Source organism: Drosophila erecta, unplaced genomic scaffold (genome assembly GCF_003286155.1).
Source record: "Drosophila erecta strain 14021-0224.00,06,07 unplaced genomic scaffold, DereRS2 tig00000000-arrow-pilon, whole genome shotgun sequence".
NCBI classification, from domain to species: Eukaryota; Metazoa; Arthropoda; class Insecta; order Diptera; family Drosophilidae; genus Drosophila; species Drosophila erecta.
The window spans coordinates 3,765,338-3,907,887 of record NW_020825194.1 but is presented as its reverse complement, the minus strand read 5'-3'; the positions used below and the strand labels follow the sequence as shown (position 1 = coordinate 3,907,887).

Genomic DNA, 142,550 nt, shown 5'->3' with positions numbered 1-142,550 from the left:
AATAGATTCAAATCCCAGATACGCTTTGTTTTGGTGTGAGAATGTAAATTTAATGCGTTACGGTTGGGTTTTATTTTGTAGTTAATTGCAGGTGGGAACGCACTTAAGTAATCCCTTCTACTCCACCCCTGAATTGAGTTTTTACCTTGGGGGAAGGCGGTCCTCACCCGAAGTACTTTCCCAGTCATAACCTGATGAAAAACCTTTGGATGTTAGTGCTTTCGGTGAGCACATAAGTTTCAAAGCTAATTAAAAGTCAAACAGGAATGACTTTTGCAACCCCACACACATGCGTATGCAACAGCATGGCTCGAATTTGAGGCATTGCTCATACGCCATGTGGAACAGCAGCAATGTCGAACAATAGCGTTCCGTAAACTTCAAACGATTGACAGGATGTAGCGGAACAAGGATGCAGAGCAGGGAATGAAGGAAGGCGAAACAGCACTGGAAGGGAATTCGCAATTGAAGCTTGCTGCTGGCTGCTGGACATCCTGCTGAGGCTTATTAAAATTTTATTGTTCAACCCAGTTGTCTGGCCGAAGAAGGAGTAGTTGACATGGGAAGGCGACATGAGAAAGTCCATGGAGGCGGGTGCCAAAGACACAATTGTGACGGCTGTAGATCGTGGGACAAAAGGAGGCGTCCACCGGAGGGCGGAGACTGTCCATTGATGGGACAAACAAAAGGCAGGTGCAAAATGCGGACAAAAAAGCACTTTAACCGAGAGCATTACAGCGATGACAACGAAAGCAGCGTACCCAATGGCGGGTATTCAGCCTTTGTGGAAACTCGATAGATTACAAGATAGCGAAGCGAATCAAACAAAACCCAAAATTAGCCGCTACTCGCTTTCTGCATTTTTTTCACGCTCAAAGCCCTGAGATTCTGGTAATATTTTAATAAAAATGTCAACTTTTGAGCGCCCGACAGGTCGCGTGACATGCTGCCACAGACAGGTGGTGACGCAGCAGCAGCAGCAGTGGCATCAGCATCAGCATCAGCAGCTCCAGTCTCAAGTGCCCCATCCCGAAAACTCCCTCTGATGTATTTATGATGAGCCCGAACTGATCCGCCTGCTCCACCGCCAACCAGTGTGTATGTGAAGCACGTTTTGCGATTTTGTGATTTTTTGCTGAAAATCCATTTGACGCTTGGCGCCGCCGACCGGGCTTACAGTTTAGTTTATCTGCGTAAAAATATTTAAAGGACCCTCGTGGCCCGGCATCGGCAATCTGGAAATCTGAAAATCTGGAATCAACGCATGTAGGCCTCATAATTCTGTCAGCGTCATAAACGCGTCGCTTGCCTCAACATGCCAGCTGCATGCGAATGGAATAATAAAAGAGGACACCCAATCTGCCAGCCCAGAAACCCAAGCCCCACCATTCTCCCACGCAGCCTACCTATTCCACGATTCAACATGAATCTGAATCTGGCCGACTTTATGTTTTAATTTGATTTGATTTGTGTTGTGTTGCGTTGCGTTGCGCACACTGTCGTATGTGCAAATATTGTTAAGGCAACCAAATTTGATTTATCACGCGCTCGCACCATTGGATTTTCCCCCGCCCCCTGTCCCTGGCGTCTTAATTGGTTTTTGGCGTGCGAATTTTGGGCGCGGAAATGGGCCGAGCAATTAGCTGCACTCCGTATGCCACTTTAGAGGGTGTTGGGGGCGGCGGCAGCAGCTTGGGTGCCTGTTAAGTGGCCACAAGTAGCAAAAAGCTGCAGATTTCGCCACGGGCGAGGGAGACAATTGTCGGCACGGCTGCCAAGTGAAGTTTGCAGTGGAAATTAAGGAATCTTCACAAAAACCAAGCCGCGTTTATGCGGAGCATTTTGCAATGTTGTCCATAGGCAAGGTCCCACTGTTCATTGTCACAAGTAAGTAAGGTCACACTCGCTATGCATAGTAGGGTCACACCTGAGTAGTATGTGAATATGGTCACATATTAAAATTTGTTTAGAAACAGTAAGCAATCAATTGAAATTTCCTTAGGTAAATATAAAGATTGCTAAAGCTGATGTTTGTTAATGCCGTAAAATTATCACGATTCACGAAGTACAAGCCGTTTTGTGGCTGCCTTCTATTAATATTGTATTCCCCATTCATAATTGATTTGGTAAATCGTGAAATTGAAAGCGTATTTTGTTTATTGAAATAAATGCATAACATATTCATGAAACAAAACCCGCCAAGAAGGTTGGATTAAGCGGGATAAAAGGCATACCTAATTCCCCTCCCAGTTAATCGGATAAAATCAGCTTTTGTAAACTCGGACAGCTACTGGTGTGAACGCGTCTAGAAGGCGGACAGCTGCTTTTTGCCACACTTTCTGCTTTAGCCCGGTTTCAGAGTCTGCTGACTGTGCTTAGGATTGAACTGCCATTTTAATTATGCAGCAGCAGCCGACAACCGACGGTCCACGGTCGACATCAGCGGGCGGTTGTAACTCAAGGGCGCGCCGAGGTCGTGGCGCCGTGCAGAGCCTGCGAAATTAATATAAAATGGCAAAAACTTTGCGAGCACATGGCGGGTTGGTCGGTGCAAGGGGCGCGTTAGCGAATAGCTACTGTGCCTCAATGGCAGTTTGTGGCGCGAATGCTGCCGCCAACTGCATAAAATTTAACGAGAGACCCCGGACTGGCTGGCAGCATTCAGAAACAATTTGCTGCAGATTATGAAAATTGCTTAAGAAATTAAATTGCTGCAATGGGCGTAGCTATGTAGCTATATAGTTGCTGCAGGAATAGCACAAGCCGCGTTGGGCCAAAGGTCCTGCGGTCGCAGTAGCAGTCGCGGTAACCGCGGGAAATTTGCATTTCCATTTGCGGTTACGGTCGACTCGAACCCTCCGCTTGCCAGCGCCTTTGATTTGGCCCGGCACGTAGCAGGCGGTGGGTGGAATGGCACACAAAAAGGATTTCTGCTGCCTGTCCACTTTCTGCCTTGGTTACTAATTCAATTTGCAATAACAACAAGACCGACAGCGGTATGCACTAATTATATTGCGGCTCCTTTGGTCAGCCAATGCGGCTCGGACCGTGAACTTTATTAAAAATATTTGGGCACAGCCCCCACGAGCCTGGACTGTATTTACATACTTCTCCTTGTGCGGGAAATTTTTACGATTCCTAGACCAATTTGGAGGGCAAAGCACGCGCCCGGCCTATAAAGTGGGACCCTTCTTTATACATTCTTTTTTTTACTGTTCAATTAGCATAATGGGCACACCAAAGAAATGGCGATTCTTGTGGGTAGTGAAGAGTGGGAAGCAGACATGAAGACGCGACTGATCCTTTTGGCAAATAAATAAATGCATAAATATAAATACAGTTGCGGTTGGAGTCCGAATTCCGAGGGTACGCTGGCTTGGGGTTGCCCTTTTTCTCTTCTCGTCCTTTGAGCCCTTCCGTTCATTTTGAAAATGGTCAGTCGGCAGGCGGCACATCATTTCCGGTTTGTTTACGCAAATCGAGCACATTTCGCATAATTTCCTATTGCCAAATGGTAGAGCGCTGTGCACGGCATGCCAAAGTTACTCCACATATTTATATATGTATGTATATGCGCAATGTTTTTCTTGTGGCAAATTTTATGAAAATGCTTTCCAAATTGAATGAAAACATATTGACTATGCCATGACGACGACGTCAACGATGGCAAACGGCAAGAAAAACAACGTTGTTGATGGTTGACGGCGAGGATTCGGATTGGCAATGAGAATGGGTATGGGAATGGGAATGTGAATTGGGATGGGGTATTGGGCAAAGCGTTTGATGTTGGCACTGCAAATACATGTCCCTGTATATTTGCCTACAAGTGTATACGTATGTGTGGGTTTTGCAATCTATGTGAGGTCCTTGGTATCTGTGAGTTTGCGTTATCGCCTGCTATTTGTATTTGCTACCCGCTGAGTGTGCGTTTGTGGGTTGCGGGTCTTTTTCTGTGGTTTTTTGAATATGTCTCATTTTGTGATTGTTCCCCTGCCATTTGCCTGGCATTCTGCCTCCTGCTCACCAAATCCACCCCCCCTGAATTCCAATCCAGGGACAAACATGCCCCTTGGAATTTGATTTGATGCCGGCCGACAATGGGGCTGGAACCAAGAAACCAAGGCACACTGACCGCACTGGCTAATAAACAACAAAGCGCATAAATTGTTGGCCTAGCCAACATCCAGTATACGCCCGAGTGCCTACGCCATGGCCAATTGGCTGCAATTTAGCAAAATGCATCGAAGCGAACGACCCCGGGTGAAAAATCCGAATAACAAAAACTAAAATAAAGTACGGAAAAAATGACGAGAGAATGTTCAGGAAGCAGGAAAATGAAGCCAGGCGACGAAGGACGACGACGACGCCGATGGGAGATCAAGCTCAGGAATGTTGTGTACTTTCCCTGCTTGTACATACATACACATACATATGCAGTTTCTGGAAAACAGATTGCTTTAATAGTTTAGTGCGGGAATTTTCTGGCTGCGTTATGGAATCCATTCAGTATTTGCTATCCGCTTTGGTTGAATTTAACATTTTCCTTATTTATTTTTAGACGGATTGAATGGAATTACATGATTTGATAAGATGTTTTCACTTTTATAGATATTGGAATTGCGTTGAGTATTTGGTATCAGCTTTGGTTACACTTAAACATTTATAGATTTATTTAATGTTTAAGAAGATATTTTACTTTTATTGATTGAATGGAATGCAAGAACTGCTATAGAAGAACGTAAAGACGTGAGGATTATACAATTATTTAACTGCAAATTAGAGCAATGGAAATTCGACTTCCTGCGGCTTACTTCTTATCCCATGATAAGCGTTGTATAACAAATGGCCCGTTGGCTCCGCCATTTCCGAATCCTAAAGGTTGTCGTTTATATCGCTTTTTGCCATGTACATATAAATAACATCCTGCCCCGGCTGGCTGTCTGTCTTTGACTTGCCGTGCATAATTAAATCAGATCACATTTTAAAATTCCATTTATATTTACCTCTTGTCGGACCTGGGTGTCTGTCTTTCTGTCGGACGGGACCGACTCGTAAATCATGATTAAAAGCTTCGGGCGACAGGGCAGACCGCCCAACTACTATGCCTAACACGTAGCCAACCAACAAAAAAACAAAAAAAGGAAGAAATATACTACAAAAAAGGACAAGAACGAGGCGGCAGAAACTTCAAATAAAAAGCGCTGCGGCCAGCAAGACGACATAGCTGGCAGAGGAGCTAGTTGCCGCAAAGATGGCAGAACTGGGCGAGATTCAATTCTGGAGATACAAGTGGCACAGGCACAAGAAGAGCAGCTTCTGGTTCCAGCCAGCCAGCAACTGCGGTGGTGACTCACTTCTCGGCCGCCAAAAGAAAGGATGGGCAAAAAGCGAGACAACACTGCGGAAGCAACAAACAACATAGAGCACACAGTTCTAAAAAGAAAAAAACGACGGTCTGAAAACGTGATATGGTAGGGTAGATGGTACATATATGTTGCTCGACTTGTATATAAGGCGAGATAAATCAAATGTGGCGAGAAATTGCAACAACAATGGCTGGCAAAGCCAAGAGTGGAGTCGCCGTCGTCGGCGTCACAGGACGAACACAGAGCACAGAAAAAACGAGAGGGGGGGAATGAAAAAAACTAGCCAAAGCGAAAATGCGAAAAATTTATCCAATTTGGTAAAAATTTAGGTCACAGCCGGGGTTCCTCTCCTGGAAGCGCCAAAAGCGCAGCAGTGGCATCCACAGGCCACAGGAAGAGCTCAAGTGCAGCAAGTGCTGAAGCCATTGTCTCGCTCTCGTTTGCTGTTGGTCGAGGCGAGCCGAGCCGAGGAGCTATTAGATAGCGTAAATTTGCAGGACGATGCAGGACGACGGCTGAATGGATGCAACTACGGGTATTCTATACTCAACTAACGAAGCCCAACGAAACCGCACGGAACGAGGCGCAGCCGGCACAAAAGTGAGCCATGATAAATATGGCACAAGGGGGCCTGCAAAATATAAACATAAAGCATACAACTGAAGGACCAAGGACGAAACAGGAGGCCACGGAAGGAGTCCCGGTCAGAGTTCGGTGAAAGTTGGCAACTGCTAACTGGTTACTAGCAACTGTCATTCCCAGCGACACATACACAACGTACACAACTTACACAACAGCCCCACAACCACCGCACAGCCCCATTCCACTGACAGCTAATAGCACATGAAATGAGTAAATTATCGCACACTTGGTGGCAGGGACAGCTCCTTGATGCCACTACACTCTCCCCCTTTGCCAGCTAATTTGCAGTGAAAAGAAAACCAACAAGCCACAACATTGCGTATACGTGATATTTGCTCTTGGCGAATTCTCAGCATCCCCCATGCGATGTGAGTGCCAGTTGGCAGATAAGCGAAAAAGTGCAGCTTAAAAAATCGAATGCATATTTCACAACCATACAATGACGCAAAAAGAATAACAGGAGTAGAAATTCGATGCCAGGAGGTGGCAAAGGTAAAAATGACAGAGGATAGAAAGTGGCAAGTGTCCTGTTCCTGCAGCCAGCCAGCCGTGCCAATAGTATTTTCTGAATTACTTCGCACGATATGAACTCTGGCAACAAGTCCCAATAATTCTTAAGCTGCCAATAAAGGAAAAGGAAGCCCGGAGCTCCAGGAGCTCTAGGAACTCCGGAACCGTTGGGCTGTTGCTCTGCATTAAATCAATGAATCGAACGGGCAACGGATGTCAGTAAGTTGCCATTTTGAGAAATTAAAAGTGCCCGTTCCCGCTTTCATTTCCGCTCTGCCATCTACTCGCTTCCGTTGCCGCCTGCGGTCACACTGCTCTCGATGCCCCTTCAGGTAATTCCCCAAACGCAATCCTATTAAAAAAATGCGTAAGGATACTGAAATTACTTTCGCCGGCAAAGGCAGCGCACAGGAGGGCAAAGGATCCTGGACCCAGGAAAGCCGCAAAGCACTCGATAATGATGCCCTGACCATGCTGATGCGTCCGATAATAAGCTGCCTAATAACCCAAGGCGACCTGCGGAGACGTTTATGGGCGTGGCCCGCAATGGGCGTGAAGCTCCTGCTGCTTATTCTGCTTCTGCTGCTCCTTTACAGTTCGTCAATTTTAATGGTTCTTTGGAGGACACACTCGGAAATCGCTGCTAAAAGTAATTCACTTTTATATTAAAAAGATTTTCGTTATGCCCGGGTAGGTCGCTCATTTGCATGGCGTCCTCTTCTTGGGTGTTTTGGGTGCGGTGTCCTGTTCTGTCCTGTCCCTTGGCTCGGCGAAAAAGTAATAAAATAAACAAGTGTCCTGGAAAAAAAGGACGGCCTGCTGTAAAAACCGGGTCTACGCCAATGTCCGCCGACAAAATGGTGTGAAAGTGATTTATATTTTAATTCAAAAATGAATTATTTAGCACACTTTTTAATTCCTTTTAGTCTTCTTCGCTTTATTACGGCTCGAATCTGAAATTCTGATTACTTTTTATTTGCTTTTACATCGAGAGTTTATTGCATTCGGTTTGGCCCCAAAGAAATGCAAATATTTCTGCTCATTATTGCGCTACATTTAACAGGGCCAAGAGAGGCCTAAAAGCTGTTGACAGTCGGACAACAGAGTGAATCCTTGTGAAATCAGGAAAAAAAAACAAAAAACATCCAAATGCCATCAGACAATTTGCTGCTTTAGCGTGCAATGACATGGCACGGAAATGGAAAAAGGACTTGTGCATAACATGCATAATAAGGTACATCAGCAAGGACCCTCCACGCGACTCCACTCTGCACTTTGGGATAACTAGTTCCTGCGACGTAATGCCTGCTCCAGAAGTTCCCCATCATATGCTAAGCAAAATCTGGCGGTCCTTAAATAAACCATACTGCGACTTCGCAGCCCGGCTGGTGTGGCGTTATGCCTCGCATTATGGAGCGCATAAAAGCTGGTTATAACCATTATTTGGGCGGATTGTAAGTCTCTGGTTAAATGCCTGTGAAATCGACAGTAAATTCAGCACTCCTTTCTGCATACTCTCTCTCTTGCAACTGATTATTATGAAACCATATAAGCAGCCCGGGGAACCAAAAGCGCCCACAGACCTTGGGCCAAAAACAAAGCAGCAAGAGAAAAAAATATGTATTGTAGGGGCAGGGCCAACAAACTGCGAATAGAATGGAATTTGCAGTGTCCTGGTCGCCAGACTGCAGCGAAAAAATTTGAATATAAAATGCGTTATGCTGTGGCATTGGCGAAGGGCGGGGGGAGCGAGGCGTGGGGCGGCGAAAAAGGAGCGCCAGATCCTGCGGCAACAATGAAATTGCGTATGTAAATTTCATGTCGTTACCAGAGGCAGCGGCAGCAGAAGCAGCAACATTGCTGAAATAATTAAAGTGGAATGCACCCGCAACAAAAAAAAGATAAAGAAAAAATCGCGACGCGGCCAGTTCGGAGTTGGAGTTTCCATTTGGAGTCGCAATCGCAGTTGTCCTTAGCTTCCGGGGTCCTGGGTCGCGAGTCCTGGGTCCTGGTCCTCCTGTTTGTCTATTGCCAGCTTGGCAGCTTTTTTCGCCGACTCCTCGTTCCTTCGTCCATATGCAAAATAGAAGCAGCAGCATCTGCTCCATGCTTCTTGCATTGCAAATGGGCGGCTGCAACAACGAGACACTGACTGCAACTTGTCAAAAAATGTCGCAACAACTGCGGCAGCAGCAAACGCTTTTGCTTTGCTTTGGCATAAATATGAGTGCCATCAAATTAATATGCGTGGCATATGGCGGACGATTTTGTGGTACAACATGTTAAGTGCATTCAGCGCCAGATGTTCCCACAGCAGTTGGCAAAAAAATGTAGGCCAGGAAAATGGGAATGGGAAATAAGACGAATTTCTCAAGTTACTGCAAGATTAACTGAACGTATCTTTTATGTAACATTGCAACTTATATTGCATCAATTTAAATTGAGAATCCATGTTAAATAGGTTTAAAAGTAATTCTGCGCCCCGATTTTTTCCTGAGTGCCGAACTTTGGTGCCTCGGGACCAGTGCATAATGCAGGCAGGACTCCTTGCTGACTTCTTGGCATCTTGGCAGGTTTTTCACGCTCCTTGAGTGAAGAGCACGGATGCCCGGCGTGAGTTATGATGCTTAGCCGCGTTGCTGCGGCTGGCGTGGCAAAGATAAAACTCCCATCTCCTCGAGCGTTTTTCGAGTGTGCTGGAGGAGGAGGAGAAGGAGCAGGAGGAGGAGGAGCAGGAGCATCCGGAGCTGGAGGAGCGTTTAATTTGACTCGGAGTTGGCACCCGCAACTGTCCACGGGTGTGAAGCTTTTAGCGGAATTGTCTGCGGCATGAGGGGGTGTGTGTGTGTTCGTGCAGCGTGCACATGTTGCACTGTCAGCTCAAGTGTGGTTGTGAAAAAAACCGGCGAATCCTGTCGCCGTCACCTGTGCCCTTTGTTAATATCTCAAATGGATCCCACCGCTTCGCCCCGCCTCGGCGGTTGCTCGTAATTTAAAAGCTTTTCATTAGAACCTCAGCGGGAAAACAAAATGCCAAGCTGTCGAATACCCGATAAAGATGGGTATATCCCACCACTCAAGGATATATGTCCGTCCATCCTAATCAACTATCGCCTGGCTAATGACATGTGAAATGTGTTGATAAAAAGCTTGGGAATGGGCACTAAGACATTATAAATTTGCGTTCCGAACGTTTGGCAGCTGTTGATTCAGTCCACTCAACGCATCAATGGGCAAAAAGTGGCTGGGCTTAGTTTTTGGGGGAGCGAAAAAGCCGGATCAGCCGTATCGAACCGGCATGGAGCAGGGACCTGCCCCTTTGCCACATTAGCCACGCATCACCGGGCACACGGACTCCTCGAGGCAGGCAGCTGCTGTCGCATTTGATTAGACTTTGTTTGCTTCTCTTCCCGGCTTTGGTCAAAAGGATATTGATAAAGGCATTGCGAGTCCTTCGTGTATGGGTGTGTGTGAGCGCAAAGGTGCGTTCCTAAAGTTGAGTCAAAGGTTTTTCGCTTTGACTCGTAATTAATTTGCTTTGTTTCATCCGCTTGACTGGGCAGCAACCACCCAGAACTGCCCCCAAAGAAGTGGGCGTGGCAAGTGGCAACCGCTGCGTCGCAGTTGGTGGCCGGCCAACTGCGATGGCCCTTCGGCCTCGACCATAAATTATTTTATTAAGCCACTTCGGACGGCCTTTCAGCACGCCCCGAAGTTATGTGAATTATTTTGCAAAAGTTAATTTCATGCAATAAATTCTAAATCGCGTTGGTAACATTTCATGCCACTGGAGGCGATTTCAATTCGTTGCTGGTTTTTTTTTTATTTTTATTCGTTATTCTATGGAAACTTTTTGGGGAGCGTGTGAAGCCTGGCCCGTAAAAGTATGCAGCATAATTACATTTTCAGCAGGTGATTAAATGGGCCGTAATTGTTTCTGGCGCTCCTGTTGTTCTTGTGCCCCCACTAATAGCCGTAATTAGTGGCTGATCCCTCAGCTGGGGGATGAGTTCGCGTCCGCAGGGATGAGTAGGTGGGCTTGGGCTCCGGCCTAAGGGCTGGGATCTGAGAACTCCTGGGGTTGGGGGCTCTGACTTTAATTTATGCCCGCGTGTCTTCCAGTCGTTTGTTTGTATGTTGGTCTGCCTGGGGCTACATTTAAATTACACGATTTAACAGTGGAGCCTCGACTTTTCCACCAGTTGTCGGGCAATAAAAGTTTTTCACTCAAAACAATAATTGAGCGACATTGCCGGCCCACTTGACTTGGGTGCGTGTTGGAGTGGGGTGGACTGTGACTGTATTTGTGTTTGTGTTTGTCCTGGCTCCCTGGATGCCTGGCACTTCGGGCATCAATAAGCATCTCTTGATAAATGTCCAATTTAATTTTGCTCTCTTTACTTATCTCCGGGACTGGCGCTGTGCCTTTGATTCGGCTTCACCACCGCCGCCCACATGGTCGCCCACTTTTTTTTTTCCTGCATATAGGAGCAGGAGGAGCTTTTCCAGCTTTTTATACCATTCTTTTCGTTTCCTCCGCCTTTTTTGCCGATTTTATTTCGTTTCATTGGCACCATTTCTTACATTTTGCCGGCTTCTTTTTATGCGCTCTGTAATCACGATACGAGCGAATGAATGGCATATTCGTTTGCCACTTAAGCAGATAAGCATTTCAGCAATTGAGCGGCGGGATTATGGAGAGAACTTCGATTTATAACCTGCAAGCGGACAAATAATTTGATATCAAAATGTTACACGGAGCTTTTAATGCCCTCATGCACTTGTTGCGAATTGAAAGTTAACCGGTTTCTATGCCGAAATCAGTGTATCTTTTATTCGAATATGGGCTCTATCAGTCGCTTTTTTCTTGGCTTCCCCACATCAGTACCATGATTTTCATTTTTCCCTCTTTGCTGGCCAATTTATTTTTCCTTCCATTCTTCTTACGGTTTTTTTGTATTTTCACTTTTTTTTTTGTGTTTTGCAGCTTGCGCTTTAAATGTAATTTAATTCGTCTTCCATTTCTACTTGCAGACACTGCCGCCAGCAGACGGCGTCTGGCGCCGGAACTGTCTAGCGGGTAAGAAATATGCTGAGGCTTTGATTTAATTGAACTTGCGTCATTTTCCCCCCAAATGGGGCCCGGCCGCACTCGATTTCGGATCCGGGAACTGTGCATCTGCTCCATATTTAAAATACGGGGGCTTATTAAACAGCTGGCGGGCACGAGACGAACGGGGTCCGTTGAGTTTGGCTAATGGAAGTTTGACACTGATATCAGGCGTGCTCGCTGGGATCCTGCTTCTATGTTTCTCTGTACACAATATAGAATGCTATAGTCGAGTTCCCCGAACATCAGATACCCGTTACTCTGCTAGTGAAAAAAAATGTATACAGTTAAACATTTAAAACATAAAATTGAATGCAGTTTTATAGAGAATTGCTCCAGAAACATTTATGCCACTTCAAAATCCGATTAAAATAAGTTGAGATATGGACTTTAGAACTTCAGCCTTGGGACATTTTTGAATTTCTTCAACATCATAACATCAGAAAAATTAAAAAAAAATGTTGAAAAAATAAATTTCCAAATTTGAATGCAGTTTTATAGAGAATTGCTCCAGAAACATTTAGAGGTATGCCACTTCAAAATCCGATTAAAATAAGTTGAGATATGGACTTTAGAATTTCAGCCTTGGGACATTTTTGAATTTCTTCAACATCATAACATCAGAAAAATTAAAAAAAAATGTTGAAAAAATAAATTTCCAAATTTGAATGCAGTTTTATAGAGAATTGCTCCAGAAATATTTAGAGGCATGCCACTTCAAAATCCGAGTAAGATAAGTTGAGATATGGACTTTAGAACTTCAGCCTTGGGACATTTTTGAATTTCTTCAACATCATAACATCAGAAAAATTACAAAAAAATGTTGAAAAAATAAATTTCCAAATTTGAATGCAGTTTTATAGAGAATTGCTCCAGAAACATTTAGAGGTCTGCCACTTCAAAATCCGATTAAAATAAGTTGAGATATGGACTTTAGAATTTCAGCCTTGGGACATTTTTGAATTTCTTCAACATCATAACATCAGAAAAATTAAAAAAAAATGTTGAAAAAATAAATTTCCAAATTTGAATGCAGTTTTATAGAGAATAGCTCCAGAAACATTTAGAGGTATGCCACTTCAAAATCCGATTAAGATAAGTTGAGATATGGACTTTAGAACTTCAACCTTGGGACATTTTTGAATTTCTTCAACATCATAACATCAGAAAACTTACAAAAAAATGTTGAAAAAATAAATTTCCAAATTTGAATGCAGTTTTATAGAGAATTGCTCCAGAAACATTTAAAGGTATGCCACTTCAAAATCCGATTAAGATAAGTTGAGATATGGACTTTAGAACTTCAGTCTTGGGACAGTTTTGAATTTCTTCTACATCATAACATCAGAAAAATTACAAAAAAATGTTGAAAAAATAAATTTCCAAATTTGAATGCAGTTTTATAGAGAATTGCTCCAGAAACATTTAGAGGTATGCCACTTCAAAATCCGATTAAGATAAGTTGAGATATGGACTTTAGAACTTCAGCCTTGGGACATTTTTGAATTTCTTCAACATCATAACATCAGAAAAATTAAAAAAAAATGTTGAAAAAATAAATTTCCAAATTTGAATGCAGTTTTATAGAGAATTGCTCCAGAAACATTTAAAGGTATGCCACTTCAAAATCCGATTAAGATAAGTTGAGATATGGACTTTAGAACTTCAGTCTTGGGACAGTTTTGAATTTCTTCTACATCATAACATCAGAAAAATTACAAAAAAATGTTGAAAAAAAAATTTCCAAATTTGAATGCAGTTTTATAGAGAATTGCTCCAGAAACATTTAGAGGTATGCCACTTCAAAATCCGATTAAGATAAGTTGAGATATGGACTTTAGAACTTCAACCTTGGGACATTTTTGAATTTCTTCAACATCATAACATCAGAAAAATTACAAAAAAATGTTGAAAAAATAAATTTCCAAATTTGAATGCAGTTTTATAGAGAATTGCTCCAGAAATATTTAGAGGCATGCCACTTCAAAATCCGAGTAAGATAAGTTGAGATATGGACTTTAGAACTTCAGCCTTGGGACATTTTTGAATTTCTTCAACATCATAACATCAGAAAAATTACAAAAAAATGTTGAAAAAATAAATTTCCAAATTTGAATGCAGTTTTATAGAGAATTGCTCCAGAAACATTTAAAGGTATGCCACTTCAAAATCCGATTAAGATAAGTTGAGATATGGACTTTAGAATTTCAGCCTTGGGCCATTTTTGAATTTCTTCAACATCATAACATCAGAAAAATTAAAAAAAAATGTTGAAAAAATACATTTCCAAATTTGAATGCAGTTTTATAGAGAATTGCTCCAGAAACATTTAGAGGTATGCCACTTCAAAATCCGATTAAGATAAGTTGAGATATGGACTTTAGAACTTCAACCTTGGGACATTTTTGAATTTCTTCAACATCATGACATCAGAAAAATTAAAAAAAAATGTTGAAAAAATAAATTTCCAAATTTGAATGCAGTTTTATAGAGAATTGCTCCAGAAACATTTAGAGGTATGCCACTTCAAAATCCGATTAAGATAAGTTGAGATATGGACTTTAGAACTTCAACCTTGGGACATTTTTGAATTTCTTCAACATCATAACATCAGAAAAATTAAAAAAAAATGTTGAAAAAATACATTTCCAAATTTGAATGCAGTTTTATAGAGAATTGCTCCAGAAACATTTAGAGGTATGCCACTTCAAAATCCGATTAAGATAAGTTGAGATATGGACTTTAGAATTTCAGCCTTGGGACATTTTTGAATTTCTTCAACATCATAACATCAGAAAAATTAAAAAAAAATGTTGAAAAAATAAATTTCCAAATTTGAATGCAGTTTTATAGAGAATTGCTCCAGAAACATTTAGAGGTATGCCACTTCAAAATCCGATTAAGATAAGTTGAGATATGGACTTTAGAACTTCAACCTTGGGACATTTTTGAATATCTTCAACATCATAACATCAGAAAAATTACAAAAAAATGTTGAAAAAATAAATTTCCAAATTTGAATGCAGTTTTATAGAGAATTGCTCCAGAAACATTTAGAGGTATGCCACTTCAAAATCCGATTAAGATAAGTTGAGATATGGACTTTAGAACTTCAGCCTTGGGACATTTTTGAATTTCTTCAACATCATAACATCAGAAAAATTACAAAAAAATGTTGAAAAAATAAATTTCCAAATTTGAATGCAGTTTTATAGAGAATTGCTCCAGAAACATTTAAAGGTATGCCACTTCAAAATCCGATTAAGATAAGTTGAGATATGGACTTTAGAACTTCAGCCTTGGGACATTTTTGAATTTCTTCAACATCATAACATCAGAAAAATTAAAAAAAAATGTTGAAAAAATACATTTCCAAATTTGAATGCAGTTTTATAGAGAATTGCTCCAGAAACATTTAGAGGTATGCCACTTCAAAATCCGATTAAGATAAGTTGAGATATGGACATTAGAATTTCAGCCTTGGGACATTTTTGAATTTCTTCAACATCATAACATCAGAAAAATTAAAAAAAAATGTTGAAAAAATAAATTTCCAAATTTGAATGCAGTTTTATAGAGAATTGCTCCAGAAACATTTAGAGGTATGCCACTTCAAAATCCGATTAAGATAAGTTGAGATAAGGACTTTAGAACTTCAACCTTGGGACATTTTTGAATATCTTCAACATCATAACATCAGAAAAATTACAAAAAAATGTTGAAAAAATAAATTTCCAAATTTGAATGCAGTTTTATAGAGAATTGCTCCAGAAACATTTAGAGGTATGCCACTTCAAAATCCGATTAAGATAAGTTGAGATATGGACTTGAGAACTTCAGCCTTGGGACATTTTTGAATTTCTTCAACATCATAACATCAGAAAAATTAAAAAAAAATGTTGAAAAAATAAATTTCCAAATTTGAATGCAGTTTTATAGAGAATTGCTCCAGAAACATTTAAAGGTATGCCACTTCAAAATCCGATTAAGATAAGTTGAGATATGGACTTTAGAACTTCAGCCTTGGGACATTTTTGAATTTCTTCAACATCATAACATCAGAAAAATTAAAAAAAAATGTTGAAAAAATAAATTTCCAAATTTGAATGCAGTTTTATAGAGAATTGCTCCAGAAACATTTAGAGGTATGCCACTTCAAAATCCGATTAAGATAAGTTGAGATATGGACTTTAGAATTTCAGCCTTGGGACATTTTTGAATTTCTTCAACATCATAACATCAGAAAAATTAAAAAAAAATGTTGAAAAAATAAATTTCCAAATTTGAATGCAGTTTTATAGAGAATTGCTCCAGAAAAATTTAAAGGTTTGCCACTTCAAAATCCGATTAAGATAAATTGAGGTATGGACTTTTGAACTTCAGCCTTGGGACATTTTTGAATTTCTTCAACATCATAACATCAGAAAAATTACAAAAAAATGTTGAAAAAATAAATTTCCAAATTTGAATGCAGTTTTATAGAGAATTGCTCCAGAAACATTTAGAGGTATGCCACTTCAAAATCCGATTAAGATAAGTTGAGATATGGACTTTAGAATTTCAGCCTTGGGACATTTTTGAATTTCTTCAACATCATAACATCAGAAAAATTAAAAAAAAATGTTGAAAAAATAAATTTCCAAATTTGAATGCAGTTTTATAGAGAATTGCTCCAGAAACATTTAAAGGTATGCCACTTCAAAATCCGATTAAGATAAGTTGAACATACATACTTTTCAACGAATCTAGTATACCCTTTTACTCTACGAGTAACGGGTATAAAAGTCAAGAAGCAATCAAGTGTGCCAAGGAAATCTAGAGGTTTTCAGAGGCAACCATAAAACTGCTAGCAGATGTTTATTAGCAGCACATTTTAAAACATTTTCATATTAAATTTAAGATTTAAGAGATTTGAATAATATTTCCAAGTGCACACCATGTTGGTGCCACATGTGGGCCAGCGCCGAGGCTAGTAAATATTGTCTCATTTGGTATGCTGTGTGCCGTGGCTAAAATCAATAAATCAAAGCTGGCCAGGGATGAGCCTGGATGAGGAGTGGCGCAGTAGGTCGACCTGCGAACTGGGTCTTGGATGCGACGTCACGAATGTCGCACTCCGGCGCGTGCCTTGGTCCCAGCTGGAGCTGCCAAACATATTTGCGTGCACCAATGCAAACAATGCCGGGTGTTGCCACACATTGACCCCCACCCGCTACAAGCCTCCCAGCCAACCATCCAGCCACCCACTAACGCCCAGCGAACCGCGCCAACTATCGTTTCAAGGCCGCCTGCTTATTCAGCCCGGTATCGCAGCCCGCATTGATAGCCCGTCTAATGTTTACAGCTGCTTTCCATGCCCAGAGGTCCTGACCTGGCAACAGGTTGACCCGAAACCCCCACGCAGGCATGCAGTGCAAACTTCAACATTGCAGCCCAGAACGCCATATTCCCATATATACAGATGGGATCGAGTTGAATCTTTGCCTGCCTGTCAGCTGGGAATGGTGCGACCACAAAGGCAAATACGCTTGGCTAAAACTTGAAGCGGCTCAAAAGTTTCACGTTTTAAAGGCTTAACCCAACCCTTTTGGGCCACGCCCCCAGAGGGCGGCTGTGCTGGTTTTTTATGCGCCGCTCTGTGGGTTTAAAAAGCAATTCCGCAACTGTTTTTGCAATGCCTCACCGCACACAGCATATGTATTTGTAGCTAGCTCCCATCACACACACATATATATGTTCGTATTCGTTTTTCATATATCCCAGCGGGCTGGCAACAAAGCTACCGAGCCGAGTAGAGCCATCCCAAATACCATTTCCCAGGATCCCATACGAATACCCAGTCTCCCAGTTTCCCAGTTACCAGTTTCCAGCTACCAAACAATGCTGTCGTTATCGTCGTTTTCACTTCAATTAAAAGTTGGCAACTTTTCTTGCCATGTTTACCTAACTTGGCAGGGAGAACGGAGAGGAACGGGCTCCGATTGCCATTATGCAGATTCGTATGGCTGATTACCGAATTACAAACTGTAATGGCAGCAATTGTTTTGCTGAGACTCCCCGAAGTTTCCATATGCCACACGCGAATGGTAAGTAGGCCGCAAGTTGTCACTGCAAAAAAATGGCTAAAAGGGAACACCCAGCTCCAACACTAAATGCCTTCAAACAGGCCGAAATAGAATGGTAGGAATGGTGGCTGACATGGAACAATGTCATGCAACAATTTGCAGCAGACACTCAGCGACACCCACACACAGCCACACAGCCACACAGCCACACCGCCACAGCACCACACACCCACTCATCCACTCACACATAAAGAAGGTCAGACCTTAAAGCACGTATCCGACGTGTGGGCCGAACGACTTCCGTGCTGTTCACGCCCCAATGCGTTTGCCCGCTCCTTCCGACCCGCTGATCCCACTGCCAGGAATTTCCGCGAACGTTAATTGCGACAAGCCAGCACTCGCCTGGGGGCCAAAGGAGCAAAAGAAATGCCATCTGCTTGCACCTGGAAATGGCTAGAGACAGGTGCACGCAACTGTATAACAACTTAGTTGAGGGACTTGCCGCCTCAAAGGAAATACTTAAAAAAAAGAGGAGAACAAGAAAAAGAGACTCAGCACACACACGAATTAAATATGATATGTGATGTCCCCAGACATTGTCAGGTGTCTCGTGGGGTAACTCCTCCTAAAACTATATTTTCAGCAAATAATTACTTATGTTACATTATAGATGCGTTGTCTTTTCATGGAGCTACTCTTTGCAAAATCCTATAAACGAATAGCAGACTTTAAGTTATAGTTTTCTGTTTCTTTTCTCTTCTAACAAAGAAAGGCTTCTTCTAGAAAGGCAATCGATATATTTGTTGCAAGATCTGGATATAGCTTTAATATCCAGCCATCTCTGACTGACGGGGTCACGCGCAAAGTCGACCCACTGCCGACTGCATATGTTGCAATCGAGGCCAGGATGAGTTAGGGGATAACCATTTTATGGAGGTGCCATTTGCCATTTACTTGCCACCACTCGCTTCGCTTCCTTTCCATTGAGGCTGCCTGGCAGTTTGGTATCATTAAAATTGATTTTGCAGAAGGATGCTGCTCGGATGGCGGCGTGAAGCGGGTAAGAAAAGACTGAGAACCGTTGAAAGTTGGCTTTTCTATTTGCCAAACACCAAGGAATTTGCTAAATTGCTTTTCTGCTTGCACCAGCAGCACCAGCTGCCTCGGCACACCTGTCCGCCCATTCAGGGGCGGCGGTGCAAAGGGGGACCAGAAACGGAAGCGGGATCGGTAGCTACTTGGGATGTGCGTTTGGTTTTGCAATTAGTTTTTGCCTCGGGCCAATGGCAAAAAGTTGCAATCGCTGCTTAGTCATACAAAAGCGAAAGCAACAACGGGCGGGAAATGGAAGGTAAAAGCTGAAAGGACCCGCCACACAGACACACACACACACACACACACACACATCTAGACTCGCACGCAAGCCAAATTCTTTTTATTGTGGTCTATTGTCGAGTTATTGTTGCGACTTGGGCAACTGTAACAAAAGCGATTAAAAGTGCCATAAAACCTGAGCCCATTAATAGCGCAATAATATTATCAGCTTATGTCCGATGCCTCATGCAACCAAATCGTTTCCCCTGCGCCGAACTAAACTTTGTCTCTGTATTTTCATTAACATTTATTGGTTTTTTACTTAGACTTCGGGACATAATAACTTGGTCGAAACACAGACACACACACGCACACAATCTGTTGGTCCTTCAGCCTCCATGAGTGTGAGTGTGGGTGTGGCTGCCTGACTGGCACACAATATTTCGCGGTCGTATCAGCGTCATCATAAAATAACGTTAATGACGGCAACAAGGTCGTAAAATCAAAATTTCTGCTATTTCAACGCTGAAACCGCTGCGGTTGGGAGTAGCTGAAGCTGTCAGCTTAGCAACATTGTTGATATGAGACCCGGCCCGTCCAGAGATGAGATGGTGGCAATGACGAAGAGAATGAAGGCGGTTGGAGGCGATGGATAGGGAGACGGAAACAGAGACCCAGACGAGACCGGGCCAGACCAGAATCGAGACTTCTGCCCTTGCAAACCAGCAGGCGCCGACATGATGGCCTGGTTACAAGCCGCACAAAGGCACACAGGCAGGAACACTCAGCAGTCAGCAATGTATCTGTGCTGTAACATGTGGCGTATGCGTAATACCACGAGAATTTAATTACTTTAAAGGCGCGGCTATAGCCAGGGTATTTTCCGATCGAGAACGCAAATAAAGCCATCGAACGTGCACAGATTTCTGAGTTATTATGCCAGAAATAAGTGGTTTTGCAGAAGTTGGCTTGGACTCGGCATGCATGTGCCACTCAATGCAATTGTCTGGAGATTTTTCCTATTGAGTTAACTCTTGCTGGCTGGATCATTTTATTTAAACGAAATTCATTTCAGTACTTATATTGTCTGTATATTCAGCGCAATGCAACTGTCTAAATAAATTTGTGATTGTATTTTTTCCACCAAGACAACTTTTCCCTTCTGCAAAATTGCACCTAATGATGCTGTCCTGGCAACCAGTTGAAAGGGTCCATATATTTGCTATGTGCTACTGGGACGTGCAGCTGTTTAAATATTCATTAGCCAGCCGGCACCGCAACTCTCCTGTTGGGGCAGGTCAGGGTCGATTTGTGCGCCGCAAGTGAGAAATGATATTTGAAATTAATTTAAATCACCGAAAATGTGAGCCACCAATGAATTGGCCATTGCGAGGGTGCAGTGCTTTTTGGGCTGGGGATTTCAGACGGGGGGTATCAATGGGAAATCGCTTTCAAGACCCTTTGCAGCCATTGTCTGAGTCCAGGTTTATGGCTCTTGGCCAGGGTTTATGGACGCGGACGAGGACGAGTGAGAGAGCATCGACGTTCAGATTTTATCGTGGCGGGCGTTAAAAGGTCGTAAATGGCTGCTGTCTGTGGCCTAAGTAAATCAGCATAAAACCTAACTAAATGAAGACAATCAAAGTGTGGCCACGCCCCAAATTGCATATACACGATATATAGTATATATATTATGTGTATATATATGTACCTCTCATTTAGACATCGGGCTACTTGAATTGAGTCACAGCATCTGGCGGAGTTGTTTGTCATGGTTTTTGTTGCTCCTCGGCTCTGTGCACTCGAAATTATGCTGTGGCTAGGACTTTGCCTTTTGGCCTCATTCCTCTCGAAATGTTTGCAGGCCAAGCAGAGAAGAAGCAAAAAAAAATATAGCCAGTAGTAGCCCAACAATATGGTAAACTATATAAAAATTTGCCCAGGCCAAGGGACAAAAGGTCGGGATAGCGACATCGTTATTGTCCTCATTGTCCTGGGCCTGGTCAAGTGGCTAGCAGTCGGGACGATGACGAGGACGATATAGCCATATAGCTATAAAGCTATGACAGTGGCAGTGGCATCAGCAGTAGCAGCATCAGCAGCAGCATCAGAAGCGAGCAAAAACAGCAACAAGGAAGATTTTACTGTCCTAATAAAAGACAAACAAAAGACTTTTTGGGGTGGCCTCCACGGAGCTCTTTCGTATCGCAATTTTCATTATTTTATTTGCCTATAAACGGAGCCATATTTTCTGCAAGTGTATACGCCCCACACACACACACACACTCACACAGATCCATTTGTTTATTTGCCTACACTAGACAATTTTAAGCAAAATAAGTAATTAAAAAAGTCATAAAGTGGTCGGCTGGTCCTTCTATCTCGGCAATGGCCCAAGCTCCATAAAAATCAATGCCGACAGACTGGGGCCAGGCGGCAGAAAGTGGACGAGTGGAGGGATTGGCACTCCGGCCCGGTCATTGGGTCAGTCGCGCCGAGGTCAATTCACTTGACTTTAAACGATAAACATACTCGGCAACAACAAGGCAAACAACTTGTAAGCAATTAAGGCAACGTATTGACTTCTCCTCCCTGCCCATTTTGCGTGTGCGAATGTGCAGGATATGGTGGCTGTTGGCCAAGAGGAGGAAAGGAGCAGAGGCATGTTGGCCGAAAGGGGATATTCGAACAAGCCGGCTGTCGCCAACCGTCTGCCGTCGATATCCTTGTCGTCGACATGACGATATTTACTCCCTTACTACACACACAGTTAAGGACAGAAATAAAATAGTATTCACCGATCAGCATACCATGCAATTCGATATCGATGCGGTAGGCAGAAAATGGCAGTTAACTTGATTAAAATAATTACGGTGTACGAGTATTAATGGCCTTGAACTCCGGTTTTTAAATTTAGAATGAAAATTGATAGGGCATCAGAGAAATAGATTCGCATTAAGAGAAATACATTCCGGCAATGAATATAATAAACAACTTAATCAGGAATTAAATACTGAGAACTAAACTGTCAATGAGAAATAAGAACCCGATTCAACTGCGCACCTAAACTTGACATCCATATATAGCTATCTTTCGATTTGAAGAGCATATCCGTTTCGGATTCTATGATGCTTCAATATTCCAATTTAAATATTAACTGACTGTCTAGCTAGAACTGCTATATTATTGCCCCCTTTTCAGTTGATCCGCACTACGGTTTTATTTTGCATTTGTGGCCAGTTTTCGGGCGCCACTGGCCAATTAGGGACAAATTGTTTTGTCTTTTCTTTGTGCGGCGCATTTGTTTAAATGGATTTTTCTGCGTATTTTGATTTATTTAAAATATATTTTTTCATGTATTTCTATGGCACTGTATTCGGTTGTATAGGTGGGTATGAAAATAAATTTCGGTCAATGCGCTGCACAAAGTATAGGGTTTTTATTTTGCACAAAAAGTGTTTATGCGCTGAAAATTGAGGTCGTCAGCGTTTTGGAGTACATGTGTCTGCGACTGTGAGTGTGATTCTGTATATGTGTGATTCGGCATGTGTGTGTGCACTAGTGTGTGCGTGTGAGTGGCAAGTTTTGGCTCTGGGCTGAAGTGCCACCCACTCTCACTACAAGCGCCTGCTAAATGTTTGGCGACATGCTGAATGCAGGCAAAAAATGAAATTCTCCGCCTGTTTGCCGCTGTTGCTGCTTTTACGGCTGGTATTGTTGCCATGAAGTTGAGCTGTGTTAATGAAATGCGTTTGGGTTTTTTAGCTGGCACAAAGCGCAACTTACAGCTTGCAACAAGCAACGTGCAACTTGTGGAGGCCGAGCGAAAACTTTTGCGACTGCCTCTCGAAAAAAGGCTGCGATTCGCAACTGTAATTAAATGCAGAGCATAACTGCTCCGAGCAGCGGCAGTATTTATATAGAAAGCACTAACACGCAGACAGAGATGCACTTGGAGAAAAGTAGATATCCTTTTTGAAAATCTATTTGACAGGTAAATGACCTCTGAAGATAAAGTTTTCATTTATTACTGAGTACACATATGAACTGTGGTAACTTTGTTGTTCAATGATCTCATTCCCAATATATATTTGCCTGACTTTTTAGCACTTAATTAAAAGCATAACAGCAATTCATTCCCAGATGTTTACTTTTAAAAGTCCAACTGGTTTCTTTTTATATATTTTTTTTTGTAGTGCACCGACTTTTGCGCATTTACAGTATTTTCTCTGCTTTTTGTTTTCCCCAGCATTTTGACCTAAAATTTTCGCAGCCACCGCACTAATGTCAAGTATGCTGCCGGCAGAGTTTTCATTTCGCATATGCGGCAATTATGTGCCCCTTTCCACGCTCCTGTCTGTGAGTATGTGTGCGTGCTGTGTGTAGGTGTGAGGATGTGTGAGTGTGTCTGGTAGCAGTAACAATAATTGCGGGTAATCAAGTAATGCTCATTTGCAAGGCACAACAAAGTGTATCGTCGCGATAAAGACATCGTGCTGGCAGCGGGGTTGCGTCAAATGTGTCATGTTAATTCCAGGCGAACAGGCAGCCAAGTTAACCGCTGATTGAAGTGCGACGCCCCAGCGATAAGACAATTTCCATTCAGCCGCGGTGTCGGCGAATTTTTCGTGGAAAAACTCCAGCTCGAGTGCGTACATATGCGTGAAAGGTGCGACTTTTAAGTACGTTACGTACACGCACAAATTGCTTCTTTATTGCGCTCAAGTGTGAGCAAATAGAAAGCGGAAAAAACAAACGCTCACCGAATCGTGCAAAAATGTAGACAAACAAGAACCCAGTCAAATGTGAAATGAAACAATTTCTGACGCTGAACAAATATTCTTAATTTATGTGTACATAGACTTCCATTCTATACATTTTCATCCTTTTTTTTCTGGCAATGCTAGCCTAATGCAATTTTATAAAAAATAAAAGGCATGAATAAAAAATCGGATTCTTGCGTGCACAAGAGCCACACTGAAGGATTAAATATGTATAATATAGACAAAAATAAGAAAGTGCACTTTGCGTTTGGAACAAATTTATGTCTTTGTTTTGGCAATGACAAAAAATATATTTCCCCAGAAACCATTTTAATTTATTGATGCAAAACACCATTTACCACTGTCACATTGATACAAAAACATCTTTATTACCTGACTGCAAATATTAAAGGTGTTTGTTTCCATTATTTAAAGCTGTAGTGTGTAGAACTGGATAGAGTGCTTAAGTGAACTGTTCATAAATTATGTGGCGTACCTGATTTGTGGATTTCCAAATTTTTGAAGACTGTATTTCAAGATTTCAAAAGCTACTTAGAGCTTGAGAGTAAAAACAAATAGACCAAAAAGTTGTGTAAGACAGCGAGTTTTCCCCGCTTATCTTGCCCCGGCCATCAATATGCGGCAACTTTTGGAACCATCCTCCATATTCTGGCCTTTATTTTAATTTATTTGCCATTTCGGCACACACCCTCGTCGGCCAGATAAACACAGAGCATATAGAGAGCAGCGAGGCATCAACGCTTGCCTTTTTGGAAAAGGCAATGGGAGTTGGCTTTTTATAAAAAATAACAAACTTTTGCTCTGGCTTTGTGCAAAGGGCTAAGAACAGAGGGAGCAACAACAGTTTAGCCGGCGTGTGTGAGCAGAGCAGGCTGTCAAAAAGTTACTTATTTTCTTTTAAAAACTTGTACGAGTCCTTCTGCGCTGCGCTCTCTGCCGCCCGATGTCCTGATTGCTCCGCCCTGTGCGATGTTTACACAGCTTTTGCTTTTGATAAGGTTAATCAAAAGTTTTTTAATCCATTCTGCATACAGGCAAACATAGACCGGCATACACATGCCCACACACACATACATACAAACGGGCGCGAGCGAGGGGATCATCAGTATCAGATTCGTGTGTCCTCATTATACATTAGTGCCCCGCGAAAAAGTGCAGAGGAGCAAAAGGCAAGGCTACTTTGAGCCCGCGGCTCATTCGAACTTTCTGGCGCTGCAAAGTGAATTTCATGAATGCCAAATTATATGTATTTGTTTTCTTCAACTTGGAACAGGAACAGCCCGCACTAACCAAGCGCGGAGCGCTGAAAACTCCGAGATGGCTGGCTGTTTAAAAATCGCATAATTTATGTGCCAAAGTTCAGCGAAATCACTTTGGACAGCAGCAGCGTCGACTCTGATGGCAAAAACTTTGCAATTAAGCTCCGAGAGACATTTGGCAAACGGCAAAGTGAATCGAACCGCTTCTCCACTGCCCTCCTATCAAATGTGCCACCCCGCAAGCCATTCAACCTGCTCAGGTTGCAGTCCCTGCCAGGCAGCTGCAACTTTTGCGATAACTTTAAATCATCTAATTATGAGTAGCAGGCATTGGACAAGCCTCTTTGCTCCGCAAACAGCAGAAGCAAAGCATAAACGGGAGGTGGAGTTGTGTAAGGGGAACTGCCAGTGGCAGCATTTAATTTCCGCTGTCTCAGCTCAGCCTGTTCACCTCCGGAGTCCTACGAAGTCCTGCGAACCCCTCAATGGAAGCCAGGACCCACCAACCGACAGTCCGACCGTCCGACCGTCCGACCGACCGACCGGCATAACTGACACTTTACTTCATTTCAGCTGACTGGAATTAATGGCTTTTGTTGGCATAGTTTTAACGCTTGAAGTTCGACTGCCGTGCTGTGTGTATAAAATTTATGTTCGAATTTATTGCAAAGTTTATTAGACAATTCCTTTATTTTTGCAAAGTAATTTTCGCCAAAGAAACCGAAGGGAAAATTTTTGTGAAATTTATGAGCTTCATAAATGACCAGGGATCGCAGGAGAGCAGGAGAGCTCAGGAGCAGGGGAGCAGGGGAGCACATAAGCACCAGTCCGGTCAAGTTGTGTGCTAGTGCTAGTGTGAGTGGGCCCACGCGGAGTATGAGCAACGTGCCAATTGCCATGATTTCTGTGTAACAAACGGCCGGAGGAGGAATGGAATGGCACGGAGTTAAAGGACCTGACAGAGTAAGGTCGGTAACAGCTCTTCACATTACGAAATGATGTCGGCTGAATGCAAAAATGCCATAAATATGAATGAGCTGCCGTGCAGAAAGAGGAATCCTTACCGCATCCTCATCCTCACCGTGGCGCACACTGTGCGATGCCATTGCCCAACTGATGTACTTTATTTGTTACAACATATTTAACTGTAGTTTTCCGCCCACCATCTCCACCTCCAGCTCCACCGCCGTCCCCGTGGAAACCCCCATCATCTGTGGGCAGGCTTTTAGTTTCAGTTTTCTGCTTCTGATTTATGGCGGCGCAGGCAAAACATTTCAAAAGCCAGTCGTCGAGTCGAGAAAACTGTGTCAGGGAGCAGAGAGCACCGAGTGTGTGTCGGGTGTGCTGGGTGTGCTCGTTGGCCAGGTTAGTTGGGTGGAAGGGCCAGAACTTTTCCTCATAACTTGCTGTCCATCCGCCTGCCACTTGTTGTGTGTGTATCATCAAAAATGTATTAACGAGCTTGCATAGCAGAAGATTCTTATCTGCCGGCGTTGATTTCATTTTGAGCTTAGTCCGAGCATCCATCTCCCTCCATTTGGCTTAGATTTGTATCGCTGGCGTTTTCAACACGTGCATGCAAAGTTATTTGTGGCAGCTGCGACTCGAGGCGCCGCCTTTCCTCATTCGTTTTCGTTTTCAGTTTCCTTTTCATTTTTTTTTTGCCTTCCGGCGAAACTTTTAATGGCACATTATTTCGTGCTATAAATTATGAGTAAGGCCACGCCGCGTATTAACCGCCAGCAGATAAAAACTGTTAACATTTAACAAAGTCAAGTGGCGCCAATGACAAAGCCCTTTGACATTTACGCTGATGAACCAAACGGAGGGATGGTTGGTTCCCCGAAAAAGGTGCACTTTCGAGACTCGTCGCCCCTTTTATTTGGCGACTAAGCAAGCGGAAACTGCTGGGGAAAAAGGGAAAAGTTTCATTTCCAGGCGTGACGCGATCTTCGCAAAAAGTTTCCCAGTAACGCACACACAGTAACACTGCACGGGGAGCAGGAAAAACAAGGCCAAAACACAGAAATAGTGAGCACAAGTTTCAAATGCCACTTTATCTTGCGGTTACGCTATGCCTAGAAGGGAGCTAACCATTATTTTCTTCCAGTGGGTATGTGTGTGTGTGTTTTTCAGGTTTTATTTGGACGCGGTTATGGGCATATACAAGTGTATATTGTGTGTATATATTTTCAAGTGTTACGCGTTCCGGAGGGTTTGACTATTGGTCTGCTTCTTGGCCTTAGACACCTATATTTTGTAGCCCCAGCTTGTTGCTGCTAATTACCCTGGGATTCCATAAATTCGTGCCAAGGATTCTTAGCAGCAGCCCAGAAAAGTATGCTACGAACGGCCGATTTAGCCGATTTGCGTAGCAAGTAGCTTTTGACATCAGCGCTACCAGATCGGAAGATTTGGCCGTCTACAAAACGAAATACCAAAACGGAAGAGAAAATCTTTTACCAGTTACTTATCCCATGGCCTTGGAGATCGGAGGCGGCGGCCGATCCATGGACATCCGGAGATTTGTGTTCCAGGGGTGAGAGCTGCCTCAGCACGGAAATTTTGGAAGTTTTTCCCGGAGCGCCCATCTTCAAACACTTCCACATTCCACCTTCCAGTGGCTACGTGTGTGTGTGTCTGTGTGGCTGTCTGTGTGGGTGAGTTTCGGGACGATATTTATGTGGGTGATGCGAATTTTTGAGCAAAATAAGCAACTACCCAGCGAAAAAGTTATGAGTTTCGTGTCATAAAATGCCACCGAAACGGCGGATGCGATTCCACCTGCATGGCCATTGCTTAAACGAGTGTTTGTGTGGGCGGTAGATGTTTATGCTGAAGCTCATTTCACGCTTCCGCTTCCGTTTGCTATTATGTAGGACAGCAGCGGCGGCAGTCGTGTGGCGGAGAAAAAACAAAATCATAAATTTGTAATAAAATAAATATTCCTTTATCCCACTATATAGTCCTCGCCACAACAGCACAAAACATAACTTCAGCTTAAGCCATAGAAAAAACCCTGGGGACGAGGCTAAAAGCGGGGCAAACAATGTCTTCTTTTTATATTTTTTTTGGCAACTTTGTAACTTTCTCTGTTGCGCAAAAAATTAGCTGGAATTGAATTAAAAGCGAGGGCTAATGAAAGCGTATATTTTCGGCTTGCTAATCAAATTAAATGCAGTCAGTGCCTGATGAGCAAGCTGGGGACCAAAGGCAAATGAAAAAGGATGCGAGGATGTCACGCAGGCCAACATTAACCCCAAAACGACCAAAGGGGGTTGCCTTCAATCTCGGCATAAGGCTGCAGGGCTGGCTTGTCATGATGCCACGCATCGTGTCGCCTACAATGTGGCAACATAAAACTATTACCGCGACGACATGAACACAACTCCTAATTACCCAGGGATTTGCATTTGTCTTGCGACGTGCACACATACACACGCAACCACACACACACGCACACTAGAGCCTGAGAGAGAAATATATGGAGGAGGATATACTGTATGTGAATTTGTGGCATGTTTGGGGGCGTGGGTGTCATAAACGAATCTTATCTGCCGCGCCTTTTTCTGGGTTGCCACGCCCCCCGCCCGGCACTCGCCTGTCTCCGACATGCAATCCCTATCGTTCGCAATCTCTGGCTTTCTCTTTTTTCCCCGCTTTAATTTAACGGCTTGTAGCGGAAACGCAGCCGCCATTTTCTTTTCACTTCATTGCCATCGTTGCTGCTTTCGTCACTTCCTCTGTAGTCCCCTCGCCAATTGAGCGAAGCTCCACCCACGCGGTTGCAACCCCTTGTCAAGGCCCACTCACTACTTAGCCCAAAAGTCATTAGCTTGTCTCGTTTATCTTTTAATGAGTGTAAAATACAAGAAAAAAGCGACATGGAAGCGGCTGCTTAACAACCAAAAATTCCGGGACGAGGCAAATTATCGGGCCGTTAGAACTGCTCAGCCCACTTCCCATTTCCCCCTCGACTTTCCACTTCATCTCTATCTGGAGTCAGGGGCCAAGTGCCTGGGTAATCTAAAGAGGCCTGCTAATAGGCAAATGCTCGTCATTAACCCAATATCCGGAACAATGTTGCTATCCATGAGCATGTGAAAATATATGAAGGGGAACGGTTGTAAGGATATTGCTTATGTTCATGTAACATTATTGAAATCTTTATCACTTAAACACCATACAAATTGTAAATAGAAAAGCCTTAAGCTTCAGATATTACCAGTAACAGAGATTTAAGGCAAGGAGGTCAAACGAAATCCCATTGAAGGATATGCATGTTGTGGAATACAGAATACCGAAAACTATCAGTCTTTGTGTCACCATAATCCGATCGAATAGTTTAAGACAAGAAAATTCGATTTTATTTTCCCACCCGCAGTCTTAGTATTTTTCGCTTCAGCGCACTGGCCATAGCTTACTTAGTTTTGCGCTGGATTATGTGCAAGCGCAATCTTTTTCCTCTACCTCCGGGAATTCTGAACTGCATGTTACTTAAAGATTATGGTCCGTTCTTCTGTTTCCCACCAGCTTCCGTCATTTGTTTGGACGCTCTTTAATGTTTTTCCCCAGATCCCGCTAGTTTACTATCGCCGCCTTGGACTGGAGTTGCTGATGCTGCTCCTAATCTCCAGTTTCTACTTAGCATTAAGCTTGCCTTTAACCAACACTTGCACACAAATCAAGTATACGCACTGGGGTCCGGCGACTGGCCAGCAATGTTTTAGTCACTCCCCGGTGGAAGGAGCCATTTCCCAGACCGCCTCTTCCTGTTTATTCTTAAGCTGCCACTTAATCCAGCCACTTCATCCGCTCCACACCCATGCCCAGGCATCCCCACTCCCGTGGATAAACAGCCACGCCCCTTTTTGGGAATTCGAGCGCCAGGAGCGTGTGTTTGCGTGCTCGCAGGGCAGCGGATTGCCGGGATACTACGGCAAACGGTTACGCATTTTTTTGTTGCTCCGGGTTTCCTTTTTTGTCGCTCTGTTGTTTGGCCCCTAATTAAATATTAAACGCGCCTAATTGCGCATTTCATAACTCAGGCAACGGCAGGTAATTAATTATTTACGTTTAACTAAATTGAGCAGCACCAACCACAACGGCTCACGCACAAACTTTCGGCGCTCCAGGGCCCCCCGAAAAACAAATATGCTCAAAATGGCTGGGTGAAAAAAAAATGGGGGACTTGTATGGATTTAGCCCAAACTTGGTAAATTAACATGTCTACGGCAGGCAAAATGGGCAGGAGAATCGTTAGCGCCTTGAAGAATAAGACCCACAAACAGTTGACTTCACATGCGTGACTTTGATGTTGAAACCGAAAACTCGGCGATCCCGCGGGGCATTTAATTATGCAAAACTCCGTCAGGAGGAAGCTAGAATAGTGCTGTTCGTGCATAAAATGAGCGACTGGCATGATTAGCTCTGTCATCCCCGAAAACCCAAAAAACAATCCGAGCCATCGAAATTAAAACCGAGAAATCACAGAGCTGCCGTCCATTGTTCGGCCACAATTTGCACAACTTTTGGCAGCCAGTGGTTAGAAAACTTTTACATTGAGTATACACACAGAAGATGGGGCTGCTGCGATGCCACGGATGGAACTTGCTCCACAAACTATTTTCATAAATAGTCGGCGACCAGCGCCAAATGCAAACAGAGTCCGTCGTCCCGGCGTCTGGTCTCCGTTCGTCCGCCCATCCGTCTGGTCGCCCATGCCACGCCCTTTTGGGGACAGCCGCCCTCGAAATCACACCGCCGCCTTCTGGCCAAACTCCTGACAGCCACCGGACAGGCGGCGTGAATCCTTTAAGTTTCTTTTGTTCGGAATGTACTAATGCCGGTTTTTCACTGTGTGATTTATCGGTTTCGGGGTTCACAGTTCGAGTTTCAAATGCATTTTCCATGTTGGCTCATACCCGGCTCTGGCTTGGTTGTGGGGTCCTATGTCAGGCTCTGGGACGCCCAGCTACAACAAACTTCAAATGGCTTTCGGTTACCTCTCATTTGGGTGCGGAGCACTCGCTCCGCTCGGTGGGTGGGCAAACTATTTGGCCTTAAAATTGTCAACTCATCTCAACGAGTGGCTTTTGCCTGCAATAATAACTGACTGATAAAGTTTTCGTGTGAGATCGGGTGGAAACAAATTGGACACAACTCGAATTTCAGCAACTCAAATATAGCATCAGCTTAAGTGAATGTCCATTGCATTTAACGGCTAATAGTTTGGCTTCGGGCCTGGAACATTTATATTATATTGAAAATTAAATTAAACTCATAAGATTAAATGATAAACACATATGCTTGCAGCATGCTAGTCTAAATAACAGTTCTATTTGTGTAAATGCAATAATTCGAACTTATTAGTGCGAAATGTTCATAAAGAGATTAATTGAAACCATTTAGGTAAATATAGTGTGAATATCCGAATAATACAAGAAAATTAATTAAATTTTATGTCTGAATACCTGTTTAGTTTATATTTTCTAATTTCAACTATATCATATGCTATTGGAACGATGAAAACCGTGTTTGAAGTTGTAAGAAATATCAATATTCTATACCAAAATACCTGTTTGATATCTACAAACCAGTGCCATATGCTAATTAAGAGGCCATTCGAAATCAGTTAGGCGATTAAATTGCACATTTACCGGGCAGATCTAATCAGATTTCGGTTGCCACCTCGCGCCTGAGTGGATGAGCCTACAATCGCACACGGCGTCAAAGAGACGGGCAGTGGCTAATTAGGGCTCTGGACCTCAGGATGCCCCAGTCACAGTGACAACCGCATTCGGCGTTTTGATTAAATATTGACCCGAAACAACGGACTCTCATGACCACGTCTTCGGCGGCCGGCTATCGCAGTTGCCTGCAAATAATTACGGCTAAATTCATTAGTGAGTCATGCATAATTAAGGGAAACGGAAACAGTAGGTGAAAGGCGGAGGGCACGAGGCGTGTCACCTCAACACTGGGCAGGAGCAGGTCTTTGAGTGGAAGATGCATAAGTGGCGGAGGAAGTAGGAAGACCGTTTGATCAGGCTTCGCATAAAAAAGGGGGAAAGAAATCAATGTCCTTGCAGGAAGTGCCTTGGCAATTTGCAATCCTTTGTGCCATTACACAAAGCTTCCGCCGCCTGTATCCTGGCAAATGGTCGTGCTCCCGGCTCCTTCGATCCTAGTTGGGTTTCAGCCTGCAGCCAAACGCTGCTGCAATCAAAGCGTGGCCCTAGCCATCCTAACCAGCAGGAGCAGGAGCAGCAGCAGCAGCAACAGCAGCATTAATCCTTCATTGGCAATCAGGAACCTGTGATGAACTCGCCTTGCCTCACCGAAAAACGGAAGTTGTAAAAACGCCAACGCCGCACAAAAGCAAACATTGAAGGGTATTTTTGGGGGCCAATGGCTGGCGGCTTCCTTTTTGAAGCGAGCCAAAGAAGATGGGGGCTCTAACCAGTGGCACGGAACCGATTATAGTATTCCGTATTTGGGTTCTGGATTCAGATCCGACCCCGTGGGGCATTCGTCAAACGACGCATCAAGCGAGGCAATTGTTTCGCCAAGTTTCTTTCTCGCTTTGGCTTTGTTCATTATGTACTTTCTGCTGCCTTCAGTTCTTTTATTTTGGTTTCGTTTCGTCTCGATTCGTTTGTCCTTGGTCCTTGGAGCAGAGCGAAGGGCCTTCTTTCCGGCGAGGAAGATGTGGCATAAACACTGATTGATTGATTAGAGGCTAGAGCTGTACGAGGGGCAGGAGGAGGAGCACAAGTGCTCGAGTCGCCTCGCACGGGGCACTAAACCTAATGAGAAGCCCTCGAGCAAGTGTCGCATCAATCAAGGACGCATTTAATGCGTTATAAGTGTGTGCGTATGATAGCAACGATTTCTCTTGATTTGCGATTATTGTTTTCGGTGTACATGCTCCGCCTGACAGCCGGCGATTAGCAAAGTGGATCAGCGAAATGAATGAGTTTCATCACCGGCACAGCTGACTGAATCCTTTAAGTGCTTCTGGCCTTAAAGCTTCCATTCCAGCTTTCCACTTTGGTACCAGTTTTGTCCCTACAACGATGTCAATTTTCAGCAGCTCAAGTGTCGGCGATTGGCATCATAGCTCCGAAATCGATGCTAACTGGACAGCCAACAGGGCTTACCTGCTGCTGGCTCAGCATACTGGGCTGTCATGCCTTCCGCATTAGAAACCGGTCAGCCCCTGCTCTCCAGTAACTACTTATTGTCTACACTTGAAAAAGTCAGAAAAGCAAAGAAAAATACGAGCAAAACACAGGGAACTTCTGAGATACAAGAGGTTGCTCCCTTAAAGTCTACGGAAATAAATGGTCTGCGTTAAGAAATTATATATAATTGGGAAGTCTATCTTTTCATTTAAGTGTATCTGTTGCTTGCCATACACCAATCAATTGCGTTCTGCGAACTATTTCATGTCATTCCGGAAAATCATATCAATTGGCTTGGCCACTGGTTTTGATGGGTTTGCTGACGTGTCCACCCCTCCGATTCGATTCGATTTGACTCGATACGATTTCAACTCCATCTATATCTCCGCGGACAGATACTTTTGTCCCCGTCCATTGGTTTTCGATTTTCGCAGACCCCTGGCAAAGTGCTCATTATCAGCTGAAATGTTGTCAATTACGGATTTTCGTTTGCTTTGTTTTGATTTGACTTTCAATTGAATTTCTTCTCGGAATTTGAATATCCGGCATTGTCCTTTGTCCTTGCCATCGTAGCCATCGTCACGAGCGGTTGGCTCCCCAAGAATCCAAATCCGACGAAACCGTTCCCCAACCGCCGACTTTGCCATTAGGTTAAGCGTCCTTTTCAGAGCTGGCTGCTTATGATGAGCTCGGCTCCTATTGGCAAACTGCAAACTTTGTACATAAAAAATTAATTTGATTATTTTCCCCAGCGCTTAGATTTGCGTTAATGACGCCATAATCAACTGTTTTATGACACTTTAAAAAAGTTAATCCGACACATATACGCTGCACTGGACATTTTATTCAGCTGAAGCCGTAACTTTTTTAATTACACACGTTTTCATGTCTGAGGGGGAATATTTTGTTGCCTCTCGAAGAGCGCCGAAAAATAATTTGTTAATTTACTCTGTTTATTATTATGATCTATGGAGCTCGGTTGGCTTTTCAGGGCACGCACACACACATTAAATCAAATATTTCAATCTTATTTAACTCTCCGAAGCACAAAAGCCTTTGGGTTGGGCCTGAAATTTACTATGCGGAGAAATTTCAATTAAAATCATAATGAAATATTTGGAAATTCGTTTTTATCAAATTTGAGCCGGACTACAAATTTTGTGAATTCCTAATGCCAGAGAACACAAAGACAATGGTTGGTAATACAAAAGGGGCTGAGGAACATCAGAGGATATTAGGCCCACAGACAGGCAACCGCAATATAATTTCCCTTAGTGCCCCGAAAACAGAAAGGCTATTAGTCAGAGAAGGCCTGCTGCTCCGGGCCAGGCGGTCATTCAAACAATAACACCGAAACATTAAAGTTCAAAATGATGACCCGAACATAATCGACTTGCCTACAATAATATTTAAATTTAATTTAAATGCTCACATGAGGGCATTTAACGGAGTCGATCCAGAAAACCAACCCGCAAGCAAACAAATCGATGAGGATGTGTCTCAATCTGCCGGACAATTTGCAAAACGATATGCTTGAAATGGTCGAAAGGAAAGGTCGTTGGGCATGCAAAATGCAAAGGCAACACTTCGTCCTTCGTCCTTGCTCCGAGCTCCTTCATCCAGTGTATGGCTGTGTAGGTTAATGCGATTGTTGTTTTTGAGGCAGAGGGACTACGACGACGATAACTTTGAGTCGCCTGCTTAAGAGCACAAAATGATTGGAGAGCAGAGGTCCCCCGTCCAGACTAATGGCATTTTATTGCTCCAACTCTGGGTTTTGTCTCTGGTTCTGGTTCTGGTTCTTGTTTTCTGTGCTTATTTCGAGGGATTGCCATTCAAAATTGGACGCAAAACGCTCGGCGCACTCGACCTCAAGACGATGCAGTAAATGACATATAAGCCCCAACCCAGGCTTAAGTGCTTAGAGCGCCTTGGGTTAATGCGTTGATATGATGATATCATTATCAAAATAGCCTGGTCCCTACCGTAGTATCTCCGCTTCTGTATATGTATCTGTATGTGCAGTGTTTGCCTGGGGGCCATTTGTAACTTTTGACCATTAGCTTCTGTTTTTGCGGCCAAATGGAAGCCAAACAATTGGTCTTGCTGATTTTGCGGTCTAATTGATACACGACGCAGACGTCTTGTCCTGTCAGCCAAGTTACAAATGCAACCAGCAACTGACAATTGTTTTCAATGTTTTGGTCACTAGTATCCACCCTGTTCTCGAGAACCCTCCTCTCCAGAACTGTCCACCGTTCACATATCCAATCTATTTCACTTGTCAGAGACGCACCGCCTCAGTCTCCTGTATGCCGAATAAAGCCCCCAGCTGTCAATCAGTGGGTGTTCTGATGCATCTGTCTGCGCCGGTCTGGTTTGTTCAGGACTGGTCTGGGCGAACGCTGCGTATGCTTAATGCCATTTGGCTCACACGCACACTCACTCACACAGGGAATCGCCTGTTGTGTGCTGTTTAGTTAAAGGTTTTTGTCTTGTTGCAAACTTTTTAAGCACGTCGAGCTGTTGAAACTTACGGACGCGTGTCATTGAAAGCCTTAGAAAGTTGTCAAACGGCAGACGGGGGACACATCTAGGACATAGTACCTCGGTAGTACAGAGTACCGAGATATAGACAGAAACAAAGCGCACTGAGAGAGCGGATAAATAGACTAAAGATGGGGCTAGATGGAAGAGCAACATTTCAATTTGCTGCTACTGCTGAAACTTTGACAAGTAGCCAGCCAGTTATCAATAAGCCTGAAAGCATCATCTCAAATATGATTATATGGTGCTTCAAACTTTTTCTCATGCACTGCAACTCTCTTTACAGCAGCAACAGGAGCAGCGGCAGATATTGCGATTGTAGCGGCAACAAATAGACATGGCCAGCCAAAGGATACAGAGCCGGCCAGAAGAAGGACGAAAAGGACGAAGAGTGAGCAGCGCCTGCCGACCGGGAGCCTTGCATACGGCATTCAGTATGCTGGCGTTGAGCTGGATTATAATCTCAGAGTTATTGCTCAGTGGTAAGTGTTCAAAAGACCCACATATAAATGGCATATTGCAGGGCTTCCCCTTCCCCATCCCCTTCCGTTTCCGAATCCGAATCCCCTTCCACTTCCAGCCAGTCAGTCTGTCATGTTAAACAAGCTGAATTTATTATGCCAACTGCGTGTTGCGGGGCGTGGTTAAAATTGATTATTTAATCTACCAAATAACTGTTTATACACATATATTATGCACTGGACCACCCACTTACCCAGCCATTGACCAGGCGAAAAACCAACTCTTCCGCCGAACGGCGGTGAAGTAGTCAATTTATTAAATGGCCCGGGAATGGGCGAGCATTGGCCTTTGATTAATATTGGTTTGTTCAATTAAAGTTGCCATAATTTGGCCAACCACATGCCTGTCACTCCACTTGCCTCAGTCGCCAATCCGCCGATCCCACAAATCGATGAACACTTTTCGAATGACATGTGTGTGAACCGTTGCGAGAACAGGTCATTTATTGAGCACACTGCCCTTCGAGATCGAAACTACAAATTTATCATGGGCTTTTATGAGGCAGGATAAGAAGCGAATGAATATTAAAATATTTCAATATATTTCCGTTCGCCCTGTACCGACACTTAATCAAGTGCTCGGTTTGATTAACAAATTGGGTTGCCCGCGGTCACGAAATATTTATTCAAGTCCGAAATTTATTCTCATTTAGCACTACAAAAGATACAGTTATTCATTTGGTTACTTTACAATAAAAAGTATATATATATGAATTAATTATGTAAGTGTGTATACTGCAGTTATGTTTGACCTTTCTCTTTGCAACAACATAAGGGCTTGAATAAAACCCAGAAAATTAATTATTGCACCGCACTCTTGTAATTGAACCACTTGCAAAGTAAAATCAATAAAGATCATTAAAACTGCATATAACTTGCGATGATCACAGTTTCGTACAAGTTAGTAAACACAAAAAAAAAATTCACGTATTTTAACAGTTAGCATGCGAATGAAATTCGTTTAAAGTCATATCTTTAAATGCGTACGATTTCATAATGGGCAATTAAAGAAGCATTTAAACTCATTATACCTTTAAAAAATTATTTAACTTTAATTGCATATCTCAATGGCAAATAAACCACACTTTCTGCTCTTCACGTAAATTAATTTAACGCTTTGTGCTTATGGAATAATCATATTGGCACATCTCTTTACTGGAATTTATTTAAATTTTCAATTGATTCGAATGAGCCACGTTTAACGCTCATAATTGCGCCAGGTCGCGTTGAATTGCGCTATTTAGCCGTTTCAAATGGACGTGGAAAATCGAAGCGAACTGGAATAAAATAAATAAATTGCATTTAACGCAAGTCAAATTTGCGCCGTACACTCGACTTTGTCATAAATTAACATGCAAGTGGAGTTCTCGGTAGTTCAGGGCTGATCCCTTTCCTTTGCCACCTGGCTGGGTAATTGGGTTTTATTTTTCGATATTTATTTCTTTTTTTATGCCGACTGTGGTTCGTCTCCACTTTTTCCGTTGGACCTGCATAATCGAATTCGTATGGTTGCGTATACGACATGTGGGACAAGTCATTGGGGTCATCCAACGGTTAAACGACTTTTGGGACTGCCTTCAGTATTAATGCCACCATACTCTTTCAGCTCACTGCCTGAAGGACCTGAAGATATTCGTACCGGAGGCCGTATTAATGGGAAATGCAGCGACATTGTCTTGTCAATACGATTTGGAGCAGGTAAGCGACACTTCCTCCAGGTATAAGTTGGAAAAGAGCGGAGAAACAGCAGCCAAGTCAACAATACGAAGGATATTGTCGTCGGCGGCATGCTTAATTATTATAATTACTTGCACTTTGTCTTGCCGTCGACGCCGTCGCTCTGGCAGCCTCTTCTGCCTCCTACCGCCCGTCGCCTATTGTCCTGGCTGCTCCTTCCGCTCAGCTCCTTCGGCTCCCTCGGCTGGCTCGGCTGCCCCAGCTCCTGCACTATTCACCACTCAGGCTTTTCATTAACGCATTTTCCTTCCGTTCCTCCGCAGGCGGCGCTATACGCGGTACGCTGGTACTTTGGACAGGAGGAGTTCTACCGCTACGTTCCCCGCGAGGCCAAGCCCACATTTGTCTTCGCCGTCGCAGGCATTAATGTTGATGTAAGTTAAATTACGCTGAAGATGCCACAATGAGCTCAAGCTGCTCGTCTTTTACGCTATTAAGTATAATACTCCCATAATACTCCTTGGAATTTAAGGTATTTCAGTAGTATCGAAAATACTGTTTTTCTTTTTAACTTAATGGAAAATCTTCAAAAACCCAGATTACAATAAGGAAAGTTTCTATAAGAAGTTTTCTTACTCCAACTGCACTCCACTTAACCATTAAAATCCCAAAAATGGTTGTATTCTGAAAAAACCGGATTTAAAATCCTCGGTACTCGGTATCTGCTAGTTCGGCACTCTGCCCCGTCCCGCCTCTTTCTTTGGTTTTTGCTCACCCATTGTCGGCTTAATGGACAAATCACTGGAGCAGCAGGCCATGTGTTTCGTTCGGGCCGAGTTTGCGTTTCAACAAATGCAAAATGGGAAAGCATTCAAATGTTGTGCAAATATTTAAATGCGGACAATGCCGGGGGCAGTTGCAGTTGCCGCTAGCATCTTACCGCCTGTGTGTCCCTCTTTCGGTGTCACCCGTTTTATTTCTATTGCTGTGCAATATTTGTTCACTTTTATTTACAATATTCGGTGGTGTTTTGCATTTACAAGTGGGCATGTGTGTGTTGTCTGTGTATGAAATATTCCGCTCTGCAATTCGAAAAGTGCCACAACACACACACGCACACATGCAGCTCGCTGAAATATTGCGAAAAGTGCAAAATAGTTTATGGCGCGGCTGCTGGCAAACAAAACAAACAAATATACAAACAACTTCTGCACTTGCAGCAACAAGGAGCGGACAGAATGGCCCACCTAGTGGGGAAAACTGCTCGGCATTCGCTTTTCCATGCTGCACTCATTAATAAAAACAACAGCCGCAAAGTAAGCGATAAATTGCTCGACCAGAGTCCAGTGTGAAAAGTGGCGAAATTCCTTTGACGCTATTTATAAAATCACCGTTCATCTTCAGACCTGCGAAATTCATGGGCGAAGCAGGGGAGTTTCTGTTTGAAGTCTCTTAAAATATACAAACTTTATACAGAAGCGTGTATTTTCCAAAGTAACTGCTACTAAGGAATTAGTAATAGTATCTCTCAGACTGGCTCAGTAATCTTAATCATAAAAATTGCATTAACAATTTACGTGCTGTTGTATAATGCACAAGATAATATTCAACTGATTTAAGAACCCGATAACATCTGTTTTTCAAATAAACAGTCCGTATGGGAGCGTCGATTTCCGAGGGTTGTGTAAAACGAATCGATTGTCGTATAATCATAAATAAATAAAATTGAATTTACCATGAAAAATTTGTATGGGCGAAATATAAATTGAAAACTCATTCGTCCGCACATAAAACTGCAAACTCATTTACAAACACTTCGGGCCACATTTTTCAAATGCGCCAAAAGGGGGAACGTTAAATAATCATAAATAATGGCATAAAGCGAGGGTGCAATGATGGAGTAATGTTTGTTTTGTGTAAGCGAAACAAAGCAATCGAGGGATGGCGAAGGCTGTTCCATAGAAATAATTTGCCCCCGACTTCCGTTTCCGGTCTGTCTGTCTGTCTGTCTGTCTGCTGCTCGCTCTGCCCAATAGCCATTGGTCTTTTTGGCCATCTCAACTGTATCGATAATGGCGTGCTGGCCACATCAATCAGAGTGGACTTGATTAATTTGCTTTGATTGTGTCTTTAATTTGCACTCCCAGTCTCCCCAATGCATTGGCCGAGACAAAAAGCGGGGAATAAACGAGAGCCATGTGAAAGAAAACCGAAATAAAATACAATAAAATACAGACAAAAAATAAAGCAGTCCCTGCTCAGATGTTAATTTGCCACTAATTAGCATTCAAAGGCATTTTTGCACTAATTAAATATTTCGATTGCAGCGTTCGGGGTCCTTGGCGTTCTGTGGGCGTGGCTGTGGGCAGTGAGCAGTGGGCGGTGGGGGCGGGGCGTCAAGCTATGCGTGTTAATTATTTCCCGATTCCATCTCCCCCACCGATCTTTATTTGGCCTTACATCGCCAGCGAATTGGAAACTATTCAATAAAAACGAGAACGCTCACAAACAAACCAATGCATTGAGGTTAATGCGAAAATTTTCGTAGCCTACTTATGGGCACGCTCCAGATGGATGCAAACTCATTTTAATTTGAGCAAATTTTCACTTCACTCCCAGGCAAAACTGCTTGAGACGCAATCAGCCGTTAACCGCTAAAGGTGAAAAGCGTAAGAAAAGATGGGAAATCCGAGTGGAGTGGAGTGAAGCTGGGGATCCTGTGGTCGATTGCATAATGCAAATGATTTAGCCATCGTGCTCGCTGTGCAATTAAGTTTGAAGGTTGGCCATAGTTTTTAGACCCCACCCCACTGGCCCCGCTGTTGATGATGATGATGCCATGTTAAAAGGTGGCTTTTGAAAAGTGCAAAAGTGCAAAAACTAAACTTAAAAAAAAAAACAAAAAAAAAAAAGGGGGGGATGGTGAATGTGAAAAAATACCCTACACCCCAAGGCAGCAGCAACAAATCGAAATGAGGCGCCGGCAGCTGTGTTTTCCAACTTAAATTGATAGTTGCCGGCACTAACGAAGGCAAACGTCAAAGGCCACACCACAAATGGAAATGGAATTTTTAAGTTATGCCAAGGCAACTGGGCCAAATGAAGAGGGGAATGGCTAGTGGATGCTGGATGGTGATAGTGAGCCAGCTACGAAATTGTGGCAAGTGCCTTAATTGAGATTAAAACATTATAACTTGACTTGTTTTACTTTTGCTAAATCATTTCAAACAGCTAAACACGCTTAATGAGAAAAGTTACGCTCGTGCCAAGTTGGCGGCCATTATGCATATGCATACATGTGTGTGCGAGCATGTGAATGTGAAGGAGGGGGCGTGTCGTAGGTGTGGTGTGGGCGTGGCGCATAAAGCATCGAGCACTCGAAAGGCAGCTGCAGCTGCAGCTGCTGATGATGCTGCCGCTGACATCCAAAGGCACTTGTGGGCGCACTGGGCGCTGCAGGAGATGGGGGCGTGGCCGACCAAAGTGCACTCGTGTCGTCCACTTGAGCGTTATTGGAATGTAAATGTATGCATATTAAGGCGGTGGGCAGGAAGTCAACGCCAAGTCGCGTCGTCAAAACTTCAAAAGTCATTCAGCAAGGCAAAGCAACTGCCACGCCTACCGCTCCCATGCATCACACTGCGAGAAATTATGGTGGGGCTTTGAAGTTCGATAATTGGTTTCTGATTTAGGACACCACGAACTTGGCTATGTGTTTATATTAATATTTAAAATTGTTTTCAGGGCACTTTCAATAAATATGTTCCTTAATATTTCATTTATATTTTTCTCGGTGCTGTGCTTTACACATGTCAACGGGGACAACAGCAAAAAAAGTAAAATATATAGAAATGAAAAAAGGGGGGAAATAAACAGGAAAGCCATCATGTTAAATGTAATTAAATTTTTAATTTAGAGACACCGCTCGCTTCGCTGGCAATCTTCAATTAAAAACACAATTACCAGGCCGCTCTCTCAGCGGGTTGAGGGTCATCCGAAGAGCGGGAGGAGCAGTCCTGAACGGGGCGGGACAGGAATAGGATATGCCAAGTGCTCTAAAGTTTTGCGGCTTATTCATTGTCCGCCACAACAATAAAATCGCCAGCAAGCCTCTGTCCCTGTTCCCTTCTATCTTGCTGTCCCTCTTCCTCTGCCATTGGCTTGTGGACACACTTTTCCTCGGCATTCACCCGCTTTTCCAGCCGCGGAGATCCCAGAAATTTGCGCCCCAAAAACTTTTTGCACACTGTCAACACGGAAGGAATTATTCCGCATTAAGTTTGCGGTAATGGCAGCGTCAGTCGTACTCCAACACACACACACACACACACACTCGAAAGCAGTGTCCTTTTGGCTTTTGCCTGAGTGTCCTGGCTGCTGGAGCGTTTGCTTTTAACATTGTTAATAACCCGACACGCCTCGCATTTATGCACAGCAATGTGCGCTTAAAATTAATGCACTTGCCTCTGGGAAATTTCAGCGGCGGCCGAAAAGGGATAACTGGCGACAGAAGTGACCAAAAAAGTTGGTCGTGGTCTATGGTCTACGATTTGAATGTACTCCCAAGGGTTTCCCTCTTTTTTTGGGCTTCTCTAGGCAGTTGTTAATTAGATGCACTAGACAGGAGGAGGAGGAGGCGAAGTATTAAGTGTGCAAAGGGCAAGGGCTAATTTTCTTTGGCTGATTCAGGCAAGTTTTTAAGGTCTTAGGGGGTAAATTTGAAAAACACGATAGTGTTTTTGTTGTAAAACTGCTTGCAAAGTCCTAAGTTGTGTTTCTTAAAGTTTCAGTTTTTTCAAAAATATGTTTAAACAAGTTTTCCCATATATTTTCAAAATAATATTAGGAGTGTACGAGCGTGAGCAACTATCACTTAGTTTTTATCCTTTTTTCAACCATATTCTTCTCTAATCCTTGTACCTTATGAGATCTCCCTTTCTGAGGACTCACTTCAATTTCCATTAGCCACTTCAGGCTAGTCACATGCAGGCATTTTCCGCAAGCCATTTTCCCCTAGCCATTTTTCCGCTGTTGTTGTTTACGCCATCGCGGCGGCCTTGGCTAGAAATGGCTCTGTGACAAATGGCAACAAATAAACATAATAAATAAAAATGCGAAATGCATTCGTGAAGTGTGCACACCAAGCTCTCCGGAATCGCAGAGTGTAACTAGCTGCGTCCGTCCTGCAGTCCTTCCATCCAAAGGCCGCCAAATGGCATTGGTTAGAGGGTAGAGGTTTGGGGGGTTTTGGGTGCTTTAGTGGGGGCGGGGCATTCACTTGGGCGTGCTGTTGTCTGCCTGGGCCAACAATGAGCACAATAAAAAGCCATGCATTTTCCAAACACCAAAAATTGTTCATAGCAACTGCTCTGGCAGCAGAAGAAGAATAACAACCGCACCGGAAACATCTCATTCACTAAATTTGTGGTCGGTTTTTGCCCAGCGTTAGGCAGTCGAAGTTGTGAAATGCCAACGGCAACTGGAAAATTCGCAGAAGTGGGTGGCATGGCCGGGGGAAAATTGGTTGGAGAAAGAGGAGCCGTTAGTTACAACAATGCTCCAGGCAACGGAAATTCGGCATGACATAATACGTGCACATGGGAGTGTGTGTTTCTGTGGATGTGTGTGTGTGTGGCGGGGAATAGGAGTAGTGGAGTGTGTGTGTGTGAGTGAGTGTGGTTGTGTGGCCGCGACTTGAGTTGATACAGCAATAATTCATAAAGTGTTGCATGCAAACGAGGATGCTGCAGCTGAGCTCTGGCTCACACAGATACTCCGCATCGTCGCGTGCGCGTGTGTTAGTGTGCCGCATGCGACAGCGTTGGCAAAATTAAAATTGCTGCACAACAAACAGCGGAAACTCAGCGAGGAGCCAGCAGTCGCAGGAGGAAGAAAACGGAAAATGGCTGTGGGAAAGTGCTGGGAAAAATGGAATGGGATAGTAGAGAGTGGAGAGTGGAGAGAAGTGAGTCAGGCAGGGCACTGCAATGAAATTCATTGTATTCTTACAACTCGGCGACTCTGGCAGCTCAGCTCAGCCGGGCCGAGAGCTTTTTTGCCGTAAAGTTATTATTTCATAAAGCCAGAATTATTGAAACAATACTTTACTCTCACACATGGCTTGAAGGGGTGTGCGTGTGTGCTGGCTGCCTGGTCGTTTGGCTGGGAAAACTCCTGTGTGTGTTTGGCATGCAAAATTACGCTTTAGTGGCGTCATTTCATTTCTTTCTTCTCTTTTTCTCATGCCAGAAAGTTGCAGCTGCGGCTGCTAAAGCAATATAAAATATAAATAGAAATTAAAAGCCAACAAATAAATAAAAAGGGGGAAACGGTGTGGGCCGAGTTCGTACAAAAAAAAAAAACTTTTCACGACAAACGCAACTTGAGTTGAATTTTCCCAGCCTCACATTTTTTCTGCTCCTTTTTTCTGTTCTTGTTTTTACTGCCCGGAGGAGCAGTTACGAAATGGCCACAGTTTCATGCGAGCAAACTAAAAGGATGAGCGGTGTGTGTGTGTGTGTGTGTGTCATTCCTCAAAATGGCAGACATTTGCGTTTGTTTGGCGCGCTTCCTGGCGCTGCCACTTCCGCTTCCGCCGCAAAGAGCCACCGAGAGTACCAACAAATAAAGTCACATGCAATTAAATAAATATGACAGACGTAGCAGTCCGCCGCAAAACAACAAGAAAAATCCCCACCGCACAAAGCAGTTGAATAAACAAAGCGGGTCAGGAACAACTTTTCCGTATATGTTTGATTACATAATTAGTGTCATTTAATTAGACGGGGTCGAAATCGCCTCAGGCCTAGTAAAAAGCAGCCACTCAACGTGTGTTTGTGTGCACAGCTAAATTGAAAATATTATTCAAATGAGATACTTCAACATTAAAAACAATTATTTGCACTCACAACATTGTGTACATTTCACGTTGGTACACTGCAATGTGTACTTATAATACATAGATAAAATCCCTACATATAAGATCTTGAAAGAAAGTTTTTACATTTGTTTCCTATTGTTTAGTTAAAAAATGTCCGGTTCTTTTTAATCAACACATATCTAGACGGCAGCAGCAAGCGCTACTTCATAAGTCCCTAGCACCCATAAGTCATGGAGACCGATGCGAAATCATAGTGCATCTCTGGCCCAGTAGACATTATTCATGGATCCATTATTCACACCCCCCTTTGCATATAGAGAACCTTATCAATACGATTCGCATTTGTTTTCATTTTACGATTGCGTAACGAGATCAGCGTCGACAAATCCGAAAGCCACTAAAACCACAGCTCGCCAGGGGCCACGAAGCAGCCATTCCATGGCCAATATGCCAATTGGCAACCGCCACAGAGCACAGGGATTCCGAGAAGGGGTGGCCGTAATGGGGGGAGGGTAACGGGGTAAATACCAGAAGGTTGTAGGTGCCTGGCGGCCCTTATCGACGGCGTTATCTGCGAATGAACTGGCACAACTAGCTGGAAAGAAAACAACAAACTAAATAGGAAAAGCCAGGCCAAGCCGAGCAATGCGCCAAAGTGTTGAAACAATCGTAAAAAGCTGTTGTTTGCCGCGGGGGCACTAGAAAGGATAAAGGATGGGGAATGGTGTGTTGTGGGTGGATGCTCCTCTATGCTGCTACGAGTATATGCCAATAGCAATAGGACACACCGACCGACCAACAACGGCAGCCATGCCGGGATTAGTACAGATGCAAATGAACAAAGCGATGGCAACGTTCGCGCTCTGGCTTTGGTGGCATATGCAAAACTCGAATGCGAATGGGTTGTGCTCGTCGCTGGCTGAACTTAAATACAAAAGGCCAGGACTGCGATAAAAGGACCTCCCTCACACACACGCACACACACACGCTTCCACACCAGTAACACACACCCACACACAGACACGCTCGCACACACATACAGACTGGTAGGTAATCGCGAGTGGTTCGCTGCTGAAGTGGATTTTGAGTAGGATATTGCACAACTGTTTGCCAAGTGGCAAGCGCTTGCTGGCAATTAACAGAATATGCTAAACTGCGACAACGAGTGCGATTCAAAAACCAAGTGGTCTCGAAGCTGGAATACCCTGTCAATGGATCCCTCAAGGGTGGTTTCACTCAGCCAGCTAGCTCACAGGGTTCGGCATGCCCAAACCCATTGGAATTTCGCTTCTGGTACTTACTCATGCTCTGCTGATTACCAACAAATGCGTTGCCTGCGCTTTTCATGCCATCTGATGTGGGTTTTTTGGGGATGGTGATCGGAAAGGGAAATCTGCTCAAAGATGGAGTTTAATTCGTTTTGGATATGGGCGGTGACAGAGACGCATTTTCATTGGGAAAATCACTGGGAAAAGAGACATTACTGCAGGATCCGAAATCAATCAAACCCAGTCTAGCATTTCGAAAAGTGTTTAATACTTTCTGCTTGCATTACTGTGCGGTGAAATGCTAAAATCCCTCCAATGGTGCTTTAAATCCCTATTCCATTTGCCCACTTTCAGCTCGCCAATTCGGATGCCACGTCGGTGACGTTGAAGGGTGTCACCCGGGAGTTGAGCGGCAGCTATCAGTGCGAGGTTTCCGAGGACGCACCGCTCTTCCACACCGAGATTCGATCGGCCCACATGCAGGTGATTGAGCTGCCCAAAGACGATCCGGTGATTCAGGTGGACAAGAAGGTGATTGGCGTGAACGACAACTTGAAGGCTGTGTGCACAGTGGGTCCTTCGTATCCGCCGGCCAACATCTCCTGGATCATCAACGGGTTCGAGGTGAGTTGCAGGACATTGGAGCACATTCGAAAAGCTCAGAAACAAGAAGTTAAACATTCACACGTGCCCCGCAAAACTTAAGGCACTTCCATTTGCTTTAAATTATTGTGATATTAAGAATCAGTAGCCACAGAAGAACTTAAAAAGTGAAACTCCACATATCAGGCGTACTGACTTATTCCCCATTCATCCCTTGCAGGTCCGCAGGACGCCGCTGCAGCGCATCTCGCAGAACACCCACGAGGGCTCCACCACGTACTCCTCGCTGGAAATCTACGCGAACAGCCAGGCGCTGCAGGGCTTCTTCGAGACGAAGTACCAGCACAGCGTGAACCTGCAGTGCGTGGTGACCATCCGGCACATGTACCACAAGGTCGTGGCGCAGAGGATCGGTCTGAATGCGGCGCCGCCGACGACCATATCGCCGAATCTGCTGGGACTGGAGGGTTCCAAGCGGTATGCCAACGGAGATCCTGACAACTCGGCGCTCACAGGCGCCTCGCAGCGCTGCTGCATTTGCTGCGGAGCCTTTGGCGCGATTTCGCTGGCGATTTTCACACTGGCCATGGCGCATCTGTGACCGCAGCGGGCCGCTTAAATCCGCCATGGAAAACGCCATGCAAATGCAGCCGGACAAGTCACCTCCAAGGATGAAACAACAGCGCGAGCTGTGTAATTAAAAAATAACAAAACAGAACGAGTGCTTGATGGCAGAAAAAAACAGCAAAAGGATATGCAAAAATCAAAAGGAAAAACAAAACCAAAAAAAAATATAATGGGATTGGGAGTGGGGGGAAAGTGTTGGCGACAGCGACCCTGGATTGTCAACGCCTAGTAGCATGTCCTTGTATTTTATACTTTTTTTTATTTGCCTCATTCGCCAAACAAACAAAAAAGAAACTGGGTCGCAGTCCATAAGTTCAAAGCGAAGGAATATTTTCAATGCATTCATTAATTTGCGATGGCTACATACAAAATTCTGATAATAACAATACATTAAACATAAGTCAGCCGGGGCTGAATTTCCACACAAGCTCGGGCATAGATCGAAAAGAAGGTTAAAATAATAATAGTAAAAGTAAATACATAGCGTAAATTTAATACGTAACACACGTAATTGCATGTTGTGGATGAAAGCGTGGTGTTTAACTCTTCGAAAAAAAAACTCAGAGCTGCCTGCAGACAACACAGAGCATAGAAAAAAGAAACGAATCCATAAATTTAAATAAATTAACACATGCACTTGCAAACAACACTTTGCAAACAAGTTACATAACGAAAGAAAACAACAATTAATAAGCATAAGTGACACACATTTAACTACTAAGTACACCCTACCCTCCAACTACCGCAGCCTAGGCACATAAGTTATGTAAATAATTACTGTAAAGAACTAAAGAAAAAACAGTAAATAATAAATTAATAAATACGAAACCCTCACATGGGCAAACATTAATTAAAGCTAGAGCAAAATGTGTGAAGAAAAAGTTAAATACAAAACTAATTAAGTCCATATGAAAATCAATGAAATCGGAAGAGTCAAATTGGATATTGGCCAAATTCAGTTTAATTGGATTTGTTTTCATTTCAATTGTGGCTTATTTGCGGTATCATTTTGTCCACTTTCTGTTGCAATTTTGTTTCCGTCGAACGGTTTGTGTTACCAGCATAAGATGGACTTTGTTTTAGACTAAATTTACATAACTAAATGCAACGTATATATTTATCGAGTAATGATTGCCGTGGAGAGGTAATATGAGTAATATGGGTGTATGTTAGTTGAAAGATGTTAAGAGTGCATTCTGCGGAACGCACTGAAAGTAAATCCAAACTCCTTGGCCAAAGGACTATTTTTAGATGTTGATGCGCAGCGCAAACTCACAAAAAATTCAGGTTGCGTTTGATTATGAATCGTGTTCAGCATAATCGTATTTCTCAGCTAAGAAACGAAAATTTTGGAAGCACTTCCAATTACAGAGTAAGCCCAAAAAGCAAAATAATGTAAATCAAATGAGAAGAGAAGGGTAAACGGTATTATTTTAGCGATTTGTGGCAGGTGGAAAAAACTGAAACCCAAACTAAACTTAACTAAACTGAAAGGCAAACTAATAATAAAATGTAAAATCAAACTTAAATACAGGAAAACGAGAAAATAACACAAGCCCATGAAAGTCGAGCAAACGAGTCAACGGGATGAAATTATATATTAAATATGCATAATTATGAATAATTTAATGCGAGTTAAGCAACGGCATAAAGGTCAAACGAAATCAAACCACACAAAAACCAACAAAATGCACGCCTATGTGGGCGTGGAATTTAGCTCAAAATTAAATGCGATAAAGGCAAGAATTATATGACGAAATAAATAAATAATACAAAATGTACAAAGGGCGTTTTATTGCCATTTAAGGGTTTAAGGTTTGAACACTGTTTGTGTCGTCTAGCACTCTAGGTGCGCATAATTAAGGCAGTGATCCCCTTATTAGGACACACACACACACACATTCGCAGAGAGGGACCGTTCAAGGATGCCCATGACGAAGTTGGTCCTTGTTTCTCGCGTTCGCCGACAACAGCTGCACTTACATGCAACACCAGTTACCCACTGAAGCTGATACCGCTGATGACACCGCCGGGGAGTGCTAAACCCACACACACACACACACACAGGAGGGAGGTCCAGGAGCCAGGGATCAGGGTCCTGGGAACAGGAACAGCGTCTCATGTTTTGTAAATTAAGCAAACAAATTAAGTGCACTTGGCACCCGGCTGGCTCACACACTCTCCCCACACGCCGTGTAAGCACATTGTGATTGTAACAAAAGCACATATATCAAAACACGTATGGTGGTGGGCACGCATCCCCTGGCGCTCGTCCTTGAGCAAAGCTGCCGCTCAAGGACACCGGTCGCCCAGCCCCAGCACACCGTTAGTTTGTCTTAATTAGTTGCAACAACAGCAACAGCAGCAACAGCAACAGGAACGACAGCGCCACAAGCCGTGGCACGATGCAAAGGCCACAGAATGGCAAAGCCATCGCGACCCAGCTCGTATTATTTACAAGCCATTGGCTGCAGCCAAGACCCAACCACAATTTCAACTTTGCACCACCAACCTAAGAGCTCCCTCCACTAGCACACCGCCGTCTCAACCCCTTGCGCCATAATTGTGCAGTCATCGTGCTGTTTAAAGTTTTACACGTAACCATATTGCCAAGGAGCTCCGCGCGCACACACGGCGTATGCGTAACGCAAAATGAGTAGGCAAAACGCCCAGCCATTACACATACGTATGGGTACGTGCCGGGGGAAAACTCGGGTCTCAAGACGCTCCAGACCTCTTCAATCGTCTTCAATACTGCTGACACAGCTACTAAGTAAGCATGTGGCTTATTCTGCTGAGTAAATCAACTATAATTACACTCGACTACATGGTGGAAATAGCAATTCGCCGAAGAAAGGCAAAAGTTATGAAAGGTAATGCCACTTATTAAGTGATTGCAACGCTTTGATGCAGAAACGCTTTCATCGCTTTCGTATCGTCATCTAAGTTATCTGTGTTAACTATAACTATAGTTAATATAGTAGTTTTGATCTGGAAAATATTTGCATCTTGTTTGGCAGTATAGCAACTTCATACGATTACATTTAAAATAATTTGTGGCATTGAAAGACCATTCATCACTGCCAGTTCACTGTGTAAGGTTTTTAAACCCTGCCGAAATGTGTTTCCGATTAGAATGGCGGCACTATATGGCTGATTCTAATCCCAGGCGCTATGCGGCTAAGCCAATACTAATGCAAATGCCCCATTTTAATTAAATGCGTATCGGGCCACAAATAATGCAAATAGGATGCTGGAATACTGGGATACAGCAATGCCAACCCGCTTGCCAGAAACATCAGCAAAATGAGTTGCATATTTTGAAGCACGATCTATCGCTCCCTTCGAGTGGAGCTCCAAAATGCCAGGACAATGTTTCACAGCCTCCGCCACTTTTGGGGGCGTGGCAGCGCCGAATGATTTGGTTTATGGTCGCTGCATGCATTTAACAACACAAAACGTCGGCAGCAAACACAGTGGCCATTGGCTGAACAGCCAGCTGACTGGCTGGCATTCCGAACGCAAAAACATTGTTAAAATACAGCAACATTTTTGGATTTATAGCGCGCTAATCGCGGCCAAACAGCAAACGGCAGTGGGTGAGTGGGTGGGTGGGTGGCACTGCCATTGGGCGGAGGTCTGGCATTCCAAATTGTAATGGAAATTGAAATGCAAATGCACGGCATGACATTTACGAGTGCTTCTGCAGCAGCGGCAACATCGGACAAGAGCCAGGACAGGCCCTGCCAAAAGCTCCACAATAAAATGTTGCAACTAAATACACGGGGAGAAGAACAATAGAAGGGTTTCTCAATTAGTTCAAAAAGTCACTGGACTAAGCAAAATAGTGTGCTTTAATGATACATCGCTTTTAAATTTTAATTAGAAGCAACATTTCCTACTGAAAGATGACTGTTTTCTGTGTAAGAGTTGTCTAGGATAGGATTAGAGTTGTCATGGGTATATCTCACACATAAATGGGCCGTTTTTCTCTCGGTGCACGACTTCGGCGCCCGTTGCCGAAATCGACGTGCACTTGGCAGGCCAGGCGGCTTACTTGGCCGGCATTGTGTTTTCATTTCGCAAATGCAAAACAAGATACTGCCGACCACGCCCTCAAATCGAGACAGCCTATAGATTTATGGCCCATGCAATTAGCGAAAGAAACAGATTTTCGCCAAGAATACAATATATATTCATGGCTTAGTCGTGGTTCTAAGGCATGATGCCCGCAAGGATGCGAACGAAGTTCGGGCACAAACGCGTTATGGCATCTTCTTCGGGGAAAGAAGGCCCCCGAAAACTGGTGATGAGCATCTTTTATGACAACCATCCGACGGCTTGGACATGCAGCTGACGGGAACGTGATGAATGCAGCTCTCGGAGGCGACATTGCATCATAAATTCAGCCGGTGACGTTTAGCAGCAGCAGGATGGCTTAGATGCAGTGGCAGAAGGTGATGGCGATGGCAATGGCGATGTCTGTGCCATAATACCGAAGCTACGTGCATACCATTTGGCTTTGATTCGAGGCCATTGATCAAATCAAGGAGCTTCGAGCAATAAATTCTGGATTCAAAACTAGCAAATAAACAGTTATTATGGCCTGTGCCGTTTTGCTGGAACATCAAAAGATGGCATGGATCTTCCGACGAGGGAGGAAATGCTGAACCAATCGTTTAAGCAAATTGACTTTGCTTGCTTTGCCAGCCGTTGTTTGGCTTGAAAATTTGTTAATTTTACGTTGAATTAAGATAAAATCTGCTTACACTGGCTTATGAAACCAAATGTCTACTCAAGCCCACGCCAAAACGAAGCATCTCCGACCCCAAAATGAACCCTTTTATTTCGGGCTAGCTCTTTTGTTGCTGGCGGAGGCGTACTCCACTCCCCCTGATTGTTTTCAGATTCCGAGAACAACAAGAGCAACTCGGCAACAGTTTATTATTTTTGCTCATCAGTGGAGGCTTCTTCAACTTCCCACTCGAAATAATGTTGTAGGCACTTTTTTGGGCTGGCAGAGAAGCCCTTTCTGCAGCAACAATTTGTAGCGCAGAGATTAAAACTTTTAATTTGCTTTTAATTAATTAAGTTGAAAATCACAGCTGAAAGTCACTGGATTCCTCACTCCCAGCTCTCGTTTACACGCTGCACGCTTCACCAGTTGGCAGAGAGTAACGCCCAGAAGCCCAAAATTGTTTTACATGCCGCCTTCGAACCCTTGTCGTTGATGTTCGTAAATGAAAGTTGTATTTTTATAGGTGTTTAACTTGCTGGGCCAACTCGTTTACCTGGCGTTTAGTTTGCTATCATTAAAGTTGGCCAACTTAAAGCGTGTTTTGTGCTATTTTTGAGGCTCTCGAAAGTAAGTTTTTGGCCCAGCTATCGCAGCACATACTTGTTTGCAGTTAGTACCGAGCCGACTTGCCTGGAAACATTCATCAAAGTAAAAGTGGAAAAGTTCCTCCTCTGCCGGAGTGGCCATATGCAATTCAATTTGCATGCTGCGCCCCGAATCAGAAGCAGAAACAGAAACAGAAACCAGTTAGATGCCTTGATAATGGCCAAATAAAGCAAATGTTCAGCCGAGGGAGAGAGAGTTTTGGTTTAGCCGTAAAGCTAATTGAAAACTTTGTTCGATCATGAGGACAGCCCAAGCCGGAAATAGCCTGCTTTCAGCAGAACATCACAATATTCCCTGTCCTGACATGTTCAACATTCCCACTGACTTTTCTTTTGTGCCGCACTTTTCGCCATTCATGTGGAAGTCAAGGTGACTGCCGATGCCACCTGATACACGCAGCTGCAGCTGCAGCTTTTGGCCCAAAAAAGCAGGTTACACGCTTGTTACAGCACTCGATGCAGTCGATGTCCGCTGCCATTCCCAATTTTTTCAGCTGTTCCCTTGCCTTCTGCTACATATCTTTGGCGGAAAGGAGCAAGTCGACTTCTGCACCATGGCTACATGGAGGAAAAACAGCAGTACCACACACAAATGGTCTTCTTTTGATGGCATAAAATCAATACGTGTTAAATTATTTAATTGTATAATTGCATTTAAGAATTGTGCGAAAGGAGCACTTAAAAGACTGTTTTAATGTATATTGCTATGTAGAATTCCATCTACTTGGTTACATTTTCATTGCATACTTTTGGGCTGGCGCTTGCAAGGCACAAATTTATATCCTACAAGCATGCTTTATTGTGCTATTACGTTTTTTACTAAAATATATACAGAAAAACTTTGCAAGATTACGCTGGGGAACCGATAATGCTTTGTCATTTTTTGCCGTGCATATATTTCTCGGTTTCCTCACGTGCCTTGCCGCTCCTTTGTATGCTCAACGTGACGGAAATTAGCGTGGCTTTCATTTGTGTGTGTGTGTGTGTGTGACTGTGACTATGTGACTACGTCCCATATTTATTTTGCCACTCTGCCGTAGTTATGAATGTACAGATACAGAGACAGACACATGCATCTTTAGATTCCCCCGAAAATTCTCACTGGTATTTTCGTTCTTTTTTATTTAATTTTTTCCCGTTGGCTCTGCCAACTGTGATTGATGTGTGCACATTCCAATGGGGGGTTTGGGTACCATGGGGGCTTGGGTTTTCCCCCAACCCCTTCAGCGGCCGCAAACAAACATTTTACGTTTGAGTACGCGCCACTTTTGGTTCGGCGCTCCATTCTGCTTTACTTCGCCAGAACACGAATTTGCGCATATTTGCTTTATATACAAACACTCGAACACACACACACCCATGCACCCATACACCTATACACACACACACACAGAGAGAAAGGAGCCAAGGCAACGCTCACATGCGCACACTTCAATCTTTTATCATAATTTCGATGCTGCACGCCTCATAAATTTGTTTGCTGAAAACATTTTCACTTCATTTATTAGAAAAAACAGACATCCCACCCACCATTGAAGCACCCACTCCTTTAATGCCATTGGGGAAATGCATTTCCACCAACTGCTAACCATTTTGGGTTTTTTTTATTTTCTCGCCCCACACCCCAAAGCCATTTGCATATGAAATTGCAGCTGACTGTTTTCCATCTTGGTCAATTATTTGGGCAAGGCAGCCAGAGTTCGGCCTTTTATGCGTTAATTGCTTGAAAATTGAAACATGAAATTAAATGAAAACAGCCTTCGACGCTCCAGTGTCCTCGGCATATAACTCATACGCCGCGTGTGCCACAAAATGGCAGGCAGACAGATAGATGGACAGACCGCCTACAGACCGCCGCGCGACCGCTGTCCGCCACATGCAGGTAATTAATAAAAGTTCAGCCCTTGCCTTGCCCAGCCCCCAACCACATTAAGTGTCCAAGTGCACTGGAAAAATTGTTTCTTGAACGTAAAGTGTTCGACATGAATAGTAAGAGAAATTACAGAGGTTTCGCATATGTGAGAATCTAAATACAATAAAACTAATAAATATACCTATATAATATTATAAATATAAGCCAAGACTTATGGTCTGTGTATGAGTGCGGCAGAACTTATTGCTTTCGGTGTACGAGAGTGTGAGCGACAATCAAGAGACATTTCTCAACGAGTCCTGGCAAGGAGGAGCCAGGAAAACGTTCGGGAATTATAAAATGCCAGTTGGACCAGGATGCGACGTTGGGCCGCTTGACAAGTGACAAATAAATGCGCTTTCAATGTGTTGGTGGTCCGCCTCTCGCGTCCAGCCCTCCGTATCCTTTTCCCTCCTGTCCACCCCTTAACCACTCCATACGAGCCATGCTGACTGACAACTGCAGCGAAAACAGGAGCAAACGTAGCGGGCCTTCGCTGCTGCGTCTGTTAAATATTGCAATATTTTTGCCTGCCTCCTTTTCGAACGCTGGAAATTATGAAAAATTCACCCTGACATCGTGCCGCGTGTGTGGGCGTTCGTTTGCCCAGCTTTTGTATAATTTCGTGTGTTTTTATGCCGCAATATTGCTTGCATATTTTAATGAAACAGCCACATGACGGCTGCCGCGTACATTGCTGGCCAGGACACGACACACCACCCGCACCCCAAAATCGAGAATTCTTGAGAAGATGCCGCTGGCAGTCGTGACTGACAGCATTTACGCACCTGACTCCTGGTTCACCCACTCACAAACAACAGTCATAACATATTGACGTGTTTAACTGTGCGAATGGTGCCAGTGGTACTGGTCATATATATATAGCAGAGTTCATGGCAAATTAAATTCGTCCGCAATAAACAAGAAAGCTGTGCCCATTTAAAGGTCACCAAGCCTGCATTGACCCAAGCTATCGATCAATTGCAGAGGAACCATTTTGGTAAGACCAAGATTATAGTGTAGGTGTGAAAAACTTGGGATCACCAGACAGAGAAAAGAAACCAGGATCATTGCATTGCATTCGTGGCACATCCGATGACCGATGCTCGGTAGAAATTGTATCAAAGCAATTGGTTTCACGAATCCTCAACAGCAGCAGCGCACTTGTTCATGTGGCTCTAACTTTATTTATGAGTCAATGACGTCGCCTGCAACTTCCTGTGACGTGACAATTTCCCCGAGCACTTGGCACAAAGCGTCCTTGCGAGAACGAGAGGCGCCAAATGAAAACACGTGACGCCCGAGCAATTGGTGGGCAACAAAGCTCAAGCTTTGAGTTATGGCCAAACGCAATGGTGCACACAAACAATGGAGGCAAGCAGGAGGAGCTTGAGATCAACTCCCGAGCACCCGGACACACGGACACCGGAAGGCAGCCACTGGCCACGTTTGCATTTCAATTGACTTTCCGTGAGCTTCGCTCGCCACCACATCCACATCCACATCCACGTCCACGTCCTTGTCGTCTTCGTAGTCCTTCGCTCGCCGCAGCTCTGCATTTTGCACGATAAAATCATAAATCAGCGCTGAATCAGGTAAATAAAAATAATGCTCGAACTCTGTATGCAAATTGAACCGAGAGTCGGAGCAACGGAGACTTATTCGCTGAGATTTGACTGTGCAAAAATATGATAAAACTTGAGGCAGTCAAAAAACTTTGCAACTCTGGTCAAAAACTTGACTTTGCTTATGCGAATGAGGTGGCTGGGTGGTGGCTAAAAGGTTGAATAATATTGTTGAAGACAAGGCTACATTTTTTCTCAAAACTTTCCCATTTTCAGAAGGACTTCAACAGACGTAAATGGAACTGACTCAGCAATCAGACTATGTTAATTAGGCAGCGCACTAAAGGGCATTCTAAATGATTCAGAACGAGGGAAAACAAGCCAAATGGTCACATAAGTCGTAGCAGAACTTGGGTTCAATTAATTCGCGGGCAAGAAAATCAAAGAACCAATCAAAATCTAATTAACAAACCTTTATCAACTGAAGGCAGCCTTAGGATATATTTTAAAAGGTGTAGTTAACGTTGATTGACTGAGCTGGAATTGGCTAATGAAGAGCCTGGTTGGCCAAATAGTTCTAAAATTCCTGTCGACTAGTGCGATTGGCTATAGCTGCAAACACAACTGAGATAGACGCTTTATTACTTCAAAAATGCGGCATTTGGCTAATGCTCAAAGGAATCGATCGAGTCCATGCCGGCAATGATGGCGCATCGCTGGCCAATTATACGGCTTTGAGGGCATCATTTTGGGATTGGGCCGTTCCTCAGGCGTCGACTCGTTAAGTATCCGCAAAGCATGCAATCTCTGCCAGTTACTGGAATTCGGCTTTGTGGCAGACAAAACTGCATTGAAGTTGTTGTGCGGTTACTGCTCGACTGCCTGTGTTGCCTAGTTGCTTGGCTGCATGGATGCCATGGCAATTGGCCAATGCAGGCGTCGTCTTAAAGTAGGCCCAGTTTATTAATTAACGCAACCCGACCGACCACTATTCCGGCTTTGCATCCGGCAGCCCAGCAGAGACGCCTGACCACACTTGGTTTGATTCCAACCGGCTGGTAACTAGGAACTGGATATCCAGTGCACACGGGCATGCATATTGAAGTGCGATTGCCGGGCTCTGGGCATGCACCTACTGCATCAATTATGGGCATTCAAAACTGTTTGTAATGATTCTCCAAATGTTCAGCCGGCTAAAACAAAAGCCTGCCCAAGCCCATCACCAGGTGGCCCCATGGAAACCGTTTCGCAAAGCCCATTGGGAGTCCAATGCTTATCTTCACCGGACAGGTCAAGGGCTAATAGGTATCGATCCAGAGCCACCTGCCTGCATGGCCTAAGCTTTTTTTTTTTTTTAAGACTGATGTGGTTTCGAGCAAGCAGCCAGAAAGCTAATAGAATTTAAATACACAGCATGGATTGGAATATACAATTACAAGAAGCTTTGCTGCACTCTAAACACGAGCATTTATATTAAAAAATGTTTTTAGCTGAACTTGAAGCTTACCTTTCTTGGCAGCATGGGACTCTTTAAATAATTATGCGCACACGTACGATCGTGTGGCTCTAATTAGGCCGTATGACTCCGGGGCCCAAGAACCTCCTTTCAGTTGACTTCGTTTTCAAAGGCATGCCCCGCATCATTTAAAAGTTATTAAGCACAAATGCAAACAGACGTTCGAGTTGTCTCGAAGCCATGGTTGTGTTTATCAAACTCGTGTGACGTAGATAAATATGCAGTGGGCTGCGAGGTGGTTTCGAGTCCTGTAAGGAAACAAGCGGAAGCGAAGCAGCACAGCAATAAAAAGTGTTTAGGATTAGAATTATTATAAAATATGAATAATTTTTAGGTAGTAATGTCTAGTTGAAGCATGCAATTTTGATATTTCTACAGCGCACAGATATTTTACAGCATAAATTTAGGTATCACTACGAAGATTGGCATAATAATTTTGCGTGTACGCAAACAGAGACTCTTATAGGAAAGGCACACACACACACACACACACACGCACATATGCAGAGTGAAGTCAATAAATTCTCATTTCGCTGGATGCGTGGAATATTTCACCTGCAAACAAAGTGTGCTCTTCGCTACTCTGCCCTCCGCAGACGCAATAATAAATACAAATAAAAACATGACGCATAAAGATTACAGCCACCGCAAGCGAATGCTGTAGCGAAAGGAGCCAACTCATCCAGGAGCTTTCCATCCAGAACCAGCCAGAACCCCCATCCCGCTATCCACACACTCTCAATCCAATCTATATTAAGTATACGCACCGTTTGAACCATGCATTTTAATGATGTCTCCGTTGGCCCGGGCTCACCGCCACCTAATCTTCCGCCCAGCCCGCTCGTCCTCGCATCCACATCCACCAGCTGTGACGACGTAAATGTTCATTTATTTTAATTAGTATCGAGCCGGGTTGTCCCTGCACTGGCGTCTTCGATAGATCAAGGTAGCAGGATGTGGCGCAGCACTGAGCGTACATCCCCAAATGTTTTTTAACTGAAAAAAATGGTACAAAAATCATTTAATATATATTTGCTTAAATTAAAGCCAGTAATACTAATTTGCATTTATAAAGCGCAAGACTCTTTATTTGCCATATAAAAACGTAACTAATAAAAAAAACACGTTCCAATTTTAAATTCAGCTTAAAAATTAATTTGAACGTTCCGATATATTGGGGCTCCCTACACGATTCGATTTTTGGGAACCAAACTTTATCGGGCTTTTATCGACATCACCAATATATGAAGCATCCTTAAAAGTGCCATCACTAGTAGAAAAGCAACGCATTATTAAAAGGTAAAATTCGCAATAAGTGTTGACAGATGGACAAGGAAAACGGACCAGGTGACCATTTAAAAAAACAGACGTTAGGCGATGAGGAGGAAAAGAGCCCCCAAACGCCAGCCATTCTGGCAGCGCTGAATTTGATCAAAATAAAAGAGGTAAATAAAAAACATGTGCGAATTGACAAAGAGGTAATAATTTCATGTGCATTTCGCAGCTTCAGAACGAAACTTTAGATTCGTCTCCGCAAAAAGACATTCTGGAACCTAAAACGGTCATCCAAGACCATAGAAGTGGGGCTGTTCTGCAAATGGGTGCAAAACCACGTTTCCCACTTCAGGAAATAGCAGATACCCCGAAGATCAAATTGGAAGGCGTTACGGTTTCTTTATTGCACAGTAATGCCATTTGCTATAGGAATGTTTCCAAAATGGACAAATCGAATTCTTCCCAGCTCCAGGAGACATCAGATACAAAAATACAAAAAGTCCAACATTCCCCCGATCAGGAGGAGATCAGCAAGAAAGATGAGTCGAAGGTGCAAGACGACCCAGTAGAGGGTATACAAGAACATGGATCAATTTCTGAAAATATAAACATAATTCGAAAGTTGCAGTTTGGGCGCTACGAGATCGAAACCACGTTTTCCAGTGCGTATCCTGAAATGGACGACAAGGTGCCCAACATTTACGTTTGTGAGTTCTGCCTGAAATACATGTATTTGCGAACAAGTTACTCCTACCACCTGTCCGATTGCAAGATAAGGCGTCCGCCGGGCAGCTTGGTATACAGAAAGGACGATATTCATATCTACGAGGTCGATGGCAACAAAGAGCTGCTGTATTGCCAGTTCCTCTGCCTTATGTCCAAGCTCTTTCTGGAAAACAAGGAAACGCTTTACACCCCGAATCTGTTCTTGTTTTATATACTGTGTTTAAAGGACAAGGATGGCGAGCACCTTGTAGGTTACTTCTCCAGGGAGAAGAAGTCTACGCCGAATATCAACCTTAATTGCATCGTTGTTTTACCGCCCTACATGCGCAGGGGCTACGGAAAGCTGCTGATTGACCTCAGCTACGAGATCTCTCGCAAGGAGGGAGTCATCGGAGGTCCCAAGAAGCCGCTGTCGGAAGTTGCCAGGCTTTGTTACCTCAGTTATTGGGGCCACAACCTCCTCGAACTGTTGAGGCGCCACTCCTCGCCGGCCTTGATAGCCATCGAACAGCTGAGCGAAACGACTGGCTTCCTCAAGAAGGACATAATGCTCACTCTAAAATTCATGAAGATAGCGACGTACTACAAGGATGGCTGCACCATGTGCACTACTCCATCGATAATCGAAAATCGCCGTAGGCTCGTGAAGTTTAAGAAACCCAGGCTGATCATTTATAGAAACTGCCTCGCCTGGAAGACAACCACAGCCGAAGAGTAGAATCAAAGTTGGAGCCATCATAATTTTCAAGTACTATTCTAAAAGTCTCTTTCAGTTACCAGAGAATTGGTAAAATATGTTAACATTTCGTGGATCTTCATCTTCATTATAATCTAAACAATTTGTATGCCATCAGCTAAGAGAATGTCTTTATCTAGTTTTATTTTTTACTGTGTACCTTAGACAGTATAATAAAAAAATACATTAGCGAGATAATCAAAATTCAAGGCTCGTGGAAAGTAGGTAAATTCCAAGTATTAATGAAAAATCAAAGATATCGCATGGAACTGATTCCTCAAGCCCATTGAAGTGGCTGCCAAGTTTGATTGCGCAACTTTGATGGTAGCAACGGGATATGCACTTTAAGTGAAGTCGTCAAAGAGCCTGGCAGTCGGCTGTTAGGCAATTTCAGATACGGGCAAAGTTGACTTTTGCACTTGCACTTACTTAACCCACAGCCTCACTCACTTTGCCGTGTTGACGTTGCCGAGTAAATATTTCCATTTATGGTCCTATACACTTATTGAGCGTGGCCATCGTTCCACGTTCGCCTTTCGCCGTTCTCAGGACTCCCAGGAGCCAAAGGGGCAACGGGGCTACTTGACCTGGACCCGGGGACCTGGCAACTGGGAAAGTCCCTGGCACGTTGCTAATGTGCATAGCCATTAAGTCAGGGCTGCGTGTTTTGTTTACGCAACGGCGTGAGCTCTATAACTTGGCAGGGGTTGTGTTGGGCTGCGGCATTCAAAGGGCCCCACAATGCGCTGGCATTGCTATTCGACTGTTGCATGTTGCAAGTGCAGCTGACAGGTAACCGGAAGGGGGTACCAGAAATTACATTAAATCGGATGGGTTGGGGATTGTTGGGCTGAGTTGGCTGGGTTGTCCTAACAACAGCCAGTCAAGGCAACCAGCAACATAGCCGGGAAATGGAATCAAAACAAGCAGCATAAACAATTTAAGCAACGTTGTTATTATTCGACAGCTTTAATCAAAGCAGTCCTGTTATATTTTCGTCAGGGAAAAGGAAATAACTTTCAACGCACAACGTTAACAACTTGTGTACCTGTATATCTTAACACTGGGTGTGAATCAAAGACAACATTTGAAGGCATTCCATATTTGGTTTTTAGACGGGTAGCATCGGCCATTTGCCGGAGCTGCAGCCGCAACTGTTGTCCTGGGATACACAAAAGGATTTTCAGACGCCCGGGAGTAAATACGCCAGCACTCTGTGGCGGAAGCAAAACCAAACTGCACAGCAAGGCAACTGAAATTGATTGAAAGAACAACAAGAACGGAAAGGTGGTTGGGCATCCACCAAGCTGGCATCCAAGTGGGGGGACGCGAGATCCTGTTTGTAACGAGAAATCCTGCGAAATCAAGGCAAACGTTTGATGTTCAGCCGCGCGAAGACGCCGACGTGGCAGCCAAACAACCAAAAGAGAGCAAGCAAAGGACCCAAAACCCACTCACATCGGAAAACCCACTCCACCACGACCAACTTCAAGAACCTATTCAAATAAGTGACGACCACCATGTCACAAACGCAATTTGAATCCAGCACAGACAGTGGCGATGTGCCAGAATCCCTTCACAACGATGAACCCCGTGTCGTCTGGCTGAAGACGATTATGTCCAATATGCTGGGAGTGTTTGAGCCCAAGTATGTGAATGCTACGATCAACAAAAATATGCCCGCCGTGGATGCCTTTTTCCAGCGACGCTACGAGACCCAAAACGATCTGGAATTCGTGGTGCTGTTCATCTGGCGCACCTTCTACGACAAGCTCATCGAGGAGGAGATTACCGTGCTGGAGGAGGTGCCACGCCCACCGCCCACAGTTCCCGACAAAAAGGGCAAGGGTAAAAAGAAGGGCGATGCCCGGATGGCGGGCGGAAAGTCCGCCGGCAAAGGGGCAGCAACAGCTGGAGCAGCGGCCGGAAAGGGGCGCAAGAAAGCCGGCCAGGATGCGGCGGCGCCAGCCGCTGGTGGAGATCAGGAGCCGGTCGAAGAGGCCAACACTGGTGGTGAAACCACAGATGCCGAGGTGGAAGGCGAGTTGGAGGGCGAGGAGGAGGCAACCGTGGCTGGGAGTGGCAAGAGCTCAGCTCGATCCAGACGTAAGTTAGGACTACATAATGTTGGGATTAATAAATATACTGGTTTTTAACTAAACATTAAGGAGTAAACTTTTACAATTTTTCTCTCTGAAACCGCATAAAAACATTCATATCGTAATCATATTTTCAGCCAGCTCCGATACGGAAAACGGTAAATAAGATGGATGCATTACTCGAGTTTCCTTTGTTACTGTCCAAAGATTTTAATTTAAAAGTTTTCGGTTTTTCCTCCTTTATTTTCCCCATTTTTGGCGATGCATAAATTTGTAGCCCATCCAACTTGATATCAAACGAAAATCTTGGTCCGCACTTTGATTTGCGCCGCCCACTTCACATCATAAATATTTAAGGGTCTCATTTTCGTTTGCCCGGCTAAAATTCATTTCTTTTGTAACTTTTAATTTGAATCACCCACTATTCCACCCAACCGACTCATTTGATTTCCCATTGCCTGGTGCAAAGATAAGAGCAAAGTTTCGCCGGCTCATTCATTGCATTTAAATGGAAGCGCGCAACTTGCCACAATGCAAATTCCGCCCGCTGCACTTTGTTCCACCCCATCAATCTCAATCACAATCGTAATCGCGGCGCTGCGTTCGCCTACTCGCTTCTGACACGCCCATTTCGGCCCCTTACTAATGTACTCACTCCCCACCTCCCCCCAAAAGGAAGCAAAGGCAAGAAGAAGAAAGCCAGTTATGTACCCGTATACGTGGAAGTGAAGGTGAGCACCCTAATTGAAAGGCACACGGAGTGTTTGGGAGATTCCTAATTGAAAATGGCTCAACTCCTTGAAATTGATGTGATAAAGCATAGTACTAGTCAGTAATGTCGCCCACAATTACAGAAACTGGTCCCGGCGTACGTGAAAACCCCACAAGTGCACTGCCACTTTGGAAGGATGGAGTCCGAGGACCTGGATCCCAAGATTAAGTACATCTACATCGTGCGAAAGAACAGGAGGGAGATACGTGAGTATATGACAAAAATTAAATATTGCCATAGATTTAGATTGAAAAAACTAGTTTAGAATAATCCTACCAGTTGTGATCCCCTTTCAACTGTAAATTTTGATGTCCTTTCAGCCAACTTCAGTGACGTATCGACTTGCTTTGCCCAAATGCCGCTCTACTTTCTGATAGGCACCGTTCGAGGGTCACTCATCCACTCGCTGAGGGATGACTTGAACCTGGTAAGCCTGAGAGATCCGCACTGCTGAACTGCCACCCGTAATCGTACATTAAAAGACGCATCACCAAACCAAAATCACTCAAATTTGCACCCGATTCGCTCATTTCACACACCATAAATTCAATCAATCAAGGACTTTAAGGCCGATCCAGCATTGTTTCAAGGACTCGTGCGCCCTTCCTTCCGCTTGTCCGTTCATCCCGAAGTCCGCTCTCCGACCGCAAAACAAAATGTTGTGACGAATTGTAATTAATTCCCGAAACAAGGCAGTCATCTATCAAAATGCCCGCTGTGCCGCAAGATTTTTCCGCACCACTGCACCACTTTGGAGCTGTGAGAATATCGGGTGGCTTGGGCGACTTGTTTGGGTGGGTGGTTCATCACGCCCACTGAACCGAGCCTTAAGCGTTGACCGCCAACGCAAATTGCTTCATCATAGCTCCAAAACGGGCTGCGGTTTCCATTAGACTGTGCCAGCCAAGACTACGGCCCTGTGAATTCTGCGGTCCACAAAGTCGGCAGCGAGTGGGCTTCCATATTATTAGCTTTGCATGAAAATAAATTGGAAAATTGTTGCCTGAAAATCAGTTTTCGGCGAATGGCGAATGGCGAACGGGGCGAATCAATTAGAAAGTCTACACAGACCGCAGGCCCCGAACAGCGCTGCCTCCAATATCCGGGCACTCCATCTTTGATTCCATTGTACATGTGGGGCTCTATTTTTCTTTTTTTTCAACCCAAAACCAGGTTTACAAGAGCGCCATTCAATTTCAATTTCGCGAACCGGCCACAGCGGATAGCCAGCAAATGGACAGTTATGAGGGGCAGGCCGGCGGAGGAGCTGGCGGCGCTGGAGGAGCAGGCGAAACCGGCGAGGATATATCCAGCGAGGCCAAGGAATCGGGCCCGGGTCTATTGGAGCTATCCAAACCATCGGAATTTCGTTTGAAAGCGCTTAAACAACAAAAGTATTTAACTTTTAACAAAGGCAGGGTGTGGCATTCGCTGCTCTGCTGGCTTCTCGGCAAAAATCGGGCCTGGGTTTATTGGTTTCAAGCTGATGCTACTGGTGCTACTGGTGGTACTGCTACTGCCACTGCTGGAGTGGAGGAGTGACTGGCCAGCGATTGTGAATGCTGCCTTTCTTTCAACCAACCCATTCGACTTTTTTCTCTGATTTTTTGGTGCAAATTTTTTGTTTGCCTTTGTTTTGCGCTTATCGCTGGTTACCATCGGCCACAGTTGCCTTTGCTCCCCCTTTTTTATGCTCCTTTTGGCGATCCTGGTGCACAGAACCCTTTTCGCACATAAATTACAGCGCATCCGATAAGGAATTTTTATTTTTAATCGGATTTCATGCTACCATCAACGACGCCGTTCTCCGTTGTCGTCGGTGTCGTTGGGTTGTTGTCTTCTGGCCATTTTCCATTTGTTTGGCAGGCAGCATTTATGGCACTTCCTGGCGAGCCTCATTCATCCTTGCATTGGCCTTTCATTGCCGCCTCGCGAATGCCACTTGACCGCCACAGTTAAATTTTCCCCCTTTCATTTCGGGCATCTTTTTTGTTTAAATATTTTTTTTGCCCTTTTCTGTCATGCAGATTAAAAAATGCCAACGCAGGAGGTGCCCGAGTTGGGTTCGCGGCCATATCCTCGTCCACTTCCAGCGGAGTAGCCTTTGTTACGCTTTGTATTTGTTGCTCATTTTGCTTATCGGTTGCCTTTCATTACGCTTTGTGTTAATTTTGCATACTGGCCGGCCGTTAATTGTGTTTGTTTGTTTATTTGCCACTCCTCCCAGGAAAAAGAAGGAGATGGAGGCGGCTGCGAAAAAGGCGAAGGCCAAGAAACCCGATGCGGAGCCGACGGAGGAGGATGAAGAAGGTGAAGCCCACAAAGTTGAGGCCCATTTGTCGTCCTCCGAGGAGGAAGGTGAGTATTTTTTTCAGGGAAAGCGTCATAGCCATAAATATCTTATTTAGTTCTAATAAATACTTGGGCTAGTCGCAATAGAAAACTAATACTTCTATATTTTAAATGGTATGTAAATGAGCTACTTGCCTTGTAATTCATTGCAGTGGAGGTAAAAGTCGAGAAGCTGACGATTGCTCAACGATGGGAAAAGATGCTCAGTGAGACGAAGGCCAAAGTGGAGGCGGAACACGCTGCCGAGGAAGCTACGCCGCCACGAATCACACCCATCCAGAGGCGGCTACTCAAGGAGATCGATGAGTTCCAGAACGAAATAACCTGGACCATCAATCACATTGTCTGGGCCTTCAGTCTGCCATCGTCGTACATTTTGCCCGGTCAGGAGGCGACCGAATTCGAGGACGCCATCATCCGGGTGCCCGTCGATCCCAAAAGACTGGATCTGGTGATCACATACACACAGCAGCAGCTGGAAGAAGTGGTCGATGGTTGGATTAAGTACCTTAAGAAGACAATGAAGACACTCACGGATGCCAAACTAGACGATTTTACTCCAATGGCGGAGCACCGCTACTGGCACAAAATGGAGGTGGAGCTCTACGGAACTTTGGAGCAGTTGAAGACCGAGTTCGTGGTAGCTGTCCTACAGCGTCTGGCTGATGATAAGTCATCTGTTCTTGTCGAGTGGCAAAGTGTTCTCGAAAAGACAGAGGCTCGCTTCAAGCTGGCCAAGGAAAACTCTGACTACTTGGGAACCATCATAGATTATCTAGAGGTGAGTCCACCTCACCATAGTTCCACGTTTTTCAGCTGAAAAAAAGAAATTATTTAAGCTACATGGTATATTGGACAAGTAAACTTCTTAAGTACATACCAGATCCAAGACATTGGCAACTACAAAACGTATTTAAAAATGATACATTTGATAAATATGGCAACGCTAAAGCTGAAAGTTATTGTTTTGGAACTAGTGGTTCGCTACAGAGTTTGTTCCTTTCGGACCCGGAACCGCTTAGTGATTAAGTTTCTGAGGCCCGCTTGTTCATTTACTTATAATTACATATTCCAATTGTAGTTGTAATCTGATAACTTACCAGTGTAAATACTAACAGTTCCCCTTTTCTTTATCCACTCACCAGAAAGTACGCAGCTATGAGAGCTTCAAGATGGTGGTGCTCCAGATCCCCAACATCATGGTTGGGCTGCGTCACATCTGGACCATGTCCAGCCACTATTGCCGTGATCCCGAGATGCAGGTGCTGCTCTGCCAGATCTCGAATGTGTTCGTCCAGAAGGTGAAGAGCATCATCAACTTTGAGAACATATTCAAGTAAGTAGATTTGCGTAGTGCAGTGGAGCAACTTTCACTTTGTGAACTAGAGATGAACGCTGCGGCGCGCTCGTTCATCAATAAAGTTAGAGATGGCATATACATCGCATGGATCGTGTTATTTGCGGTATTTAACCGTAAATTCTTTGTTTTCGATGTACACGAGTGCACAGCTATTTTAAATGAAAATTAAATTTTTCTTGTTGACAGGTTCTCGGCGACTTACACCTACGAGACGGCCACCAACTGTGCCAATTTGCTGCGCTGCTGGAAGCAGGCCTACAAGCTCAGTCGCCAGCACATCGAGGATTCCGGAGCTGGATCCCGCTGGGAATTCGACCGAGTGGCGCTCTTCAACGAGGTGAACCACATCCACCGCGTAGCTGTGGACATTGCCTATGTGGGTCGCGTGTTTGTCCAGTATGAGAACCTATTTGGACACCGCTTGAAAGCCTGCATTGCGGATCCCTCGATTGTGGACAACCTGATGCGCAAGGTCTATCGCATGCTGGACGATCTGATCAAGAGCGTGGACTATGACATGTTCAGGCCGGGCAACTGGGAGAACTGGGAGTACTCGCTGGAGTTGTTCAACAAAAGGCTGGACAGCGTGGAGAATGAGGCCAAGAACGTGATCGACCAAAGCATCAACTCCCTGCTGTCCTCTGAGAAGGGTCTGGACTTGGTGGTCAATGCCATGAACATCGACACCAGAGCCACTTTACAGGAGTTTGTGGCCACCAAACATGAGAATCTACTGCGATTCTTTGTGACTGAGATAAACGCAGTTGAGCGGGTCTTCACGGTGCGTTGTCACACATGAATATAGTCCCCAAATAATGTGATTGTCTTTCCAGAAATTGAAAAAATCCCCACCCATGGCCAAGCACCAGCCGGCCAAAATTAGTGCCATCTTCTGGGCGCGATTGCTGGGCAAGAAGCTCAAGACCTCCGTGCTGGCGTTCAAGAGGGTCGAGGATGAGCCGGCTATCAAGAACAGCTTCCTGAAGCGCAGCTCCTTTAAGCAGTACTTTGAGCTGATGACTGTGATGTTCCAGTTTGAGAAGGTGCTCTTCGAGAATTTCATACAGAACGCCACGTACTTGGTGAACACCACAAACCGATCCAACGTGTTGAGTATTCGCATATGCAAGGAATCTACAAGTAGGGCTTTGAAACACTACGTTACAAAATAAGGAATTAATCTCTGTCCTTGTAGTGTCTTATATTTCGGAAGCCGTACAGACCTTGAAGGCCAAACCCCGGGCAGAATTGCAAATGACCAGTGACAGGCGTGTTACTCCCGTGAAGTCTTCAAATCTTATGCCCGTGCAATCAGAAGCGTTTAGTGCCTATAGCAACGTGGATTCAGCAGGAACGGAACTCAGCTCGGAATCGGAAAATGAGGGTTTGCTGGTGGGTGACACATCGCAAAAAAAACTGATGTGCCGCATCAACCGACTGACAGTGCTGGTGGCCATGATCATGTGGATGGTTAGTAACACGCGAAAGGCTAATATACAACTGCAGGAATGCACATCGTTTATTAAAATGGTCAAGGACAAGAAGCCCAAAGATGTTACGGCAATGGATAGGCATTGTGTAAGAACTTGCGAATGTAAGTAATGGGGATATTATTTTATGGAGGTATCATATTTCTTGCTTTTTTTTAGTGCTTCAACGAGCAGAGTCCCAATATCTGCTGCCCATTTGGCGTGAACTGGTTGGGGAGAAAACACTCATCGAATATGACATGGATTTCGTTGTCAATCTAAAGCGTGATGTCTTCGATGTCCTCTTTGAAGCTCAGCAGTTTGAGCATCTTGGCTTTACACTTCCCGCAGTTTTGCGCACTGCGATTATGAAGAAAGATTTGCTTTTCAAGGACTATGAAAAAATGACGGAGGTGATTGACAGGTACAGGGCAATCATCAACAATCTGTCTATGTCCGAAGTGATCTTTCTACGCGGCCACATCTACGACACTGAGCTCTTTATCCAAATGGGCGTAGGTCGATACACTTGGACCTCGTTTAATATAGGGAAATTCTGTGATCAAATTAATTCACAGCTACGCAAACTTACCTCTATAGTGTCGCAAATTAATTTTATTCGCCTGGATCTGCGCTCTCGTATCGATAATATTAGGAGTTTCAATTTGTTCAACCTTGATGATGAACTCAAGGTTGACGACTCATCTAGATCCTCTCAAGAATCACGATCAAATAGTCTACAAGACCGAAAGAACACGTCCCAAAGATTTAAATCGGTCACTGGGCAAACTATAACTATGGTTTCTATTGAAAAAGATGTTGCCGCGGATGAAAAGGCAGAGCAAGCCTGCGGATCCGGCATATATCCCTGCCAGGGATACTTCGAACTCTTAGAGGCATCGCGCAATCGAAAAGCAGCCCAAATGAAGAAGCTCTACGACTCCCTGGGCCCGGTATTAGTCAAGCTGGAGAGCTTGGTGCTAGGCACATTTTCTGGAAGGTCGGACCGGATGAAAACCTACTATGAGTATTGGGAAGAGGAGACTTTCAAGTGTATTGTTGAGTAAGTAGTTTTCCTCTTAAATAGTTATCTTGTCACTTATAGTATTACTCTCTTTTTTAGCATGACGTATCAGAATTTAAAGTGCTATATCAACCGTCTGCTCTCTGATAAGCCCATGTTCGAGGTGAACGCTGTTCTCCTAATGTCAGAAATCGTCCTTGAGCCTTCGGTTCAGGAGCTGCAAAACACCATTGTGACTGCCACCAAGGACTATATATCCAGGTTGAGAATCTTCACTCGTTGGATGACCGGCACCTGTATTGCCTGTCCACTGGTGGAAATGGGCAAACAGTTTAAGTACAATTACACCTACTATGAGGACGTCATCCAGATACGATCCATTGTGGATCTGGTCATAAACATACATGATTTGGCTTCTAGAGTGGCCAACGAAGCCAGGGGATTTGTATCCCAGTAAGTAGAAGCCTTATTTGTGGAAAGAAAAATTCAAATTAATGCACTTTATGCCAAAGATTCCGCAAGTACTTCAATCTGTGGGCGTTCGAGAAGAGTTTCATCTGCCAGAAGTTCTTGGAAAAACAGGTGACGCTCATTGAAATCGATGAGAAATTTACATTTTACTCGTCCATTGTGGAATCGCTGGCCAACACCCGAAAGTACCAGGACATCAAGTGTGTGCGCATAAATTTGGAGCCCTTGCTGATAAGCATAACGCAACATGCCCAGGACTGGTGCACCACATTGGGCGAGGAGCTGTTGCGCCATGTCAACGATAACATGAGGGCCATGCGTAACGAAATCAAAGTGAGTTTGGATTCTTCAAGATTCCACAAACACATCTCATACAAACATCCCTCCTAATCTGTGAAAATCTGTGGCAGACCCTCAGCCTGAATCTCAACAAGACCACACGCGAGCTGGAGGACTTCAAGCTGGTCATGACCACGATTGGTACGGTGCAGTCGTCGACGTTGTCAAACGAGCAGAAAATCCATGAAATGCAGGAGACCTTTACCATTCTCAGCGAACACAAAATTATGGTAAGAATCGCCATTAAGTTTTTGTTACCCTTCCGCTCAGTTTTTTCGTGAGCGCTTCCCATTCTAATCCAATCCTTCTGAAATGTGTACATCCCCTCCGTTTAATGAAAGTTACTTAAGTCTGCCAACCATGGCGCGCTTATTTGTGTATTCAAATGAGCAGTTTTACAAAAATCCCATCGAAATCCCAGCAGAGCTGGACTGAGGCTACTGTCACTGTTTCTATTTCTGTTTACATATGCATATTTGGCGGTCGGTCTGGCCAGGACCATTTGGAAATGGCTTTTCGCTTTTTGGCGCAGCCACCGCACAAATGGTTACGTAAATGCAGCTGCAGCAGCAGCAACAGGACTATCCGAGCCACAGTCCATGCTCCATAGTCCAGATTAGGATCCGGACCCGACCAATGCTGCGTATCCGGATCTGTGTGTGTGTGCAGGCCATTTTGGTATCCGTTCGCTTCGCTTCGGTCCGTTCATTTATTGATGGCATTCCGTTGCGGCGGCGACGTCGCTTAGCTCTGGGCAGACAAAAAGGAATTAACTTGCATTTTATATAAATTAATGAACGAATGAATGCATACGCCCGCACACAGGCACAGTGTAATATATATACAGCTGGGGCTAAGAGAGTAGCTCTGGGCATATAAGCCATGAAATGGTAATATATTTCAATCGAGCTTAAAATATGATTTACTTCCATTTTAAGTGTATAAAAGGATTTGCAAGGCTTTTCTATCGAAATATCTACTTTTATAAAATGGTGTCTATATAAATAATTAAAATTGGTGATCCCTACCATATGTAAGATACTGTGTTACCTTAGATTCTCTGTTAGCTACAATTTTGACCTCACCTGTATGTATTGGCGTTGCAATTGCCGGGAAAAGCCAAATGAAAATTTATGCGGTGGTGGCCCTGAAAGCTATGCTATAGTTTTTTTATTCCACTTCGGGTTGTGGACTGTTGGATGTGGGTTAAAAAAAAAGTAGGGTGGAAGAAGCGATGGAACACCACGCTTCGCTGGTCGTTAGTGAATTTCGGCACTTTTCATGATTATTATTTGCACTCAGCCATAATTGAAGGGCACTGCTTAATTTTTATGTGCGTTGTATTTGCAATTTAATTCGTCTCTGCCATTCCAGTTCCCCTACGAGGACATGCTGATGGCCCATCACCTGGAGAAGCGCTGGAAGAGGCTCTTCCTATCGGCCTTGTTTCGCTATGAGAAGCTGCAACCAATTAAGCAGAAATTCGCCGACATGACTTCCGTCGAAATCGATGAGTTCTGCGATGATGTAAGTTGTCGAAGGAAAAGGAAGTTCCGCAGGTCCTTCCCTTTCGAGTTGTGGCAATGGGATTAGGGCTGAGACTGAGCCTGAGGCTGAGGCTGATGGTGATGCTGAGGCTGCGCTGTCGACTTTGCATTTCCGCTATTTTGCGTTCTTTCTCTGCAGTTCTGTTTTGTTTCCTCCCATTATTATTTCCTTTCAATGGCATTTTAATTGGATTTTTCCGCGCGCTCAACCATTATTGTCAATTGTTAGCGGCGACGTCGCTGCTGTCGTCAGCGTAAAATGAATTAACTTGAAGTGTTTATCATTTGAATTAGAGCGCAAGACAGACGGATGTGGTGGCTGGGTGGTTCAGAGGGCACCCATTGCCAATCCCAATCCCACTGCTACTTTATGCTGCACTAACCTTTTTTTTCATTTGCTCGACAGTTGGCCGAGTTTATCAAGGATTACGACGAGAACGGACCTGGCTCTGTGGGCCCTGAACTGGAGCGAGGTGTGCGCCTAATGGATCCGTATGGCCAGAAAATAGCCGAACGTGAATCAAGACGCGAGGAGTTGGCCAATGCAGAGCGACTGTTCGACATGGCCATGGTTGATTACCATGAGTTTGCGCGGGTGCAAACCGAGTTTGAGGGACTGCAGCAGGTAGAGAGTATTCTTTTTAATAAATATTCTTGCTTGCTCATAACATATTTTCAAATCCCTTCCCCTGGCAGCTGTACAAACTATACAAGGCGCAGAAATACGCTCGCGAAGGATGGGGCAAGACCTTGTGGGCCGATCTGGATCCCAATGTACTGACCGAGGGCGTTGAGAGCTATCTGAAGGAGTTCCGGAAATTTACCAAGGCGGTAAGCTTTTACTCCGGGGCGCGGCAAACTTTGCCAATTAAACAAAGTTTTTCGGCCTGCTTGGATTTTCATAAAATTACAGAACGCCTTGAAACAACAAAAGCAAAATACTTTTGAACAGTGAACTCACTGTTAAAGGCGTCTTATGATGCCACTTTTACGCTCAAGCATGTCGGACTATTTGAATAACTCAAAAGAAAATCTCAGAATATTAGAAAAATCTGGAATTTCCAAAAGTGTGCGATGGGGGAAACCCATTACACCCGTTTGCTGGGTATTTCCCTTTTTCATACCTATGGCTTTCCATGAGGTTTCCTCCAAAGCTTTAGTTAAACAAGAAATGAGAATTTTCTGGCCACGCCTTGCAGCGACAAAATTTTGCACCTAAACTGATTATGACAAATTGATTTATTTACTTCACTAACAAGTTTTTGAGGAATTTCGCTGGCCGGGCTAAAAGTTTGTTGCAGCCAAAACTTTTCGCCCATCGCCCATACAAATGAAGTGGGCGTGGCACCCCCGAATGGGGTGGCACAAAAGCATTGGTGGAAAGTCTAGGTGGGGTTGGCTTTCTGGCATCATAACTCTAGCGTAAAGAAGATTAGTATGGCAAATATTTCAAAAGCACCGCGATTAATATAAACAAATTTGAATATAATCATACGACACGCACATATTTTAATGCAGTTTTATCGCGCATAATTTCGGCAACCAGTCCCCAAAGCACCAACTACTGGAAGGCTCTACATAATCAGCGTCCTAGAATGTAAATCAATTTGTTCAATATTGAAAATAATTAAAATGCCAGCGGGCTGTCCATGTCAGCTCCCTCCAACACTCAAACTTGTTGACAGTGGAGCTGCATTGCTGCTCCTGTTGTTGGTATTTCAATTTATGTCCTGAATGGTCCGGAGTGCCGTGCATTTTGCATGTGCAAACAAATGGACGGCAGCCCGGCGTGCAAACAGACTGCGCTTTTTGGCTAACAGCAACGGCAATGATGGCAACGATGGGAGTTGGTAGCTAAAACATGACCGAGACCAAAAAACCACGGGCCGCAGGATGCGCGTTCGTCATAATTCAATGGGGGCAACCACAGGCAACAACCACACTATTGTTTCAGCTGATTTTCAGCCAGCTAACTAACCATCTACACCCCGCTAACCAACCGGAACTTTTGCGTTTCCAGGTGCGCACTCTGCCCGTTGGCGTCCAGCTGGAGATTCACATGAAGCAGTTCAAGGGCACCGTGCCACTGATGGTTAGCCTCAAACACGAGGCTCTCAGGGAGCGTCACTGGCTGCAATTGATGGACAAGACGGGTCAGTACTTCGACATGTCACCGGCTCGATTCACGCTGGAGAACATGTTCGCCATGCAACTGCACAAGTACCAGGAGATTGCCGAGCAGATCCTGACGAACGCCATCAAGGAGCTGCAAATCGAACGGGGTGTCCAGGCTGTCATCGAGACCTGGGCCTCGATGTCCTTCAAGACCTTCAAGCACTACAAGGGATCGGATGATCGTGGCTGGGTGCTGGGTCCTGTGGACGAGATCATGCAGATACTCGAGGATAATGCCATGAATCTGCAGTCGATGGGAGCCAGTCAGTGAGTATCCCATTCAAAGAACCCTAGTTATTGGTGTATTTATTCGTGTATTGCCAGGTTCATTGGTCCCTTTCTGGAGACGGTGAACAAGTGGGAGCGGACTTTGGCCCTCATCTCGGAGATCATCGACGAGTGGTTGGTGGTGCAGCGCAAGTGGCTCTATCTGGAGGGCATATTCATTGGCGGCGACATTCGCACCCAGCTGCCCGAGGAGGCGCGGAAATTCGATGACATTGACAAGTCGTATCGCAGGGTGAGTAATCCGTGGTATTTGCTGGTTCTGGCTATGTAGCTATTGGGTTATTTGGAACGCACACTTAGTGTCTGCCTACAATTTATTTGGGTTGACTTAATGTGTGCCGACAGTATGGCGACTCCTTACTTAACGGTAAACATAATACGCATGCAAACGACTGCTATTGTGTATGCGTAATTGTGTAGACGCACACACACACACACCGAAATACGCCAGGATATCCCAGGAGCCGTAGCACATTACACATACGCAACGTTAGCCCGAGCAGTGTTTACAAATGCCAAGCACTTTCACCTTCCACTACCGACTGCTTTCTCCTCGTTCCCCGGTGTGCAAGTGGACGTGTGTGGGATAGATTTGTGTTTGTGTTTGGCGCTTAACTTCACTTAACCTTGCCAACCACTGGATTCCTTACTTCGTTTGCTTTACGTTTCATTTGCAACATTTGCCGCCATATTTGATGCCATTTGTGAAATGATTTATTATTTTGATTTGCTCTCGACATTCGTGTTAAGTTCCATACACTCTCGAATGGGAGGGCCTCTCACTTGACTTGACCGAATTAAGATCCTTCAGTTTGGGCTGTAGTGCCACTCAGGATTAAAATTATTTTACACAATTGAAGTATTGCTTTGAGTTAGTTTCACAGCTGGAATGCAAACTTTCATTCTTGGATGGCTTTTAAGTGTAAGTATTATATAAACTTTGGGGATTAAATTTAAACTGAATCAATGATTGTTTTAGAAACATGAATAAAATACATTCTTAGTTGGTACTGCTGAAAGATTAAATTATAATCCTAACAGAAAAACGTAGAGTATACGAAATACCATGTCTTACACACTATAACCATTCCCACTTTCGTCTAATATGTTTGATTGTATTTGGGTTGGTCGTTGCGCTCATTGCCTTTCATAATAATTTACTGCCCCGAGTGGCGATGCCGTGTCCTGGTTCCGGCTTACTTCTTCCTGCTCCCTGCTACATCTTTCGCTCCATCTTTCGTTGCAGATCATGGTCGATTGTGCCAAAAATCCGTTAGTGGTGCCATTCTGCACAGTACCCGGTCGCTTAGTGGAAATACAGGGCCTGGGCATTGGCTTGGAAAATTGTCAGAAGTCGTTAAACGAATATTTGGACTCGAAGCGTCGCATTTTTCCGCGTTTCTATTTCATATCCACCGATGAGCTGCTCTCCATCCTGGGCAGCAGTGAGCCATCTGCAGTGCAGAACCACATCATTAAGGTGGGTATCGGGTGGGTTCGGTTTGGATTCGGTTTGGGTTCAGCAACTGGCTTCAAGTTGGTGGGTGTGCTGCCTTTTGGTGGTGACAACAACAGATTTGCCAAACTGCCAGTGACATTATTTTTATGTACAACGGGGCGTGTGGGTATATATACACATACATATGCATGTATATACTATAGTCTTGCTATAAAAGTTAATGTCACTGTTTATTCGTTCTGGCCAATGTCCATGGCGGATATTACGCCAATTTCTGCAACACATGCATGGGTCTGCTTTCGTTTCGTTTTGGAACGCTTGAGCCGTGGTAAATTTTTATGAATTTATTTGGCTTATAAATAATATATATATTTTTTCTTCTCCCTGCCCCTTTCCGTTTGCATTGATTTTGCAATTTTCAGATGTACGACAATATCAAGTCGTTGCGCTTGGTCAAGGAGGGCAGCCAGACGATTGTTACCGGAATGATTTCCAGCGAGGGCGAGGTCATGGAGTTCCGGAACTCTGGTAGGTACTGCTCCATTTCGTTCGGGAAACGGATTGGGGGCAATACAGCATCCACGCACTGATTGCCAATTTTAAAATTGAACTTTTTTATGGCAATATTGTCTGCTGCCTGCCGGCTGGCCAATTTCTTTTAATTAATTTGAAGCCAGTCGCAGTTGGCATCGTACCGCATCGCAGCGCATTGACATGGGCATCGGTACGGGCATGGGCCCATCAGCCAAGCTGGGGATGATTGCTCCTCTGTTCTTACTGCCATTGTTGTTGCTTTATTGTTTGTTGTATAACACTTATTGATATTGGCAACTGGGGTTTATTTATGCGGTTATTGTCTTTTCTTTTCGCCTGCTTCTTCCTCCTCCGGGGGCGATGAATAACAGCACGGGCAGCAGGACGCGTGGAGTACTGGATGAACGATGTCCTGGACGAAATGCGCCGCTCCAACCGCTTCATAAACAAGACGGCCATCTACGACTTTGGCACAGATCTGCAAATTTCAAGGTAAGTGCTACCGTCAGCTGGGCATAAAACATATTTAATGCCCCTGTCCTTCCGCTTCCTTTTCGCATCCTTCTGGTGGGGAAGGCAAAGTGACTCCTGGCTGGGTACCAGAGTGACACTTCGGCAGCCAATTCCTTTTATGGCCGGCGATTTACATTGCGGGAAGTCAACTGCTCCGACTCTCATCCAGTTCCCACTCCGCTCGCGACTGTATAATTTTGTCATTTCGCGCGATTTATTATTTTGTTTAAGCCGTGGGGCGCATGGCCTGGCATATTTATGGCCAATTGTATTAAATTGACAGTCATTGGGCACTTTCGATTTCGACTTTGTTGTGTCCGCAGGCCCGACTGGCTAATGAACTACCAGGGAATGGTGGGGCTGGCTGCCAGTCAAGTCTGGTGGACGGCTGAGGTGGAGGAGGCCTTCGACCAGGCCCAAAATCATGGTAATATGCGGGCAATGAAGGATTTCTTGGGCAAGAACAACTACCAGATCGAGGAACTGGTCCTCAAGGTGCGCTCCAATCTCTCCCGCAACGATCGACTCAAGTTCAAGGCCCAGTGCACAGTGGATGTCCATGCGAGGGACATTATTGACAATTTTGTGCGGGACAATGTCCTGGATGCCAGCGAATTCAGCTGGGAAAGTCAGCTCCGTTTCTACTGGATGAAGTTCTACGATAATCTGCATGTGCTCCAATGCTCCGGAAGCTTTGACTTTGGTTACGAGTACATGGGTCTTAATGGACGCCTGGTTATTACACCCCTCACGGATCGTATTTACTTAACCATCACCCAAGCACTGCTCATGAATCTGGGTGGTGCTCCTGCTGGACCAGCTGGAACGGGCAAAACGGAGACGGTTAAGGATCTGGCCAAGGCCATGGGCCTGCTTTGTGTGGTCACCAATTGCGGCGAGGGCATGGACTACCGGGCAGTGGGCACTATACTTTCTGGCTTGGTTCAGTGCGGTGCCTGGGGATGCTTCGACGAATTCAATCGTATCGACATCTCGGTGCTCAGTGTGATATCAACCCAGTTGCAAACCATCAGAAACGGCTTGATAAGGAAACTGGATCGGTTTGTGGTATGTATTCAGAAGATTAGTCTTTCACTCTGTTTAATATTGTTTTTTTTTTATTAGTTTGAAGGGGTTGAGATCCATCTAGATCCCAAATGCGGCGTGTTTGTGACCATGAATCCTGGCTACGCTGGCCGCACGGAGCTGCCCGAGTCCGTTAAGGCTTTGTTCCGGCCAGTGACCTGCATCAAACCCGATCTAGAGCTGATCTGTCTGATTTCTCTGTTCTCTGATGGATTCCTTACCGCCAAGGTGTTGGCCAAGAAGATGACCGTTTTGTACTCCCTGGCGCAGGCGCAGCTGTCAAAGCAGTGCCATTACGATTGGGGATTGAGATCTCTCAACTCCGTGCTGCGAATGGCTGGCGTGATGAAGCGGCAATCGGAGGATTTACCGGAGGCAGTGGTCCTGATGCGAGTGCTGCGTGACATGAACTTTCCCAAATTCGTGTTCGAGGATGTACCATTGTTTTTGGGACTCATCAAGGATCTGTTTCCAGGCATCGATTGCCCCCGCATCGGTTATCCGGACTTCAATGCCGCCGTGCGTCATGTGCTGGTCAACGATGGCTACATATTGCTGCCCGATCAGGTGCGTCTGTCCACTGGTTTGTGCACCGTCACTGCCGTGTTGACAGTGGCAACAACCCATAGTCAGCCGGGTCACCCTCCTGGCGGCCATCACTTTGACACTTTGTAAATTGCGCCATGTCGCATAATCGCAAATGAAGGAAATGTTACAAAGCATTTTGCCCCGGCTTCTACGGTGACCCACCACCCACGTCCAATTTCAACTTTGCTTCTCCAACAACTGCTGACAATTTTCACTAATACAATTTTCCATTTCTTCTTTCTCTTCTCCATGCACGCTGTTCTCGAACTCCTGGCAAAATCCTTGCCACTTTCATCAAACAAAATGTTGCGCAAATGTCGGCCACCTCCTGCCGGAAATGGACAACTGCTGGACATGCGATGTCACCCGGGCTCGGTTCCTCCCGTCCGGGCAACACCGTTTATGACAACTAAATCCCCACAATGGCAACGCCTTCATCGTCCTTTCGAAAAACTCTGGCTGGCTGGCAGGAGGACAAAGTAGTGCAAATGTACGAGACCATGATGACCAGGCACTCAACCATGTTGGTGGGCCCTACAGGTGGCGGGAAAACTGTCGTCATAAATGCCCTGGTCAAGGCGCAGACCCACATGGGCCTGCCCACCAAGTGCCTTGTGCTTAACCCCAAGGTAAGTGGACCCATGGCTCCATCCCCCAAATTTAGACAAGCGCACAAATTGCCTCCTCCTGCGGGCACTTTTAGTTTCCTCCGCCCTTTATGAGCTTAGGTGCATGTCCTTTGGCCTCGTCCTGTCTTCAAATTGCACTTCTCTCTGTTTTTCGCATTTTGCTTTTTCAAATCCGAGTTGTTAAGTGCTTGTGAAATTGTTCAATTGCATGGACTGTAATTACTCCATGAAATATTGAAAAACATTGATACTGCAATTCCGAAGCAATCAGGCTTTGGTCCACACAAAACCAAAGCATTCTTTATTACTGTGCATACATTAAGCTTTAAGAAAGTATCATTTGAGTGTATTCGGTCATGTTTATGATCATATTTTTATTTGCAGGCCTGTTCCGTGATTGAATTATACGGCTTTTTGGATATGGAAACGAGGGATTGGATTGATGGATTGTTTTCAAATATATTTCGTGAAATGAATAAGCCCATCGAGCGGGAGGTACGTAAAAAGGGGCTTCCTTTTTGGGTGGGATTAGGGGGCTCCAATGGCAAACAACTGGGCAGGTGCGGGTGCCAACCCGCCGGGAATTAAAGTGCAGCATCAGCGATTCCCCATCCGCCAACGACCACGCTCCATGTCTCTCCGCGTTCGGGCTCAAATGCAGGTGCTTGGTGGTTGCGCCGCATCATTCATGCGGAAATCGCGTTCATACAGTAATAAGCCGGGATTGCATAAAAACTCTACATGGGGTATATGGATTTGTTAGAAATTCGTAATTTCTTAAAAAATAAATTAAATGTAACAGGTGGTACTTACATATATTTGCTAGGTATTAGTTTAATTAGATGAAATTAGTTGATATTTCGAATTCTTACCGAATGGCAATCAGTTGTTATATTCCTAGCTAACCCTCAACATGACTCTAATACTGGCTAGGGTAAACTAAAAAGTATTTCCATGAGATTCGGTCAATTTTTTATTGAGCGAATCCCTGCAGAGTTTCGTATCCAAGCCAAGCTCATTCATTCGGCTCCGCAGAGTAATCACTCGTGGGTGGTAAGCTTGACTGGGGGCGATTGGGTGACGACGAGAACTCGGGTGACAGGCGTTGAGTAACGCACTTAGGCTAATGCAACCCAATGCCAACTCACCGACAGGAGCGACGTTACGCCTGCTTCGATGGAGATGTGGATGCTCTGTGGATCGAAAACATGAACTCAGTGATGGATGATAACAAGCTGCTGACTTTGGCTAACGGCGAGCGCATCCGTCTGGAGAACTACTGTGCCCTGCTCTTCGAGGTGGGCAATCTAAACTACGCCTCTCCAGCTACCGTCTCCCGAGCCGGAATGGTGTACGTGGATCCGAAAAATCTTCGATACAGTCCGTTCTGGCAGCGGTGGGTGCTCACCCGGCCGGAGCCTCAGCGGGAACTCCTTAACGACTTCTTTGAGAAGATCATCACCCAGTCCATAGCCTTCATTCTGGAGGGCTTGGATGGCACTACTCAGGGTAATCCCCTGAAGCTCGTTATAATGCAAACGGACCTGAACATGGTGACGCAGTTCTGCAACCTCTACGACGCCCTCCTGCCCAACTACGCTATGGATAGTAAGAACTACGATGAGCCGGTGCTACAGACCTACAATACAGACAGTCTGGAGTGCTGTTTCCTGCAGGCGGTCTATGGTTCCATGGGCGCTTGTCTGGTGGAAAAGCATCAGCCTGTCTTTGATGAGTATATGAAGCGCATATCCGGCTTTCCGTTAGTGCAGGACACGCCGGAGAATCCCGCCTCCGGAGGACAGTTTCCGCAGAGCAAGCCCACACTGTACGACTACTTCTGGGACGTCAAGGACAACGTTTGGAAGGCCTGGGAGTGGGTGGTGGTGCCGTACACGCACGACCCGCAAGTGAAGTTCAGTGAGATCCTGGTGCCCACGGTGGACAACACGCGTACAAATCGTACTCTCAGTCTGATGAGTGAGGTGAGTGGTGCCTGGATGTTTGGGAATGTCATTACTCCCAGCTTCTGGGGAGATGCCTTATTAATGTTTGTCCCTATTTCGATTGCGTTGCTTGAACTCCAACTCCAATCCCGTTTACAGATCAAACGACCTGTTCTGCTTGTGGGAGAGGCTGGTACATCAAAGACGGCTACCATCATGCAATATTTGCGCAATCTCAATCCGAGTGTCAACGTAATTGAAAAATCTCTCTGACAAACGTCGCGTTCCCGGCTAACATGGCGACCCCATCCTTTTTGCATCCCTTTCAGGTCATACTCAATATTAATTTTTCATCGAGAACCTCATCGCTGGATGTGCAGCACACCCTGGAGGCGGCCGTGGAGAAACGCACCAAGGATACGTACGGGCCTCCGATGGGCAAGAGAATTGCCTGCTTTATTGATGACATGAACATGCCGCAGGTGGATGAGTGAGTTCACGTCGTTACGGCAGCAAGATAGCGAAACGAATTCCGGTTCCATCTCATCTCGCTTACCTTCCACCCTTGCAGATATGGCACTCAGCAGCCAATTGCCCTGCTGAAGCTATTCTTCGAACGCGGCGGAATGTACGACCGCGACAAGGATCTCAACTGGAAGAAGTTTAAGGATCTGACCTTCTACGCAGCCATGGGAACAGCGGGCGGCGGTCGGAACGAGGTGGATCCCCGATTTATCAGCATGTTCTCCACTTACAACATCATATTCCCCAACGATGAGTCCCTCATCCAGATCTACTCCTCAATCTTCAAGGGCCATATGCAATTTGTGAACTTCCAGCCGCAGTACATGCTTATAGCCGACATGATTGTCCATATGACATTAAAACTTTTCAAGGTAAGTATAACCCCGTTGTTAAAGCTTATTCAGATTATATTTAAGAGTGTATTATATAAATTACGCCTTTAAAGCCGCATTTAGAACTCGACTTTACCAAATTTTATGGCTTTCAAATTTCATGCCTCAAGAATACCGTTTATGGAGTGCATTTTTATGACATTTCAGATATTTCTCTGACACCCATATAGACTTATTGTTCTGCATTTATTTATCTGCCTTCGGTTGAATTTATTTCAATATCAGTGAACACCTTGACTGCATTCAGTGCAAATTCACTAGAAGAAATCAATTCCTGAATAATGCTTTAAGGCCTCTCACAAATTTTATGAAATTCGATTTACATATGCAAATAACGACAATTTTTCATAATCTGCTTTGCTGTGCCGCTCACCTCCTGCCACGCCACCACTCACCACCCCCTGGCTCGCTGTACAATGGAAATGGAAATTATTCAATGGTCTGTAATGCACTACGACGTCGGGCTTCGTCGTCCTCTCCATCGTCCTTGTTCTCAATCTCGTAGCTGCTCCATTGGTTTTTCGAGTGCAACTCAGTGCCGTAGTCGCCGTAGACGATTCACCCGTACTTGCACCACCAATCCACTGCGCTCCAGAACCACTCCACTCACAATGGTCACCCGCCTCGACGGCTGCCTAGTTGACTGTATCTGGGCCTCCGCCCCCGACTGTGGGTGTGGCTGTGTATGTAGATGTATCTGTATCTGGTCCTGCTGCTCTGCTCAGTGCTCGTTTTGCCTATCTCTGCCGGAATATCTTGGCCGGGTCGAAATTTGATTATGTTCAAGTATTGAACTGTAGAGAGATGGCTCTTTTCGCAGCTGTGGGCGTGGCACCGGGTCCGGAGCATTAGTTTATGGTCCTTTTAACAATTGTTGACACTAAAATATTATCGCATTTCATTGCGTGCAGATAAAAATGCATTTGTCGCCGCAATTGCCACAAGCAGCCAGCGTAGCCTGGTAGCACACCCTTCCATATCCGAAAAAATGATTTACTTACACCTGCCCTTCTCCCTGTCCGTCCGGCGCCCACCGGGCAAGTGGAGCTCCTAGTTCGTATGTCTTCTTTACACACTCAGGGCAAGGATATTAATGCGCCACGAAATGGAGTGAAATGAATTATTTGAATAGAATTGCCGTTTCTGAGAAGGGCGCGCTCCTGGTGCGGCGACTGCAACTCGATAATGGCTGTAAATTCAGCAACTTGGCAGTGTCCCTAAAAGGGGGCGGGAAAAGTCCTTCCTGCGACCCTTGTGAACGCATATTGCAAGTCGAGATAAAATTGATTTGTGTGTGTCCATGGGGGACTGTGGTGTGTGAGCTCCACTGGTTACATGGACCATTGTCTGGTTAGGCTCGCTTATGCTAATTGCTTCCTGATTTCCAGATCGTGATTGTGGACCTGCCACCAACGCCCTCCAAGTTCCATTACATCTTTAATCTGAAGGATCTGTCGCGTATCTTTGCGGGACTGCTGCTCATCGAACCCACTTGCTTCAAGGGCCTGAGGGACCTAATTAGGGTGTGGCGCAACGAGTACACCAGGATCATATGCGATCGCCTGATAGCCGATAATGTGAGTATTACTAAATTTGAATACCAATTATAATAATAAATTAAATAATAAATAAAGTAAATAATATATATATTTAAAATATAATATAATTTAATAATATATATTATTTTATATATATATATGTATATATATAATTTTTCTGATGTTATAAAGTTATAGGACTTTAAAAATGTCCCCAGACTGAAGTTCAAAAGTCCATAACTCAACTTATCTTAATCGGATTTTGAAATGGCATACCTCTAAATGTTTCTGGAGCAATTCTCTAAAAATCTGCCTTCAAATTAGGAAATTTATTTTTTCAAAATTTTTTTGTAATTTTTCTGATGTTATAATGTTGTAGAACTTAAAAATGTCCCCAGACTGAAGTTCAAAACTCCATAACTCAACTTATCTTCATCAGATTTTGAAGTGGCATACCTCTAAATGTTTCTGAAGCAAATCCCTATAAAACTGCATTCAAATTTGGAAATTGTTTTTTTCAAAATTTTTTTGTAATTTTTCTGATGTGATGTTGTAGAATTTCAAAAATGTGCCAAGGCAGAAGTTCAAAAGTCCATAACTCAACTTATCTTCATCAGATTTTGAAGTGGCATACCTCTAAATGTTTCTGAAGCAAATCTCTATAAAACTGCATTCAAATTTAAAAATTTATTTTTTCAAAATTTTTTTGTAATTTTTCTGATGGGAATTGTAGAAATTCCAAAATGTCCCCAATGCTGAAGTTCTAAAGTCCATAACTCAACTTATCTTATTCGGATTTTGAAGTGGCATACCTCTAAATGTTTCTGAAGCAAATCCCTATAAAACTGCATTCAAATATGAAAATTTATTTTTTCAAAATTTTTTTGTAATTTTTCTGATGTTATGATGTAGAAATTCAAAAATGTCCCCAATGCTGAAGTTCTAAAGTCCATAACTCAACTTATCTTATTCGGATTTTGAAGTGCCATACCTCTAAATGTTTCTGAAGCAAATCTCTATAAAACTGCATTCAAATTTAAAAATTTATTTTTTCAAAATTTTTTTTTAATTTTTCTGATGTTATGATGTAGAAATTAAAAAATGTCCCCAATGCTGAAGTTCTAAAGTCCATAACTCAACTTATCTTATTCGGATTTTGAAGTGGCATACCTCTAAATGTTTCTGAAGCAAATCCCTATAAAACTGCATTCAAATTTGAAAATTTATTTTTTCAAAATTTTTTTGTAATTTTTCTGATGGGAAATTGATGGGAATTGTAGAAATTCAAAAATGTCCCCAATGCTGAAGTTCTAAAGTCCATAACTCAACTTATCTTATTCGGATTTTGAAGTGGCATACCTCTAAATGTTTCTGAAGCAAATCTCTATAAAACTGCATTCAAATTTAAAAATTTATTTTTTCAAAATTTTTTTTGTAATTTTTCTGATGTTATGATGTAGAAATTCAAAAATGTCCCCAATGCTGAAGTTCTAAAGTCCATAACTCAACTTATCTTATTCGGATTTTGAAGTGCCATACCTCTAAATGTTTCTGAAGCAAATCTCTATAAAACTGCATTCAAATTTAAAAATTTATTTTTTCAAAATTTTTTTTTAATTTTTCTGATGTTATGATGTAGAAATTCAAAAATGTCCCCAATGCTGAAGTTCTAAAGTCCATAACTCAACTTATCTTATTCGGATTTTGAAGTGGCATACCTCTAAATGTTTCTGAAGCAAATCTCTATAAAACTGCATTCAAATTTAAAAATTTATTTTTTCAAAATTTTTTTGTAATTTTTCTGATGTTATGATGTAGAAATTCAAAAATGTCCCCAATGCTGAAGTTCTAAAGTCCATAACTCAACTTATCTTATTCGGATTTTGAAGTGGCATACCTCTAAATGTTTCTGAAGCAAATCTCTATAAAACTGCATTCAAATTTAAAAATTTATTTTTTCAAAATTTTTTTGTAATTTTTCTGATGTTATGATGTAGAAATTCAAAAATGTCCCCAATGCTGAAGCTCTAAAGTCCATAACTCAACTTATCTTAATCGGATTTTGAAGTGGTATACCTCTAAATTTTTCTGGAGCAATTCTCTAAAAATCTGCATTCAAATTAAAGAATTTATTTTTTCAAAATTTTGTTGTAATTTTTCTGATGTTATATGTTGTAGATCTTCAAAAATGTCCCCAGACTGAAGTTCTAAAGTCCATAACTCAACTTATCTTATTCGGATTTTGAAGTGGCATACCTCTAAATGTTTCTGAAGCAAATCTCTATAAAACTGCATTCAAATTTAAAAATTTATTTTTTCAAAATTTTTTTTTAATTTTTCTGATGTTATGATGTAGAAATTCAAAAATGTCCCCAATGCTGAAGTTCTAAAGTCCATAACTCAACTTTTCTTATTCGGATTTTGAAGTGGCATACCTCTAAATGTTTCTGAAGCAAATCTCTATAAAACTGCATTCAAATTTAAAAATTTATTTTTTCAAAATTTTTTTTTAATTTTTCTGATGTTTTGATGTAGAAATTCAAAAATGTCCCCAATGCTGAAGTTCTAATGTCCATAACTCAACTTATTTTAATCGGATTTTGAAGTGGCATACCTCTAAATGTTTCTGAAGCAAATCTCTATAAAACTGCATTCAAATTTAAAAATTTATTTTTTCAAAATTTTTTTGTAATTTTTCTGATGTTATGATGTAGAAATTCAAAAATGTCCCCAATGCTGAAGTTCTAAAGTCCATAACTCAACTTATTTTAATCGGATTTTGAAGTGGCATACCTCTAAATGTTTCTGAAGCAAATCCCTATAAAACTGCATTCAAATTTGAAAATTTATTTTTTCAAAATTTTTTTGTAATTTTTCTGATGGGAATTGTAGAAATTCAAAAATGTCCCCAATGCTGAAGTTCTAAAGTCCATAACTCAACTTATTTTAATCGGATTTTGAAGTGGCATACCTCTAAATGTTTCTGAAGCAAATCTCTATAAAACTGCATTCAAATTTAAAAATTTATTTTTTCAAAATTTTTTTGTAATTTTTCTGATGTTATGATGTAGAAATTCAAAAATGTCCCCAATGCTGAAGTTCTAAAGTCCATAACTCAACTTATCTTATTCGGATTTTGAAGTGGCATACCTCTAAATGTTTCTGAAGCAAATCCCTATAAAACTGCATTCAAATTTGAAAATTTATTTTTTCAAAATTTTTTTGTAATTTTTCTGATGGGAAATTGATGGGAATTGTAGAAATTCAAAAATGTCCCCAATGCTGAAGTTCTAAAGTCCATAACTCAACTTATCTTATTCGGATTTTGAAGTGGCATACCTCTAAATGTTTCTGAAGCAAATCTCTAATAAACTGCATTCAAATTTGGAAATTTATTTTTTCAAAATTTTGTTGTAATTTTTCTGATGTTAGATTTTGTAGAACTTCAAAAATGTCCCCAATGCTGAAGTTCTAAAATCCACAACTCAAATTATCTTAATCGGATTTTGAAGTGGCATACCTCTATGTTTCTGGAGCAATTCTCTAAAAATCTACATTCAAATTTGGAAATTTATTTTTTTTCACTCTACTATCTTGTTATTTCTGTATTCTTGTTTTCCAGGACATCGCCAATGTGCGTCGAAATCTGGCCCTGGAAGTGGCCGAACGGTTTCCTCCATCTTTCGAGGAGGAGCATGGATTTATTGATGCAGAAGCAGCGGAAGCAGAGGCACAGGCTCGCTTGCTCTATGAGCCATCCAAGGGTGATTTCGATGGGGGAGAGGAAGAGGGAGAAGAGGAGGAGGAGGGTGAGGAGGCACCTCAGGTGATACTCTCGCTCAAGGACTACGTCCTGCGCGATCCACTGCTCTTTGGAGATTTCCGCAATTTTACCAATGAATCTGAGGCTCGCTTATATGAGGATCTGTTGGACTACAACTCTGTTTACTTCCTTTTCACGGAGATCCTAGAGGAATATTGCGAACGCAAACAAAAGATGACATTGGTCCTCTTCGAGGACTGTCTGGAGCATCTGACCCGCGTCCATCGGACGTTGCGTATGAATCGCGGACATGTGCTGCTTATTGGAGTCGGTGGCAGTGGCAAGAAGTGTATTACTCGTCTGGCCGCCTTTGCCGCCGAATGCGATGTCTTCGAGATTACTATTTCCCGTGGTTACAATGAGGCCGCGTTCCGCGAAGATCTAAAGGTCCTTTACACCATAGCGGGCGTGAAGCGAAAGAAGGTCGTGTTCTTGTTTACGGGTGCCCAGGTAGCAGAAGAGGGCTTCCTGGAGTTGATCAACAATATCCTGACAGTGGGCCAAGTGCCAGCCCTGTTCCCTGATGAAGACAAGGATGGCATTGTCAATCAAGTGCGCAAGTTCGCCGAAGAGGATGGAGTTTCGGCATCCAAGTGAGTGACAGAATATTAACCATCATTCGTGGTGGCTTAATCCCATTTCCCTCAATCACAGAGACGCTGTTTGGGGCTACTTCCTGCGCACCTGTGCAGAAAACCTGCACGTGGTCCTATGTATGTCCCCGGCTGGCGATGCGCTTCGCAATCGGTGTCGAAATTTCCCGGGTCTCATTGGCAGTACCTACATCGATTGGGTGTTCCCATGGCCCCGACAGGCGTTGTACGCGGTGGCTAAGCTCTTCCTGACCGAGCACCGCCTGATTCCGGCCAGCCATCGAGAGGCCATAGTGGAGCATGTGGTTCATGTCCATACCTCAATACAGCAGTACTCCAAGGACTATCTGGCCAAACTAAGGCGTAACAATTTTGTCACCCCCAAACACTACTTGGACTATATTAACACTTATAGAGGATTATTGGGTACGTGGAACAACAATTGGAAAATTAATATCTATTTATATTTGAATGTTTGTATGCAGAGGAAAAGGCCAAATTCATTACCCAGCAACGTTCGCGACTCGGTGAGGGCATCAAAAAAATCGAGGAAGCTTCTGTGCAAATCGACGAACTGCGTATTATTGTCACGGAGCAAAAGAAGAACGTGGCTGTCGCCTCCGAAGAGTGCGAGGCCATGTTGGTCACTATCGAGTCGTCCACTCAAAAGGCAAATGTCAAGAAGGCCGAGGCATCGGAAAAGTCGGTTGAGGTGGAGATTAAGGGCAAACAGATTGCTATCGAAAAGGACGAAGCCGAGGAGATTCTGGCAGAGGCAATGCCGGCCCTGGAGGAAGCCAGATTGGCTCTATCCCAACTCGAAAAGGCTCAGATCACTGAGATCCGATCCTTTGCCACGCCACCAGCTGCCGTGCAAGTCGTTTGCGAATGCGTGGCTATTCTAAAGGGCTACAAGGAGATAAACTGGAAGAGTGCCAAAGGAATGATGAGCGACGTAAACTTCCTGAAGAGCTTGATGGAAATGGATTGCGAGGCTTTGACGCAGAAGCAAATAACCCAGTGCCGACAGCATATGAAGACCGGAAACCTAGAGGATATGGCGAAGATATCCGTTGCTGGAGCGGGATTACTTAGATTTGTCAGAGCTGTGCTCGGCTTCTTCGATGTATATAAAGAGGTCAAGCCCAAGAAGGAACGCTTGGACTTCCTTGTCGAAGAGCAAGAAGTACAGATTAAGCTTCTCAATCACCTAAATGGAGAGATCCAAAAGCTGGAGGAGAAGCTGAATGAGCTGAACGAGAATTATGCTACCTCTATGAAACAGATGCGTGCCCTTACTGAAATGATGCAGCAGGCGGAGCGTCGTCTGATTGCCTCCGACAAGTTGATCAGTGGTCTGACCTCTGAGCTAATCCGCTGGAGCAAAGAGATGGCTAGCCTGGGACAGCAGCTTATCGACAGCGTGGGTGTGTGCCTGATCAGTGCGTCATTTCTGGCCTACACGGGCGCCTTTACCTGGGAGTTCCGCAAGGCGATGGTGTTCGACGATTGGCTGGAAGACATTGTGTCGCTGGGAATTCCCATACAGCTACCATTTAAAATCGATGGTTACCTCACCACCGACGTCGAGATCTCCCAGTGGAGCAATGAGGGATTGCCGCCCGACGAGCTTTCCGTCCAAAATGGCATCCTCACCATGCGCGCCTCGCGCTTTCCACTCTGCATTGATCCTCAGTTGCAGGCGTTACAGTGGATCCGCAAAAGGGAGTTCAGGAATAACCTTAAAGTACTTTCATTCAGCGACTCTGACTTCCTCAAGCAGCTGGAGATGGCCATTATGTACGGAACGCCTGTACTATTCGAAGATGTGGACGATTATATAGACCCAGTGATTGACGATATTCTGCAAAAGAACATTCGCATTCAGGGTGGTCGCAAGTTCGTCATGCTGGGTGACAAGGAGGTGGATTGGGATCCCAGCTTCCGAGTCTACTTAACCACCAAGTTCTCCAACCCTAAATTCGATCCCGCAGTCTATGCCAAGGCACTAGTTATTAACTACACGGTAACCCAGACAGGTTTGGAAGACCAGCTACTAAGCGTGGTAGTGGGCACCGAGCGTCCAGATCTTGAGGCTCAGCGTGAGTCGTTGATCGCCCAGACCAGCGAGAATAAGCAGTTGCTGCAGCAGTTGGAGGATTCACTGCTCCGCGAGCTGTCCACCTCGACGGGCAACATGTTGGACAATGTGGAACTGATTGAAACCCTAGAAAACACAAAAACTAAGGCAGGCGTCGTCATGGAACAGCTAAAACTGGCCGCGGATACGGCGGCGGACATTGAGGTGCTCCGTAATGGATACCGTCCGGCAGCCAAGCGTGGAGCTGTACTTTTCTTTGCCCTCTCGGACATGGCCACAGTGAATAGCATGTACCAGTATGCACTGGCCGCCTATTTGGATGTGTTCGTTTACTCCCTGCGAAAGGCTGTGCCGGATGCTAGTCTCAACAAGCGGTTAAACAACATAATCAAAACGCTTACGGAAAACGTTTACTGCTACGGTTGCACGGGCATCTTTGAACGGCATAAGCTGCTTTTCTCCTTCCAAATCGCCACTAAACTCGCCCAGCGGGACGGCATTTTGCTGCAATCAGAGCTGGACTTCTTCATTAAGGGCAGCATTGCTCTAACCAAGAGCGAGCGCTCCAATCCCTGCAAATGGCTGAGTGACAAAAGCTGGGAGGATTTGCTGAAGTTGGCCTTCGATTTCCCAGATACTTTCGGCACCCTACCAGACCACTTTGGTCGTTTCCTTGCCGAATGGAAAGATGTGAGTTGGACTTTTGCTAATTTCTAGCGTTATACACACCTTTATGATCATCCCAAAACATAGTTCATTTAATTATTTTAATATTTAACATAAAATAGGGCAATCCACCTTTAAAGTACAGTTTAAACGTAACTTAACCACCCAAAATGCAGAGCTTTTGAACCTCAATGGAGGTTCAGCCGTACGATGTTAAATGTTCATGTTTTCCATATTTTTTGTATTTTCTTTTCCGATTTTCCCGCTGCTCGCTTGGGTGCATCATCTTCAACGTCAACGTCAACTCCGATGCCGTTATCAAATTGCTGCTACTGCTGTTCTGTGGACGGTGCTATAAAATGCACAACAACAACGACGATGGCCCTACAACAATAAACAACCAACATCCCAACAACCCAACAACTTGGACTCGGATGGTCGATGGGAACGAAACTGCTTCTGATTCTGATTCTGACTGGCATGTGGCATTCACTGACTTCCGTTCCGTTGCCGACGCTCATTTTGCCTGCACTTATCGCCATCGCCATCGTCATCCGAATGCCCATGAACTGGGTGCTGTGGATTCTGGTCCTGTGCTCTTGGTGCTCGGTCCTCGGTCCTGTGTCCTGGGCCCTGCCCATCGTGCAGTGGTTCGACTTGGAGAATCCTGAGGAGGTGGCATGTCCGGGCGACTACAACATCAAATGCAATGCATTCCAGGCAAGTGCTGCGTCCTGCCGCTACTGTATATCCATCCACTCGCTTTGCATGCTTTCAGTTTCGAGTGGTCCCGGCCAGGAGCTGCTCCTCCAACTCAGACCCCTACTCAGATGCTCCTTCTGAGTAGTTGCTGTTGCTCTTGCCCGTTTGCCATTGAGCGTTATTGGATTTCGTACTTTATGCCCGCTTCTAGTGGATTATTATGTACAAACCAGGCACAAACCCATCTCCATACCCACACCATTATCCATATCCATGCCCAAAAGGACACCACTTCGGGGGGGAGGGCGTTTAGTTTTACTAGACTTTTGCTACGTCCTGCAACTTTGGCGCACATTTTCCTCTCAAGTTATTAGCAGCCTGTTTTTGTCAGCCAGCATGCCTGGCAGTATTCCTATATATGGATGTCTCCTTGGGTGTCTGTGTGCATTACCATATTTTATCAATTTTCCAAACCATTAGATGAGCGGCAATTTGCGCCCGCAGTCGCACTTGAAACCAGCGCCAAGCGAAGCGAGCCCAATTTGCACTTGAGTTGTGCTCGAAACCGCAGGAACCGTTGGCAACACCCAAGAGCAACAGCAATAGCAACAATGGAGCAGCTACTGGCCAACTATGGAGGACTGATGACGAGCTGTCGTCGGCTCATTGTCATTTGTGTGTATTAAAATGTCTAAAGCCCAGGGATTTCGCCCATCTCCCCCACAGAAATTAATGTTCCTGCGCTGCTTCCGCGTGGATCGCATCTTCAGGAGTATAAATCAATACATCGTCGAAACGATGGATGAGTTCTATATCATGCCGCCGGTGGTGAGCTTCTCTGCCATATACGAGCAGACCTCCAGCACGATTCCCGTGTGCTTTGTACTGAGTGCCGGGTCGGATCCCACAAATGATTTGATCAAACTGGCGGATTCAATAGTCGGCATGTCCAACTTCTGTCACATTTCGCTGGGACAGGGTCAGGAGAAGGCCGCCTTGCGACTCCTGGATGGTGCCGTCAAACAGGGAATGTGGCTTATGCTGCAGAATGGACACCTACTGATCAAGTTCGTCCGGGAGCTGGAAAAGTATCTGGATCGCATCGAAAATCCGCATCCGGACTTTAGATTGTGGATAACCACAGATCCCACGCCCACGTTCCCTATTGGCATTCTGCAGAAGTCTCTAAAGGGTAAAGTGTATACCTCTTATACTACTATAGTACATTTCTTTCTGAGTATTCTTACAATTTATCTTTACTTTCGCAGTGGTCACTGAGCCACCCAATGGACTCAAGCTCAATCTGCGCTCCACGTACTTCAAAGTGCGTCAGGAGCGCCTCGAGAGCTGCTCTCATGTGGCTTTCCGACCACTGGTCTATGTGCTGGCCTTCTTTCACGCCGTTGTCCAAGTAAGTGGACCAGTTATAGTGAGCCGTAGATATCGCTATTTACAGACGGAACCCAGCTGGTCGAGTGTGTGGAGTTGTTTATTTATTAATCTCTTAATTTCTAGCTGCTGAAAGCTTTTCAGAGTGAAGTTGCACAATTGATGGAGCAGCAGAAGTAGTTGCAGCAAATTGATATTGATCGTCTAGTTGGAGGCACTCGCGATTAATTTGTGTAACCATTTCCCATCCGCAGGAGCGTCGCAAGTACGACAAACTGGGCTGGAACATAGCGTACGATTTCAACGACACGGACTTCGAGGTGTGCACCGAAATCCTGCGCACTTATCTAACACGATGTGGCACTGGGAAAATTCCGTGGAACAGTTTGAAATACCTAATTGGCGAGGTGATGTATGGAGGACGGGTCATCGATGACTTCGACCGGCGGATAACCAACTGCTACATGAACGAGTACATGGGCGACTTCCTGTTCGATGAATTTAAGGTATTCCACTTTTATGAGGACGAAAATGTGGACTACTGCCTGCCGGATGAGGAGACCATACTGAAAGAGGACTACATAGGTGAGCGATGGGCAGTGGGCGGACATATTCCCGAGCTATTTACATATGTAATGCATTGATAACAGCGCACATCGACAAACTGCCGCTGGTCAACAAGCCGGATGTATTTGGTTTGCATCCGAACGCGGAAATCGGTTATTACACAATGGCGGCACGCAACATTTGGAACAGTTTGATTGAGCTGCAGCCGCAGACGGGTAAGTGGATGAAGTCGGCTCCTGGTCGGATCCAATCCAATGTTTAACCGCCGTACAGCCGCGGGCGCAACTGCTCGAGAGATAGCATCCCGCACAAAAAACCCACATATTATCCTGATTATCAAACGCACTTGCCTTGTCCCATACGCCTATCCGCCGATAATTCGAAGCGGAATCGGAAAAAGTAATGATAATAATGTAATGTAGATATGGCCACCCATGGTAAATGGCCAATGGTAAATGGTTCAATTTGCATGCAACGTGTGCCAATTGTCAGCCGTTTATTACATTTTATCTTGTTGATTTTCATTCCGGCACACTCTCTGCTATGCAATGTTGTATTTTTGGCATGTTGAATTTTTAATTTAATTTAATTAATTAGTTGCGGTTTTGCAATTAACTTTATTGCATGCGCCATTATTGCCGGCGCACAACAGCAATGCACACATTAAAAATTAAAATAGAACCGCACACGTAGCCCACATGGGTCGGGTCAGATTGGAGGGCAGTGCACGGGCATATGTATTTATATCCCTATATAGGTATATATGTGCAGATGTATGTATATATCCTCACTCCCAATCCCACTGGTATTCACTCACTTTCATCGGATTGCCGCAAATCGCAGCGAATCGAGTTCAAACCTCACCGCACCAACCGCCATCCAAAGTACCAAAAAATGGCAAAAATGTCACACCAAAGTCGATAATTTTGCGTTACGGACTTAAACGTGTTAAAACCGCCATCAGTGTGCACTTTCCAACTGCCAGCCCCCCAATTTAATTCACCCACTCAGAAACATGCATATTTTTTATATGTGTGGCCTTGTAAATAATTGTATATACAATTTGGAATATTTTTTAAAATATATTCGCACACACGAAGTGACCAAGTGGACACCACCGACCGAAGTCAATCCTGGTAAAGTATTCAGCGTAAACTGAAGAGCCACCCTTCCATTTAGTGTAAATAAAAGTAATAATAAGAACAAATATTTCCACTGATTAAAAATCGAGTTTAACCATTTTATTTCAATCGAGATACGCAAGGACATACGATTGACCAAAAAAGTTAAGCTGCAGGGAATGTTTAAAACGCTACCATGAATAGGAAAATGAAATTCAGTGTTTTTGACTCTTGTATAATTCCATTGTTTTAGAGATTACTGTTGAGCATACCAGTAAATTTTTAATTCGTTAGTCAAAGCAAAGTTTCAACCCACAAAAGGGTAAACATCAATATGCTCGAAAACCTATTGAGTAGCTCCCAGTAAAATTCCAATAATTTGCATATTCATGAGCTTTAGTATTTGCTAATTGACACTTCAACAAAAAATAAAGCGAGGACGAAAAAATTCTATTTGGGTGCCCGATAAAGGGTAAAATTAATAAAATCAACTGAAATGAAGGGAGGAGAATGGACGTGGCAGAAAAAAAGAGGGCAAATGGAAAAACCACAGGCCCTGCATATATTACTGCGGCATTTTCCTTGCCTTTGTCCCGACACCTGCCAGCACCACAATCCTCCACTGACGTTCTCTCTCTTTTTTCGGTGCACGCTGCGTCCAGGCGAGGGAACTGGTGGAATCAGCCGCGACGACTTCATCGACTCGGTGGCAGCCGGCATACTGAAGAAGCTGCCTCCCGCCTTTGAGACGTGGCGCATCCGCAAACAGATCCAGATGAGCCTGTCACCCACCGGGGTGGTGCTGCTCCAGGAGCTGGACCGCTTTAATCTGCTGGTCGTGCGGATCAAGAAGACGCTGGAGCTGCTCCGCAAGGTAACTAACAGTATTAAGGATATATACATGCACTGGATAGATTATGGGGGATTTAGTCGTATATGGCTGTCAATAGAGGCCGCACATAAATCGTTCAGCCTTGTTTTGCATTTCGCATTTGTTTATGCATTTGCCAACTTGGCTGGCGACCAAGCAAACAATGTCCAAATTTGAATGTGTACGATGGGCTGTAGCTGGATCTGGAGCTGGAAGACATGGGATGGTAGATTCCACCCTCAGCTAGGACTGCATTTTGTTGCCAAAATAAATTTACAAATGCAAATGAACCCGGGCGGGCTTTTGTCTTGGCCCGGGATCTGCAGTCACGCCCACACATGTGCCTTTCCATTGTGCCTTTTAATTTAATTGCATGCTCTCCGCAGGCCATTGCCGGCGAAATCGGCATGGACAATGTGCTGGACAACATTGCCAACTCGTTGTTCAATGGCCTCCTGCCAGGCGCGTGGAGCAAGTTGGCGCCGGCGACATGCAAACAGTTGGCTAGCTGGCTGGAGCACTTGCGGGTGAGTAGATACGGAACGAGCCGAGTCCCGACCAGTCGAGTCGGATCAAATGGAGTCCTTCCATCCAGTCCACAGTCCCTTCACAGGCGCCCCGCTCATTAATCAGCTAAGCGCAAAATCAATCAAGGTGAGTTCGTTTCCACTAATCAGGCGTTCTATCTATCGTTCGCACAGCTCCGGGCCGTACAATACAAATACTGGACGCTTTCAGGGGAGCCACTGGTCATGTGGCTGTCGGGACTGCATATTCCGCAGAGTTATCTCACGGCCCTGGTGCAGGTGAGTCTGCATTGTCGCACCTTCGCTGGTGGCGCGCCGCATATACACTCGGAGAAACGTGGCCATCATACAACTTATCGTATTTCTTATTTGAGAGAGGATTCCCAATTCCTTGTCAACTTCTTACCCCCAATTCCTCCATAAAAATTTCCTGTTAAGGGGAATATCTTGGATGCTCGCCACTTCATATTCCTCTTATTTTGTACCATTTTGCTGAGTGCATTTCCACCACCTTTCAGATTGCCTGTCGCCGCAACGCCTGGCCGCTGGATCGCTCCACGCTTTTCACCTACGTAACCAAGTTTGCGGACCCCGACGATGTGGAGGAGCGCCCTGTGACGGTGAGTAGGGACAATGCTTCCATTCACTGCTGCCCACCCGATGTTCTAAATGGAAAACGATGACCCAACTCCATTCTGGTCCGGGGGCTGGCACTAATTTCGTAATTAGGAATTCTGTTTGCATTTTAATCGCTCAACTTTTTGCAGGGCTGCCTGGTGCACGGTCTGTACATAGAGGGCGGGCGCTTTGACTTGGCCACTAATCAGCTGGCGCGTTCCCATCCCAAGGTCCTGGTCGAGGAGCTGGCCATTCTCGCCGTGGAGCCCATCGAGGCGCACCGTCTCAAGCTGCAGGTCAGTGCGAATTTGTGGATCAGGGTGGCGTGGTGTGGCTTTGTCCCGGCTGGATAGCCTGGATAGCCAGGATAGTCAGGATTGCTACCGTGTGGCAGTGACAAGTACTAATGTGCGCTTGTATCTACATATGCCAGGGGGCGGTGGCGGGGGCGTGGCCACGCTGATATTTGTTTAAATGCATAGCACTAAATTATAGCCAGCTTCCGCAAAACCCGCCAGGCAACTAATGGGTAAACTGTTGTGCTAATTGTTTCCGCATTTAAACACTGCACACTTTTGGGCAGGAAAAGAAAGATGCTTAAAAATGGGAGAGACCGTGAACTTGGTCTTCAACTTGCTTCGACCAAAACTAACTTTTTCCTTGTTCCTATAGAATACCTACCTTGCCCCGGTATATACGACCTCGCTGCGCAGGAACGCCATGGGTGTGGGCCTGGTCTTTGAGGCTAATTTGGCCACTTCCGAGGATCTGAGTCACTGGATCCTGCAGGGCGTCTGTCTGACCCTCAATACAGATACCTAGGACTTTGCTTTTATAAGAAGACTGATGTTAATGACCTCATATTATTTATTCGTACTCGAAATATTTGTAGCAGTTCTTCCATGAAAATAAGATACGTTTATGAGAAACGAAGTAAAATTAATTTATTGAAAACTTATGAGGGAGCTTGTGGATTATATACTGACAGGTTAACATGTTCCCCTTGCTAACCCCGCTCTTTTGTAAAATTTAATTAAAAGTCCGTTTTCTATTTGGTATTGATTAGTATAGTATCGAATGGATTTACTAAGCCAAATAAATCTATGTTTACAGCTCTGTAGTGGCAATGGAGTTTATTATTAAGTACGTAGGTTGCTAGTGCCTGTCAATAACGTGATTTGTGCCTGAACCGCCTGATGATATGCCTCCGCTCCTCCGCCTGGCATTACCTGCGTCGCCAGCATCCGAAGCAGCCCTTGAACTTGTCCAGAATAGTCGTCTTCATGGAGGGCAGCAGGAGCTCGAGGTTCTGGGTGCCAGCACTGTCGTCCGACTCCAGATCCGAGTCAATGGTCATCTCCTGTATGCTGAAGGTGTCAGTCAGTTCGTGGTTCTGCTGGCGACGCTTGGACCGCTTCAGCTGGGCCGGAAAGAAGGAGATCTCCTCGGCCTCGTCGCTGCTCTCGGATTTGTAGTCCACCAGGGGCTTGTGTTCCGGTTCGCCAGGAATGGGTAGTCGGTTGATCGGTATCAGAGTGGACGACTGTGTCTTGGTGGCCTGCGATTAGTTAGGATACTATATATAGCATATTGACCAAGGAGGGTTTAAGTGGGCTAGCGCACCTGCTCCTCCTGAAACTGGGTGTAGTTCCGCCGGGCGCGCTCGACCTTTAGCTCCAGTTTGCGCTGCAGTATGCGGCAGGTGTTGGGTGGCTCGTGGCCTCGACCGCTGCCTCCGTTCGCTTCCTCCTCTTCATCGATTTCTATGGTCGTGGGGGCATATACCTTGCCGGCACCCCTGAATGCCACCTCAAACTCCAGATCCGACATATGCTTGGGTGCTCCGCTGGCCGTTTTCTGCATTGACGTTGCCCGTTAGCCGTGAAAAATTGCATTTTCCTCACTCAGCTGTTGTTGTTGATCCAATTGTACTTACCAGGAGTCCCGCGGCCCCATCCTCGTAAATGTTGGATTGCCTGTCCTCGCTGTCGATGCCGCTATCCTCCATAGTTAAACAAAGCTGGACTTTAATTTTCTTGAGTCGGTTTAGAAAAAGCCAGTTAAACGCGATGACAACACAAACAATTTTTATTGTCTTCCTATGCGCGACTCCAGAACTCCAATCAACCCCAGAGTTCAGAGCGCAGGCTCCACGAACAGCTGCTGGTGGAAGAACTGGGGAAAATCAATAACCCCTTTGCCACGAAAGCGTTGCCAGATGGGGTGGCATTTTCAAAACGGTGAAAATCGTGTGTGATCCATCCCCCGAATTGAATCTTTTATACATATGCACTCTTTATTAGGTAGTTTTAATTTATTTACAATTATTGGTTTTTAGGCTTAAATGCTTTACTCGTTGCACAGAAATGTCGTAGAAACTAAAAAGTAGAAAGGCAAATTCGTTTTAGCCGCTTTTCTTTCCTCGATTGAATTTAAGGTTACTCGTTATCAAGAATAAATAGGAACACAAACATAAAAAACTAATACTATTTGCTTTTGTCCTGGAAGAGAGTAAAATACTACAATAGAAGTTCGTTCGTTCTTGATCGGTTGGCTATATATATGTTTGTATATATATGGTGGCTATGGCTAAGCAACGATTGGCTTTTTGGTCTCTCTGCTTTTGGAGGATGGGATGTCCGCGAATGTCGATCCAATTATTCTTGTGTAGTGCGTTTAAACTCAATTCAATTCAATACGAAAACTAAACAAAATTACATTACTCGGCTCTATCTCTCTGTGTGGAATTACACCGCATTGGGATGGAGGGGAGGCGCAGCCACCTGGCCCGCCAACGTGCAGGATCGGCAGCAGAACTTGGTGTAGTACTGATTGGAGCAGTATCTGCCCTTGACGATCAGCTTGCAGTTGGCGAAGTACGGATTGTCAACGCACTCGGGCGACACAGGTACCACAGCTGGAAAGATACCCACATTAGTAGAACAAAGACTACGATCTTAATACCCCGAACTCACATTGAATGGACACATTGGCTTCTCCATTGGCATAGGTGTACGCATTGCTGGCCCGGCAAGTGTACCTGCCCGAGTCCGCGGGTGTGACATCACTCAGCACCAGGCGATGTGGTTGGTCTATGATTACGAAAGATTTCGATTTCAATGGATCCCAGATATTATGCTCTAAATTCCCGCTTACGTGTAATTTGAACCCGCTCGTTGTTGTAGAGAGTCACGTCGTCCTTGGTCCAGGTGACATTCGGTTCCGGATAGCCCTGCACGGAGCAGCTCATCACAATGGTGGAACCTGGGGTGTAGCTGTTCTTTGGCTCCAGCGCCAACACGGCATGCACATTAACTGGGAATAATGTAAAGGAGCGGTTAGTTTCCCGGAGCCAGAACATTCCGAGTCAACAAAAACATCCAACACCATGCCAGGCCAGCGGAAACATGCACAAGATGCAGTACTTACCTGTGGGCTCTGGCACATAGGCCGGTCGGGTGGGGCGGTAGGGATAGCTGGGTCGCTGGGTCACCGGACGGGTGGCCGGATTGAGCACGTACTGCATGTACTGCTCCTCACCGGCATTCAATGGTAGGACAGGTCCCACCGCCTTCAGAGTGACGCGCAGCGATACCGGACGCCTCTGGTTGTACACCTCGCAGGTGTAGAGGCCAAGGTCCGACAACTGGATCGAGTTGAAGACCAGTGAGTAGTCGCGGGCCATTAGGTTGTTTTTGAGGCCAAACATCTGTCCGTTGCGCCACCAGCTGACATGCGGCGCCGGGAAGCCACCGGCCGGGCAGCGGATCACCGCCGGGCGGTTCAACTGCACGATCTGGGTAACGTTCTTGTCTCCGTAAATATAGGCGGGCTGACTTACGGCCTCTACCGCCACCAAGTTTCAAGAAAGCAAGTACGGAAAAGCAGGCAACATGCGCAAAGTGTTCAATGGAAAGCAGTTAGTTACATAGCCATCACCAAAGGATATAAGATATCAGTAGTTATTAGCAATAGTCGGCAATCCCTCAATGGGATTATCCTTCATTCATTTCCTACTTAGGTCTATATAAACGGAGATCTCAACATTCATACCATACAGTAAGGACTCCAGGGAACACATTATAAAAAGGGTCTTAGAAACGCACCTGTAACCTGGAGGGCGACCTCACGGCGCACGGGTTCACCCAGACCATTGCTGGCCACGCAGACGTAGGTGCCATCGTCGGTTTGACGCACCTGGACAATGGTCAGATCACCGTTGGCGGTCAGCACATATCGTCCCTTGTTCGTGTTGATCTGTAAGGAACACAGCAATGTATTTCAGGCGGACTTGAAGGAAAAGATGCTCCCAATTGCTTACCACCAAGTTCTTGTGCGACCAGGTGATATTCGGGGCTGGATTGCCAGTGGCGAAGCAGCGCAGCACGGCTATGCCGCCGATGGAAGCCTGGACATCCAGCTCCTGTGCCTCCTTGGGTTCCAGAGCGGTTATGACATCGCCCGGATAGGAGACCACTGGAGCCTGAGTCCTGGGCGGCTGAGTGGGTCGAGCGGGATGCACACACAACTGACCGCAACCGTCGCTGCAGCACTTGTTGTCTCCACGACAGTCCGCATCGGTGTAGCATTCGCGGGCACATTCACTGGCATTGGCCGACAGAGCCGGGCACTCTCCTGGCTTGTATATATCGCGGCACACTGGCGCAAACTGGCGATCGTCGGAACTGGCCACATCGATGGCGCACTGTTGGCCCTCCGGGCAGTTGTAGCCCTCGCACGGATTCTCGCAGATGCACTGCGTGCACTCTGGCTGGGATCGGGCGGCCACACGGCGAACGCCGTATGGACAGCGGAGCTCCTGGCACTCGGCATCGAAGGTGTCGCACGGGTTCTGTCCAATTTCGTTGTCCTGCTTGTTTGGTTCCGCTGCAAGAGACGGGGATTGCGGATCAGCAAGGACAGCTTTCACAGCTTTTACATTCCATTCCCAAGAACCCGTGCAGACTTAAGTCTAGTGAAGGTGCACTAACGCAACTACTACAAATGCTACTTCAAAGTTTCTACAAGAGCAAGCGATTTGGGTGTGGGCAGATTGCAAGGTGCATTTGTGGGTGGGTGGGTGCTTTTTGAGGTGCAGTGAGCTCTGTGGAGCACAGAGCTTTGTGGTGCGTAGGTGGCTGTAGGTGGGGCTTACGTCGGCATTGGTTCGTGCATGCCTCGAAGGATCGGAAGTTGTTCTGGTTGCCGGAGCAGCCGGCGTAAATGAAGGACATACAGTTTCCTACAGCGTCGTCGTAGTACCAACGGCGCTCGTGAATCGAAGGTCCATTGCAGCGACCCGTCGCCACCGGCAGCATGCAGATTTCTACTTACGCAAGATAAGAACCAGTTAGCCCAGCGACTCCATGTTGACCCCCAAGTCGAGACCCGCCCGCTGTATATGTTACCTTTAGCCGAGCCCACTCTCGGTTCACGACCGGCCAGGCAAACTGTCTGGCACTCGAATAGATCGCTGAAACGGTTGCCAGTGCCATCGCATCCACCATAGGTGAACGGTTTGCAAGCCTGGCTCCCTATGTCGAAGTAGTACTTCGTCTGCCAGTTGGTGCACGGACCCGTGGTCACCGGTTCATTGCAAACGTCTGACACAAGAGATTATAGCATCTGAAAGAAGTTCCCAGCCCGGCGCCCCAAACTTACCCACTCCCTTGAACTCTCCGCACTGCCGTTCGCACTGGTCTTGGGTCTCGAAGCGGTTTCCATTGCCACCGCATCCCGTGTAGGTGAAGGCCGTGCAGGCCATGTTCTCGCTGTCGTAGAACCACGCGGTGGTGCGATTTTCACATTCGCCGGCCTCCGGAGGCTCTGCGCACACGGAATAGACCTGAACGGATATTACAGATATTAAAATAAAAGCAAACAAAAATCGAAAGGAGCACAATCTTACCGGCGCTTCAGACTCCACAGCAGGCTGACCTCTGCAGAAGGACAGGCATTCGCTCTGGTACCTAAAGTTGTTGCGATTACCGCGGCATCCGGTGAACTCGAACGTGTGGCATTCTCCGCTTCGCTCATCGTAGTACCAGCGCTGGGAGAGGTCACTGCATCGTCCTCGGACAGGAGGCAGGGCACAGGTGGTCTGGGCTTCGTTGCACTCGTTCTGGCACTCCTCCTCGGTGGCATAGTTGTTTTCATTGCCACCGCAGCCCGTGTAGACGAACTCGTCGCAGAGTCCCTGCTCACTGTTGTAGAACCAGCGGGTCACGTTGTCGTAGCAGTTACCCGACTCGTAGGCCAGGAAGCACTTGGACGTATCGCGCTCCGCGGGATCGACACCGATCCGGTTGTCTATGTTGGGAGAGCAGCGAGTAGAGCACTCATCCTCGGTGGCAAAGCGGTTATCATTGCCGCCACAGCCTCCGTAGTAGAACTGCTGACAGCGACCCTCGGCCTCGTTGTAGTTCCATTGGAGCACCCATTGATCGCACCGTCCCGGTTCAGCAGGCTGACTGCACTGGGCGACACTACGAATTGGATCTGGCTGCCTGGTTGGAGCTGGAGCTCGTGTGGGAATCGGGGCAGGAGGCGCCTGACTAAGGCAACGCTGCTGGCAATCGTTCTCTGTCTCGAAACGATTGCCATTGCCGCCACAGTTGCCATAGTAGAACTGACGGCAAGCGCCAGTCTTCCGATCGAAGTGCCACTTGAGGACCCATTCACTACATTCGCCTGGAGCGGGCTCCTCGTCACAGACGTCCTGTCTGCTGGGCTGTTGCCTGGGGGCGGAGGTGGTAGTTGTGGTTGTGGGTTCGGGCTTGCGGTCGCAACGTGCCAAACATGACTCCTCGGTGGGGAAGCGGTTCTCGTTGCCCCCACAGCCGCCGTAGTAGAACTGGCGACAGGCCTGATCCTTGGTGTCGTAGTACCAGTTGCTAACGTAGTTGGCACACTCGCCCACCTCGGCCGGTATCTCACAGATGTCCTTGGCTAGATGGGTGGGTGAGGGATTGGAATAGTGTCAGTAGGACAGGGGTTTGGGTAGCAGACATCAACAACACATTGAAAGCAGCCTTCGGAGCAGCCAACATTTAAAGCTTACCAACTTGGCGGGGGCAGTGGTCCTCGCAGGACTCCAGGGTCGGGAAGTTGTTCTTGTTGCCACCACAACCAGTGTAGTAGAAGGGCACACAGCGCTTCTCGTTCTCGGAGAAGTGCCACTTGGCCAGCTTTTCACTGCAATCACCGGTTTGCTTAGGAAGCGCACAGCGGTCTGGGGTGGTGGGATGGTGCAGGTGGTTGGTGCAGGAAGAGATTTGGATGCGGGTGCAGATTCGGAATAGGAAGTCGGCATAGCAAGTAACAAGCAATCATGCACATACAATAAAGTAACCAAGCAGTTGTTGGGGAAAAGGAAAGTTTGGGAAGAACATACCGTTAGCCAGGAGAAACCAGGATGCTTAAGCTTAAAATAACCCATTACCCCAAGCATAATATTGCATACAACCAATCCCATTACCACAACATACTAAATCAGATCTCAAACCTTTAAGCACGCCCGGCTGGCGGCAGTTGTAGTTGCAGGCATGTTCCGTGGGGTAGTTGTTCTTGTTGCCCTTGCATCCACCATAGGTGAAGGGTCGGCAAATGTCGGTCTCGTTGTCGTAGTACCAACGGTCGAAGTTTCCGCCACATGGTCCGCTCTCCACAGGCTGTTCACAGGTAGCTGCAGTGGGAGAATACCGATAATCGTAGATGGACCCTGAAGATGGAATAGATGCACACTTACGCAGATTCTCACTGGCAGCACAAGTGCCCTGGCACTGTTCCAAGGTATTGAAGCGGTTATTGGTGCCGTAGCATCCGCCGTACTGGAACTCCTCGCAGCGGTTGCGGTCGGCATCGAAGTACCATTTCTTGGTGAAGCCATCGCAGGGTCCTGCGCTCTTGGGCAGCAGGCAGACGTGCTTGCCGGTGTACTCCTGGCAGGTGTCCCTGCACTCGGCCTCGCTCTCGAAGCGGTTGTCGTTGCCATCGCAGCCACCATACCAGAAGCGGGCGCATCCTCCGTAGGAGGTGTCGAAGTAGTACTTGACGCTGTAGTTGCTGCAAGTGCCGGTCTCCTTGGGCAGGCTGCATGCCTTCTGCGGTGGCTCCGGGACATTCTCGCATCCGCCGAACTTCTCGTCCGTCGCCTTGGTGACTCCATCGGGGCAACAGCCGAACTTGCTCTCCACACAGGTGCAGCCCTCGCCGTTGGGGCCCTTGGCCGGGGTCTTCTCGTCGTCGCAGCACTTGAACTCCGTCTGAGTGCAGTGGCATCCGTGGTGGTGCGGTCCCTTGGCGAAGGTGAGACCGTCCGGACAGCATCCGAACTGGGTGGTCTCGCAAGGGCAGCCCTCGTTCTTGGGTCCCTTGGCGGCAGTGATCTTGTCGGGACAGCAGCCATGCTGGGTCGTCTCGCAGGCGCATCCCTCCTGGTTGTAGCCAGTCGCGGGCGACTTGTTGTCGGGGCAGCAACCATAAGGAGTGTAGTGGCATTCGCAACCCTCGTTGTTGGGTCCACGGGCGGCCAGGATGTTGTCGGGGCAGCAGCCAAAATGAGTGTCCAAGCAGCAACCTTCCTTGTTAGGACCATGGGCCGGAGTCTGGGAATCCGGACAACATCCAAAGCGCTCACGTGTGCAACCAGAGCAACCTTCGCCGTTCGGACCGCTAGCAGGTGTTTGACCATCCGGACAACAACCGTTCTCAGACTCTCCGCAGCCCTTCGCAACTGGTGACGCAAGACCGCATCCCTCGAAATCAGGGCCCTTGGCGGATGTTTCCGCATCGGGACAGCAACCGAATTCGGAGAAGGAGCAGGACATCTGGGATTCTGGCTCAGGTGTCGTCGTGTCTTGACCTGATCCTTCAATGACAGTTGTTGTCTCCTCTGTCGTAATCGTGGGCGGAATAGTGGTGATCTCTGGACATCCCTCATTGTTCTCACCATCGGCGGCGGTAAATTTATCGGGACAGCAGCCAAAGAGAGTCTCAGCGCACTGAGACTTGGGACATCCCTTGTTATTCTTGCCCGTTGCCGGAGACACTCCGTCCAAGCAACAACCGTACTTTGTATCCGCACAGGTCTTTGCAATCGGACAGCCCTCGTCAAAGGGTCCCTTCGGAGTGGACTTGCCATCCGGACAGCAACCATACTTGGACTTAGCGCAGGTACTCTTCTTAGGCTTACACTTGCGAGGCTTGCTCTTAGTAACTTCAGATGCAAAGGAGTAAGGAGTACTGCTCTCCGCATTGTCATCCTGATCACTCGTGCTCCAGATATCACTGGTGGTGCTGTCCAGATCCGTGGACTGGGTGCTGTCTGTGGATACTTCGGATGTGCTTTCAGTGGAGCCTTCGGTAGTGCTTTCCTCCGTTGGACCGCTTTCTGTAGTGTCGCTGGTTCCTCCACTAACAGTACTATCTGTAGATTCAGAAGCATCTGTAGAGGAAGCTTCGGTGGAGGAAACATCTGTCGAGGAACCATCTGTGGAGGAGGATGTATCTGTGGAACCAGATACATCAGTGGAAGCTGAGGAGTCTGTGCTGGTAGAATCAGAAGTAGCATCCGAGCTAGTGGAACTGGACAGGTCTTCGACGGTACTTCCCTCAGTGGTCGAACCATCACTGGCATTAGCTTCAGTACTTTCGGTTGATCCAGAGGAATCCGTGGACAATGTGGTGTCCTCACTTGCGCCTTCAGTAGAGCCATCAGTAGAGGCATCAGAGGAACCATCAGTGGACTCATCGGTTGCTCCATCAGTGGTGTCGTCAGTGCTGTCAGAAGCAATTGTAGTTGCATCTGTGGTTGATCCATCACTGGAAAGTCCTGTGGTTTCGGTTGCTTCTGAGCTGGAAGTGGAAGAAGCACCATCGGTTGAGCTATCCGATGAAGATTCGCTGCTCGAGGTGGCATCTGTGGTTGAGGATGCGTCCAGGGTAGACGATTCTGTTGAATCAGTCGATGATTCAGGGGTCGTTTCAGTTGTCTGATCGGAAGTAGTATCCGTAGAGTCTGTAGAATCTGAAGATGCTGTTGAGTCCGAAGTGGCATCAGAAGTACTGTCTGATGAATTCTCCGTTGTGCTGGACACGCCATCAGTGGATCCCACAGTACTGTCACTAGAATCAGATACGGATGAGGACGAAGCCTCTGTTGATGACTCACTAACGTTTGATGAACTGTCCGAAGAGGCCGTGGAGTCATCTGTGGAACTTGAGGCTTCCGTGGAGCCTTCAGGAGTTGAGTCGGAAGCATTGGTGGACTCTGTAGAATCTGAGGCGTTTGAGACATCGGTCGACTCCGAAGCAGAGGCGTCTGTTGAGCTCGAGACATCAGTGGAGTCATCAGAAACACCTGTGGTTTCGGTGGATGAGTCTGTGGAGTCGCTTGAATCGGAAACTGAGGATGCCGGTGCTTCAGAAGTTGCATCGCTGGAAATACTGGAGCTGGACTCGCTGGAAGTAGAGTCACTGGAGGTGGAGTCGGAATCCGTGGAGCTAGACAAATCAGTGGTTTCTTCGCCATCACCGCTTCCTTCTGTGGAAATGCCGCTGTCGGTGGTTGATTCTGAATCATATCCCGAGCCCTCAAGTGTGGTACTAGTCGACTGAGACTCGTCGTAGGGTGTCGGGCTGTCACTTTGCATAAGTTCTTCCGCCTCGGGTGTAATTTCCGTACTCGGAGTTCCTTCCAGATCGATTACATCTTCGCTCTTTTCATCGTCTGACAACTTATCGCTGATCAACTCAATACCATCTTCATCGCAATCCTCCTCGTCATCCTCGATGGGCTTATCAGTACTGGTCAGAGGTAGTATCTCATCCTCAGTGCAGGCTTCTGCATTACACTTCTCAGATAGAGGTTCGACCTTTTCTTCATCGCAGTTAACCGACTTGGTGCCATTTGAAAGGCAGAGGACCTCACGAACTCGTTCTCCACCACCACAAGGCTTGCTACACTCTCCCCAAGGTCCAGTGAACCATTCGCCTGGGCAAACCTTCTCCTCACCCTCGCATTCCTGTTCTGATTCCGGTTTCGTTTCCTTGTTGCAGCTTGAGTCATCATCTGCTGGAGTCACTGTCTTGCCATCGAACTCCCCGCAAATGACAATGCGGGACTTGACACCTTTTCCGCAAGGAGCAGAGCACTTGCTCCACTCCGAGGAGAACCACTGCGCCTCGCACTTGGGGGACTTGCACGGCCGGGATAGAGTGGGTACCTCTGGTTCACAGAACTTGTCCGGATACACCTTACCTTCCTTGTTGCCACAGATGGCGGTACGTGTTTCGGTATTCTGACCACATGCATTGCACTACAAAACGCAGGAACTCAGTATTTTACGGCATTACAGGTTGTGCCATACTTACACCGCTCCATTGGGAGATTATCCAGTCAACGCCCTCACAAGGCGTCAAGAGGCAGGACTTCTCCGTCTCTGGCTTCTCCTCGACGCAATCTTCTTCGGGCAGGACTCGTTTGTGTCCATTTTCCTCGATGAAGCAGGTCACCTTTCGGGTCTGATTTCCGTCGCCGCAAAGCTTATCACATGGCGTCCAAGGTCCCAGATGATACTTGGGGCAGTTCTTGACATCGCGGTTGCACTCCTGTTTGGTGGCCGGCTTGTTGCCCACCTCCTTTAGGCATACAGCATCTTCTTCAACTGTATGGTCGCTATATTGAAAAAGCCCAGGTTAAATGGTCATATAAACATCGTGGTTCAAGAAGGACTCACCCGGAAGAGGAGATTCGCTCGCATGTGATGCTCCTGTTTTGGAAGCCGTCGGAACCGCAGCCCTTGGAGCACTTGGACCACTCTCCCTCCACCCAGTGTGGTGCACATGGTTCCGTGCCGCAGGCCTGTTCCTCCACAGGCTTGGACTTTTCGTCGCACAGCGATGGGTTGACTTCCGCCAAGGTGATGCGGTTGTTACAGGTGACCTTTCGACTCTGAGTGCCACCGCCGCAGGAGGCACTGCAGGCATTGAACTGGTGATGCGTCCACGTGTGCGTATCCTGCTGCGAGTGACTAAGGCTCTCCGGAATGCTGTACTCGTAGTCGAGGCTGATGTTCTTCTCCTGCACCAGCATGACTATGAAGAGGCTCTCCGAGATGGGACCGCTGCAGGTCAGTTGGTCGGGAGCGGCGAAGCCCATGGGCTTCCGTTGGTAGTTCCACCACGAGTTCGCAAAGAACATGGGGCGTGGGAAGTCGATGCGCCAATCGCCGTTCAGGTAGTAGTGTCCACTGTGGTTCCGGCAGGCCAGGTAATTGCTGGAGGGCACCGTCTCCTCGATTCGAATGTTGGTGGCTCCCTCTGGTAGGAGCAGCAGGTCATTGTAGCCGGGAGCCAGGTCCTTGGTGGTGATGGTGTTGCGAATGGTCTTGCACGTGCTACCATCACCGCCACACTTGCGGCACTTATCCTCCTTGGCATCGCTGCCCAGCATCATGTCACAGCCCACGGGCATGCACTCCCCGTTTACGCAAACATCGAGGTCCTTGTCGTTGCAGCGGGTTCCGTCCACCACCTTCTCCCGCTGACGGTAGTAGAAGCGCTCGCCCTTGGGCATGCAGTTCAGCTCGCAGGGATTGGGCGCATTCGTGTACGGCACCCACTCGTAGAAGACTCCATCGAACTGCTGTCTGTCGAAGCGGGAGCACTGATGCGCCCGGAAGTCCGATTCCTCCTCCGGACAGTCTTGGGTGTTGCAAGAGAAGTAACGGCGACTGCCTCCACTGCAGACTGCCTCGCCACGACGACTGTGGAAGGGATGAGGGGTCAAGAAGGTGTAAAATACTTAAAAGTATTCATATATAGGGAAGGAATAGTCAACATTTTGCTTTTAAGTCTCTATCTCTAATCTATTGTTATATTTGGCACTTTATTGTTTTTCTTTTCGGCTGGACTGATATACTCACTCTCTTCGCAGGCACTCCCGAGTCTGGTAGGACACTCCACCGCCGCAGGTCCTGGAACAGTCCGAGGGTGAGCTCCAGGGTGTCCACTCATCGGGATCGCTACCCTCGCCGCCGGGCGTCACCGAGCTCTCCGGCAGGTACATGTTCGCCCCATATTGTCTTTTTTGTCTGAGTCCAGGCTGGAAAAGGGCTCACAGAATTAGCCGCAAGTCCCATTAGGATCAGCGCAGCATACTTACGAATCTGCTGTGGGAATCATGGATGCCGGCCAGAACAATGAATGCTACCAAGGCAGTTGAGCTGCAAGTGGAGTGCGGAGAAGGTAATTTAATTAAACGCCACCCAGACATAACCTCGCCCAACTTGGCCATTCATTAAAATCATGGGACGGAAGTCACGTGTTGACTTGTTGCATATATATAGTCATGTATATGTAGAGTCCGCCGCATGCCTGTGGACACACGAGTGCTCAGACTCATTAGAGGAGCAACAGGCTGGGTGGCTTACTATGGCTGACTTGGCTGACTGACTGGCTGGCTGGCTGGCGGGGGAGGAACCAACTTCGACTGGGACTTTCTCAAAAGACTTGGGTCTGCGTCCAGCGAAGGGGCACAAACAAACTTTGTGGGGCTTCGCGGCGACAACATGATGAACTTGTTTATGCTCACTGGCCAGAGCAAGCAAACATTGAACTTGTTTTTGCGGCTAAATCTGTGGCGGGATTGTCAGTGGATTGCCCCCAACCATCGGATGGCGAAAAGAATGGGACTTGGTCAAGTAAAATTTGCAATTTCTTCGGTAACATTTTTTTTATTATGCGCCGCGCGCACGGACCATAAATATGCAATGCCACATAAACAAGACATAATTTAGCAGGGCTTCCTGCCGATTTGCCAAAACGAAAAGAACCAGAAAGAAGCGCAGAACCAAGCAAATAATAAGTACCGAAGCCAGGGAGAATATACGATTATGCCGCAGACAATTCGACGCCGCAGAATCTGACTTCTTCGAGGAAGTTGCTCCACGGAGGAGCATGTCGTTGCGCCCCGAGGACAAGTTGCGTGAATATGTCAAAGGCGTTCAATGTTGCAGGCAACGTTTGCTGCACTGCATCCCCATCGCCTTCTTGTTGGGGGCTTGCCAATTTAATTTCTGACGCTGCTGCGTGCGGGGAGCCGCTCGGTTTGTTACGCTTGGACGCCTCCGACTGATGGCGCTCGCCTCCTGGCCTCCTGGTCTGCTGGCCTCCTGGCTGCGAAGGACATGCCTTGGTCTGTGGGTCCTTGGATGCTGGGGTCCTGCCGCAGCAGGCGTGCTGCTTATGACAGCCGAGAGCAGCAGAGGGCTGGGCGCCAAGTGTGGCCATAATTTTTATGCTTCTGTGTTGGCATTTTAATGCAATTTGAGCGCATTTCCCTTTTGAAACCAATGCCAGGACACCTATTGCTTTGGCAAGGACAACGGAAGGCAAATGGCAAACCGACAACGGCACACATTTCACAGTCCATTGAGCAGGGGCGGCGTCGCCCAGTCGCCTCCTTCTCAGTCATTGCGTCATGCAAACAGGACGCCAGGACACTAAGATACCCGCCAAACCAGGACCAGGACCAGAACCAGGACCGGGACCAGCTCCATTAATTGGGCAGTTCCAAGGAAACCGATGAGTTGGCAGAAACCGCAAGTGCGCACTTCTCGATTTCGATTTCAAACGCGTCTGCTGATTACGCAAAATCCTCGGACCCCAGATATTTTGGTTGGTCGGGTGAGTGGATATGGGAATGGGAATAACATTGTTTTTGCCACATGCGGCGGAAGCCACGTGACACTAGCACAAACAGTTGGCACAATCGTCAAATAAGTTACACATGTCATGTGAACCACCGAAATGCCGCCACACAAATGTCAAATAAGTCTGGAGGAAATGCAAAGTTCGTGGGCGGGAACTTTACACAAATACGGTGAACTATACTCGTATGTACCAGATTAATGCCGGATGATGGGCCTTCTCCCAATCCCTGACCCCAATTAGTTTGGTGACCAGGATTTAGTTGGCAGACGAGATCAAAGCTGCGCCTCTAAGAGAGCCAATTATCGGGTCGCAATGCCTTTCTGGCCAGAAATGGTCCCACAATAGCAGTCCATTGTTCATTGTGCGCCGCATTACAAAGGCATTTGGGTTTCGGATAGCGGCTCTAAGCGGTGATAATATTTTAAGGGGCTCTGGCAATCACTGCATAAATGCAGTGAGAGTGCAGGGAAATGCTCCCTTTTCAGCTACACAATTGCAGCCATTATCAGTCAACTTGAACAACTGCAGCATGGATGCAAATCCAGGCCACAGATATAGTCGTACGCTCTCTCCAGACCGAGTAGCTAAAAGATATTCACTCCGCATCCATGCCACAGATATATTCACGATCGTGTAATTGCTTTCAAATGCCTTCCATGCAACAAGTGCATTCTGGCATAGAATGCATAGTACACTGGGAGAAATATATTTATTTTATATGTGATAGCATGAAAGAACCCCCAGAGGAACAGATTGATACTCCTAAGAACTGGCATTTCAAATGCTGAGATACAATTTTCGTTTCAGTGGAGGAGTATTTCAAGAATGTAGGTACTCCAAAAAGAAATGTTTCCATGCAAAGTGTTGCAATGACCATCGTAAATAAACCGCCTGCTAATGAGCCGTAAGAACAACATTATCAGTGGCACTTACTCTATAAGTGCGTGTACTTAGCCGCCAAACTCAAGACCGACAAGAAAATACGGCTAATTTGGGGCCAACCGAATGTAATCTAAATCTGAGAAGCGAACCAAAAAAAATATTACGATTTGTAGCAAGTGGAAATCCAAACAACTGCCGCAAAAACACCCATAAAGTTCGACCAGTTTTCACACCTGACCATCGGGAACTGACGTTAGATTTGTTTACATGACTCATCCGCGAGGCCGAGCCAGTAGAATTCCCCGCACTTCAATCGCAACCACCCACTGGATTCGATTCCTCGCGCCTTTCCCATGCCAATTGATCGGGGAAACAACTAGCTGGAGTTAATCAATTGGCGGTGGGGCATGCAATATGCGAGCTGCATCCATGAGGATTCCGATTCCGATTCCGCAGCTGCCTCTGCCTCAGCAGCTCCCGGGGCCCTTTGATGAAGATGGAATGCCCATGGCCCCAGTTCGCCCAGCTGCAACCGTTTGACTTCTGCTGGCCCCTTTTCGCTTTTTTATGTTGATTGTGAGGAACGAAAGGAATTCGATGTTGCAGGCAACTGATTTAATTGCAGCCAACGGAAAATGCGCATAAGTGCACCCACCTCCTACACAGAGAGAATACTGCACACACTACATTGGAGGAGCGTATAACTAAAATGCATATTATGTGCATAAGCACAAGATACATTCCTCCTGGCCTGTTATTTTCTTCCAACCAATTATTTTCCGGCTCCCTCAAGCCAAGCCCTTTACCCACACAAAATCGATCCAGGCATTAAGTCCTAATCAGCCTCGTTAGTGCGTTTTATTTGGCCGCAAAATACCAGGCAGCAATTATTGCACGGGGATCCACCTCATTAGTCGGAAGGATGCGTGCGAGTGTGTGACACCCGTTTGTTCAAATACAATTACATAGTCATACAATTATCGCAAGACAAGCAGACTCTAATGCAAAGCGCCAAATTGTGGCTGAGGTGTGGCCAGGTAAATGCGATGATGGTGCTCCTGCTGCCGCTGCTGTCGAAGCTCCCATGATGACGACGATGATGATGATGATGTCTCTATGAAGAAGATGTGGGCAGAGGGCTGGTGGAGCGACGACATTTGTTGCAACGGAAGTAAATGTTTGCATTGTTGAAATTTTAATTGCATTTGCATAAAGCAACGCACACAGAGACACAGCGGAGATGGAGATGGCGTTGGAGCGACATCCTCAGCTCTGGCGGGGAATGGAGCCTCCAGCTCCAGTTGTGCCTCTGCCACATTGACAGGCAGCCAAACACTTGCACACAGCACTCAGCCTGGCCGAGCAATTATCAATTTCGAAATTAATTTAACTTAATTGAGTAGTGAAAATAATAAACATACGCCTTTGCCCCCAAGTGTTTGCGAAATGCACAGAGATTATGCAACATTTTGGCAAATTCCGTGCTGCACTGCCACTTTGTTGCAGCAAATGTTGAATGCTGGTGGCTGAGAGGCACAACAAAGTTTGCCCAAATGCCTAATGAAATATTTGCCACGCATTTGGCCAAATGAGCAGAGCAAATGAGTAAACAGAATGCGCATTTAAGCCCAGTTCACCGAGACTGGGCCCGAGAAAAGGGAAAGAGATTTCACTACGCGTTTCACTTGGCCAACTTACTGACCCATAAATTTCCCTCGCTGTCAACGGCGGCGGCCAAATGTTCGACGGGCAAACAAATCTTTATGACCATGTCGCGGGAGCCACCAGAAGCGGCCTCCTCCAGAGAATCAACAGCGCTGTGCAGCTAATTAGAGGCATCATAACGCCGCTGTCGCGACTTCCCAGCCCCACATCCCCACATCTCCACCTCCACCAAGCCCCGCCAGCATTCGCAATTTTCTATTTGCCCAACTCATTCGGCCCGAGATTGCAACAAGCTGCTTGACTTCACTTATGGCTAATAGCACTCGAGATGGGAAACATGGGAAATAGTTTCTAGAGAAACATACACTTTTGCACCTCCTCGAACTTTGAACCCACCACATCCATTGGGGGATTATTAATCAGGCCGCTGTGTAAACATTTTAGCGCCGACTTGCGATAAAGAAAAAAGTAGAAATGCTGCTCACAGGATGCCAAATGAGCTGGCATATTTCAGCACTTAATTAGCGATGAGTAAACTAAGGGAAAAGTAAATAAATGGTGGAATTCTTCAGCAGGCCACGACTATTTTGGGAAGGCTACTTTTAATAGAATATTTAGTTATGTCAGATCATTTGTGCTGCTCAAGCAATTGAATTGCCCATTACTTATGCCAAATAGAAATATCTGTCCGAATTTCAACAGCCTGCTTGCTGGTGGAAATCTAAAAAAAACAATGAACAACTCCCAAATTCAGTTATGTATATACAATAGCCTTCAAATCGAATTGGCTTACAAGCTATCAGGTCGGCCAGTGCCAGTACGACTACCTGACGCATAAAATGTGGAGCAGACATTGATTTATAGCGCAATTACGGGTTAGCTCATCGTTTCAGTACTTGTCAGTGGGTTCCTTACGTCTTGCAGATTCCAGCAAATATTGCAGGTATTTGCTAAACAACCAGACCATCGGAAGTTGAAAAGGGCTGCGTCCCTGACCCCCAGAAAGGGCTAACAGTCGGGTCTGCATTTCGCTTCATTTGCTGTCATCAAGATGCGCATCACGTTTCCCAAGAACACCCAGCAAACCGATCGTCGCCTGTCGTCCGCCAAAACATTTTTATGGGTTTTTATATATTCCCCCTTTTTTGCGCTCTTTTTTGTTGGCTTTTTGGCTGGCGGCGAATATATTTCACTTGTTGATGCTGCCCCTACTTTTCTGGCTTTCTGGTTCTTCAGCCAGAACTTTTTAGGCACATTTTACTGCATGTGACGCATCGGTTGCCGGTTGCCGGTTGCCTCCTGGTTGGATCTGCAAAATTTTTGGATATTTTTGCAGTCATTTGCAGTCATGCCATGGGTTGCTCCTCCGTTTGTATTCTGCTTTCTGTATTTAGTATTTTGTATCTTGTTCTGCCTGTGCAATTTCAGCGGCGGCATATTTTGGGGCATCCTTTTTATCTTCCGCGTTGCCAGGGAGCGACGACCTCATCCGATCGATTCGATTCTGTGTGTTCATACACTCCACTCCACTCGTGTGTGAGTGTGTGTGTTTGGCAGGGCAGGAGTAACAATGGCTCTTAAGCTATTTGCCACTCACACACTTGATTCGGATGGAGGAGCTGGAATAATTAAACGCCACCCAGTCGGCAGTCTTTGCTTAATTAAGCATAAGACATTAAGTCATGGGAAAGCGATGTGCAGATCGGTCGCGAAACCATTAACCATGCCATTGGGGGTCTGATCCCCCCTACACAGCAGATGTGGCAAATGCAGCGTGCAACATCGCCGCCATGAACTTGGGAGGCAACTGAGGCGTGGAATAGGCACGCATTGATCCACAGGATTGCAGCCAGTTGCAAGTGCAACAACAAGGGGTGCGTTTGTTCAACATAATTTGCAGCTCATTTGCCGCATCATTCGATATTCCGGAGAAATCCATACCCACCATCTATACACATTTCCGTGCGTGGATTTTGGTCTTACTGAATTTGCACACTTTCGCGCCAGAGAAGCACCCCTTGGCTAGATCAACATTTGGATTTCTGATTTATTTATAGCCATTAAGGATCAATTATGCAATTTGAGTGTTTACTTTCGACTCGAAACTCGTGTGTGCATGATATTCCGAGTTTCAAGGCAACTGGCACTGCGTGTTTCAGTTCAAAAGCATAGATTTTTGGAAATATACTGTTTATAGTTGCGGCTCTCGCACAGATCACACTCAATAAACAATTTGGCCCAGCAACTATGTATGGGCAATTAGATGGGGTACGTGTTTTTCTTGTTGCATCCATTTTCCTGCTGCCCAGCGGAATTCAGTCTTTTCCGCGGAATATTATACTTAAAACATAACAAACATTGCCAGGTCTGTGTAAAATTTATCAGCATATATAGAGTCTTATATTTAGATTGGGGTTTTTCATTGAGTACACAAGATCTGAGCATCCTAATTTCCACAGAAAGATAAATGGGCATGTTGAAATTTGTTGGCTCTTCTAAAGAGCGAATCGAAAATCTCCAACAGCGTCAACTGGAGTCAAGTTCAAAGATGTCACGAGCCACAGATTTTCGCTTAATGTAATGTATATTTTGCCCACTTAATGGCCACACACAGGCGAGATACAACCTACAAGATACTCGGTTACTGATTTACCGAGTGCGTTAAGACGTTTAGTTTGTGCCATTAAACTACAGACATAATGATGGCCATAGGTATGTTGACCCGTTTGGGGGCTTGGATTTTGGGTTTGGGCCAGCCAAATGATCAGATACCCTACTCGAGACGATTTTCAAGCAACTCAAGTTCTCAAGAACTTTTCCATTAATTCAACTAAAAACATTCGAAAACTGAGGCAGGAAAAACTATGATATGATTTCCTGTGAATTGTGATTAGCGGCCACATGTCCCCAAACTCTGGCCAACATGGGTCATGTGGTGCCCAGATTTTCATGGCGAGATCTATAGTTTTTCCTACTTTCCGGCAGTTGACAGAGATAGAGATTTTTCGCTTTCAAGTGGACAACGCACAATTTTCGCGAAAAACTCTAAAGAACTTGACGAATGGATGCGCTAACTGCCAGTTGGCCGAGGAACAAGTTTCTGGGCTTTTATGTGACGGTGTCGGACTTTATGACTCTGGCCAAAAATAAAACGCACGCAACGCTTGTGGTCAGCGAAGAACCGCCTCGGGTGGAGATTGTGGCCAAGATAGGGATGTCCAGCATGTGCGTGAGATCGCTGGACTCATGGCAGCCATGGAGTCAACTTTGAACCGACCTCCGCAAGTTGCTCTGCAAGTATCTGCTGGTCTGTCCGAGCATCTCACCTTGTTTTCCCTACTTCTTTTTTTGGGCAGGGAGGAGAGCACTTCAAAGCGCACGCACTTCACCTACGAACGCAACTCTTTGGGATAAATATTTACATTTCCATTTGAAAATTTGATTTGATTTCTTCGTTTCTTTTCCCAGGGGAGGGGTTCGAATCGCACACACATTTCGGTGGAGAAACAGAAACAGAAACAGAAAGACCTGTCGATGAGTTGCAGGTGAGGTAATGGCACAATTTCTGGACCAATGGGTGGAGAACCACCGATCTGGCTGTTTGAAGTATGATCGTGGTGCCGGAAATTGAGATGTTAAAAGCGAAATTGATTGTGGTTTGGAACTGGAATTGAAATTGGCCCCGTCCGAGCAAATTAGCTTAACTATACGTCGTTTAATTGATTTACTTTCATTTAGAATCCCTTGAAAAGGATACGCAAGTCACACCATTAGGGCCATAACTTTTAATACAACTTCCAGAGCTTAATTGCTAATGGAAACAGTTTTGCAGGACGCAGGACCAAGGACGAACAGCAGCAATCAGGACACACACAAATACAAACTGAAGCACATTAGGGAGGGCTTTGAAATCGCTTTGAAAAATGTTGCAATTTTCATTAACAAACTTCAATTAAGTTGGCAATGTAATTTGGCATGCAAACAAAATGCTGGCCAGGATAATGGCAGTCGCGCACAGTGTCAACATCGAGGAACAGGAGCAGGAACAGGAGCACCGCCTGTTGCACAGCGAGCACGTAGCCAGGATACGCCCACATCCCAATCCACATCCGCACATGTGGCAGGACAGCTGGGCGGGGGGCAGGATGAGGACTCTGGCGAGGAGGAGACCCGTGTCAAGTGTTTGCCCATGTAGTTCAAACGGAATTAAAATTCCAATTGACACAGTAATTTGCTAGCGACACAAAGGGAATCAATTTCAGGGATTGCAGTGCCGCATCCGTCGCGTTTGGATGGATATGGATACATGGATACATGTTTGTCGGATGCTTACCACAGCCGCCTCGATAAATCCATTTTGTGGCTCCTTGCTGGCAGGACAGCACAATAAACGTCGCCTCACTTTTCGCGTTTCTCACCCACTTGGATATGTATATATATGCTATATACCTATTTAATTTTTTTTCTTTCTGTATCGTTCCTTGTCCCTGCAGAGTGGCTAACACTTGAGTGGAGCACCACTTCAGTTTTAATTATCTGGCACGGAGTTGTCACTTGAAATCAGAATCCACTTGGCACTTTGCGCCTGCGCATTGCCGCAGGATATATCCGGTCGATCGATCGCGCACTATCCTAAGAGTCGAAGTCGAAGTCGAAGTATCCGCCTCGATTCGGCACACATCCGCAGGGTTTGACGGCACGCCAGCAACTGATCGAGTCGCTCGCAGGCGATCGCTCTAGTTCTGTGCCACCAAAGCCGCAGCAGAGCAAAAGCAAAAGCAGCAAAGCAAAAGCAGCAAAGCAAGAGCAGAAAGCAAGAGCACAGCAGCGGATCGGAAGCAGCAGCCCGATAATCGTGGCACCCAAGCTATATAGCTGTTGCCATAGACATAGCTTCTGTTCGGCTCTGTTCTGCAGTGATAGCGCCACAAAGGACGGCTTCCGCCCCTTCTAATCTCGCGCACCCAAACTGAAGTGGTCTCTAGTTGAGTCAATGCATGTATGTGGCATAGCACCCATTCTTGTCGCTAGGGCTTCTTGTGGTATATGTATATAAATCCACTCAGTTAATGCACGCTGCATTAGTGATCCTTCGCCAACCGGCCCCCACTAGAGACTAAAGTCGACTCGGGTTCGCTGCTTTTTGCAGTCTTTGTAACAACTGGTTCCCCGGCGACTCGCACTGATCTTTATGCGTTGCACGTGTGTGAGGGGCGATACTACGATACGATACGATCCGCTCCAATCCGATCCGATCCGATCCGTCGCGAAGTTGGCAAGTGATTTACTGGCCCTGCCCTCCACATGCTGCACCGCCTGTCAAGATCAAGCGGCGGTACTAATGAGCCGCCGCTGCCAACACATGTGGACATCCTTTGGCCAGTGATCCTGGACTCGTCATAGCCCCGAATGCATCTCAATTTCACTCTAATTGCAACTGGCAAACACATGTGCGATGTGTTTACTCTGATTTGCTCGCCCATTTCACAGACAAATTTAGGCATCCGTTCTGCTGTGGGATAAATTGCAGTCTGGCATTGCAAGAGCGTCATTGGTGCAGCATATTCGGTGCAGTTATTCGCGGCATCGATTTCATGAAATTTGACGAATTCATTCATGAAATTCGCACATCTAGAAAAAAGCAGAGCCTGAACGATAATTTCCGCATTCCGCTGAGCTCGGGGTTCTATATATAGATTATTACTACACAATCTCAACCGAGACTTAAGTTTCCGCCGAAAAAATACGAGGCCCGATATTGTGGAGCCAAAAAAATTTGTGGGAACTCAACTTAAATGGAACATCATATAATATATAATCAGACTTTCATGTAAATTTAAATTTTTCGAATACATGGCAACAGCCACAAAAGGGATAAGGATTTGGAGTTTTACAAGAATGGAATTCTATACTTATACTAATCACCAAACATTTGGATACTTCCGAGTTCTTTTTCGGAACTTGGATACTGACAGAATAATTATAATACTATTGGAACAAGGAGGAAGCTTTTCAACCACAAGTCATATTTCTGCCAAAAATAGTAGAACACGCTGATTAACGAATTTAAACCGAAATCATGTGCGGGTATGCAAGTCCTTGAGCATGATTATATAAGACTGAAGTTACATTTATTTTTACACACCGCCTTATCAGCACCCAAGCAGGGAAAGTCGCCTCCAGTTAGCTAATAAGTCGCAGAAATGAATTATCCACATTTCAAGGCGAACTAGCGACTGGCGATATAGGGAACGCGCTCGATATTATATAAATTCGCAAGCATTCGCATAATGTATGCTAAGAGGCGCGGGCTTGATATAAAAAGCATCCATTCATGAATATAGGACCAAGTTCTAATTGGCTCCGCGGCGGAAGCTTGCTATCTACACCAGTCGATATGGGGCTACGGACACCGCCTTGGTTTGGGTGAACTCCAATTAGCATGGCGATGACCCATTTAGAACAGCTTCCGTCTCTGGGACAGGGGCGCTTCTCCAGCTGTCGCTCTCGATGCTAGAACGTCTCCCTTATCATCGGCCAGTTCCGCTGCCACTCTGTATCGGTATCCTAAACGCCTAAGTATGTGGGTGAAGGGTGACAGCAACAGTAACAGCAACAGCGGCAGCAGTGGGATCAACAGGAAGTCGGATAGTGGATTGTTTTATATAAACAGTATATAATAGAAAACTATAGATTACAAGGCGATAACAAGGCAGACCTAGCAGCGCATACAAACTAGAAACCTGGATCCCAGTCCGTTTGCTGGGCCTCCATGTTCGTGGTGTAGCACTGCAGCACATCGCCGGCCTGGGGCAGCACCTTGGTGTCTCTAAAGCGTAGTCCGCACTCGACGTCCTTCTTAATCGTATCCACTTCGTTCTTCAGATGTCGCATTGACTCCAGGGGGCCATCGTAGACAACCTCTCCATCACGCAGCAGGCGGAACTTTTGGGCCTTCTTCAGCACTCCCTTCGTGCAGCGACAACCCGCCACGGGAACTTCCCGGCGACCCTCATTGATGAGGAAGTTTTGCAGGACATTGGCCTCGCCCAGAACCTCCTGCACTTCCACTGGAGGCAACTTGCTGCTCAGTTGCTCCTTCAGATCGTCGATTAGCCGGTATATGATGTTGTAGCTTCGTATGTTCACTTCCTTGGCAGCCTTCAGCTGGGGAGTCTCCACAGCGAAGGCATAAATAATGGCACCGAAAGCCTTGGCCAGCTCGAGATCGCCCTCGGTCACATTTCCCACGCCATAGTGCACGATATCCAGGCGGCAGCTCTCGTTGCTGTTATAGGTCTCCAGCACATCAAGTATGGCCTCCACGGAGCCATGCACATCGCCCTTGATAATGACACTGACCCGAGGCTTGCCCTCGTTGTCGTCCACCTGTTTGACCCGCTGGCCACCGCGCATCCGGAATCGTCCGGCCAGCCGGCGGGCTTCTCGCTCAGCTCTGTACTTGGCCTGGTGCTCCTCATCCTTCTTGCGGATTTCATCACTGCTCGACTCGATCTTCTCCTGCTGTGCCTCGTGTTCGCGGTACTTCAGCACGGCGTGGGCTTTTTTCTAAACGCACAGATGGCTCTTATTATTGTATTATGAATATAATTCAAATACTTGACTAAATATACCTCTGTTTCCACCTCGAGTATGAGATCACCGGCGAGGGGCAGCTCACGCCAGCCCAGAATCTCTACTGGTGTGCCCGGTGGGGCTTCGCTCAAAGGCTGGCCATTGTGATCGAAAAGACCTCGCACTTTGGCGTGAGCCAAGCCACTTAGCAGCACAGAGCCTTTACGAAGAGTCCCCCGGGAGACGATGGCTGTCGATAGTTTGCCACGGCGGGGATCGGTCTTTGATTCCACTACAATTCCCTCAACAAGGCCAGTGGGATCTGCTTTAAGTCCCATGAGGGTGGCTTGTGTGCTGACAGCCTCGGCCAGAAGTTGCAGGTTGGTGCCCTTGAGGGCTGAGATCGGAATCACCTGGACATCACCACCGTGCTCCTCGAGAGCAAGTCCCATTTGCGCCAGCTCTCGCTTGCTCTTTTCCTGAAATGAATTGTGTATTAGGGGCGCTTTATATAAACTGCTGTATAGCTTACAATGTTAGCCTCAGGCTTATCAATTTTGTTGAGCGCTACGATAATGGGCACTTGAGCTTCTTTCGCCAGCTGGATGACTTCACGTGTTTGCGCCATTACGCCATCTTCAGCGGCCACCACAAGGACAATAATGTCCGTTGCAACAGCTCCACGAGCTCTCATCGCGCTAAAGGCAGCATGTCCTGGTGTGTCCAAAAACGTGACACGTTCTCCGTTCTCCAAGGTGACGGTGAAGGCGCCTATGTGCTGGGTAATCCCTCCAGCCTCGCCGGCAGCAACATCAGCACCTCGCAGTGAATCCAGGAGCGTGGTCTTGCCGTGATCCACGTGACCCATAACTGTCACTACAGGTGGACGGGGCTGCAGGAGTTCTGGAGCAGCAGGTGGCCTGGGTGCCACATCGCGCTCCTTCTGCTCATCTTCGGTTGTCTCATCGGGTGTGGCCACCACCCGTGTTTTGGCACCCAGTTTCTTGGCTATTTCCTGGATGATTTTGAGATCCGCGAGCTTAAAAGCGGGTTCAATGTTATCGGCGCCCTTGACATATAGCATGGCCTCCTGGACATAATCTGGAAGAGAAATGGCAAAAGTTACTTGAAAATATTAGGATATACCCAGTGGATAGAATGTTTACCAAGTGGCCTTTCCAGTTCCTTGGCCAATTGAGCCACGGACATGTGCCTCCAGATGTCGGAGGCGCTTCCGCCCGCCGTTTGCGCCTTCTTGGGTGAGTACTCTATAATTCTGGGCGATTTCTAAATCAATTAGTGAGTGTGTCCTCTCGTATCAAGCGGCTTATCAAAAAATTCTAGTTTTCCGGCTCACAGTTGGAGATGGACTGGCCTAGTGGCTTCAAAACCTACCTTCTCCTCTGCTGTTTTCCGGCGTTTCAAACTGGCAGCGCTCACATGGAATTCTCGTTGAAACGCAGGTGGCAGTTGCCAATGTGTGACTGCTCTGCTGAAGTGCAGGTTACCAAGTGCTGTACTACCAGGTCGACTTATATTTATGATCCGCAGCATTTTTTACAGATGATATTATATTTTTAATTGAATCTAACTTATGTTTTAGATGTCGCGTAACGCAGCAGCTGATTTGTGCCAGGGACTGCAATTCCAATCAGCTGCTTCACAGCGCTGCCATGCACCCTAATAGTGACCGCCTAGAGGGCGTGTTGAAATGTATGTAGAACTCAGAAAGTAGAAAAAGAAACTCACTGAAAAATAAGTTATTTGCTCAAAAAATATGTTTTAAAAAGTTTTTAAGAAATACAGAAATTCAATTTGTTAAGTATTGTACTTTAAAATGATAGACAATTACGAGGCATCGTGGATGCTTTATCGTGCTCAAATACAAATTGTCTTTCTTAAGTTTTTCCGGTCCTACATCTACATTTTTAAAACAAGATAGAATGCTATAGTCGAGTTCCCCGACTATCAGATACCCGTTACTGTTGTAGAACATCATAACATAAAAATTACAAAAACATTAAAAAAAAAAATTCTTAATGTGAATGGAGATTTTTTGGGAATTGCTCCAGAAACTTCAGTCTTGGGACATTTTTGAATTTCTTCAACATAATAACATCAGAAAAATTACAAAAAAATTTTGAAAAAATAAATTTCCAAATTTGAATGCAGATGTTTAGAGATTTGCTTCAGAAACATTTAGAGGCTTGCCACTTCAAAATCCGATTAAGATAAGTTGAGTTATGGACTTTAGAACTTCAGCCTTGAGACATTTTTTAATTTTTTTGATTTTCTACATCAGAAAAAATACAAAAAAATGTTGAAAAAATAAATTTCAAAATTTGAATGCAGATTTTTAGAGATTTTCTTCAGAAACATTTAGAGGTATGCCACTTCAAAATCCGATTAAGATAAGTTGAGTTATGGACTTTAGAACTTCAGCCTTGAGACATTTTTTAATTTTTTTGATTTTCTACATCAGAAAAAATACAAAAAAATGTTGAAAAAATAAATTTCAAAATTTGAATGCAGATTTTTAGAGATTTTCTTCAGAAACATTTAGAGGTATGCCACTTCAAAATCCGATTAAGATAAGTTGAGTTATGGACTTTAGAACTTCAGCCTTACGACATTTTTTAATTTTTTGAATTTCTACAACATTATAGCATCAGAAAAATTACAAAAAAATCTTGAAAAAATAAATTTTCAAATTTGAATGCAGTTTTATAGAGAATTGCTCCAGAAACATTTAGAGGTATGCCACTTTAAAATCCAATTAGGATTAGTTAAGTTATTGTCTTAAGACTTTCAGTCCTGGGACATTTTTGAATTTCTGCTACATCATAACATCAGAAAAAATACAAAAAAATGTTGAAAAAATAAATTTCCAAATTTAAATGCAGTTTTATAGAGAATTGCTCCAGAAACATTTAGATGTATGCCACTTTAAAATCCGATTAAGATAAGTTGAGTTATGGACTTTAGAACTTCAGTCTTGGGGCATTTTCGAATTTCTTCTACATCATAACATCAGAAAAATTACAAAAAAATGTTGAAAAAATAAATTTCCAAATTTGAATGCAGTTTCATAGAGAATTGCTCCAGAAACATTTAGAGGTATGCCACTTCAAAATCCGATTAAGATAAGTTGAAATGTGGACTTAAGAACTTCAGTCCTGGGACATTTTTGAATTTCTTCTACATCATAACATCAGAAAAATTACAAAAAAATGTTGAAAAAATAAATTTCCAAATTTGAATGCAGATTTTTAGAGATTTGCTCCAGAAACATTTAGAGGTATGCCACTTTAAAATCCAATTAAGATAAGTTGAGTTATGGACTTTAGAACTTCAGTTTTGGGGCATTTTTAAATTTTTTTGAATTTCTGCTACATTATAACATCAGAAAAATTACAAAAAAATGTTGAAAAAATAAATTTCCAAATTTGAATGCAGTTTCATAGATAATTGCTCCAGAAACATTTAGAGGTATGCCACTTCAAAATCCGATTAAGATAAGTTGAGTTATGGACTTTAGAACTTCAGTCTTGGGGCATTTTAAAATTTTTTTGAATTTCTGCTACATTATAACATCAGAAAAATTACAAAAAAATTTTGAAAAACTAAATTTTAAAATTTGAATGCAGTTTTATAGAGAATTGCTCCAGAAACATTTAGAGGTATGCCACTTTAAAATCCAATAAGGATTAGTTAAGTTATGGTCTTAAGAATTTCAGTCCTGGGACATTTTTTAAATTCTGCTACATCATAACATCAGAAAAAATACAAAAAAATGTTGAAAAAATAAATTTCCAAATTTAAATGCAGTTTTATAGAGAATTGCTCCAGAAACATTTAGAGGTATGCCATTTCAAAATCCGATTAAGATAAGTTGAGATGTGGACTTAAGAACTTCAGTCCTGGGACATTTTTGAATTTCTTCTACATCATAACATCAGAAAAATTACAAAAAAATTTTGAAAAAATAAATTTCTAAATTTGAATGCAGATTTTTAGAGATTTTCTTCAAAAACATTTAGAGGTATGCCACTTCAAAATCCAATTAAGATTAGTTAAGTTATGGACTTTAGAACTTCAGTCTTGGGATTTCTGCCTGTTATATACTTTTCAACGAACCTAGTATACCCTTGTACTCTACGAGTAACGGGTATAATAACGTACTTCGGGTAAACGTAGTTTTTTCTCAGTATTTCTACAGTTGCCACCCTGATTTTAAGACACGTTGGTAGCTGCCAGCCTGATCTCTACAAATGTCCGGAGCTGCCATACTGATTTATAAACATGTGTATTCGATTACAGGCGATAACCACAGAGGTTTCCCACCTAATCCGCGAGGTGGCGCAGCAGTAAAATGTTATCTACAACGTAAAATATATGTAGAAGGATTTTGGTTTTCATATATTTTTAATATTTACAGCATTCTATATTTTCTTAAGTTAAAGTAATAATAATAATTTTCTTTACCTAAAGCAATACAAACCTAAAAATATAAGAAATACATTGTGAATTGAATTGGGCAATGATATTTTTGGCGTGCATGATTAACTTTTTGATCATTCAAGATTATTATCTCGAATATCTTGCACCTCTATTTAAAATTATACAGCCATAACCGAAAATGTTACCTCTTTGCTGGAATGATTCACTTAAATCGTTTCAAATTCTTTAAATTGCCCTTCTAAGCGGCTGCGTGAGTGTCAATCACTGTCATTTGGGGCTGCAAACTCAAACTCAGCGCTAGTTGGAGGGATGGCATCGGGATGGGGATGGGAATGGGGATAGGAATAGGGATTCTCGGCTCTCGAGGCTCGAGCCCTTCTCGTGACTGACGCTGAATGCCACTTAATTCGGTTTTGAAGCGAGTTGCATGTCAAAATGATTGCTCTTCTGCAAACAGCGCATCTGTGTTTGAATTATGATGGAGCGCGCAAATATTCCAGATGCAAATATTTGCGCAAAACTACACACACGCATGCATAGTGAGGGGCCAGCACACACACGCACACATGCGGCACACAGATACGGGAGTGACTTGAAGTGCTGGCCAGGAGCTACAGATACAGATACACATGCAGGACGCAGGACGCAGGACTCTCAGTTCGGAACTTTGGACTACTAATGGCAAAGCGTGGCAGCGCCAAGCACTTTTGAAAATGTGTAACCGGCACTGACTGACTTTCGCCAGCTCAGAGCTGAGAACTGAGGACCAAGGACCAAGGACTAAGGACGAAGGACGCACGACTCGATCCAGGAATCGTTTGGCCGGAGCCAACATTTGTTGGTGGCGGTGGTGCTGCTGCTGTTGCAGACATCCGCTGCCGGAAATACGCTTACAAACGCAACCAGCACGTACACGCTGCTACAGGGTGTCCTGTCGAGTCCTTCCTGGGAATGGTGCCATATCACCTTCCCACTGCCCCACCGTCCTGGCCCACTCTCTGTTTACTTTGCAGCGCAAGAAGACGGCAGCGACGCAAAGAACTCAAACAAAATATAACTGTTGGAAGAAGCTGATGCAACCAGCGGAATGGAGCTGCAGGGCTCGGGGGCAGCGGGCACAGGAAAAGTTTACAATTTATCTAGTAAAATGTAATTAGGATCCTGGGTGCAGGCGACGAGGCACAGCACCCATCCTCTCCGCTTTCAGGACTTAAGTGCGTGCAACTTTCTTTGCGCTGAGCTGCTCGGCTTAAAGTTGCAGCCATGGAGGATTTAATGCATGCAGTGCGTGCAAAGTGCTGAAGGAAGATATGAATTTAGGATTGAAATCATTGATTATGTATATATAGCCGAGGTCTTTGAGGTCTGAGTCTGTATATAAGGGACATTTTGTATTGCATTTAAGTTGTTATTAAAATAGTGCAGACAACATTATTTATCAAGGCATATAAGTTGCACAAAATATTTATAAATTTTTAGCTTGAGCTCAGTTTAGATTGCTGCACTTTCAGATGCGGAAAGATAACCGATAAGCAAACATAAGCCTGTTGTTGGCCAAAAATAGTGGGAAACCGTTGGCCAGCTAATCCGTTTCGCATTAAAACAGCTCCAACCGACGTGTTTGCCCTGGTCGCGTCTTAATTTTGCCACCACACCAGGTAGGCTCACATGTATAGATCCGGTTATTTGCTGAGAAATTGATTTTCGTTAATTTCTGCGAATGTGCGAAAATGGCGTGCTGGAAGCGAGGGTCGCTCGTTCAGTTTTCCATTCACTTGAAGCGCGGCAATGGCAACTCTTCGGGCGAACTGCGCACAAGACATGCGCAAGAGCGACTGAGATACAGATACTCACAGATACATATGAAGATGCAGCCACAGATACAGCTACACACGCAGATACAGACACACACGCACAAGAGAGCGAAACACACAGGCACGCACACATGCAAGCCGACGAGGCGGAGCAAAGTAAACAAACATGGCCGAAAATGTTTGATGCTCATAATCCGATACAAGTGCAAATGCCAGCACACACACGCGCACACACACTCGCATACAGAGAGACTCTGAGACCATGGCAGTTTCCAACTGGTTGGCGATTCGAAACCACACACTTATCATCTCGCTCAAGATGTGCGAACTTTTTGGCCAGGTGTTAATCACAGCAGCCATGTAATCGGTTTCGGTAACTCAGCTGCTCGTTTCTTGGGCAATCGCAGAGGGGCTAAGTGACCACTCAGGCATTGCCAAATGATTCCCTCGAATTTGGCAGCAATCGAAACACAATTGGATGGCAAACAACTCGCTTTCAAAATATGGCATGCAATTTTATTAAATACCCGAACTGTGCTTTCAACTGCTGGGCTAAATTTCAAGTAGATAATATTTAGGAAACGGAAAATGCACTCATCGTTTTGAAAGTTGATAGTGGTAGTAGCACTGTTCACAGGGCCAAGCACTCTGGGTTAATTTATCAAGCTGTCATCAGTTCCTTTTCTGGCTGTTTGCCTCGTTCGAAATTGATTTGAAGTCGAGACCTGAAGTGGCAAGACCAATCAAAGCCCATTTACGACCACTTGAAGGTGGACATTTTCGAAGCTTCTTTTTAATTGAAGAACATTGCAGCTAATTAGCTGAAACTCCCGCAAAGTGACCCTGTCACCTATGGACACTCGAGCGGTACCAAAACTTTTTGGACATCGTTGCACTTCAAAGCTGCGACCGCCCACTTGACGGAGGAAAAGTGTCGCCCACTTGAGTGGGCACCTACCACAGCGTCGGCATCTCGGCTTTCAAGGGTTAAGCGGGGTTCTCCTCTCGATCGGTTGGGTTGGGTTTTTTCAGTTTTCTCTGTTTTTTTTTTTTTTGCCAGCCAACAGGTAATCATCGGCGCAATGGCGGCTTTCAAATATAAGCAAAATATTGACAGAGCGGCAAACTCCAAGGTGAAAAGGCCCCGACATCAATTTCTGGCCATATACTCGTAACCATATATGCCCGCATCTACTTATATGCATATGCGATCCGTTGCGATATGACGTTGCCGATTCAGCGGTGCCAGGTAACACCGTCTATGGGTCCACGGGTCCATGGGTGTACAGGTAACTCGAGTATCTCAGCATTTCCATCCCCAGGCCGTCCAGTTGGTTCGCTGGGTTTCACTGTTTACACACATTAGAGCCAGCCAGCTACAACATCCGTTGTAGCCGTTGTCGACTGTCGCATTCAAATGTTGTTTTTAGCCATTGAAGTGGTAAATTTCACCTGTGTGCGAGGTGGAACCTCGATGCCAAACGGCGGCCCATAGACACGGCCACTTACAACAAATGCACTTTGGCCGGGGTTTCGGCGGTCCGGCCTTTGATAGTGGACCACACAGACTCTCCCATAAATGCGGCGACACTTGAGTTGATTGATTTCGAGATGCAAGCATCCGCGAGATGCAAAAAAAGGGAGAAACAACACGTCGAAGAGGCGGGGAAGAAATCCTGTGGGGAGGGGGTGAAATATTCCACTCGGGTGGTCTTTCTTCTGGAAGATCCACGCTGCATACCCTATAGCGATGGCGTTCCATAGTATGTAGTATCCTATCATATCTATACCAATTTACAGCAGTTTTGTATTTATATTATAAGCAATGCATTTAAATGAGCAAATCCAGAAAATATCTTGTCCTAACTGCAACTAGTTAAGTAACCTGCTAAGTAGTTCCTTGCAGTACAAATGTTGTCTCGATAAATCACAACTACCAGGTATCTTGCAGTCGTGTTCACTCGACTATGAGTCTTGTCGTTGTCATCAAGAGATCGGCCATGGCTGTTAATTTGCTGGAGGAAGTTTCCATTTAGCACTTGGGCAAACAGTCTCTGGTTTCTGCAGTTGTCACCAGGCCACTTCTTGGGATCCAGCCACATTCCTACTCCTCGATCTGGATGCCGAAGTCCGGCCAAGTTTGCCATAAATACAAAATATCAAAAACATTATTGCGAAGGGGGGTGGCGGCTTTATTGTTGCTTCTGTTTGCGGTTTGCTGCTGCTGCTTCAAGTGCCATTCAGCTAAATTGTTTGTATGTCAATCAAAGATGAAAACGCGCAACGGAAAATGCGAAAATTAAACAGAGGCCGGTGGGTGGTGGGTGGCGTTTGGTGTTCGGTGTTTGGTTCTGGGATGGATTGCTTCGACGTGGGCCATTGCCACTTAAAGTTCATTGAGGTGACGCTTGTGGTTAACAAAAGCGAAAAGGGAACACTGACACAATAACGCGGCACTACAACAAATTGCTCTGCTACACGAAAATGTCAAAGTATTCGCCGTAGTTGGGTGGATTTGAAGCACTTGAAGGGGTGGTGGCATAAACATAAGGCCGAATAATAAGGCAACAACAAAGGCAGCCAGCGTTGCAGCCAGCGGTAGCAACAATAACAACACTTAATCAACCGGAGGCTGCTCGAAAACCTCTTCATCCTTTTACTTTATCCCCCGCGCAGGACATGCACCAATAATGTTTTAACAAAATATTGATTCACTCGGCTGGTTTCAGGGAAAGGGGTGAGTGAGTGGTTACAGACCGATTCAACAACATGCTTCTAGGTTATTTGTGCAACATGTTCAAGTCATTAAAGTTTACAAGCAAAAATATTTATATAATTTTCACTTTAGAGCCTAAAAGTAATACTAAAATATTTAAGATCTTGTTATCTCGCACACTTGACCTTTAGGCTTTCAAGTTCTTTTGGTTGATTTTCTCACATCCCTCAAATAGTGTTTCTATATATTCCCAAATTTCATTCGCTCCAACTGCAATCGCTTTAGTTAGCCCGTTTAGTTCCGCCCTAATTTATGCTGCTCCCGACCTGACTAACCCATCAACAGCTTTCAAGTCGACCCAACTCTGTTGTCTGTCCATGAGTCCACCAGTCCACGAGTCCATGAGTCCACCAGCCCGTCCTTCGGTGCTCCGGCGAGGCCCTCTTGTTGTTGGTTAAATTTACATTGAAATGCGAGACTCGAAGTAATTCGAAAGTTTGATTTTAATTTGTTTTCGTTTCGCATTAGGTAGAGCGCCTCCATCCGTCTCTCTTTTCCTCGTACGTGTGTGGGCGTCGAGAGCGGCTGTCTCTGTCTGTTTACACGCCCAGTTTGCATCACAAGCTGAGTGACAAGGCGGCACCGCCTCGAATGGCAGGCCATCATCATCTCCATCACTCCATTGCCTAACCCATTCCCATTCCCATCCCCATTCCCATCCCCATCATCAGCATCAGCTTCCCAGGAGATGGAAGAGCTCTGGCATATTGCTCCATTTGCGCGCCCTGCTGTCTCCACATTTCCCCAATTTCCCCCGAACCTTCTCGACCTTCTCGTTCCACGGGTGTTGGTAAACTTTTGCCTGATTTTGTGTGCTTTTAACAGTTTTAATCAAATAATTGCACATGTGCTAAATGTAAACATATTTGTTCGATTCCACTAACCAGACACGCCCCCAACAGCAGGCGACCTCTCGCCCTCGCCTTGAAAACTGTGCAAAAATTGTTAAGCCAGTGGGGGTGTGGGTGGCCCTTTTGGTGCACATTTGCAGCTCCAGATCAACAGAAACCAAACCGAACCAAACTGAAGTGAAGTGAAGCTCCACAGGAATATTTACAAATGCAAACGAAACAGGAGAAAGTTCAAACATACAAACAAATGAGCGTGCAAACAGCACCGAAGACATCACATCGGCAGAAAGCAAGCAAAACTGAGCCGCCCAACCACCCAACCACCCAACCATCAGCCACCCACTCGATGCCAATTCCCGACTGGATTGCAGGACGCGTGCCACATTTTTAATTTTCAGTTCTGGGCCTAGCCCGGTCTAAGCCCAAAGGATAATAACTTGCAGCCAGCCCGATGATGAGTTGAAAATCGGGCAACATAACTGGAAATGCGCTGAATGGAGCGCGTGCTTTTGTTTACACGATTCACGTGGCTCAGCGCCCGTTCGGGGATTAAATGCAACTTGAAAATATTAAAACATTTTGCGACAAGTTGGCAAATGAAAGCCCGCCCAATCATGTCAACAGCCAAGTTCCGGGAGGAGTCCGGAATCCAGGGGAAGCCAGGAGGTTCGGGGAATCGGCAACCCGGGCACCAGCCAACGACACCAACAACAGGAAGGAATGATTTCTTGTGCCAATATTTTTCCAGAGCACACAATTTCGATTTGTCGAGTGCAACTTTGGCGCTCATCGTACTCATCATGGCTGGCGCTCAGCATTTGGCTCCAGCTCCTCCCGCCTTCTGCCTCCTGCCATCGTCCTGTCGGTGCTCCATGCCACGTCCTTGACACCCAGTCGACAGTCAGAGTCGCAGTCGACATTCGGCTGCAGATGTGGATGTGGATGTGGATGTGGATGTCTCCTGCACGAATGTCAACGGAGCTGCTGCTGCACTCGGAAAAATGTCCTTTAAGTTGGTCTTGCACTGAGAAGCCTATTACAGCATAACAGTATTATAAAAGCCAGCAAATAGCACGATTTTATTACCATCTCATTAGATGTTTAGTTGTAATTAACATGGCTCGATAGCTCGTTTTATTATACTACTTTTATAGGATCCTCAGATAGGACAGCCAAGTGCTTTGTTCTCAGTGGCGCTGCTAAAAAATACGTTGTGTGAAGCGTTCACATCCGCACACCCACACTCGCGCACATATGTGTGTGTGCACAAACACCAGCACACTTACAGGAGTCTGGCTTGAAGAGTGTGTATGAGTGTGTGAGTGCCTGGAAGAAGGGAAGGGGGTGGGTGGCGTTTCTGGGGGGCTGCTACTCGCTTGCAAATCAAGTGAAATGTTTGCAAATAGAATTTGTCTGTGCTTGCTCGAGTGTTTGACTGAAATCTATATACACATATAGTTAGTGTGTGTGTGTGCCAGGATGCTCGCTCTCTCTCGCTCGATGTGTATGTGTGTGTGTGTGTACATTATGATCAGTACAAATGTGAACATAACTGCACAAATATGTACATAGCAAGTCGCTCGCTGAGCCACCAAGCCCATGAACCCACCATTTCCACCATATCCAGCACATCCAGCATTTCCACCCGCCCATCAGCACCACCCACTCGGAAAAGCCAGGCAGGCGAGCCAAAGAGTCGTCAGCTTTTTATGCTCGTATTTGTGCACATTTGACTGCGCTCTCTTCCAGGCATCCATCCACGCATCCTCGCATCCTCGCATCAGCCATGCGCCCTGTTTGCCTTTCCCGGCGTAAGGATTAATTAGCGACCAAGTGTGGCACCAGAAAAAAAAACGCAAAAAAGTGCGGAAATTTAAAAAAATCAGCAGAGCACACAGAGAGTGAAAATAAATAAAATTATCCCTTCAATTGCATCATTTACCGAATAAATCCCAACTCCCGGACACCTTTACTGGCTGGAAAACAAGGTCTTTGGCCTCCGCAGATAACGTCTAGTCTGGGGCGAAGATGCTATAAGCAAATAAGATATCGTAGGGTATTTAAGGTGGTCAATATTGGCTGGGAATTATAGGAAGGAGCGAAGAAATCGTATTTTTATTTAGCTATCAGAAATGAGATGCATAGTTGCAAACGACGCAGTGAAATCAATGGAGAGATGCATCTTCCAGCTGTTTGAATAGCACAATGCACTCAGATAATGTACTCATATTCATGATAATTAAGCACCAGTCAGCCAGTGTGACATTATTTATATTTGTGGAAATTAGTATACTGTCTATAGGCACGACTTTGTCTCGCTCGTATTTGAATTCAATTAGATGTTATTGCTCTATTATCGGCCCTGTTGTGGAAATTATTGTTTGCCAAGCCAATTAGTTTGTTTTCCAATGTCATTTAAAGTACACATGTCATACATATAGCAAACTATTCGGTAAATCAATTTAGAACCGAGTATACGCCCCAGATTACAAGCCTTCAAGGAAGAGAGGTCAGGTCGTTGAAGATGTAAAGAAATATTTAACTTTTTATAGTTTAATTAGTGACCGTTTTGCTAGTAGGACATGCGCGATGATTTGTATTTAAAAGGACACAAATCTTGGGACTCCATCGTTGAATATGCAGACTTTCCTTGAATTTATTTAACCGGTTTTATTTTCCATGAAATTCTCTTAACAACTTTAAGTGTTAAAGCATACAACACCGGATATATTTTAAGAAATATGACCTCATTCGTCCTCCTTTGGGCTGTAATTTAGACAGCTCTTCATTATCGCATCGACAACAAGATTATCGCCTGATTAACATTCCGTTTTCAAGTGCAATTGCCCCGTTTTCTGGCCGAGTTGCGTAGTCGTGGCCCGGCGTTCATTAGCACAGAAAATTATAATTTTTTGTCAACGCTGCTGATGATGCCGGTTAATTGTGCCCGGCAATCTTGCAAAATATGCAAACGTTTGAATTTGACATGCACACACGAAACGCTTGGCAAATAGCCGTGCAGCATCCTCCGACGGTCGACTGCAAATTTACGGGGCCAAAAACAAAAAAAAACCAAAAAAAATAAGCAGAAAAAGGAGGGGCAACTGCATCTGAACTGCACCTGCATGCAAATGCAAACAAAACGCAGTCGCCTCCCTTCTTTCCGGGCCAGAGAAACTGGCAACTGCAAACTGCATATCGCAGCAAAGGCAACTCGAAACTGCATCGCCGGAATGCCGGAATCCGGAATGCAGAGATGCAGGGTTGCAGGGTTGCAGGGATGCTGAAGATGCTGCTGGGATGCCTGGCGAATGACTTTGAAGTGGCAACGCATATAGGGCAGGGTGTTCTTAAAAATTCATTTCATTGTCCTGCATTGTCTGGCGAGCGGGGAGGGCAAATACAGCTTTCTGCAGCGGTCGCCGATGTTCCTGCAGCCGCCATCATTTCCGTTTTAGAGCTGCCTGGCTGGATGGCAGGGTCCTCCTCGGTCCTTCGCTGCTCGGCAAAAAGATGCAAAGACAGCTAAGCAAACATCATCAGCACAAAGATGGCAGCGACAGGACGCAGCAGCAGTAGCAGCAGCAGGAGCAGCAGGAGAAGGAGCAGGAGCACCAAGAGGCGGAGGCACAGGAGGAGCAGGACCTGAAGCTCTGTTTGCTCAACGTACGACGGATATTGTGCCGATGTTTAGCAGTGAAAAGTAGTAGAGCCCCCTGCACTCAGGCAAAATACTTGCACTAACTGTTTAATAATTTGATCATCATTCCAACACCACCAAACAGTCTTGTAGTGCATAACATTCGCTCTTAAGAAAGATCCTCCTTAAAGATAATGGGATACATTTAAATAGGCAATTGAAAGTTGCCAAAACAATACCTTTTGTGAGATGTGATTTTCAACCTCTTTCTCTCAGTGCACGGCTGCAGCCGCGGCAGTCAAGCATTTGGGCAAACACAGGAGAAGAGGCGCCGGCAAAGGAACCAGTGCCCGCGGCCATAATAAGCGTGACCAGGACGAGGAGCAGCAAACAGCAGCAGCGGCAGTCGAAGCCGGAGCATAAGCACGAAGAGGATCAGGAGCAGGAGCATGAGCTGTAACCCGATGGTCAGATGGTCTATGGCCCGCAGCGGAAATCCAGGGCTAGGCCTAACCCTAACACAATTTGAGGCAGCCCTAAGACGACAAGCGGCCAGAGAGGCCGTGACAAGTGCAGCAGCAAATAGCCGCAGGATGTCGTCGGCAGGATCTGAATCAGGAGCAGGAGTAGCTGGACCCCGAGCATCTGCTGCCCAAATCACGCCGAAGACAAATCTGTCACAATTATAATGAAAAAGTACGAAAGTAGAAGGCACAAAAAACTGTCAGGCGATTTCAACAATTTATAAATATTTGGCCAAGCCAGAAGAAGGGAAGAAGGAAATGAGGTGCCAGGATAAATCGAAAACCAAAACGAATTTGTCATTGTTGTGCCATTTTGTCTCATAAATTTCACCTTTTGGCAAATGCGTGTTGGCACCAGGACCAGGACCAGTCCAGGACCAGGACCAGTCCAGGACCAGGACTCGGACCAGGACTCCCTTTCCCCTAATGGGCCGTGCAATGTGTCTTGATGCAATAGACTGGCATCCTGCTGGGATCTCCCGCTGGGCCATACAAATCGCATTACACGACTTTTTGACTCTCGCATTCAACTCTAATTACCCGGTAGTTGATTGTGTCCAGGCCGGGTCCTTTTGTCCCCTTTTGCCAAACAGGACCCAGGATAGGGGCGTTATCTGTTTGTTGGGTTGTGTTGTGTTGTGTTGCGTTGCGTTGTGTTGTGTTGTGTCCTATGCGGAGGGAGGAAGAAGGAGGACATGCCCCTCATTTGTAGCCAATTTGTCTGCACTTCCATGGTGGATTTCCGAGAAGAAAGCGACTTTCACACGCCACAAAGACGACCGTCAAGTCGAAGGTCATTTGGGGTCGATCCATTCTATCCCATCCTCATCCTCATCCCCATACCCCTGCCACAACCCTGGCAAATCCAACATAACAGCTCAGCGCACAGCATGTATAATTAAAAGAAACGACGCATCATTAGGAGCCTTATCACCAGTTAGAAGATAATGCTAAATTCAATTCTATTGTCCCCGTACAGAAACAACTGTGCGGCTTGTTCAAATATTGTATTGAAAGAGTGCTAAATGAAAAATAAGTATCTCTGTTTCAGCTTGGCAAACAGAACGCCTCGAAATTGAATAGAAATGTAGAAACGGATAGGCGAAATTTCCATCGAAGCCTAGTGGAATTCTCAATGCTCTAAGTGTCGGATTCACTAACCCTATACTATACTATATTTATTATGATCAGTTTAAGGAAACGTTGAGCACGTGTACATAATTTTGACTTGTTGATGATCGATATAAAAAATCTATTATATCTTGCAACTGAAATCTAAGTATATGCGCAGAGAGTGGTTTAGATTTCCTTAACATCTGATAACCAAATGGTTCGATCCACCTACTGTACTAATAATACTGTACCATTATTACCATTACAATTATTACCCATAGTTCCAATCATAATACCCCCGATTAGAGTAGTTCGATCTTGATATTCTGCGGCGATGCTGTCGCCTGTCTGGCGGTTCATCAGGCTTCTAACTTTCCAAACAGCTTTCATTATCGCTGTCGGAGTTGTCGCCTGCTATTTGCACAGTTGCTGCATTGTGAGCCCGAGCAAAATTCCAAATAAATGGGAAAAATACAAGCGGCCAGAAATGAGGAAAAAAAATAATAATAATAACACAGAAATAACATTGTCGCGTTAGGTCAACAGGGTCTGGCATTCGTTCCAATTTCAAGCCTATCAATGCGAGTGATGTGTGTTTGCTCAGGCCCCAGAATCGAAACAGTTTTGTAACGATCTTGGCCAGATCTTGACTCGCGTCAAAACACACGTCAAATGTTTGCACACCCCCTCGAAAGATCGCTAACAATGCGGAGGCAAGCCCAAAAACTAAGGTAACCCAGGCGGCCCAAAGAAACCGGCTGCTTCCGCACAGGCCTTCCCAACAATGGCCTTTATAGCCAGCACCAGTACCAGTACCAGTACCAGTACCAGTACCAGTGCCAGGTAGCATTCTGCCAACCTGTCAGCCCTAATGCAACATAACATAACAAGGCAGCAAATGGGCATGACATTGCCATGATCCACACAAAACACATCCGGCCCGAATGACAAATCTCACTTCTCCGGTGAAAAATTCCCCATTTGGCCCTCATTATTACGAAATCCATTCGGCTTCCGTTCGCTCGGTTCCAGCAGGAGGTTCCAGCACCAGATCACCTCACGTCCCATGATTCCCATCGAAAATACAGTAGCGGATGCTGTATGCAAATGGCCCCCATTCAGTCCAAGTGCCGCCAAAGAGGCGTCGGCGCTTTAGCATTCAGCTCCACTGGCGGATGGCGGATGGCGGAGGCGGAGGCGGTCTAGAGGGGCTGGGCTCCAAGTGCTCCTCCGCATGGCTAATGAGGCGGCCATTAAGTTGGTCACCTAATTGGGGCCAAGTGTAGAAGCGGGCTGATTGAGAGGCAAACATTTTGAAATGGAAACTTTATACCATACCAAGAACTAGACGGGCAGCGTGATACCTGCAACTCATAGAAAGACACACTTAGATGAAGATCCTTGAGCAATGAGACATACACATATATGTCTAATAATAGGAGCTTGCTGAAGTTATTCAAATTAGTAAAAAAGTAAGACCGATGATCTTGCGAGGATTACCTTGTCAGTCAATGATATATTCAAACTCTTTTCGTGTCTTTAAAACAACATTCCATTTTAGAAAAAGTTGCTAACGAAATGAAACGAGGCCCTGTTCTTTACATAATTCAGCTTTTTAATAAATGTGTAGTAGCCTCCATTCGGCAATCCGTCATGACTCACGAGGCAGGAACGCTTTTTGTGGGCTCTGACCGAAATGTTGATTCATTTTGTTGCCAAAAGTCATTGAGGCGGCTTAATGCCTCATATAATGGTTGATCGCGCGTATTGATTGCTTCTGTTTCGGCCGCTGCATTGTTTGAATTGACTGCGGCTGCTATTTGCATTTGTAATAATTTTTAAAATTAATTACATAAATATCTTCCAAATCTGTTAAATACATTTTATAATAATTCATTTATCGAAATGCACTTTAAAGTGTGTGTGCACACGCGGGCGCGCACACACGCTCTGCTGCCAATATTAAACATTAAATGGCCAATGCCAACAACATTAACGTCCATTATTTGCTTGGCCCGGACTGTTGGACTGTTGGATTGCTGGACGGGCGGACTTTTGGGCGGCTTGGACGGGTTGGGCGGTATTGGCAGTCCGATGTGGCCGCATGAGCCTCCAATTAGCAATAACTGTAAATGTGAAATTTGCACAAACATAAAAAGCCTTTAGCCGCCATTTTTCATTTGTCAATTGTCAGCAAATAGAGCCCGCTATCCAGAAGCTTAAATTTCCATTTGCCATGACTTTAAGATCTGGGCCAAAACAATCATTTTAAAGTTAATAGCCGTTGGGCGCCTGGAAATACGAGCGCGTTCACATGTAAAATTCCATCAAAAATCGCCGCTTTTGCCGACATGGAAACTCGCGGATGAAAATTACGTTTGCCCTCGCGGTTTTACAAAGCAACAAAGAGGCAAAAGTAATACTGCACTCAAATCCAAACAGGATATGGAATACTCTAAGAACTCTTTCTCTAACATTTCTTGCAACCAAAAACAACCCCTAGTTGCTGAACATCTTCTTTGTGTCTTTCCTTTAACCTCGAACCCTTACCAACCGAATCCAATTGATGTTCTGCTGGTTTGTGGTTGGGGATTTTAATATCTAAATTTGGCTAACCCCTAATAACTCGACACATTATGTTCCGTGACCAATTCCTGGACGCGAAAAACCTTTTGGCAGGGAATTCGCAACACCATTCCAACCCAGCTTTTTGTATTGTACTTGGCGAGCAAATATTGTGCCGCTGCCGAATGGGCGGCGTGCTGCTTGGAAAATCAAATTCCGATTGCAACGCTGCGTATACGCAACGCAATTTTGGCCAAGCCAGCCAGGTTGCTGGCCCTCTTGCTCCTTCTTTTGGCCAGCGTGGTGCCCACCATCTTCATTCCGCCTGCACATCGGTTTATTTGCCTTCACAATTTCGACTGTTTGTTGTTGGCCCCGGCCCGAAGTTGCCCGTTTGTTTGTTGTTTTTATGAACGGGCCGAAATTGTAACGTCCTCATTTCTCCATAGCCAGCGAGCCGTAAGTCTATATGCCGTACATATAAATTTTCATTATAGACTGGAGGGCACGGACACCTTCTGCCCCGTCGATTAGTCAGCGCACCCAGCGCAACGGCCATTCGCCCGCTCGACATTTATTTGTCCTGTTGCAGTAATCAACCGACAGCCACGTTGAGCAACGACAACGACAACGACGACGGCGACGTCGACGACGACGACTGCGAGCTCTTATTTGCCTTGGCACAAATCCTGGTGCCAGCCATTTGACTGCTCTCTGGCAATATTTGTTTAATTTGCAAGCCCTTCGCATTCCAGTTAATAAAAATGACAATGAAGCTATTTTCGCAACAACAAAAAAAAAGTGAACGAAGAGGAAAATAGCCGTACGGCCGTAGGTTTGAATGCGCTGCATGTCATCAATTTTGGTTTGTGAATTTTTTAAAATGCTAAATTGCCTTGGCCATTGTTGTGTTTAGTGAGCGATAACCAGGACTGCCGCCAAACTAAAAACCAGCTGAAAAAGTCGTGCTAAAGAAGGGGTAACAACACCGCACTATACGTACATACGAGAAATGCACACGAGTGTTTTGGGGGAGACCATTCGAGTGTGAGTTTTTTGGTTAAATATTTTATAATTAAAAAGCTAACACCGACTAACACCGTGCGAGGTGTGTGTGCAAACAATAAACAAACAAAATCCTTTTCAAATATTTACAGTTGGCATATAGCAAACGTTGACGGCGACAGCGACGTTGGCGCTGACCCCCTTTTTGCCCCATCGTTTGAACCCCCCTTTTGGCCAAGCGCCGTCGCCATCGCCGCCACCCATGGCGTAAATTTAAAATTTCTATTTAATTTCATTTTGCGGCGCTCGAAGCTAAGTGACACAAAAAAAGCAGGCCATGTGTGCTTGTGCTTGTGCGCCTTTGGGTCATTTAATTTTGCATAGTAATTTATTTAGAGCAAAAGGAATATTTTATTGTGCTTTATGTTTTAATTTTTTAACACGCCGCTGCCAAACAATGGCCATCATGCCCCTAGTCTATTGGCAATTCAATTGCATTGCTTTTTGCCCCATTTGTTTTCGCGTTGCCTTTGTGTGTGTGCACGTCTATCCTTTATTTATAACTTTAGCCAGGACATGCACACACACACACACACAAACACAAGTATGCAGAGAGCAAGTTGCCAACGCGGCAAAATCCTGCGCATGTGTCACATTTTATCGCAAATTTTCACTGCGTGATGAATATTAAAAAAGAAGTTTCAAAGCCGAACCGAAAAGAGAAGGATTTCTATACGTATGCATAGAATGTGTCAAGGATTCCGGCTGGATGGCACCTGGGTGCTCTAACATTGAGGAATTCGCAGAATTATTCTAAATAAACTTGCAAATATAAATGAGTTTATTAAAAAGGAAATATAAAATAGTCAAAAGAAAAGAAAAGTATATATATATTCAGCGATTGAACTCGTAAAATTAAGGAAAAGAAAGTCAATAGTATGCTTAACTCATAGATGCACTTTTAATCCTGCTTCAAGGACTTTCCATCTCCAAACAACTCCATCCTTTCGATTGTAGCGTATGTGGGACTGGTAAAATTCTAATAATTTTGCGCACTCCAGGCACAAACCGAATCCATCATAAATCTCGGCCCGGCTCGATGACAATGCATCATCCGTGTGCAAACAGAGTGCTAAATCTCTTATAATATCCTTTATGTCCAGGATGCGCCATATGCGTGTGTAGGCTAAGGCATGAGCACACAATCACATGTGAGAGCAGTGTGTGTGTGTGCCTCTGTTCGATTTAAAGTTCGTTTATTAAATTCCAGCAGGAATGGCAATCCGAATTGGGCTCTTTAAGCTGAATTGAAATCGAGGAAAGTGGCCAACATCTCTGTACTGTTCTGGTTTATTCTGTTCTGTTCTTTTTCATTCTGCGTTCCGTGTTTGGCTGCTCAGTGTGTATCTACAAGATACAATAACTTGGTCCACTAGTGCCCCCTTCAAAGTAGCCGAAAAGTACCGACAAAGTATGTGCAAACAGGAGGCCAAAAAGGAGAGCGCATAAAACAAATGAAACTCTTGTCGTAGCAGCCGAGAAAAGCACAAGAAAATTTCAAGAAAAATATTAAGACAACAACAAGGAGGGCAGGCGGAAAATCCTCGAGTGTCTGCTCCACGGATGTGGGCGTCGGGGGCGTGGCAAGGGCTGGGACTGTTGCAGGGGCAGACAGCCAGCCATTTGTAATAGTTGCCAGGCTGCTTCCTGTTTGGCAGCCAGGCATCCTGCGCCAGGACCCCACACCCCGAGTCCTCGCAGACGGCAATAAAATGATATAAAAGTAAAAAAGTAAAAAATCAAATGTAAAAAACAAAGGGCGGGGAGATAAAGCCGAGCCAGGGGGACAAAAAGGGAGCCAGTTCTTGATCTGGTTGCTGTAGCTGCTGCTGCGGGCGATTCCACGTAGTCGAATCAATTCAAAACAACTGCGAATGCAATTTAATAAAATCCGTGCACGGGCGAAATTCTTTCCAAGACGAGAGCAGAGCAGAGAGTGAAATCCGGGTGGTTCTATATTGCCGGTGGTGGTGGTGCTGCTGGTGGTGGCGGTGGTGGTGGGTTGAATCCGGAATCCCGGAGCAGAAAGTCCGGGGCAAGGAGTAAAGCCAGCCCAGCGCAAAACAATAAAGCGAGCTTGTGTACACAAGGGATATGCTCCTGTCTTTCGGCGCACACACACACACACACACACACACACACACACACACGCACACACTCGCACATATCTCACACACTCATATATGAGTCCTGTGTAACAGTCGCCATATTGGCAGTCCTTTCGGTTGCCTTCTTTGTTTGCCGAGCGTTGTTAATTTGGCAATACCCGCTTTCAATTATCTTATAAATATGAAAATGCAGCAGCAAACGCTGCAGGCAACATCCCAA

General features: G+C 45.2%; 6 protein-coding genes and 1 long non-coding RNA gene across 14 annotated transcripts; 3 read left to right on the top strand and 4 right to left on the bottom strand.

The window, feature by feature from the left end:
• The first annotated feature begins 36,076 nt into the window (after window positions 1–36,076).
• Window positions 36,077–47,477, top strand: LOC6554196. The gene is made up of 5 exons (XM_026982877.1): window positions 36,077–36,265; window positions 37,911–38,002; window positions 38,305–38,415; window positions 46,484–46,753; window positions 46,953–47,477. Exons 1-5 carry the CDS (start codon window positions 36,121–36,123, stop codon window positions 47,331–47,333), a joined length of 999 nt encoding a protein of 332 aa, XP_026838678.1. The 5' UTR covers window positions 36,077–36,120; the 3' UTR covers window positions 47,334–47,477.
• Window positions 47,478–59,029: 11,552 nt separating this feature from the next.
• On the top strand, window positions 59,030–60,474 carry LOC6554195 (males-absent on the first protein). The gene is given in 2 exon segments (XM_026975823.1): window positions 59,030–59,213; window positions 59,216–60,474. Coding segments are annotated over 2 exon segments (1,392 nt in total). The 5' UTR covers window positions 59,030–59,080.
• Window positions 60,475–61,427: 953 nt separating this feature from the next.
• Window positions 61,428–97,611, top strand: LOC6555459 (dynein heavy chain 10, axonemal). 3 transcript variants are annotated; one of them, XM_026984025.1, is made up of 47 exons: window positions 61,428–62,598; window positions 62,729–62,749; window positions 63,267–63,322; window positions 63,446–63,569; window positions 63,684–63,790; window positions 64,537–64,757; window positions 65,591–65,721; window positions 65,868–66,496; window positions 66,861–67,051; window positions 67,262–67,856; window positions 67,909–68,215; window positions 68,271–68,669; window positions 68,725–69,607; window positions 69,668–70,021; window positions 70,081–70,372; window positions 70,450–70,608; window positions 71,753–71,905; window positions 72,332–72,550; window positions 72,622–72,756; window positions 73,946–74,367; window positions 74,425–74,620; window positions 75,635–75,868; window positions 76,270–76,375; window positions 76,753–76,873; window positions 77,218–77,962; window positions 78,020–78,547; window positions 79,039–79,197; window positions 79,582–79,692; window positions 80,352–81,182; window positions 81,303–81,395; window positions 81,473–81,633; window positions 81,715–82,039; window positions 83,449–83,637; window positions 87,221–88,014; window positions 88,076–88,440; window positions 88,500–90,805; window positions 91,430–91,501; window positions 92,210–92,675; window positions 92,752–92,894; window positions 93,127–93,457; window positions 93,523–93,654; window positions 95,223–95,434; window positions 95,818–95,958; window positions 96,133–96,237; window positions 96,477–96,578; window positions 96,726–96,872; window positions 97,249–97,611. In XM_026984025.1, the coding sequence occupies exons 1-47, from the start codon at window positions 62,013–62,015 to the stop codon at window positions 97,396–97,398; spliced, it is 15,249 nt and encodes a 5,082-aa protein (XP_026839826.1). In that variant the 5' UTR covers window positions 61,428–62,012; the 3' UTR covers window positions 97,399–97,611. The 3 variants fall into 3 exon arrangements, with proteins under 3 accessions (XP_026839826.1, XP_015009028.2, XP_026839827.1); XM_015153542.2 differs by lacking the exon at window positions 62,729–62,749; XM_026984026.1 differs by lacking the exons at window positions 61,428–62,598; window positions 62,729–62,749; window positions 63,267–63,322; ... (3 more) ...; window positions 65,591–65,721; window positions 65,868–66,496 and adding an exon at window positions 66,689–66,736.
• Window positions 66,131–66,639, bottom strand: LOC113564868. Its single transcript, XR_003408365.1, has 3 exons — window positions 66,596–66,639; window positions 66,250–66,531; window positions 66,131–66,190 (listed from the first exon to the last, which is right to left on the bottom strand). It is a non-coding gene; the product is annotated as an uncharacterized LOC113564868 (long non-coding RNA).
• Window positions 97,612–97,698: 87 nt separating the features above from the next.
• Window positions 97,699–98,785, bottom strand: LOC6555457. Its single transcript, XM_001981421.3, has 3 exons — window positions 98,513–98,785; window positions 98,200–98,433; window positions 97,699–98,134 (listed from the first exon to the last, which is right to left on the bottom strand). Exons 1-3 carry the CDS (start codon window positions 98,582–98,584, stop codon window positions 97,802–97,804), a joined length of 639 nt encoding a protein of 212 aa, XP_001981457.1. The 5' UTR covers window positions 98,585–98,785; the 3' UTR covers window positions 97,699–97,801.
• Window positions 98,786–98,851: 66 nt separating this feature from the next.
• Window positions 98,852–118,957, bottom strand: LOC6555456 (papilin). 5 transcript variants are annotated; one of them, XM_001981420.3, is made up of 18 exons: window positions 118,172–118,957; window positions 109,742–109,802; window positions 109,503–109,681; window positions 108,315–109,343; window positions 107,950–108,253; window positions 104,324–107,894; window positions 104,081–104,260; window positions 103,637–103,807; window positions 102,485–103,524; window positions 102,238–102,421; window positions 101,985–102,179; window positions 101,732–101,902; window positions 100,898–101,463; window positions 100,683–100,833; window positions 100,006–100,422; window positions 99,733–99,891; window positions 99,552–99,668; window positions 98,852–99,493 (listed from the first exon to the last, which is right to left on the bottom strand). In XM_001981420.3, the coding sequence occupies exons 1-18, from the start codon at window positions 118,192–118,194 to the stop codon at window positions 99,324–99,326; spliced, it is 8,688 nt and encodes a 2,895-aa protein (XP_001981456.1). In that variant the 5' UTR covers window positions 118,195–118,957; the 3' UTR covers window positions 98,852–99,323. The 5 variants fall into 5 exon arrangements, with proteins under 5 accessions (XP_001981456.1, XP_015009208.1, XP_015009207.1 ...); XM_015153722.2 differs by lacking the exon at window positions 103,637–103,807; XM_015153721.2 differs by lacking the exons at window positions 101,732–101,902; window positions 101,985–102,179 and having other exon boundaries at window positions 118,172–118,956.
• A 1,537-nt stretch (window positions 118,958–120,494) lies between these two features.
• On the bottom strand, window positions 120,495–123,071 carry LOC6555455 (translation initiation factor IF-2, mitochondrial). Of its 2 annotated transcripts, none has more exons than XM_001981419.3 (5): window positions 122,809–123,071; window positions 122,580–122,700; window positions 121,946–122,514; window positions 121,473–121,892; window positions 120,495–121,407 (listed from the first exon to the last, which is right to left on the bottom strand). In XM_001981419.3, exons 1-5 carry the CDS (start codon window positions 122,965–122,967, stop codon window positions 120,574–120,576), a joined length of 2,103 nt encoding a protein of 700 aa, XP_001981455.1. In that variant the 5' UTR covers window positions 122,968–123,071; the 3' UTR covers window positions 120,495–120,573. The 2 variants fall into 2 exon arrangements, with proteins under 2 accessions (XP_001981455.1, XP_026831608.1); XM_026975807.1 differs by having other exon boundaries at window positions 122,580–122,689; window positions 122,809–122,881.
• Window positions 123,072–142,550: the final 19,479 nt, after the last annotated feature.

Excerpts from the sequence above, each read along its gene's own strand:
- LOC6554196 (XM_026982877.1), top strand. The coding sequence starts at position 36,121 with ATGGCCAGCCAAAGGATACAGAGCCGGCCAGAAGAAGGACGAAAAGGA. Across the intron at positions 38,003-38,304 it reads GTCAATACGATTTGGAGCAG|GCGGCGCTATACGCGGTACG; the intron begins GTAAGCGACACT and ends GTTCCTCCGCAG. Across the intron at positions 46,754-46,952 it reads GGATCATCAACGGGTTCGAG|GTCCGCAGGACGCCGCTGCA; the intron begins GTGAGTTGCAGG and ends CATCCCTTGCAG.
- LOC6555459 (XM_026984025.1), top strand. The coding sequence starts at position 62,013 with ATGTCACAAACGCAATTTGAATCCAGCACAGACAGTGGCGATGTGCCA. Across the intron at positions 64,758-65,590 it reads AAAGCGCTTAAACAACAAAA|GAAAAAGAAGGAGATGGAGG; the intron begins GTATTTAACTTT and ends CACTCCTCCCAG. Across the intron at positions 67,052-67,261 it reads AACTTTGAGAACATATTCAA|GTTCTCGGCGACTTACACCT; the intron begins GTAAGTAGATTT and ends TCTTGTTGACAG.
- LOC6555457 (XM_001981421.3), bottom strand. The coding sequence starts at position 98,584 with ATGGAGGATAGCGGCATCGACAGCGAGGACAGGCAATCCAACATTTAC. Across the intron at positions 98,434-98,512 it reads ATGGGGCCGCGGGACTCCTG|AAAACGGCCAGCGGAGCACC; the intron begins GTAAGTACAATT and ends ACGTCAATGCAG. Across the intron at positions 98,135-98,199 it reads CCCAGTTTCAGGAGGAGCAG|GCCACCAAGACACAGTCGTC; the intron begins GTGCGCTAGCCC and ends AACTAATCGCAG.
- LOC6555456 (XM_001981420.3), bottom strand. The coding sequence starts at position 118,194 with ATGGATTTATCGAGGCGGCTGTG. Across the intron at positions 107,895-107,949 it reads TAATCTCCCAATGGAGCGGT|TGCAATGCATGTGGTCAGAA; the intron begins GTAAGTATGGCA and ends TGCGTTTTGTAG. Across the intron at positions 100,423-100,682 it reads GGTCGCCCTCCAGGTTACAG|AGGCCGTAAGTCAGCCCGCC; the intron begins GTGCGTTTCTAA and ends TGGTGGCGGTAG.
- LOC6555455 (XM_001981419.3), bottom strand. The coding sequence starts at position 122,967 with ATGCTGCGGATCATAAATATAAGTCGACCTGGTAGTACAGCACTTGGT. Across the intron at positions 122,515-122,579 it reads GGAACTGGAAAGGCCACTTG|ATTATGTCCAGGAGGCCATG; the intron begins GTAAACATTCTA and ends TTTCTCTTCCAG. Across the intron at positions 121,893-121,945 it reads ATAAGCCTGAGGCTAACATT|GAAAAGAGCAAGCGAGAGCT; the intron begins GTAAGCTATACA and ends AATTCATTTCAG.